The 135000-nt window shown below is 39.2% G+C and overlaps 2 protein-coding genes, 1 long non-coding RNA gene and 1 other non-coding gene across 18 annotated transcripts in view; 2 read left to right on the plus strand and 2 right to left on the minus strand.

Moving 5' to 3' along the window:
* Positions 1-1440: 1440 nt before the first annotated feature.
* Positions 1441-104106, minus strand: LOC121854154. Of its 6 annotated transcripts, none has more exons than XM_042348582.1 (27): positions 103884-104106; positions 102011-102071; positions 51937-52096; positions 51334-51409; positions 40346-48760; positions 39836-40033; positions 39594-39717; positions 37906-37923; positions 36482-36562; positions 34870-35416; positions 31634-31777; positions 31206-31344; positions 28747-28861; positions 27557-27681; positions 26949-27275; positions 25146-25239; positions 23164-24208; positions 22889-23039; positions 21986-22210; positions 21450-21608; positions 20891-21021; positions 20260-20395; positions 19091-19268; positions 14551-14692; positions 8287-9745; positions 5849-6051; positions 1441-3928 (listed from the first exon to the last, which is right to left on the minus strand). In XM_042348582.1, the coding sequence occupies exons 3-27, from the start codon at positions 52041-52043 to the stop codon at positions 3187-3189; spliced, it is 15081 nt and encodes a 5026-aa protein (XP_042204516.1). In that variant the 5' UTR covers positions 52044-52096; positions 102011-102071; positions 103884-104106; the 3' UTR covers positions 1441-3186. The 6 variants fall into 6 exon arrangements, with proteins under 6 accessions (XP_042204516.1, XP_042204514.1, XP_042204515.1 ...); XM_042348580.1 differs by lacking the exons at positions 102011-102071; positions 103884-104106 and adding exons at positions 62916-62962; positions 68584-68714; XM_042348584.1 differs by lacking the exons at positions 1441-3928; positions 102011-102071; positions 103884-104106 and adding exons at positions 7286-7379; positions 62916-62962; positions 68584-68714 and having other exon boundaries at positions 5928-6051.
* LOC121854156 lies at positions 79376-80093 on the plus strand. The gene is made up of 2 exons (XR_006086493.1): positions 79376-79818; positions 79853-80093. It is a non-coding gene; the product is annotated as an uncharacterized LOC121854156 (long non-coding RNA).
* Positions 104107-110659: 6553 nt separating the features above from the next.
* On the plus strand, positions 110660-110775 carry Trnal-caa. Its single transcript has 2 exons — positions 110660-110697; positions 110731-110775. It is a non-coding gene; the product is annotated as a tRNA-Leu (tRNA).
* Positions 110776-124087: 13312 nt separating this feature from the next.
* LOC121854170 (mastermind-like protein 2) overlaps positions 124088-135000 on the minus strand; it is a 44672-nt gene continuing 33759 nt past the window's right edge. For 8 of the 10 annotated variants that reach the window (XM_042348635.1, XM_042348634.1, XM_042348632.1 and 5 more), the window contains one exon: positions 124088-128672. In XM_042348635.1, coding sequence (XP_042204569.1) covers positions 128577-128672 — 96 coding nt within the window. In that variant the 3' untranslated portion in view covers positions 124088-128576. Of the gene's footprint in view, positions 128673-129789; positions 129891-135000 lie in introns of all 10 variants that reach the window. The other 2 variants (XR_006086497.1, XR_006086496.1) reach the window with 1 other exon arrangement.

Consider the following 135000-nt stretch of genomic DNA (forward strand, 5'->3'; position numbering starts at 1 on the left):
ACCAATTATAGTTAAGTAAGGGATTGTTGGATGTATGCAATATGTACGACACCACGACCAAGCAAGCTGTAGGGATCCTGCGAAGAGACGCTTCTAGTAGGTCCCCTGGGGTCGCCGCCCCCTTGGGAGGGCCCCTGGGAGCACCGCTAACCCTGAGAGGGCTCCGGTGGGCGGCGCCATCCCTGAGAAGGCCCTGGGGTGCCATAGCCCCTGTGGTTACCACAGCACCTTGCAGGGGTCCCTGGGGCCTCCACCCTCTTTGGGAGGGACCTGGGAATGCCGCTACCCATTGGGAGCGCCCTGCTGTTCCTGGGAGGGCTCTTGGGGCACCACAGGCCCTAGGGGTGTTACAACTCCTGGCAATGCCTCTAGGGGCTCCACCACCTTTGGGAGGGTCCCTGGGAGGGCTACAGGGGGCGCCATCGATCTGGAAGGGTCCTTTGGTGGCGCCCCCGACCCTGGAAGAGCTCTTGGGGGCACCGCCGTCCCAGACAGGGCCTCTGGGGTCGCCACTGACCTGTGAGGGTCTTTGAAGGCGCTGTTGCCCCGCCGAGAGGACCCTTAGGGACACCACCTCTCCTTGGAGGACCCCCGGGTGCGCTGCCACCCCGAATGAGAGCCCTGACGCCCCTAAGGAGGGCTCCTGGGGTCACTGCCGCCCCTTGGAAGTCCCTTTTGGGCAGTTCTCTTTACACTATTTAGAACTCTGGGGGCACTGCTGCCTCCTGGAGTGCCCCTTTGTGTATCATCGACCTTGGGAGGACCCCTGGGGCGCCACTGCCACTGGGAAGGGACTTGGGAATGCCAGTCGTTGGAAAGGCCCTTGGGAGTGCCACTGACCCTTGGAGGGCCCCAGGGGTCACTGCTGCCACCCTTGGGAGGACCATTGCTCCTGTGAGATCCTAAAGGGGGGCCTGCGCACATGGGAGGGTCCCTGGGGGCACCGCCGCCCTTAGCAGGGCCCCTGGGAGCGCTGCCGCCCCTGAGAGTGCAGCGACCCGAGAGAACCCCTGGAACAGCCGCCGCCCCTGGGGGCACCACTGCTCTTGAAAGGTAGCCCTAAGAGCAGGTGTGTGGTGTTAGATGGGTGTATGTAGAGTTGCCTTTGAAAATGTCTTTAAAGACAAAAGCTAAGGTGCTCCATTGTTTCCCCTTTTCCTGTGTGATTTTATCAAGATTTATCTTATCCACTTTTCGATTGTCGATCTACATATATATATATATAAATAAATAAATAAATAAAAATATAAATAAGTAAATATATATATATATATATATATATATATATATATATATATATATATATATATATATATATATATATATATATATATATATATATATAATATAGAATATATATATATATAATATAATATAATATAGAATATATATATATATATATATATTTTTTTTCCCAAGGATATTAGTAAACAAACTTGATGAGAAGATCAACTAAAATATGATTTTATTTTATGTACAGAAAAATCAAATTACTGACCTTATGATATGGAACATACAAATGATGCTATCCTCGTGTCATGAATGTGAGTAAAGGTACAAAGAGGAATGATTTCGTGTAAGGAAATAGAGCATATCCAAGTAGTACAGTACTTAAGAAATGTTACAATTTTGTGTATGTTGCCAACTACAAAAGCATTCAATCACAAACAAATAATATCTAACAAAGGTTTTCTTATATAATGCCATCATCATCCTAAAGCTAACTGCTTTACTAAGCTGGTCCAAATCTTGGCCTCAACACTAATGGGCACCATTCAGAGCATTCAACTCGTGACAACTTTTAATCTTAACCACTCCTCTTAAATTTTTAAAAATTACAGTACCTTAAAATAAATATTATGATGCAGCATACTTAATATTTACAGTATATTTTAAACAAGATCATATATTTTAAGTTTGTATTACATTGGAATGAGGTATCTAATTATTGTATATGACTAAAAAGAACTGTTACAAAATTGTGTTCAGTACTGTCAAAGAACCATCAATATTGTGGAAGTGCACAGGTTGAAACTTAACACTATGTTGTCTCCAACTATTCACTATAAAAAAATGTAGCAGACCAAATCCAACTAGGAACTGTTCAAATCATATCTTCCTAATGTTTGTACCAACTTTTTAATCGTATTCATACAAGGAATGAATAAATAACAAGGAAAACATTTTATTTCAAAAATGAAGGGAATAACTATAATTCAGTAATACAATCATGTACATTCGCACAAAATTTGTGTCATGCTCAGCTTTGTTTACATTTTCATGGCCTTTATCATTAAATTATTTTGAGCTGTGCTCCCACACCAGAGCTAGCAAAAAAGTACATTGGCCTTGAGCAATAGCCACTACTGACTGTGTTACACATCATCAGTTAAAACCGAAGACACCACAAATTCCACAACAATAATTAATTCATGTGAATATGTGAGTATTTCCAGTAAGTAATACAGTCAATATAATTGAGAAAATATTCCTCCACATTTACTGAAACAATAAACAGAGGACCAAATCCTCACTGTGGTCAGTCTTATAACTTATTTCCCCAGTGTATACATAACATATGATTCATAGAAACACTAAACAAAATCTTGAGACTTAAAAAACATAAAGAAGATTATCACAGAAACATAACTTATGCTATGGGTGAATTTTTTTTTGTTATAGGAAGACACATTTCCTTAATTTAATTTATGCTTAATTTAAGCAATTTAAAAACAATCCACTTTTCCATGTCAAGATACCGTTTAAACATATTACCAACAAAAAGCAAACACTGATAAATTACTTCATATATGAAAGTGATTTGGCATGTACTCTTTGTTATGCATGAGATTTTAAAAGAATGTATAATACAAAAACAATACAGATTATCCTAGGCTCATAACTTCAGCACCATAAATTGATCTTAAAATGATATTGTTTCAGGTAAGTTTGTTCAATTTTCACCATGCACATTATACTTCTGAGAGCATGTGCAAACAGTATCATAATTCTTTGGAATTTATTATTTCAAAGACTAACATTCCAGAGCTCATGGGATCACTTGATGAAAATACTTTTTACTGTACCACTTTATGAATGGCATCTGTTTCTATACACACTGAAGGGCTACCTATAGTTTTCAACAATGTTTCTAGTCTGTTTAAAAAGACATAACAAATTTATGCTTCACGTAATCTTCATTACACTTTTAATGTTGGTGACTGTAACTTGAGGTGATAGTTTAATTAGTCGCCGTAGCTGCTGCACTGTAAGCCTCATAGGAACTCCTGCACCAAGGTTCACAAAGGCATAAATATTTTCTAATTCAAGAGGAGGTTGTGGTACACAATAAGAACTGAAAGGCTCATTATCATCACTATCATTATCATCATTATTATCATCACCACCACCACTAATATTTGTTACTACACTTCGCTGTAGCTTGGAAGTGGACATCTTGGCTACTGCATGCTTTACAAGTGTTGGAATGGATTTTCTAGCTGTATTCTTATGTTTAGGCATTGGCACAATGGGTGCAGCTGTAGGAATTTGGGGGTTACTTAACTCTCCACTCTGAGCAGGGCTACTTTTGCACACTGCAGGCATTGGTGCAAATACTGGAGGTTTTGGTTCCCCAGAACTATGACTGGTGGATGGACTGTGCACAGATGATAAAGCTTCATCCATTAAGTTTGTGATACTACACTCCAGATGTGAGTGCAAAAAGGCATGGTGTGTTTGCATTTCCTGAACTGTTTCACCAACATCACCACAGTAATTGCACTTAAAAGGATGCTTCATTGGAGGCCGCATTGGAGATCCCAAAGTCAATTTGGAGAATGTAAACTCATCTGCCTCAGGATGGTGGCGGCGAATATGCTGACGAATCGACTGTAAGTTCTTTACCACATGCCCACAGACATCACACCTGTTGAAAATAACATTCTACTTATAAATATCCAGATTAGGAAAGAATGTAAGACACACGTACGCTGCATTTAGATATAGTGGAATAGAGAGGCAAGAGGACACAAACGGGAATGTAGAGAGGAATTATACTGGCAAACTTTTATTTGGGTCAACCTGAAAATAATCTGTTTTTCAAAATCAAACACCATGCAGAATATATATATATATATATATATATATATATATATATATATATATATATATATATATATATATATATATATATATATATATATATATATATATATATATATATATATATATATATATATATATATATATATATATATATATATATATATATATATATATATATATATATATATATATATATATATATATATACATACATATATATATATATATATATATATATATATATATATATATATATATATATACATATATATATATATATATATATATATATATATATATATATATATATATATATATATATATATATATATATATATATATATATATATATATATATATATATATATATATATATCACGCATCACGTGATCAGTCATAAATTAGCGTCGCACCTGATAACATCACTTGTGCTTTCTCACTCCATCGATTGTGTTTTATTGCCATATAGATGTGCTGAACTTTATTTTGAAACTTATTTGACACTGCCAGTAATGTGATTATGTTGTAGGCTGACATAGCATACATATTTTTACATTATTATTGAAAAATTAGACAATAACAATGACCCCTAATAAAGTGTTTGGCATCCATAAGGGTGGTGAGAAAGTTAAGCCTGAAACCTTAACAGTGAACGAAAAGTTGGTGATTGAAAAGCTAGAAAAAGGTGCTGCTCCCTCAAAAATGAACTGAATATGGAATTTCAAAGCAGTCAGTGTCAGATATACAAAAATCGAAAGATAACCTGAACAAATATGCCTCGAAATTTAATGTGGACCAGGAAACATCTGGCATTATGAGAATGAGGACTTGGAAGAAGCAGTGTATAAATGGTGCAAGTGGAATAGCAGCCAAAGTGTGGAAATCCCGGCAGCTGCTGAAAAGTTAGAAAACATATGAATGTAAAGGATTTTCATGCAAGTGCTGGTTGGTTATTTAGATTTCGAAGGCACCACAATACTGTATTGTGAATAAGAAAATATGAGATGCCCAGCGCTGATATTGATGCTGTGGAATCATTTAGGAAAAAGTTGAAGGACTTAATGGAAACCAAAAACCTTCAATTAAGCAAACTGTACAATAACAGATGAAATTGGACTCCATTGGAGAACTTTACCAGAAAATACACAAGCCTCTAGAAGTGAAAGGCGTGTGTCTGGTAAGAACCTGTGGTTGTAGGAAAGAGCAAGAGACCTCGTGTAATCAAGGACATTATGCACAAGCTTCCTATCCACTACTATAACTCCAAGAATGTATGGTTTACAGGAGCCATAACATCAGACTGGTGTATCAAACATGCTGCGGTGGAGATCAGGCATAAGCAGGTGGAAGATCTGATGAAGTGAAGGCTACCATCCTCTTAGATAATGCTGTGTAGCAGGGATGGAAGGATCAGGTGCCAGGCATTGCCACCCAACACCACCTCTGTCATAGAGCCAATGGATCAAGGTGTTATTTATGCTGCGAAAAGGCTGTAAAAACGCAAGTTTGGAGATATACTGTACAATATTGCATTGAAGAAAATGTATTTGAATTATCTGATGAAAAGGGGGGGGATCCGGACCCCCAACCCCTGGATCCGCCCCCGCCAACCTCCTTAAAGCAACAATTAGGATCTGATCTGAATTACGTACTAGGACAAATAAGACTTGGCATAAACAAACAATCAGGAATTGGAACATCTGAAACACCAAGGAACAGGAATTAGTTGAGTTGAACTGACCTGAAGTATATATTCTCTCTTGGTGCTGATGGCAGACGTGTAATTTTCAAAGGTAAGTTGGGATGAGCAGATTTATGATGACGCTGGATGGGGTGATGTCGGGCTCGTTCGCCACAATGACAACATTCATATTCAGCACGATAAAGCTGTTCAAAAACTTCACGGCGTATCTTCTTTACCTTAACTGCTCGATCGGCATGGATCTGATGGATTAAAGAGTATAAATTACTCATATACTGTTTTGATAAAATCAAGTTAGCAAAGTGTAAACTAGAAATTTTTTCTTTTCCTAATTAAAGCTTTTTAAAACCTACTCAGGTTGGCTGGAACAAAGAGCAAACACCTGCACATTTTACCTTCATTTGTTGTTATTCATTCACTTTTACTGCTGAAATTGATATATGTTCAACTGTGTTTAAACCTCTACCAAAATATGGCTTATTATCCAATTGGATCACTTGTCACTTTTCAAACAAACCAAAATCTCTCATCGGTTTTATGTCCTCCCACAAAAATCACTCAATTTCACGCTGCCACTTTCTCAACATATCCACACTACCTGAATACATCCAGATAGTCTCTCTGGCACACAAGCACATCATTTCTGTCCACTTCAATTTGTTTTTTCCTCTTTATTATCATCTATATAATTAAGTCTGCTGAAAAAAATCCCTGGGACATCCCTATCTCTTTTGATAAGGTACAGTATTTCTCAGTAAATATCTACAAAGAAAATGTTATAATTATTTCCATTTGTTAATCTGTGGTATAATTCATCATTTCCACTTGCTGACACGTCCATTATCTGCATACCGTAATAATGTTCTATAATGCAACTGGGGACATCTAGTACAAAACAAGAACATATATGAAACATTTCCCCCCCCCCAAGCTATAAGGAGTTATTTTTGCATTTGTAACACAGTAACATATTCATACTGGATAAGATTTTCTTGTCAACCTGTATGTGTACCATTGTTACATACTTCCCATGAATTTTATAAACTAATGTAGCTGTAAAACAAAGTCTTTACTTGTGGTGGCAATGATGCCCAATGTCCCATAAACATGCTAATAATGAAAGCCAAGCTAGTGAATGTTAAGGATACAGAGAAGCTCCATCTTCCTCTTAACCTCAAGGACATTCCCAACCCAATCCTGTGACAGCAGCCAGAAACTGAGCATAGTACAGTACAAAATTGAACTTGTCATCATAGACCACAGACACCTACCTAACTCTTCACTTATAATACCTTTTCAATGGATTTTGGCAGGCTTCAGAACTGACCTCTGAAGTGGGTCCCATAAACTTGGCAGCCCATTGGGGATAGTGCAAATAAAGCACAATGAAAACTAAGACTTTTCAATACACAAAGATGCAATGTGACCAGAACAGCACTCAACTGTTTTCACTTCCCCAACTGCAAAGTGAGGTACCTAGTCACAGCTGGGTGAACTGGGGGTGCCCCGGGCGTGAACCAGCAACCCTTTGGACAGGAGGCGAGCGCTGTATCCACTCAGCCCTGGGGCTCTGTAAAAAGTGGAAATTCTTCATCCCTCATTATCCCACCTTCACATTACTGTGCTTAAGAATTTCTCTCTTTCTGAACCATATATTTTCCACTATCAACCCTCTCTCAGCACACATTACTACTGTACTGTTTACCTCCATTTCCATATTTATCCCAGTCCCCTCCACTGCCTTTTCATAAACTTTTAGCTTTTAAATCCCCCATCTCTTTCACTACCTCTCAACACTACAGCTTTCCATGCAATATACTCTGTGCTACACTTCCTTAATTTCAATTACACGACCCATATTTCTTCACTCTAACAGAACTGCCACCTATTGTTCTTACTCTTTCAGGCACCATGATTTAACTCCACTGCCTTGTTTCTAGTTCACTTCAACTTCACACTACAGCTCTCTCTCTTACACACATAAATGTGTATTCAGGCTTTCACTCATCAATTTCAGTCAGTGATTACGTCCACACACAATTCAAATATCTCACTGTGATTTGCTCTTTTTAATTTTTTTTCTTTAGCGAATGAATAAAACAAGGTAAGGGTACTAGTCCCTCCCCTCAGATTATATACCAGTATGTACTGTCTGTCTGTATGTCACTAAAATCCCACTGTAGGAGAAGATGAAATGCCAAAAAGGTGAGAGCACTGTGTGTTTTGACCAGAACCCATGGGCCTCTTCAGCATTGACAAAAACAATTACAGAGCGAGGTTTTATAAGGACAGGCTGTGGTGAATGTCAGGTTTTGAGTTTTCAGGTAAGGTCTTATGAACAGTTCTCGTTTTTCTGTATTTTATCTTTTCCCAGTGGGATTTTAGTTTTATGATTTATGTGGTATTACATAATTTTTTAAATTGTGTGTGTGTGCACGTGCAAGCACGCATGTGTAAACAATCTAAAATATACCTACTTTGCTCATGTGTGCCTGAAGTTCTTCTAGCTTCTCACTGCTCTTCTTACACAGACCACACTTGTAAATCAAATCTTCACACTCTGTTTCAGAACTTGACTGGACAAGAGTTTCACCCTCATCTTCTACTGCTTCAGTGACCTCTATTTGTTCCTCTTCCTCAGTGTCTATGCTATACCTATTTGGAGATTTCATATCCTTACCACTTCCTCTTCGTTTCGAAATAACCAATGGTTTTTTATTAGGGTTCTCTGAACTGCTTGTGATGACAGTGCTAGAGGCAATAGCTGAGGATGTTGCTGCATTAATTCCACTATCAGTTGTACTGACATCAGTGTCTAGTGTCAATGTACCACTTGTATCCATTTCTGATGGTGTTTCTAGTGGTTCTTTATCAGCAGTTGTACTACTCACTACCTGATTTGAAACCTCTCCAGAATGTCGTAAAACCATTTTGAATTTAAAATCAAGCAAGGGATGGTTCTGAATCCAATGATCCATTGCCTGTGCAAGTGATATACTTTCTGCAATACAATGTACACACTTATATATATGCACTTCAGTAAATATCTTATCTCCTTCTTCCTTTCTTACTTGATATGGAAGATCTCTGTGTTGTTTCTTTATGTGTTCATCCATAACTACTTTATTTGATCGTTGATTACAATGACAACAACTATAGCTAACCTCAGACTCACTACTAGCAACTGGGAGAGTGTAAGAAGTATTGATGTTTGATAATGCACTGGTTGAAGACTCTTGTACTTGTCTAGATGCTGAAGAGAGAAGTGGCTTTGTAAAGGATTTTCTTGCCTTGTTTCTCATTGGTTTTGGGCCTGGTGCTAATTTGGGTAATCTACTGCCAACAGGCAACAATGGTAAAGAGCTTTCATTGCTGTTTCCTTTATTATTAATTTCACCTTCTACTTTAAGAAGAGCCTCATCTGCCTCCAGGTGGGTGATGTCTGGCTTCAGCTGTTGATGCTTCCATTTATGGTGGCGAAGAGCATCCATTTTTGTGTTGAAGCGTCCATTACAGTACGAGCACATGAATAAGCGAGTATTCGCATGCTTATTGCGTTTGTGTTGGTTTAGTCTTGATGATGAATTTGTTGTAAATGAACAGTATGGACAAACCTTCATCACTTCAGGTGACTCCTCCACACTAAGGGCTCCTTCAACAATGCCCTCACCAATCTCACTGCCTGATTTCACTTCACTTTTTATTTTTGTTCCTTGCAGAGTTTCATCCTTTAAAGGGGAAACTGGGCTGTCATTTTCACATACATCAATCTCTTCTAAAGCAGCATTATTGGGCTGTGTGTCATCAGCCTTTTGGACCTTGCAACGCTGAGACACATCTAATACTTCATTTTGTAACTTGGGGTGCTTGACACTACTGTGCTGTTTCACTGCATCTTCGCTGTTGCTTGCGAATGGACAATAATGACACTTGAACCTAGAAAGTAAAGCATTAATAAGAATTAGATTAAATAAGACAAGAACGTTTTTTTTAAAGAGAACTGCAACTTTCATAACTAACCTTCAAAAATCCTGGAACACATGAATTATATTTGACAGACACACGCCAGTAATGTGACGATGAAAAACACAACTTAAAAATAAAAATTTATTTAAATGTTTTGTATATATTAAAATGGTACATTACTATCAAACAAAGTAAATACTCAAACAGTAAACCTTTTAAAATGGAACAGCAAAAACACAACAAAAATATGAAGTTTGAACATTATGCATGCATGTAGTATGCGCCCACACACACACACACACACACACACAAATTTTTAAATATTAATTAAAAAAATAGAAGAAACAAAAATAGAGCTGATGAAGATTCACAAGTGGTGAGTGGAGAACACCTGTACACTACTGAGGCATCAATTTTCACCTTCAACCAGTACAGCACTACAGTAGCATCAACGGTTTACCAGAAAACTTATTCCTCACCTCAAGAACAAAGCACAAGATTGCTGCCATCTTTGTTTATGTGAGCCTCAAGAGTCATCATAGTCCAAATGTTTCAGAGACATTAGTTATAAAAACAGGGTTAGGATGGTGCAATAAACTTCCAAGGACACTGCTTCTGAGTGGTTAAATCAATTCAGAATGAGGTTCCTGCTGTCCTGGCTGTTCATTGTCTGGCCCACTGCTTAAATGTTGTAGGCCAAAGCAAAGAATGTAAATGCATCCATGATGCCCTAAATTTCTCCAGAAAGCTAGTGCAGCCATCTAAATACTCCCTAAAAGACAATTTCTGAACAAAAGAAGAGAAACTGCTGCACCAAGTATCAAACCACTATGTCCAACATTGTGAGAACTGGTGTGCTAGAAGAAATTTTAAAGAACTATGCAACTCTCTGAGAAACATGACCACCATTTAAGAGATAAGCCATGATGAGTACTTTAATCAATCAGGTGGTCACCTTGCTATGAAGGGGAAGTTTCAGACAGTTCTGGGACATTTTGTCACTGGTTCAGTACAAACGTGACCATGCCTCCAAAATAAAGACATTATTATCTAAATTTTACAAATGTAACATGGTATTCAATAGACCGATGACAAAATGTCCACCCACTGTTTCAGACCTACTTTGGTTTGCTTCTCTTCTTGTGTTTTCTGCAGCGGAACAGTTGTCTACCATATTACAGGGAAGATGCCATTCAAACAGCCTATGTCTGCAAGTGCTATATGGAGAGGTTTCGAAGTGAAGAAAGGTTTAACGAGTTCTTTGCTCAAGTAATGAATGATTCAGGTGTCACTGATCCCCGGTATTGTCATAGGGCACGTCATATCGCAAAATGACTGATGTACAAAACTGTGTTTGGCAGCAGTACTATGAGGTTCTTGATTCATTAAGAGGAGAGACGGACAGGAGGTTCAGCCAGAAGAGTTCTTCTATTGTACAAAATATTGATTTTGACTTTGAAAAGCTACAAAATCAGCTGGCCATGCTACCTGATGACATAGCTCAGGTATCAGTGAAGGTTATCAAGACAGTGCCTTAAATGCACAGCCAGCAAGCCAATCACTTCTTAGCAAGGCGCACGAGTTGCTTGTAACTGATAATTCCAGCGACTACAGCTGCGCACCAAAACTTGTCTACGTACCACCAGGTCTCGGCAGACATTAAATCACCCCAAGGTAATGTATGTGTTTGACTCATGTATTGGACACTCATGTTTCAGCCATGAAATTTTTGTCTAGAAATATTATGTACAGTTCTTACTCTGGCTCCTTCAACAAGTAAACTGTATAGGTTCTTTCTAATACAGTATATTAAATTGAAATGTCAGTAGGAATTGGTTTCCCAAAATAAAGCTGTATTTTTAGATACTTGAATAATTTCTCCACACAATAATTTTTTGGTAATTTAGTAGTTCTGATAGATAAATTATATGGATAATTACAACACACAATATAAGAGCAGTTCTCATATATTTACACATAACGGGAAACCTATACTAGTCTGAAAGAAATGTACTTATTCAGTGAATTTATCATTTGTTGGACTATCAAATATTTCAGATTCAAATGCCTTTGGCAAAGAGATTCATAATAAAATATTGAGGGTTTTCATCTTCCTTTAGCATCTGAAGTTTTGTAAACAACATTCTAATACCACAGTACACTTGAAGTAGTTCTGTGGTACACTCGTTTTAGATCGACTGATTAGAATTTGTACCACTCCCCCACATATCAAAATCATGCCTATGCACTTACAGTATATATACTAAAAGTGGAAAATTATGGCATTGTTGATATTATGTTGTGATCCAATAAGAAATTAAAGATTAATAAATAATTAAAATAAATAAATACCTCATGGCTGCAATTTGATCAACTATTATGTTATTGCCTACAACCATTATTTTTTCATTTTCTAAACATAAATATTGTTACCCTCTGTTTCCTTTGGTAAATGTGTAACAAACTGACAATATGTCTTTATTTTTGGTTAACGGTTAAAAATAAAATAATTTTTGGTATCTGTGAAAAGCCTCTACTGGCCTGACAAAACCCGGCAGCACAACATACACCCTTATCCCAATACACAATAAGGATGTCACCCACCTTACTCCCACTTAAATGAAAAAAATCTTTAACACTTACTGGTTTATATGTTCAGATAATTAGGCTTTACTGAACTTTGTTATTTGATACGAAAGAAAGTGATTTTAATTGTGCCTCAGGTACTGATGTAGTTCATATTCATTGATCTGGTCAGCTATGTCTCCAGAACTGAATTCCACTTGTTGACTTTTTCAATGGGAAAGTATTAGCTTATAAATACATATTATAGTGTACAGTATATGACTGTACATATAAATATTTCAATAAAGGAAATTCAAAGCAGGATATCTAAGGGCAAGCAGTTTACACAATAAATAATTCTTAACTTCCCAGTTGAAAGAGCAAAATAGAACAAACATTGCAATCCACATAGCCAATGCAACTCATGTGGAACAAACAAGTGTCTAAAAGAATGGAAACAGTGAGAACAGTAATGAACTAGATAACAGAAAAAAAAAACATTCAATATCCAAGAAATACCTTATGGACCCACAAAAGAAAGGGAGAAGTAGGTGAAGCCAAAGATACCCAATAATACAGATGTAACTAAACCATCATTACCTACGGTGAATCATCAAACACTTTTAGTATGCAAAGGCCAATTAATCCGAACCATTATCTCGGAGGTGTAATTCTTTTTAAATATCTAAATCATTACAGTACAGTACAACGTCAAATTTACAAAACTATTACAATTCAAAATTAATAAAAATTTACTTTTAGAACCCATTTGAACATCTAAAGTATTTTGTTAAGTGAATAAATAAGAATTTAAAGAATTCAAACTTCAATGGCTTCTTTCTTTAAACTCTACTGTAAATTGCATGTGCCAATTTGTAAGCCAGACACTGCACGCTACCTTCTTTAAGTGTCTGTTCTTTGTCACTGTCTCTGATTTTCTATATTTTGTACCGCTATTTTTTTTCTGCTTGTGTGCCAGATGTTTGCTGAGGAAACTTTTATTCCCTCCAGATAGAGTATTCTTTAAACTAATTGGAGTGATCAAATTGCATCGGCTTCATTTATTTTATTTTATAGTAGGCCAGGTAATTTCATTTTGAACTGGGACTAATTTGATTATTTTTGCATGTGAAATGGAAAGTCTTATCACGAGACCTGACAGGAATGATGGGTAGTATAAGCTGAAGACACTACATTAGCCAGGAAGGTCTGGGATAACACCTTCTTGGAAGAATTCCAGTAATATGAAATTATTATAGTATTCTGAAGAAACTTTTAACTTTTACTCAAGAATCTTCATGTGTGTATGCACTGTCTTCCACACATTTGTTGGGTGGCACCTTAACCTGGTGATGCATCTATGCTGCAGTGATTCTAGTTGGTTACTGCAATTTGCCTGTTTTTGTTTTGGTGTCTTCTGCAATTAAGTTCTGTCCCTGTTATCTGTGCACTCTCCTTTAATAATCTTGGCACAATTTTATTGAGCACGACATGTAGTTATTCCTTTGATTTTAGAAATAACACAAAATATATTCTGGCAACTCCAAACTACTGCACAGGATTGATCATTTAAGTCCAACTAATAATATCTAGAGCCAATCCCAAATCTCCTTAAAAAAGATGGTCAGTTTTCATTGAAATGGAAACAGAATTTAGAGAAGAAAATACACTACCATCTTCAATTCTGACTCATTTTGTAGAGATTTAATAATTCTTGGCTAGCGCACACAAGTGTGAAAAATGACCATAAAACGTTGAAGATGAGCCTGAGGACTAATTCCAATAATACACAAGGTTGAGGTACCAACCTGGATACTTTCAAACACCGTTAAGCATCGCAAATGCACACATCGATATAATCAAATTATCATATGTGCAATATTCTTTGGTAAAACTTTCGAGTGCCTGAAGTTCTTTAACAGCTGAAAAAATAACTATCATGGGTATCTGTGTGTCTCAGGAAGGCCTGTTTTTGTTGGCTTTAAGTTGAAGTAATAATACGAATAAGCTATTTATATCGAGACACAGATAAAGGTATTATTTCACTTCTAATTTCTATCTAAACTTTATACTGTACTACACAATAACACTACAAAGGTAACTTTTGACTGTTGCATTATAGCAAAAGATTCAAGGAAATTTTCATCAATGCTGGTATTGGCATCACTAGCGCTAAGTGCTTTAGACTACACATCACATCATCAGCAGACCTGGCTTGGTGCATAGCAGTGGTATGGCTCTTGAGTCCAGCAGCTGATCGGCACTCACACCCACATGTGTCACAGACGAATCGACCCCGCTCACTGCCCGAGTCGTGCAGCACAACACCACCTTGCTGGGGGGAGCCCTCACCTAGTGTATTGGGAGTGAGGGACACCAGGGGTAGGTGGGAGGAGTGGGAGGGCTTCATTAAATATAATTCCATATATTATTTTTCATAGAAATTATTAAGAATAGAAGTAACATTCAAACAAATGGGAAGAGGGGACTACAGTATAAATTCACACACCTTTCATGTTATCAACAGCCATGTACATTATATATATATATATATATATATATATATATATATATATATATATATATATATATATATATATATATATATATATATATATATATGTATATATATATATATATATATATATATATATATATATATATATATATATATATATATATATATATATATATATATATATATATATATATATATATATATATATATATATATATATATATATATATATATATATATATATATATATATATATATATATATATATATATATATATATATATATATAATTTATGTTTCAAAATTACAGTATAAAATAAATGACTGACTTAAACTGTCCACACTATGAAGTCTTTTACAATAAAAATTGGTGAACAATAGAGTAAATATACATAAAAAATTAAAAATGTTCTCTCTCTGGATACATACTTGTTTCCTAACTTAAAACTCATGAAATGACACTTCTGTTGATCAGTTAAAAATGACTGGCTGAATCTGAAACCTTATTTTATAACAGAAGCTGGACAGAAGATCCTGTTTTATTCTGCCAGCTGAGTTTATGGGGCTAGAGCCCACGGTAATCCCTTAAATAATGGCTAGGAGCTAATCAAAGGACTAATCAATCTTTCAGTTATAACCAGAGCTCAAAAAAATAGGTGGAAAAGAGACAAAGGGTCCCATAAAACGGAAAATCCTTGTTTAAAGAACTCTATTAGGATACAATGTCTCCAGGTATAGTCATACAACTTTTCTATACTGGAGAACTACACACAAGGTGCTGTTTGGAGGTTGAGTAAGCACCTTGTTTTAAATTCTTAACTAATCAGATATCAACTATCTTCTCCCATCAACTTTCCCAGGCATGAAGTTCAGTGATATTGGTTTGTAGTTTTCAAGATACAGATACTCCTTTCCTAACTTTACAAAGGAGAGAACAGCAGCTTGAAGTCACCGTCACCATGTTGGAAGATCTCCCTCCAGCTATATCCAGTTGAAAAGGTTCAACACATACTGCAGTGACTCATCATTGATATGTTTATTATCCAATATAGAAAATCATAAGATCCCAGAGCTGAGTCAAGGCATGTGGAGAAAGCCAGTTTAGTTCTCTTATGAAGAATGTCATATTTATAACTTTCCCACCAAACTGTAAAAAAGTTAACCACATTGTGAACACAGAGAACATGGGGAGCATGAGCTTATTTCCTCCACAGAGGAGGTTCAGGCTTTGGGTAGTTTATCTAACATGATGCATCAACACACTGCTCTTGCTCATCAATTTATAACCACATAAAGGTTGGATGTAGGATACCAATAGTGGTTATAAGCTGCTTTCATTGTCCAGTGAGTCACTCTACAGTCATTAGGCCAACAGAGAATTGAGCACTGGCTACATATATAACCTATTGTTTTGAGCCACAAGTAGGACTGTTGTTTGTACTTGCAGTAAGGGGAATGTACGGTATTACCCCTCCATCCCCCAATAATTATCAGGCGAGTTCCCTCCAGTCTTCAACCCCACCCCTAAAAAGAGTGGGGGGAATAACAAGGGTATGTCAGCGAACAACTCATTGTGGTCGAGTGAAAACAACAATGGGGTGTGCCCCTAAAATCATTAGTGAAGGGGTGGTTGTGTGACTGGATCTGAAATAGTGACCCTTGTGACATCATTTTCTGGCCCATAGCAGAAGCAAAAAGAATTTGTTTAGTAGCATGAACTCAACAGCCTTCTCACTTTTTAGGGTATCTTCTTGCCAAGACTTGTCCTCTGGGATGATGGTGAAGGTTTATATGATCCTCAACCCTCTACACACAAACTGGTTATACACAGTTACTCGAACACGCTTACACCATAAAAATATAAGATGGTGTATTCCTGCCTCGGAAAACTACCTCACACTGAAGAAATATGATGACTTTGTGGCTTAATCATACATTTACTACAGTACCTTCAAAAGTGCAATGACTGAGACAAAAGCACTTACCTAATCCCTGCTGGAACCAGTGCATGTGCAACAGATATTCACACCCAGTGGGACTATAGCTAGGACTAGTTTAGGGGTTGTTGGTTTGGTCTTACACTTTGAACAAACAAGTGACTGGGAGGCTGTACACTGCTGATGTAGTAATAACATGATATCTTTCTGATTTAAATGGCAACACCTGTATCTCAAATTTTTTTTTAGAGCTCTACTTATAGTTTATAGGTGTGGTTAATTTTCTAATAAGTTCCTAGCCATTATTTCAGGGGTTACCATAGGTTCTAAACCCCAAGACTCAGCTGCCTGATGACACAGGCCCCAAGATGACCCACCTAGCAATTAAGTTATTTAAAAACCTCTTCATGGTGCCTTGCCTCCCAATGTAAGGCTCATGTCTAAGGAAACAAGTAATAAAAACAAAACCTTTCATGCCTTGATAAAAGTTAATAATATAAATAGAGCGAATATGAAATAAAATCTCCTAACATTACTAAAAACTGTAGAAACAAGAAGAAAAAAAATTTGGAGTCAATAAAAACTATTTCCAAATATATGAAATAAAATCAACAAAATTTCATCAAAATGTTAAAAGTTTAGTTTCCTTTTAAAAATGTAACCCTAGAGTGACAAGCATCATTGCCAAGTTGGGGGGTGACAGAGAACCCCTGTCCTTCCTTTAATACTCAGTAGTGTCAAAGATACAAGCAGAGGACAGCTAAATGGTTACAATATATACTTTTACTCGTTGTGTTCAGACGTGTCTAAAGAGGAACGTTCCAATTTGCTGAAAGTGATCTTAATGTATTGTTAAAAAATTAGAATGAGCAGTTCAATCATCAACACACACAATTTCCATGCACAAAGCAATAAACAAAGAAGTGATACTGTAGACTATTTGTGCTTTGATGGAAGTACATAACAACATTACAGTACATTACTTAATATTGCAGATAACAAATCAGAACATTATCAGTGGTAGCAATTACATAATCAAATGATGTGTACATTATAAATCAAATAAATTAATTCATTTTAACAATATCAACAGCCTGAGAAGCTTAAGGAAAAATATTTAATGGGATCTAAAAATCTGTAAACTAAGGCCATTAGTCAGAAACTGTTGAGACCTAAGTATAATGATGTAGTTGGTGTTCAGTTTTTGCAAATTTCTGCTGTGAATAAGGCTCAATAAATGTCACCCACTTAAGATACTGCATCTCCTTCAGATTTAATTGGGCTAGCAACATGCTAAATTTTAAAATATTGTCTCAAAACCCTTCACACCACATCTTCATCAACATCTTGTTGCCATTTTCCACAATTAAGTGGGTTAGCCACAACTACTTGATGACAGCTCTCCATGCTGTACGGTCTCTCTCTTTTGTCAGGTTCTTAATTATTTTTTGGAAAGGGAGAAGAATCAAGTCTGCCTTGTTTAGGTTCAGCACTTTGTGGATGCTTGAACCCAAATGTCATAGATTTAAAAATCTCCCAATTGACCAATCACAACAGGGAGAAAATGTTATGAGAATGCTGATGACTTAAAAATGGAGAAAGGGAAATAAATGGTGGAAATTATCATGACTATTCTCAAAAAATACTTTGAGACAAATAAAGGTTCCAGAAGTATCACCTGTAGAAGTTACTGCCAGGAACCTTGTTCAAACAAATTTCAAGGAAATTACACAAGATCTGTCATTAACTGATATTTAAAAAATAAAAAATAAAAATAAATAAATAAATCTGGTCTTTCAATACAGAGACAAGAAGCTAACTTGTTCTCTTAATTAAATTTTGTGAGGTTAGATGACAAATGAAAGTTTATTTCATTTTGAAAAACACTGACATGGTTGTTACAGCAAAGAGGCAAGTTATACAAGTGATCAAATGATCAGCTGTTCTTTATAAAAATCTAAAAAAAATTATCATACGAAGGAAATTATAAAAGAATTAGATCTTGATTTCGACCTAACCAGTTTCTGACTCCTAGGTCCCAGTTTTTAAGAAAATCTAGAACCCGCTAATAATTTTCTTGTTGGCAAGTACTTTATAACTAATTCTTCTCACTCATCAAGAGTATGACATGCATACCAATGATAAATTCATAATTTTATCATTAACAACAACAGTGTTAACAGTCATCACAGTTCACAAACACACAAAACAGTGATGCACTTATGATCACCTCCGTATATAAAAATATATGAATTACTCATAAATGAAGCTTAGTAACCACAAAAAGAAATTTACCTGAAGGTGCAAGGTTTGACAGAGAGCGACGTGTGGCAGCTGCAGTTTTGGCAGGAGATGCATGTTGAGGTGTTAATGCTCCAGACTGAGATGAAGCAGGTTCAGAAACAGTCTCTACGCAACCCTTCTCTCGCCACTGCTTGATTAGCTGTTGTTGGCGGCTGATAACATTTTCAACCTAGTAAAGAGTTACAGAAGTTATAATAAGTATGTTGAGACCAAATTCATTAATATAATACTCAACTGTTTCTCAAAATTAGGAGTTGATAACCTTAAGTAATACCACTGGGATGGTTTCAATTATAATTCTCAATCAGTATTACTCAGCTAATTCACAAATGACACCATCTTAGTAACATTGAATGAGAATTATACTAGATTGTCAAATTTTTACTCAAATTCTCATCACACCAGCAACTTACAATAGGTCACCATAAGCCCCCAGCTTGTTTGTGAGAATGTTGGCCATTCTGTAACACATACTCAATTGGGTTTGTTTGAAAAAAAATTATTTTGATATTTGCAAAAGGTACATGGGATAAAGGTGTGACGTAGGCAAGTGTGAAAAATGACTGTAAAACAAGACTATGCTTATAATCTGAATACCATCTCTTAAAAAATTTAAAAATGCGACCAGAAAAATTTGAGCTTTTTGCTAAAGTATCTGGTAATCAGTTTCTCTTGAAGTACTGTATTGCCATTTAACATTTTCCATTATATCTGATATGCACACACATTAATCAAATGACAACGAGCTCATATTTACATTCGCCGGCCTGAGCGAAACATATACATTCCACTAATACTTACTGAACTCTGTGAAGACTATCATTATTTGTATGTTTTTTCTATACAATGTCTTCAACATGGCTCTACCTAGTCAATGAATTCATTATAATTTAGATATTGTATTGTATTAAAAAAGAGGAGAGAAAGAATATGGGCAGATGCAGTGGAGTGAAAGAGTGAGTGCCCTGTGCAGATTTAGCCAGGTGACAAATTGACACAGACTGCTGTGACATTATTTAGAAGTGATAAGCTGCTGTGATACATATTGTCAATATTTCATGTTTATCACCATAAAACAGCCATGACTTTAAAATAATTAAATAAGAATTAAAAAAACTATTCTAATACATAATTACTTGATCTTTCTTCTACAAACTTACCCAACCTTCTTTTTCATCTTCAACAGGTAGATTGAGGTAGCTCTCATTAGTAAATGGGGCATGATGTGTCTTGGTATAATGGCGCTGTAAGCTGGGAAGGAGGGCATTACACACTCCACACTCCACACACTGATATCTGAAACAATACCAACACAAATCTGAGTTACATTATCATCTTATAGAAAATTACAAATACACATGTAGATATAACTAAAATGGAGGCCCCCCCCCCTGGAATGCTAGACTAGCCTATAAATTTGGTACAGTACATTGTTACATGGGTAAAACTTTCCAGTTTGATTGACACTGTCCCAGGAATCAACTTCATATGCCCAGGCAACAAACGGGGCAGCAAAAATTCAGACATATTTCACAAAATACCAATTCATCATATTAAGCGTCGCCATTCCATTTTGCAAAATGTTGTTCACAAGCAACGCTTTTCATTACACTCCACTCTCAACATCTTTACTTAGATTACGGCAAGTTTTATATTTACTAAAGAAGCACAAATATGGAATTTTACAAAAAGGCATTTCTATAAACAACTATGAAACTACTGTACAGTCATATAAAATTAAGAAAAACTATGATGTACTAAAAGCATAAATAAACAATAAAGGAACTCTACCTGTCGTAATCCGCTTCCCTACAGAGATGGGAACGGAAGGTGGATATACAGGAAGTTTTAAAAGAGCCACATCTTGGGCAAACAAACTCTTCTTTATCTGGTTTCCCTATTCCAGTCTGCTTTAACCAAGTCTGGAATGCACAATATTCAATGATAAAGAAGAAGAAGAAGGCATGTTTGTTTTATTCATGAATATGCCTAACTAAAAATAAAAGTAGTAACTGCTATAAAACCTTCCACTCATTGGGTAACAACTGAACCACAATCCAAGTTAAATGTGAAATGCCAAAAATCATGTTAATAGAAGCTCTTTGAGTACAGTGTTAAATCTACAAGTTTAATTGTTTTTATTAAATGGATAAATAACACTTGAACAGGATATGCTGTTATCTTCATCAGTGTGATCTTAGTGAATGATCCAGTTAGTATCACTAGTAGCCCCTCTTTACCTTATGAAAAACAGAGAGCAAGCCAATCAACTTAATCAGGTTATATATAAATCTTTTACTTTAAATCATAAAAGCTAATTTTCTAAAAAACAAAAACAAATATACTGTACCTTTTTAGTTTCTGGGTCATCCTCAATCAAAATGCCACGAATATGTCGAATACGTTCTGGATCATTACGCTTCCACAGAGGTTCATGGGTGTGCTGTGTGCCTCCTTGATGTAAAGGCTCAATGTCTTCTGAGTCCAACCGGTAGTACATACAAAGTACCTGTCATAATAATAACAATATTAATAACACCGTAAAACTGTAATATTTATAAATTTATTAGGTAAATGCAGATTAAAAATTTCACTAAGTAAATGTGTTAAGTTACAAGAAAAATTTGTGGCTTCCATGGCAATACCATTTACAGTATTCTGTAAATAGTTCTACTGTCTGGTGATGACTTGAATCATTCTTGTGACTGACAATATAACTGTAAAATCATTAGAATGCTTCAAGAATATAGTTGCCTCAGTAGAGATCATATGAAAATATAGTAGAAAAATGGACAGAGTGAAAATTAAGATAAACTGAAGGGTGAGGAAAACAAGCCAACTTGTCAACTACATTAATATAGATTACCAAAGAGATAAAAAACTGACCCTGAAAGGCTGTGATGGATGTTTGGCCGCAAAGTGAGCATCAAAACTAGTGCGCACGGACGATCTGACACTACAGTACCCACACTTGAACTGGCTCTTAATGGCATGCTTTAAGCTGGTGTGGTTAACCATCTCTTGCTGAGTCACAGAACTAAACTTGCACAGACCACACTGCCACTGAGGATCTTGCAGAACTGGTGGGGGGACGGGGGGTACGGACTCATGCTGAAGAGAAAATATCAAAACATAAACATGAAGTTGAATATAGACATCAATAATTTATTCTGATTTTTTAAGAGTTTCTTTCTATAATACTAAGTGACCAGATCCTTTTATTCATTCTGACTGCAGTAACAGCTGTGTTCTGCTGTGGTATTCCCATTCCACAAAAAAGGTCTAAAATATGTCTCTGTTAACAGTTTAAGTAATAATTCTCAAAACATTTGTACTCGGTTCATAAATTTCATAATTTCTCTTGGAAAATTTCCCTCTCTTTTCAAGTCTTTCATAGTTGTTTTGTTTTGGAAATAATCTAATGTTCCATCAACAGTACAGTATTGTACTGTACTCCCAAAAACAGTGATCCATCCTCTCTACCGAACTACTGATCCACAAGTCTTGCTGTAACCATTCAAAGATCTTGGAATATGTCATTAAATATATACCCCCTGTACATATATTCTAACTCCTTGAAAAGCAACACAAACTCTCTGTTGTCCAATATGGTTTCCATTCCACAGCAGATTTGCTTGTTCTTTTAACTTACAACCTCTCCCATTGAGCAGGAACTACAGTGTATCTAATACATTAAAACCCAAAACATTATCCAAGCAAAAACAATTGGACTACAAATACAGTACAGTATATAATAAACAAAAGAAGGATATTATATAGTTGTCTCACCTCAGATGTCTGTTCCTCCATCTTCTTTGGTGCATCCGGGTCATCAGGTTCCCTTATAACAAAGTCAAACGGTTTCTTTGTGGGATGTTTATCCTTCATGTGTCTCTCGACGACATTCCGTCTACACGAGATGTAGGAGCACCAGCCACACCTGTAATGTTAACTCTTTCAGTAAAATAAAGTAATAGTAATTCACTGTGAAATCTGGCTAATAATTAGAAGCATATTTGAAACCAATGTATAGTGTTGCACTGAAAATCAATAATATTCTTTACCTGAAAAGCCTCTCTCCATGAAGTTTGAAATGAGAGCTCATTTTCTCCACAGTAATTGACAGCTCTGTGCAGTGAGGGCAGGGGAAAGATGCGATGTCAGCATGAAGAGTGCGTATATGGTATTTCAACATCATATCATCACAGGACAGATAGTTACAACCTTCAATGCCACAAGAGTAAAGCCTTTCTTCAGCAACAAACTTTGGCAGCTTCAGATATTCCTCATGTGGTATTGGGTTCTTAGCTCGGAAATCTGTGTCTTCTTTCTTCTTTTTATATTCAAAACTGCTACCGGCCAAGTTCATCATTTTGTCAAACATCAATTCTTTGCGATCAAGGCATGGTACAGGATTGATTGGTTGTTTCATTGGAATGGGAGTGGAATTACCACCAGTTATATATAATCTCTCTGGAATACCATCAGGATGTTTCTCATGAAGCTTTATGTGCTTCACTAAATTCAATCTCACTTTAGTTGTAAACTGACAATGATAACACTTCAGGTCGTGATAGGAAATGTGTACACGTGGAATACGATGAATATCTTCAATGCTATATTCATTTTTTCTTTTCCTGTGTCCTTCTCTCATAGGGGGTACAGCGTCTTTGGGATACACCACATATTCTTGAGTTTCTGGATCTCTGTTCTTGGGATCCTTTAACAACTGTTTAAACCCTGAGCACCGGTGAATTTGTTTCATGTGGTTCTTAAAATAATGTACCATTGTTGCTCGATAATCACATCCTGTTACTCCACAATAGTATCTCTTTGGTCCATGAACACGTAGGTGATCAAATAAAGTGCTTAAATGTCGACACTGTTTACCACAATGATAGCACTTCAGAATGGTGGAATCCTGAGCCAGATCACATACCTGAAGGTGCTCCCTTAGCTGTATTTGACATATGCTTGAGTACTCACAACTTTCATTCCCACAGCGGTACAGGGCATGACCACTTAAGTCTGTCTTCTCTGCAGTCTGAGGGGAAGAACTGTCATCAGCCCCCATGCTCTGGCTTCGAGAGTTACTACTCCCATCTTCATCTAGAATAGGGAAGAAATTAAACCATAAACTAGGATGTATAATCAGAATATCGTATATGGTTGTAAGTGTTCATGAAACTGAGAAATTAAATTTGCCATGATAGGAAATATAAAGCTTAACAGTTTCCGGGACCATTGCTGAAATGCTTGGCATCAAATAATTACATAAAGGTTCCTTTGCTGAGAATTTTGTCATCCTCTTTAAAAATCTGCCAAAAATTAAAAAATGGGTCAATTTGCTTGGGCCACTGCTTAATCCTTTAACTATCATCTTCAGATGATTTAAGCAAAACCTCCATCGTAATTAAGATGATTGGCCTTTGGCACCCTGAATTTAGTGCTGAGCTCCAAATGCCATACTATTAAAGGAAAGTTGATAATTGGTAGACACGCTAGAGTGAGACACAAGGCTGGTGGAGCCTCATAATAATCAACTTGCTATCATCATCTTAGGAGTGATTTGGAACTATTTATGCCTCATCACCCTCCTTCTGTCCTCAGTGGCCTCTCACCCTCACCTACAATACCACAGCCTGGCTCACCACCTACACAAGGACTTACCACCCACTTTGCACCACAAAAACCAACAGCTGCATCATCACAACCACTTCTTGCATCACAACAAGTTGCAAGGTACAATCCGCCTAACTTCACAGACTTACAACTTGCCACCCATGATGATCACAAGTTTTATATCTTCAATTTCATGTAAAAAACAAAACAAAAAATAAATTTCGTATGTCATGTTTTCGTGGCACTGTATATGGGGTACCCTCAATTTCCCAAATGCTTTAGTTATTGGGTTAATTAGCTCACCAGCACATACCATACCATTTTCTGTGGTATGGTTTGTGGGTGCATGTGTGCATTGTTAAGTGGCAAGCAGTTTATATTCTTTAACAGTGATTGTTACTTAAGATACACAATAAAGACTCACCAAGATTAAAATTTATCCCAGAATCTTGCAACTTGCTGTCCAGCTCACGTGACAGACTTCTAGACATTCTTCTTCCTTCAATATTTAGTGCAGTCTGTAAAAAAAATTCTAATTAATTGAAAGTTCATTACTGTACATATAAAACAAGTGATGTACCAAAGGGGTGACAAATGCAACTGGCACAAGTTTCATCGACATAGGTACTTCCCAAAAAATCACCAACTATCATGTCCTCCCTTGTTCACATATACTGAACTGAATTGCTGTATCCTGGATCTCTCTATCCCACTCACTTCTAGTGGATTCTTCACTCCATCCTCCATATCCTTCATGGCCTCCCTACAACCATCTACCTCTGACTTACAGAAATTTTCAAAAATTTCTCACTTCTCATTCACTCAGTGTGTTCCTACCATCATGTTAACAAACCATAAATGGGAATGATCCTAAAATCCCAGTTTAAAACTAAGCTTAGTCTATGCAATTCCAATAACAGTCCACAGTCCCCAGGGTTGAAAACCCAGGATCTGGAGCAAAGACATGTCTGACTGGTATGAAATAGATATGTTGTCTATTCCCTGAAGCAGTAAATATTTCTCTCCCTTAGGAATCTACAGTGAGCACTGTCTTCAATGTATGTTTGATTACAAACCCCAAACCCAGCAACAACCCCTTTCAATTTCTAGCTTATTGAAGCATCCCCAAGGGAGAAGGAAGGGACTGTGGGCTGCCTAATCTATGCCTGCCTATTATCCAGTTTATAGCATAAGTACACCTTGAGCACCTCCAGTTAGTTACCCAAACTCATCAGGAAATAAGAAAGACAGAGGTAAAAAAAAAAAAAAAATCAAACCAAAGCATAGTTCACACCATTTTTCAAGAATTGCACGACCTAACCAAGAAGTAGAAAAGGTACTCACCATAAATGCTCTGCATGGACATGCAAAATTAGGCACCTATTGTCCATGAAACAGCAACACAAAAGCTTGATTTTTCTAAAAGTTCACGTAGCATAAATAAGCACACCCTCCATCAAACATCTTCAAAAGAAGCTAATCAGGCAGTCTGAAGGTACATATAAAAATAGAATATTAAAATATTAAAAAAATATATAATTACTTTAAACAACACATTTTTGTGCAATTTTATAACAAACTTGAGTGGGATGGAAGTACAGGTAGTTCTGCTATAACGCGATAATTGTGTTCTTGTAAAATATCGTGTTATAGAAAATCGCGTAATAGAAATAACAGGGCTTATGGAGATAGGGTTAGGTGCAGATTACTCGAAATCGAAAAAATTTAGTAGTTAGCCTAACACAAAGGATAGCACAGTCTAAATAAATGTTACATTCATATCTAATAATGAAATCATACAGTAAATGTAACACTTTACTTGATGGGGGAGAAGGGTGATTTTGAGGTTGATAAAATCGAGCTTCTCTTCAAGTGTTATATCCTTTCTTTTACGATCATCACCGGGAATTCTATCACCAGAACGCTTCTTGTTGATATTCTTCTTTACTATATTCACAGTTAATACTGTACCACAAAATTGGAGAAATAGTAAGCAAAAATCGCGTTATAGCAAACAAGCGTTCGCGTTATACAAATATCGTTCCTAATTCATAAATCGCGTTAGAGCAAATTCGCGTTATCAAAACACGCGTTATAGCAGAACTCACTGTATTTCCATCCATACAGATGTTGGATGGAAAGATGTGCAATTAAGTACAGATATAAAAAAATAGAAATGAATTTGTAAACAGTAAACATGGTCATGTATGGAGGGAGAAAATAATACCTGAGGCCCCTCCTTTCCAGTCGCAGGTAAAGTTGAACTAATTCTTTCCTCGGTCTTCTTTTCAGCTGATCTGTTATCTGGATATGAATTCAACCTTTTGATGGCTGCATCAGGTGGTGGTTGTGGTAGTGTTGGTGGTGGTGAGGCAAAGTCTTGAGTGCCACCAACGGCCCCACTGACACTGGAGGTGATCTGTTTGCGCAGTAACACTTTACCTGGACGACCTGGGTGACAGTTCAAGAGGTGGCTAAGGAGACGTTCCTTTTCTGCATCACCATGAAGACAGTATGGACACTGATACTCGTTCATCTGATGCTCCCTCATGTGCTGAAATAAATAAAAATATAAAAATTAAAAATTAAATCATGCCATTCTACGTGGCTCATAAGGCCAATATGGGATCAATGAGTCATCTACAGAAATTGCACTTTGGGTGGTGCATGATGTGGGTCACTCCTGAGAGTTGTAGGATAGAAAATTTGCTATCTGGAGAGTTGCAAGTTTTAAAACAAGTGCAAACATTTTTGAAAATAAGGAAATGGAGACAAGAAAATGTAGCAACGAATAATTGGTGAGAAACAAGTCAGACAACTGAATAAATAACTTACATCTATCAGAGGAATGACGTGTAGATGCTTATGACAGAAGTCGCAGCTGAGGATAACAAACGGACCGTGTGCGTTGACGTGGGTCTTAAAGGCCTCAGCATCCACTGTGCGGTACTGGCATTCCTCTGTGTTCAGATATGTTTAAGTTAAAATTAAAGATATGGTTCTACACTCGAGAAGGTCAGATTTTATTTTTTTTTATTAATAATAATAAATGTACTATTGAACTATACTGTAAACAACTTCATTATTTTCTCCATTAAATACAGTGACTCATGCAATCTCCAATTCAAACACAGTGCAAGTACAGTATGTATCATATCTTGTAGTTTACCAAGTGCTGTACTGTATCGTACAGTAATACACTTTCCTCTTGCATCTTATTTAAGCCTACTTTTCTTTCCTTCATATCAAGCTTTATAAATAATTTTAATGAAATCTTTCCTCTAACAATGAACCCTATCAATACAACAAATTTTTATTAGTTTATTCTCTAATTTGCTGAAAAATTTTCTACCATAAATTCTCCAGTACAACACATTCCTCCCCAAGATAAAATAAATATGGTACACTATATAATATATATTTCTTTATTAAGGAGTACAGATATTCCTCTATTTACAAAGTTACCAGTAACCATAATCTCACATTATCAAAATTGACAAATTAGGGACCAGTTTTCTATATAAGCAAGAAATTTTCACATTTACCCGGTACAATACCCCACACACACATGAAGCACACAGCCACTTCAGAGACTGTGTGGCAATACTACGACTTAACCTGCCAACACAAGAGTTATTTCTTTGAACTGAATTATTGGTTTACTACTTAATTATCTGTCTATTTTTGTATCTTTTTACCTTAGTTATTGTTCTATTTTTCTGAATAGGATTTACCTGTTACTGTCACTAGGGTAGGAGATGGCTTGGGGAGACAGCTTATCATGCATCTCTTACTTTTCCCTCTATGGTAATGGGAAAAGTCTACCCTATTTATGACATTTTAATAAATAGAGGAATATCTGTATACAGGAAAAAAAAGAGAGAAAAATAAAGAGAGGGAGAGAGAAATAGAGGAAAAGAAATAGAAAAAAAGAGAAACAGAAAGAAAAGAGAGAGGAGAGAAATAGTGAAAGGAGAGAGAAATGAAGAGAAATAAAGAGAAAACACAACAATAATATAACTTACGGTAGTTGCATCTGTATGGTCGAACAAACTGATCAATTGAAGGGTTTGGAGGAGGATCAGACTGAATAGTACCAACCTTGATGTAACGAGGCTCTTCATAGGGATGGAAGTTTTTCTGTATATGTGAAAAAATAATAAGTAAATAAATAAATAAACACACATATAGACACCATAACACTACCAAACCCATGAGATCAAATGCTTACATATAACATAATGTACATTACATACAGTATACAGTACTGTACAAAAAATTCAATTTACAAATAAGTTTAAAGTACTTTTCATGAAGCATATCAAAATTTAAAAACAGATTATGGTCATCTTGGACACTCGCCCCAAAAAGCATCTTTACAATTTTGTGAGAGACGATATGACACAATGGACGAAGGGCTTTGACAACTCTACCAAGACAACAGGAGTCGGTGTTTATTCTGAAATTCATTAGATCCTCCAAACAGATACTTTTTGGAGTGAGTGTCTATGCTCTCATTGCTAAATCATTTCTATTGTAACATAGTGTTGTTGAGAGAAATTTAATTATCATAGGCAAAAGAAAAATACTGTAATGAAAATTTTTGGGTACTAAACTTTATTTCAAAATTTTCCATTTGTGTGTAGGTCTTATTGGATGATACAAAATACTCCATGAATGAAATGCATGTGTGGTGGTTGTCAGGGGTGATGACTCAGTTGACTGGCCTGAAGCTGTGTTCACATGTATGTATGTATGTATGTGTGTGTGTGTGTGTGTGTAACAATAATAATAAAAATTAACGGTTTATTGAAAAAGTTCTGCAGCCTGAAGGCTGAAAATATAGATTGGACATCAATGACATGGGGGAGTTAACAAAAGCCTTCATTAGAGAAATAAAAAGGAACACACAGTGAACATACTGATTAATGTTTACAGTGGAGGTCACGTAGGTCATGTGCGCTGAGGTGTTGAACAGCAAACATTGTGTGTGTGTGTGTGTGTTTTAACTTGTATAAGCTGGTGTGGCTATATGTACATACACACTATTGTCAAAGATGAACAAATAATTCGGCATAATGATTTATATGAAGGGTTTGCACTGAAAATAATAACTTATAAAATATATTAATAGTGCTCTGAGGAAATAGTACTTATGTTAGCTCAGTGTGTTGTTTGACAATGTTCCTATATATCCATTATTGAGAGGAGTATGATGATGATGATAAAAGGCATGAGCTGAAATACTGATAATAATTACCATTAAAAATGGTCTTACATGAAAAACGTTTGCAAGCACACAAAATGAGTTTGGCGGAGTGCAAAACAATACTGTGAAGTTTACAGTGAGATTCAAACAAAATAATTGGGGGGAAGATGTACACTACAGTGGGGGGAAAAAAATGGACCCAGGGATTGTGTGATGCACTGTGTAACCAATATGATGTATTCTGTATATCAAGGATAGTTAATACATAGAAATTAACAGGAATACAGTGGTCCCTCAGTTAACGAACACCTCGGTTAACGAATTACCTTCCATAAAAATATTTAATTCGGTTAACGAACAAAAATTTGGTTAACAAAACTCTTACGAAAACATGTCAACATGTTTTTGCTTGCTCACCAGCTGGTAGATTAGTCCGCCAATACAGTAATCGGTTCTTGGGCTTAAATTCGTTCCCATTTGAGTAAATATCAAGAAGGTTGTGCTATTAAATATTTTTCCAAGTTTTATATTAAAATTATTAGTCATTTTAACACTTATTTAACATAATTGCAGTACAGGGAACTAGTTTTTGGTGTGCCCATCAGCCACTTCACTCACCCACCAAAGCGTCAGTTTGTCTCTGTTCAGTGGAGGTAACATCTTGCTTGTGACTCTCTTGAACATAAACTATTTTTACGTTTTTACAGTACAATTATTGATCATTCTGAAATTTACCTAACATATTGACAGTATATAGTGCAGTGCAGTGTTAATTTAAGGAAAATAATCTTGAATTACACATAGTGAACCTAAAATTTTATTGGTGAAATGACAGCATCAATCATGGGGTGATTTCTCTTCCACCCCCACTTCCTTCTCTTCTCCCTTCTCCTCCATCCCCACTTCAAATTCACATCAGCATCATCAACCAGGAGCCTTCTACATACACACCTCAAAGTAAGTGTACTTTACTGCATTTTTTTTTTACTTTGTATGTAATTTACGGTGAGCTGGAACCAATTACCCAAAATCCCATTGAAACAATGGTTTCGGTTAACGAACGACCCTCTGGAACAAATTGAGTTCGTTAACCAAGGGACCACTGTACAGTCCATATAAAACCCGTACATTTGTCAGAATTCTTGGTCTGGTGTCATATTATACAACATTGTAAAGGAGCAGAATTTTTTGTTGTTGACTGTACCCTTATATAGGTATGGAGAATTCAAGTGTATTTAATACTATGTGAAATGAAAAAAAAAAAAAAAAACTTACCAAATGCACACCCATGTAAACCTTGGTAAAGGCTCGGTAAAGGCAGTACTTGCACTGGAACTGGCAGTGGCTGTGTTCAGTGATAACATGCTGTACTAATGTTCCTGGACTTGCCATTAGCACCAAGCAGTAACAACATCTGTATGTAAACAAAGTCACTGTAACTACTAGTTAATAACAATAACATTTAACGAGCATATTACAATTGACCAGTCATACCATAACATAAGTGATGAGGTTGTATTAAAGTTTTACTAATCACAGGTAGCCCCTCTCTCTCACACACACACAAGCGGATAAAGTGAAGAGGATCCTCCAAGCACAACTCACACCCATTACTCCAGGATAATAATCAGACATGATATATTACTTAAAATAAATCATTGTTTGCTTGTTTTTTCAAGAATAAGGAAATATACAAGACTCACCTGTAGTCCTGACCATGTAGTGAGATGTGCTGAACAAACAACTCGGGGTCGTCATCAGCATATATACAACCTTTGTACATGCACTTAAATACCTCTGGTGCAAGCTTCGTGATGAGAGTCTTGAAAATATCTATTGGTTGAAATCTGTAATGATATTCATTAGGTAAATCAAGAAACTGCATTATATTTTTTTAAACAATATGATGGGCTGAGGGAGGTAATGTACACATGACAAGTGTGCCTACTGAAGGGCAATATGATATATTACATGTATTGACAAAGTAAACTATAATATATTCAAGCAAGGTTTGTTAGGTACTCTACAGGTCAGATAAGTTAGATGTAACTGTTTAGCTATGTGATGAAGAGGTGGGTATATGCCCTATATCTAAATATAGTACAGTAGTTGTATGATGATAAGAGATGAGAAGGAAGAAAATTTAATATTCTGTGTGCAAAGAGTGAAGACGATGAATGATCACGAGGTTTGACTAGAGATCTATATACAGAATGTAGTCGGAAGAAGCATGATAAGCAATGATATGACCTGAAATAAAATAAGGTGATAGGAAAAGCATCTAGCTATTAAATTTGCTTCAAATTTACCAGATGTCAACCAGGACACCATGCTATCAGGTAATCATGGCTAGCCCACACAAGCATGGAAAATGGCTATAAAATGATGGTGATGATGACATATGGTCTCACTGATTGTAGAAATAGTGCAGTAGTGGGCAAGAGAAATGAGAATCTGATCCAAGTCAACAGTTGGATCTAATTTCCAGGAATTCTAGAAAAGAATGCTTTCCTAACAGATAGCCCATAATAGAGGCACTTAAAGGTTTCAACTGAAAATCAGGTAAAAAGTGAGAAGCTTCCAGGATGTGACCCACAATTCATAATTTTTCTTCATCATATTATCAACGATTCTTGTTCTTACCTTAAATTATCACAACGTACGTAGTGAGCTGCCACTCTCAAACCTATTGAGCACTTTCAACATATGAACAATTAAAAAACTTGTGTATTCCTATTGATTTCAATAAAATTTTCAAAAGGGCTCCAGTAGAAGTACTAGGGCATTCATTGCACATTACAAAACACAGCCTCCCAAAGCTCACAAAAATTAAAGTCTGTCAGAGATGGACAGTATGTCTTCTTACTACTGAATACCTATGCTAGCTGACGGTTGCTGCCCCTGCTATGCACAACACAGTCTGTTTCATAAATTACTTGCTGTACACTAATTTGTTAAAGGTGGAAGTAAGATTTGAGGTCTGGAATTTCCTAAAATAGCTGAATTATGCCAAATTATGAATTATGATATATTTTTATTTTATGGGGATTAGCCCACCCGGGCACAGGTCAACGACCCACAACGGGGCCTGTGGGGCAAAAAAATAATAGAAAGAAATTAAAAATAGAAAAGGAAAAGGTTAAATTAATCTACACTGCAAAGATGCAGGAAAACCAGCATTTTAAAGTGAGACAGATTGTATGAGTACGGAAACACAGAAGGCAACGCATTCCACAGTTTGGCCGTGTGAGGAAAGAAGGATGTACTATAACGGGTTATTCTAGTGTGACCGATATCCACCGAGAAATGGTGGGCACCGCGGGCAAGACGTGTGTTACGAGCCCACGGCCTTGCCGGCAGTACACAGGACACCAAATCCACCGAACATTGCCCGTTAAAGTACCTGTAAAAGAGAGAGTGAAGCAACATTGTGGTGAAGAGAAAGAGAAGAAAGATTATCAACTAAAGGAGGAGAGTTAATAAGAAGAAATGCCTTTGATTCCACTCTATCTAACAGTTGGACAGAAGAGGAGCCACCCCAGATATGAGAGCAGTACTCCAAGTTAGGACGAATGAATCACTTATATACTTGAAGCAACTGCTCAGGGGTGAAGCTACGGCATCTGTACAGCACTCCCAGCTTTTGGGAGGCAGCTTTAGCAATGTTGAGGATGTGTGGCTTTCATGACATATTAGAGGAAATGGTGAGGCCTAGCATAGCTATTTTAGAATTTGGAATTTAGAATTTAAGGATGGAATAGTCAAGTGAATACAGTGACCACCTCCAGACTTAAGGGTCACTGGCTCACACCCAGGACAATCCAAATTCACACAAATGTCAATGGTTACCTAATTTTAAAGTTGGGGATGTGACGGTAGTTGAGTGCAGTGCTGGCCAGGCTGCCTCCTTGTGTAGTGTGCTGCATCAGAACTGCCCCTTACAGGCTGTCAGGCTTATGAGACCCACTTTCTTTACAATCATTTATGTTATATGTTCTAAAGGTCTTCATGAAATATAATCTGATATTTATATAACAATCACTATTTACAGTAGTTAGTTGTGAGATGGCCATGTACTCAACAAATGTAAGAAATTTTATGGTGTTACTTTTGGAATATATGATAGTAGAGTATCCCAGAAAAATGACAAGGGGAGAGACTGTGAGAAAACTCATGAGACAGAGAGACTGTGCAGCGTGGAAAGTTGCCATCAAGTAATTACGGCTAACCCGTGCAAGCATGGAAAATGGCCATAATATGGTGATGATGATGAATACCTTGCCAGGACAGGACTTATTGTGCCACAAGATCCAAAACAATCAGCCTCAAACTATGGTTTTCATGCTCAACCTTAAATTTGGATGATTCTAAACAAAACAACTGTCCCCAAACAGAGAGGAGTATGTTCAGCATGGGTTAATGGGATGCTCTAGGTGTGTTGTAAGTTTCTTGGTTTGGGTAAAAGTTTCAAGTGCCTATGGAAGACTTTGTTTGGGGTCAGTTGCCTTTTCACAGGAGAGGTTGTATTATAATGGGAAATGATGTTTCTTTGTTAGGACAAGATGGGAAACAAGTATTTCTAAACCAAGGTGAATGGTGTGTGAAAATTTATTATATTTGGAGTAAAGGTGTTTTTAGAAAACATTTTGTGTTACAAACAAATCAAAAGGATTATTAAATCTATTCAATACATTAAGCTTCCTTTATAATTATAACTCAATATTACATTCTGATATCCACAACTACATAATTAAGAAACATTGTCACATCTGCTGAAAATTTCAACATTTATTTCAAGAGTTTGTATTATGCTCTAGTAATACTGTAATTAAATTACCTGACATCAAATACTTTTTAAATCTATCTCCTCTTTAGAAAAAAATTATTTGGAAATATAGTCACCGGTAGGTATAAATTGGAACATTAATGTAAAACTCACATTTGGAATACAGACGGAACAGGGACAGTTGGAGGGACTCTAGGAAGAGTAGACATTCCAGGGGGTGGGGGGTGTTCACTCCGAGATTTACTGATTTCTGCTTTTTCTCCGCCTCCATCTTCATCAAGTGTCACAACGGCTGGCTGAGACTTCTTTGCTTCTGCAGCTTGCGAAGAACTTGAAACAGCTTCAAGTGGAGACTGGGTACAAGTACCTCCTATTGCTTCAGAAGATGCATCGGTATTTCCCAACATCGAGGTAGTTGTTTTAGTTAGTGAGGTTCCAGTGACAGGTGGAATGCTTACTGGTGTTGTTATAGCAACTTGGAGCATGTTTGTTCCACTTAGTGTCACTCCAGGTACAGGAAAACTGGCCTGGCTCTCAATCACACTCGAGTTAATAGCAGTAGACACAAAAGTATTTCCAGTCTTCACAACTGATATAACAGGCATAATCCCAGCCACTCCTTGTTCATCAGAAGTTGTTGGCACAGGAGATTTTACCTGGGATGAACTGGAAACAGATTCACTTGATGTACCATCATAGTCTGCAAAGAAAATGAAATCTCAAGTAGGAATATGTTAAAGAGATGCATATTAAAAAATAATGTGATCATAAAAAAAAAATTATCATAATCAATGTTTTACAGCCAGTGTCCACTCTTGTGTGGGTTAGCCATGATTACCTGATGGCAGCTCTCTATGCTGCATGATCTCTTACTTTTATGTCATTTCTTACAACTTCTTCCAATGTTATTCTTGGCCTACCCCTGGCTCTCCACCCCTTCACATTTAGCCTCATGCACTTCTTGACCCAATTGGTCTCCTCCATTCTGTCCACATACCCAAACCATCTCAGCCTGCCTCTTCTCAGATTTTCACCAATACTTTACAGTACTCTCAATACATAGTCAACCTCTTAGCTCTGACCAGGGCCTCCTGTCTTTCAGTGTCACATTAGATATCCACCTCACCATTCTCATTTCAGCTCACTCAAGCTTGCTAATGTCAACCACTTTAACTGTCCATGTTTCACTGACATAAAAAACACACTTCTCAAGCCAGCCACAGTCTTTTGTTCATGCGGAGAGAAGGTCCTCTTGCCGTCAATACAGGAAGCAACTCCCTAAATCTCTAGTCACTTCTGACTCTTTCAACTGAACAGACTTCAGCACAGTCTAGGGGACATATCCTCAATGTTGAGTTTCTCCAGAACAGGACAGAAAAATCATGACCTTACAGACACTGAATGATAATATCCACCCCCTCCTCCCAACAATCTCAAATGGTGGTGGACGCTATTCCCTTTCAGACAGCATGAGTAAGAAATCTAATTCTTGTATGAGTTTAAAGTTCAATTTATTGTTTCAGTGAATAAATAATAAAAGGACCAAGTGTAACTAAAACCAACAATAACTGGTAACTATAGTGAGCAGCCTTTCACTTTAATTGTTGTTAAATTGAATTAAAGTTCATTCATTCCCTAATTCATCCACATATGCACAAAATTGGAATGCAAGGACATTGAAACATCCCAGTTGATGTTGGCATCAAATGTATAAGTTCTTATTCCTTTGGTTCTTCAATGATTACCAGTACAAAACAGCACTAACCTTCACCAAACATTTGAGAAGCAGCAGTAGGGTCTAAGGTGCTGACACTTTCAATACGTAAAAATCCCGGAACTTCTGATTCTGAAAAGGGGAAAATAAATAAATAAACAAACAAATACAGTAAATAAATAATGAATGAAGTAGAGAATTTCTTCCATAAACCCAAAATATTTAATCTCCAAAGTTTAAATTATGAACAACTTAACCTCAAAAATTATATCACCTTCCTGGCCTTTACTTTGTTCACACTCCACATACATAATAAGAGTCACAATTACAAAAGGTACAGAGTATGGATCTACTGAACCAACAAATAATTTGTAATGCCCTGCAAGTTATGTGACAAGTGGTCAGAGAGGTTACTCCAACAGATTACTGTAAATAATTAAAGGTAGTGCAGTCCAATACTGTAATTGATTATCCAGCAAGCTTGGAACCAGAAAGTTACCGGATTCAAGAATTTTCCAAATTTTGGAAATAAGAAGCCTAGAATAAACTGTACCTAAAATATAAAACAAACTAAGAGAAAATATGCTATAGGTGAGAGGATGTGGTCTCCAGATGAGTTGATCTGTGTTCTGAGACTTTCAATGATTTGATGTGATTTTCTCCCTATAACTAAAAATTGGCTGTTTAAATCAGATACAGGTATCAACATTATTAGAGCTGTTCTTCCCAGGATGTATAAAACTATAGAATCATTGAGTCAGTTTTCATTTGTACGTAATGAACATTCTGTATAAAAATGGCAGGCCCTGCCCAAGCAACGTGTCAATGAATATTGGATGCTCAAATTGGGTCTACCCTTTAAGAACTACTCATGGGCATTTGAATGGACATTCTCCCAAAATAACATATAAAAAGTATTAGATTTTTAAGGTGTCCAGAGTGCTTGTGAGTCAAAGGTGTTGAGCTCAAACATTTATCCAGCCTTTCTCATTTCTTTAATAATTACCAGCTTACATATTGAGGCTTATTTTGTGCCAAACTTATAAACACACCATTGCAAGTAAAGATATGTTTGCATACTGTAAGTCTCAACTGAAAAGTAAGAATTATTAGTAGCAAATATGAAATTTATTAATGTTATGTTGGTAAAAACTTTGTTGTTTTGTTTTTCTAGCAGTGACACTGTCTTCTTGATAATAATGGAATCATAATGAAAAATAAATTGTAGTTGTAATTAATCCCCACCCCCCATTACAGTACATTTATGCCTGCACCAAGAGGAGTCACCAACATTTCAGCACAGACACTGGTAATTGTTTATGTTAAGAGTCTCATAAGTGATTCCCAAACAAATTCTGCAAACTGGCTGCCTGCCAGTTCATCAATCTTTGGGAACAAGGTCAGGTCCTGGATGTGGACAAGGTCAGGTCCTGGATGTATCAGATGAATTTTACAACCAAGTGGAATAAACTCACCCGTTCTCTCTTTCCCAGCTGAATGCCATGAAAGATGATAATTATTATATTAGATATAATCAAAATGGTTGTTTTCATCTGGTCAAATAATATTCCAAAGAACAAACAAATGTCATTCAATATTATCAACTTTTTTGTTCTAGGTACATGTACTTTTGCAATATCTCAAACTACTGTATCTTTTTAAAAAAATAAGGTTGTGGAAGGAGACAAGTGACTTGTAAAATCTACTTAAAACACCCCACAACAGAAACTCAGTTTTGATGTCTCCAAGGGACAACAACAACCAACACTGAATCAGGGGTTCAGGGTGATAATACTGACAGGTTCCAGCAATGAAGCCACAAGTCAGTAATACCGGAGGGTACCAACCAAAGACCCTAAGGCAGTACTGCTTTCCAGAACAGCAGTGGTATCATAGAGGCCAGAATATTTTTAGATGGCATGGGGATGTGTGTAAGCTTTGGTGAATGCTGACCCTTGTGCGAAGAAGTCTCAATGTGGAAATTCCTACCATGATTGTGGCGCTCCAACATCTGGACACAAATAATGCAAAAATGATGATGGGGTGGCGACAGGCATGGAAAAAAGGGTAATGATAATGATTTGGCTGGTAGCACAATAGACTGGATAGTTTAACAGTAACACAGAACTCACCAGGGCAAATTAAATGTAAAAGAATCTACTTTGCTTCAGAGAAGCTGATCATCTAATTCCTTCTCAAACAGGTAATATTCACATGTATTTTAGGAGGAAGCATGGTTACCTTGGCAGTGTAAGCAGCAACACTTCTCTTATGTGACTGCTGACCATGCCAGGAAATTTTTCTTATATCTGTTTGGTACTTACAGCTGATGTGGCCATACTACTGTCAATAATATTAACTACAATGAATGGATTAATAACCAATTGCTTCACCTGGTACCTGAACCAAGAGAGACAGACCCCAAGAAGCCAAAGATGCCTTCAAGTCAAAGAGAAGGAGGAAACTGGGCACATCACATTGTCCACATTTTATCTTGCCTTTTCAACTCTACCAGTGTGTTGAGTCTTGAGGGCCTTCCACATAACAACCTCTACATGATGTAAAAGATTTGATGTATGAACAAGTCATGACTGGTTGAAGGTCTCACACAAAATAGATATCCCAGAGATTAAACTGAGTACTCAGACATGTTAGATAACCCTCAGGAATACATAAAGCTCCTATTAGCCCATCTCTGCATCTTTGGTTCCTTCTGTATACAGCCATAACCTCACTGGAACACTTGTTTTTTGTAACCCTATCTCCCACCCAACTTCTCTGGCTACTTGCCCTTCCTTGCTTCAATTCCTAGCTTGCTCTTTTAAGTGGTAAATAAACTGGCTCTTGTTCATTACATACCACATTTCAGTGTTAGAAAAAATAAATTAATTCAATTTTTAAGAAGGTTTAACATTCATTTCATTAGGAGACGATTGAGAAGAGAGTGATGCCAAATTATAAACCATTATCCAATATCCTGTATCCTCTATTTTGATTCACGCTCTGGATTACCAGCCGTCAGCCACCCACACACTGTTGGGCTATCCCTGACAGCAAGGGTCAGGGTATGCATTGACCCAAAGAAAATTTTTATGCTTATGGCCATAGAAAAGTAGATAGACAGTAAAGGTACAGAATATAAATTGAGAGTCATTAACCTTACCTTCTTCAGACTGAGTAGTTAGATCTTCCTCATGTGCTGTATTATGACTAGACAGGTGTTCAACAAGCTCATCAAAATGACGAAATACATTCTTGCAATGAAACGGACACACCAAGAAACTCAGCTGGAATATACAAGAATAAAATATACAAACATTATCTTGTAGTGCATGGACTCTAATTTCAAGTATGAACATTAAGTAACACCTGTACAAAGAGTGAGACTCAAACTAATAAACTCACCTTAGGATGCAGGGTCCTAAAATGAATGCTGAAGACCTCCCTAGACTTGGTAACAAACTGGCAGCCTGAAGCAATGCATTTGTATGGCCCATGAGTGACAATGATGTGCTTGATCAAGTCCATGTTGTTAATGCTGCTATAGCTGCACCCTTCATCGCAGCAAGTAAAGCATGCTGATCTTATCTTTCTCTTGGGTGGCTGAGAATCAAAATAAATAATTAATTGGCATGACAGTGAATTTTTTTAGAAGTATTTCCTTCAAACAATGTAAGTCAAACTCCTTTCTGAGGGCATCCAGCAGGCATGTTATAATTATTGTTTGCCAAGTGTCAGATGTTATCACCAAGAGTTGGCCTGAATGTATCCCAGAAACTTGATGGGTACAGTATTCTACTCAAGTCTAAGTGGGCTGAAGTGTGGCTACAGAAAGAAAAATTATTACCCACAGAAAATACTAAATCTATTAATACATGAAATCACAACACCAAAACATCAAGACGGGAGTTTTACCTTTATAGTATGTCGAGGATCCAGCAGCTGGTGTGCAGGACGAATTCTTAACTTAGGCATTTTTGAAGGTGCCTGGTTTTTTGCAGATGCTTCTCGAAGAATTGACTGAATTGAATCATGTAGTGACGGTCCATCAGTTCCTCCAGTGCCGGTGCTTGTATCCACAGAACTCGCTCCTGCTTGAGAGTCATCTGCTGGCGTTTGGTCTTCTCTAGCATCGGTATCAACGTCTTCACATATCACTAAATTGTCGGAGTCGCTATCATCATCATGAACATTACTTGCACTGACACACTTATCTCCTGCTGACACTTCTTGAGACTCCTGCTGGGGCTTTTCCTCCTCCTGTTTTTGTTCCACTGCTGTTATTTCGAACTTAGTCTTTTTTGCATCTTCCTCCAGCTTAGCAGAAAGCTTCTTTATTGTATCTTGAAGAAAACCTTTACCTGCACCTACAACTGCATCATCCATAGCATCATGCTCAACAGCACTCATGGTAGACTCACTATCACTTTCAACAGAATCAGTATCTTCATTTGTTGCATTCTTTTGCACGTCACCAATGGCATTTTTTCCATCATTACTATCATCTATTAAGACATTTTGTGGTTCATCTGATTTCTGTTCAGTGTTTGTGCTTTCACTTTGAATTTCCTTTTTCCCTTCTTTTATAACATCACTTTTGTTGGCTGAAGTTGATAACTGACAACTGGCAGGTAACTCTTCTTGATTTTTTGGCTTTACACCCAATTCCCCTTCTTTTTCTTCTTCTTGTGCCTCTTCATCCAATTTTTTACTAATCGAGTTTAGTAATGTCATTCTTTTATGAGCTTCTTGTGCAGATATTGTCGTATGAATATTAAGAGAAATTCTGTCCACGAGCTGTTTTGCCTTTTCCTCCTCTCCTGTCTCGTCTTCCTTTTCTTCTCCAACAAACACCTCAAGATCTGGACCTCTTTTCCCCCTTTTTTTTTTTTTCCCCTTGTACTTTGGACGAGGAGCAGAGGTATTTTCAGATTCACCTGACGCTTTCCTCAGCTCAGAGTGCAAAACAATATGTCTACTCATGTTGGCTTTGTGAATGTCTGCCTTCCCTCCATGACGATGCTTCACATGTTCCTCGGCAGCAGTTAATCCAATTCTTACAAACATACAAATTTTGCAGACATTAATGTATAGCCAACCATCTTCTTCTATCATAGCTGATATGAAAAACTTCTCAGATTGTGTGCGATGGCATTCTTTGTGGTGTGCCTGGAGAAGGGCCATCTTATATGTGCGGTGACCACAAAGTTCACACCTGTAGCGATATTCTCCCGTGTGACTCGAGATGTGGTTGTAAAAATCTTCCTTTTTCTCTGACATGTAGTTGCACAGACGACAATGAAAAACAAAGGCAGCCATTTCAGGAGTGTGCTCTAGGAAATGATATATCAGATCAAAGCGACTATTCGATATATAATCACAATCTTTACACGTTACACTTTTCTCAAAGTTCATATGAGTTGGAATCCAGCTCAAGTCTATTGGAACATGGTCATCCTTATTCATTTCCTTCGGAGGTCCAACATGATCTTTTATTACAGGTGGAAAGTCTTCTTTTTTGAACTCACATAGCAGCTCCCTTTCAGTGTGAAAATTGACTAAGTGATTAGCCATGTGGCGACCAAAATAATCACACAAGTCACACTGAAATAAATCCACTACCCCTCCATCGTCCCATTCAACAACCTCTGCTGTTAGGGGCTGCACTACCGAGCCCCGTGTCACTCGTCGACATTCTATTGAGGCTAGAGACCCTATTGACTTAGATCTCTTTCCTTTCTTAGAAGACTGAGACTCAGGGGTTTTCAGATCACGACCTTCACTCGAGACTATAGAAGCATCATCTACAAAGCTACTCGTGCTCACTTTCCCAACACTAGCAGCATCGTCGTCCATATCCATGTCTTCACTGTTCATAGTGCTATCAGCAGTGTTTCCATCTGTTTTTATTGATACTTCTAAACCAACACTGCTAACTTTTGTCTCCTTAGTCTCTGCACTACGTTCAAATGAAATGTGACTTAATTTCTTATTTTGATCACTTGTGTTAAAAGAAATTCCAGTTGCTTCAGCCTCAATATTAAATCTTGTTTCCAAACCCTTCGAATCATTATTGGGTAAACCTTTAGCTTCACTGGTATGCACATCTACTGATGTTGACAATTTACGTTTTGTCGAGTTTATATCTTTTGACTCCCCTTCTGTGTTAGCAAGCATTGTCTTTCCTTTGTGTCTAACATCTTCATCACTATCTTTTGAATCTGGGTGAGATGCTCTTCTAGTCAGGGATGCTGTAACACCAACCTTCTTTTCATTATCTAAATCTTTAGATTTCTCAAGTACACCTTCCATTGGTGTTATGTCTAAGGTTGCCTTGGTGTTCCCATCTGATTCCTTTAAAATAATCTTACCTTCCACAGTGCTCTCTAGTTTTTCTTTAAGTTTAATATCAAGAGCATCCTGTGGAGTCTCTTTTCCTGTGTCGGGCACTGAAGTCTTTTCAGTGAGGTCTACCTCAGTTTTACCTCTATTCTCTCTACTTTCAATAACCATATCAAGCATTTCATCCAGTACTTTATCATCTTCCTTTGTCTGTGTGAGAGAAACTCCCTCTGAAGGTAAACTTTCAACCTCCATTATCTGCAATTTTCCACATGACCAGTCACCACTTGACTCATTCCTTGATGGGGCAACATTTTCATTTACCTGGTGAATCATGTGTGGTGGACTCAATACATTTGCGAGAGCAGATGCATTTGGCAGAGCATTACTAATTGTTGGGTCTACATCTAATAAACTTGGGGTAATCTGAGTGAGATCGGGCATGTCATCAGATAAACCATCGTTCTCAAACACATCAAATTGATGTGAATTTTCACCATCGCTTTTAAACGAAGAATCTTCAACATCTATCCTTGACTTTTTACTAACCGTTCCTCTAATCGGTGTTGTCAAGCCACGTTTTGCTGTTTCTCGAGAGTTCTTACTGGTGTCTTCAATTTTGTTATTAGAGCTATCAATATGTAAGATTTCTCCCTCACTTTTGATGGAGGAAGCTTCATCATCTAAGCAAAACTTTTTACTAACTTTCCCTTTTGCTGTTACACCATGTTTTGTTATCTCTCTGGAGTTACTTGTATCTTCACCTCCATCATCTGTGCTACCCCCTATATCATCATCATTAAGAGAGCTATTACTAAATGACTCTTTGTTGGATGTTTTTATTTGTTCATTTTTTGTGGCAGACAATTTTCTTTTCTTACCTTTTCTTGAAGTCGGGGTACCAATAGCTACTTCCCTTTTCAGAGCACAATTTAACTTGGTATTAACTGGAAGGAACATTTCATCATCAGAAATGGAGTCTTTGGCCTGAACCCAACTCTTTACAATAACTTCTTTCTTGACAATAACCACATCTTCTGTTACACTCTTGTTAAGTTTTTGACGAGAAATGCTGCTGACGACTGGCACAATATTTTCAGGAACCACAGATGGCGGCGTTTCACTTATTACTTTTACCTCTTCAACAATTGGTGGTGGTAATATCTCAGTAACTTTTCTTCTTCCACCTCTTCTCTTCAGTTTATCATCATCACTTAAAGTGACCACAAGTTTATGTGGTGCGGGAATCAAGACTTTAAGCTTCTTTTTCTCGGTAATCAATTCCTCTAATTCTCCTTGAGTGTGACGAGTTAATTTCAGACCCACAGAAGAATTTAAGTTCAGTTCTGGCTTGTAAACACTGTCTGCCATATACTTATCTGAGGATTTTTTACCACGTATCTTCCGTGCAGATGTGTCAGTCTTAATTGGTACTTTCTTTTTTCCTTTAGTGCTGCCTGGCGCTCTCTTCTTTGTACCTTTTCCAGTAGAACTTTTACTCTTCTTTTTATCTTTTGGTTTTCTTTTCTCTTTTACTTTGACAGGTAGTGCTTGATCAAGAGGTTCCTCTGACACCTGTGAGCTTACTTCTGATTCTTCCGTTTCTCCATCATCTGACATAACAGTTTCGTCAATAACCATATAGCCCTCATCATCATCATCATCGTCATCATCATTACTCATATCCATTTTATCACTGACAGAACTTAAGGATTCATATTTACTGCTGTTAGATTTATTTGGCTTTTCCTCATCTTCTGAATCAGAATCAGACAGAATTACAATTTTCTTAAACTTTCTGTTCTTTTTATTGGTTGCTTTTATGTTACGTAAGTCGTCGTCCGACTCAGATGAATCCTTTACAGGGGGCTTGACTTTACTGCTGCTAGCTTCAGTGGGTTTATGTGTCACTTTTTTCTTTTCAGATGTTTTTGTCTTATTCTTACTTTCATCAATAGTGACGGCCTTGTGCGCATTCTTCCGGGCAGCATCCTTCTCCTTCCTGATCTTTGGAATCTTGAAACTTAATATTTTACCTGATGATTTTGGCGGTACTTTAACCCCACATAGTTCCGAGTATTTGTTTGTATTTCCACCAACTTCACTTACCACTTCCTCAGGTTCCTGTACCTTCTTTGAAGAAGCAGGTGTTTCTACACTTGCAGTGAGAGAGGCAGATTTGGATGGTACTGGTTTACTAGGCTGTTCTTTTGGTCGAGGCTTAAAGAATGGGTTTCCGTTTCCCCTGGGTCGCTCCGGGATGCCTAACTGAGCTTCTCTGTCACGGTTTAATTGTTCATAGGCATTCTTAGCCTGGCGAAGAATTCCTACCGTACAAATTCTTAGTGTTATTGGATAGCCCTGCAAATGATGCCCATTTACAAGTTCCAAGGCTTCACGGGCACTAGCATGACTGGGAAAATGTATATAGGCAGTTCCCTTACACAGGTAGTGACTGTCTAATTCAATAGATATGTCACGCAAGATGTACTCCTGAAAGAAGTGATATATGTGATTAGAATTAGTGAATGGAGGCAAACCTCTCATCATTAGGCATGTGAATGTTTGTCCAATCAGGGAACCACTAGCTGACTGAGCGGGATTTGGATCGACTACTCCAACACTTGAACTGGGTGGTTGCTGTACTGGATAGTTTCCAGGTAATGCAGCTGCTGGCTGTGGCTGCCAAACACTCCCTGAAGGCCTCTCTACCCTTGATGTCATACGTGGGTCTCTATACTGGGATCCTGTCATGGTTGGGTATATACCAGCTTCTTGCCTGGGATCCCTGCTTCCTCTTGCAGGAATACCAGAAAAATTTCCAAGTTCATGTCTGGGATCACGAGCCGGTGTTCCTGACACACCAATATATGCTCCAGCTTCATGTCTAGGATCTCTCACTTGTGGACCACTTGCACTAGGAAACTTTCCAGGATCTTGTCTAGGATCTCTGTTTGCAGAATTAGAAGCCACATAAAATTTCCCAGCATCATCCCTTCCATCTCTAATTAAAGTGGTAGAAAAACTTCCGGATTCCTGTCTTGGATCACGATTACTTTGGTGTCTTGGGTCTCTTAAACTCGGTAAACCTCCTCCAGTTGACGTTGTTGATAATCTTGGGTCCCTACTACGTGATATAACCGACACGGAATCATTCTCAGGGGGATCAACCTGTTGTTTTAATCTTGGATCTCTGGGAGGTTGGGTTGATACATTCTGATTAACTTGCCGAGGGTCTCTCAAGACAGATGGTTTTTCTTCTACCCCTTTCTCACTCTCTGGTATGAGTAGGTCCAGGACAGATAAAGAATCTTTACCCTTTATGCTCGATTCTGATTTTACAGAAACATTTTCTTTGGCGGAAGTCATACCCAAAGAATGTGTTGGAGATTTAACTTCTGACAAACTAGTCTGTCTCTTTAATTTATACTTTTCCATCTGGGTGAGAGCTACACCCTGCTGACCTGGTTTGATTAATTCTCCAGCTTGGTGTGCAATTCGAGAACGTATATTATCTAACCTGTTCACCATGTATCTGTGTCCTTCTTTGTCTGTTAATTCATCAGGTCGTTTGTTGGAAGGACTAGGAGAAAGATGAGGTTCAGGAGGAGGTGATTTTGGCAGTGGGGGCTGGAACGATTTTGGTAATGGTGACTGATGTGATTTTACCAAAGATGACTGGTGTGATTTTGGCAATGGAGGCTGATGTGACTTTGACAACGAAGCTTGAAGTGTCGCTGGTGATGAAGGCCGATTTGATTTTGGCAATGCAGGCTGATGTGATGCAGGTAATGGAGGCTGATGTGGCTTAGGCAATGGTGGCTGATGAACCTTAGGTAAAGGAGGATGATGTGACTTTGGTAATGGAGGTTGATGCTGGTGATGTCTCATGTCCACATCACTGACATTTTCTCGGATGCTCTGAGAATCATTTGGTCTTGTAGTGGAAGAGGCCTGAAACCACCCTGCGCCAGAGGTTGTTGACTGACTGTGGGGAATATGGCCTAGTGACTTATCACAAATTTGACCAGCTGTAGTTTGCCTTTGGGGAAGAGGTATATTTGACAAGGAGACTGGTGCACTACTTCCTGTGTCAGAGGTCCTAGCTGCATCTTTTATGTGTGGGACCTGATGACCTGAGTAATGACTCTGTCTCTCTTGCATTTTTGCCTGGTAAATGTGAGGTAGTGGTATGCTCTTTGGAATCTGCCGAAGATCTACATCTTTTTTACACAAACCTGTGGATGAATGAGCCATACTCACTGCAGGGTGTTGACGTTCTGTCATTTCCAAATCCTGACAGTTCCATACTTCTTCAGGATCATAAGGTTCATCCTCATCAGCTTTGGCTTTAATAGCAGGACCCACAAAATCCTCATAACGGTAAGATGGACCTTGCTCAGAGCTGGAAGTATTAGACTGGGGTTTTTCATTTGCACGAATCTGTGCGAGAGCTTTCTTTATCGCTTCTAGATCAACACCTTTCTGCTGCAGATTCTCTAGGGGTATGGTTTTTACTGGTGTTCCCTCTTCTGAGGAAACAATTGGACTGAAAGAAGCTTCCATATCTGGAGACTGAGGGGTGTCAACTGCCTCAAACCCACAACTAGGAGACTGGTCTGGGGACATGGGTGTGTCACATGGGGTGCTTTGTTGACTTTCCCTTTGGGGTGGAACATGATGGGTTGTGCTTGAATGAGAGCTACTTACTTTCCAATGGTGGGACTGGTTTCTGGGATCACTATTCAGGCCACGAGAATAGTCCCTCATTGCATTAGGGTGGTGTGATGGCTTTGAAGAATTATCATCATGTTGGGACCTGCGTCTCTGAAGGTGATAATCTCCTCTGTCATCCACTACTTCATTTGTAGCTTGACTTGAACTTCTTCCCGTAAAAAACTGGTCTCCCCTTGCTCTAACTTCATCCCTCCATCCTCGTGATCGTGATGTTATTGAAGTACTAGCTTCTTCTCGTGGCCCAGATGAATCTCCAAATATACCAAAAAGCTTTTGGAGCTTCTCTCTAGAGTTCTGGAATTTTTCTGTATTTGGTTCAGCTATATTTCCTATATCCCCAAAAGGATGCGGAATATCACGGCTGGTTGCTGATGGGGGCATAGGAAGATCAAGGAGGCTGTTCCTCTTTGAAGACATTTTCCCCTCCAACTGTCTTCTCTCGTGTTCACCGAGACTGTGTTGGCGTTCCATTCTGGGAGCCTCTCTCTCCCTGCTGCGATCACACTGCCTCTCTTGAGAACTGCTCCCTCTGACACCGTCACGATTCCTTTCTCGCTCATGATCCCTCTCTCTAAAACTACCTCCTCTTTCTCGGTTTCTCTCATATTCTCTCTCATTTAAGGTCCTAATCCTTGCATCTCTCTCTGCACTTCTTTCCATTCCCCTATGTCTATCAAGATCATGGCTTCGTCTTCTTTCATAGTCTTTGGATCTACTCCTCTCATATTCTCTTTCTCTAGATTTTTCATTTCCACGTTCTCTGTTTCTATCAACATGCCTCGCTTCACCCCGATCAAAGTCTCTGCCTCGACCTCTCTCATAGCTACCTTCCCTCGACACATCCATTCCCCCCCTATCCTTTGCCCTTTCCTCACGCCCCAACTCCCTTGGTTTTTCTCCTCCCCCACTCTCTCTTGTGCTTTTCCGTTCCCCTGATGCAGGGTTGTGTACCGGTGATGGCCTGTGTGTGTGAACTGGGTTCATTCCATGACCTGGTGAGGGTTGACCAACACCTGCATGAACCCCCGTTCCATGTGCAAAACCATGTCCAGTCAAACTACTCGGTTTAGGAGCAGTTCCAGAATAACCTGTTCGAATTCCTGAATAGCTTGTTTCAGGTTCAGAACGATTTAACTCCGGCGGAGAATAACTGAGTTCAGGACCAGTGTAACTTGGTTCAGGTCTTGAATGACTTGGTTCTGGACCAGAAGAATTTACTTCTAGTGTTGGGCTAGATCCAGCAACAGGTTTCTGTAACACCAAAAAATAAAAAAGTAAAAATCCAATTTCTCTCACACACACGCACACGCACGCACACACACGCACACACACACACACACACACACTTCCTTCCTTCAGCCTTCATGGGGTAAAGATGTGTGTAGTCGGCACTGCCCGCTAACGCAGCCGTGGTCTCTTGACCATGGAGACAGCTGCCAGCCCGGTCTGTCGGGCCCTCCCCTTCCCCATCTCCTCCTTCCCATCTGGATTTATCAACATCCTCCCACCAACAGTACAGTGCAAAGATTGACCATCAACCCACAAGCGATATACAAAAGTGGCAATTTCAACTCGAAGGAAAAGCACAAAAACACAGCAATACTGAGTGTGGCTGGATCTGACTTAACCTGACCTAACCTGAAGGATGGAGCACACCTGCATTGCCTCAAGCTACTGTCCTGGCCACACACCTGCCCAACTGCATCCAGCCCATACGAGCACGAACTGATTGCTATAAGAACAGGCCAGTCCCAACCATTGTAAAAATTATCAACACCTAATTAATATATATCATATTTGTATCACTTATGTTACTTGCATATCATTTGTAAATCAAGAGACCCATTCTCCAATTATGTAATTGTATATTTTCAGCCTTCTGGCTGCCATGCTCTTTCAATAAACCGTTTATTATTATTATTATTATATCACACACACACACACACACGCACACACACACGCACGCACACACACACTTGCACACACACGCGCACACACACACACGCGCACACACACGCGCACACACACATGTGCACACACGCACGCACACACGCACACACCCACCATGCATAAGACGGGGATACATTCCAAGAAAACACCACATTAGGCAAAACAATGTACACCCACTAAAAAATTATTGGGCACCCGTGTCATATTATATCACGCCATAAGGGTGCCCAATAATTTTTAGTGGGTGTACAATGAACCCTGTTCATGTTCGTGAGGCATCTTTTGATCCAACTTGTCAAAGAAAATTTTAAAACACCATAAAAGGTAGTTACCTTCCTACAAATTAATGGTCCTCCTTAATTTTTTTTTTTACATAGCTATCTCAAATTATGTATAAAGAAAGCTACCTAAAAACAGATAACCAATATATAACTGGAAAAAAAATGCCCCCTCCCCAAACAATACAGTATAGTAAGTTCTCGTCTAACAGTGACCCTGACAATGTTGTTTCGTTATAACGTCGCTACTCTTTAGATCCCAAAGATTCTGACAACGTCCCGCCGATTCGGTATAACGTCGTCGCGGACTACTTTGTATGGTGCATCACCCTCTTTCACCCAGTCAGAGCGGGAGGAGGAGCCACCCTCCAGGTCTCAGTGACTCCCCACCACCTTCCTCCTCTCCACTACCCACCACACACTCGCTCCACCTTCGCCCATCAGTGAATACAATACAAAATTATTTAGTTTATTTATCTTTTTGGATGTATAATAAATACTATTTTCTATAAAAATTACATTGAATTTATGTATATGCAATGTATTTTATGGGACAAAGGGAGGCTGGGGAACATAACTCCTGTATTTTATCTATTTCTTATGGGGAAAATTGATTCTGTTAACATTGTTTTCGTTGACGTCGCAGTTTTCAGGAACAGAATCACGACGTTAAGCGAGGACTTACTGTCAATACAATCATACCGGTCCAGTACTTAAAAATGCACCTCACATTTCCATCAAAAAATTTTACCGTATTTAATAGTGTTCAAAATCAAAGCATCAATACAATAGCAAAAAGCAGAGATTAATGGTAAATGTAGGAAAATACTAAAGAGTGATCATCAACTATCTGCCCCCATCATAGCCTGGTGTCATTTAATCTACTTAACAAATATTTATGGTCTGATACAGCTCACTACATTTGGTATTCATAAATAATAATACAAAACATACACAGTATTTTGTTTTTAGAGTGCATTTGTTTTAAAATATCTCACATTTATAGCTGCATTGTATCATAAATATTTCTAATCAAGAAAAAATTTCAGCATCAACCATTCATGCTGCCGCCTGGTCCTCCCTTCCCCTGAACATTCTTTATATTCACTTTCTTGGATAATTTCAATAGTGAAACCTCTATTTAATGGACCATACAGAGATGAAAGTTTGTCATATCGAGGGTTCATTAGATGTGAAACTCCCATCTAACGGATAATATAGGAAGAGAGGTCTGTTATATGGAGGTTTCACTGTATCTTTCAATGACCGGTCAGTGCCCTCACTACTGTAATCGTAAAAAATGAAAACAGAACTACGCTGCTATATCTCTACTGGTCAGACAGTGATTATCTCTGCATAGGGTAGATTGCAAGCAAAGCATCAACCTGTTGGCCCTGGACATATATTTAGTAAGGGTGGACATACAACTGATAGGGCTGGACATATACTGAGTAGGGGCTGGACATTGTATCTGATAAAGCTGGGTATATGATGAGGTCAAACAAGGTAACACACCATTAGAGACATAAATAAATGACGTGAATTTACTCGCATCAGTAACAGGCTTTACGTCACCCCCATCTCCCCAACACTTACCCCTTGTGCCTTCTGAACCTTTTCGTGCATGCTGCGAATAACAGCTTCCATCTTCTCTAACATCTCCATCCTTGGTCTATAAAAAATATGCAACAAAACTATAGTAATCCATGCAGATACTACGAGCAACTAAAATAATATTTCCTTCAAGAAACAATCCAATCAATGACTGGGGAGGTGTTTTAAAATATTACATTAAATAACTCATGTGTTGATGAAGCTTTTGATAACTTTAAATAGAGTTAAATCTTCAGAATTCCCAAGGATCATTATCTCAACTAGTGCCTCTTACTGCCTAATCTTCTGAAGCCATCACATAAAAAGTCATAGGTTTACTATTGATCATAAATATCAATTGGGAGAAAGTGAGGATCTGCATTTAAATCTCATTTTCTTAACACCTGTGAAGTTAAGAGCCAAAAAACATTGCATTAAAATTTTATTTTTCTGAATGGAGTACAGTATCTAACTCAGATTATTCTACAACATTACATTACACTACACGATATAGTTTGTATTTGCAAAGCTCCATCTAATTCGTCCCCAAAACCTAGAAAGGCCTGAGCACCTATCATCCCCAAACTGCAGAGTGATTAAACTTACGCTCTAGGTAATGGCTTTGTTAAAAACCCATGAAGTCCATGTAACCGATCAAGTTGGCCTGGGCTCGTGCCGATCTGTTGAGAACGCACCTCTAGTTTTGAAATCATGCGCTCCACAAAAGGAACATATGAGCGCAGATGATTAAGTTTCTCTTGCACTTCTGAAAAGAAAGAAAAAACAATATCTAATGATAATTTCTTTGGTCCAAAAATTTAATAGAAACTTTTGAACAGATATGGATAATCATTAGACATGACAACAATTCCCAATGTAATAGATTACTGTATATTACTAACCACAGACTGTTCTAGAAAATGTATAATACTGTGCATTGTTTCAAACAGCTTGGTAATCGTGCACACAAAAATTAATACTATGACAACACTTTATATGTCCATCCCATAGTATCTTCTCATATGTACAATCATCTACACTTACAGTATACCTGCTACAGTGGCTGGTGCATTTGTGAGATGTGGCAACTCTGTGTTTGTTTAACTGTATTAAACCTACTGGAATGACCCTAAGGAACCCAATAGTAGCCAGACTAAGGATGCTTGATAAGCATTCCACAACATTGCCACATCTCACAAAATGCGCCAGCCCCTGTACCAGGTATAAGTGCAGCCGACTGCCCATGCATGGATGAAGTTCAACTCACAAAGAAACCACGCAACTAATTAATTCTGTCATCCAAGAACATTCTCATCTGGGAGATGTGACCAGTTCTAGTAATGTTTGCCATGTACGTAGTTCTTATTTTCCTCAGCACAAAAACTACCTTCCCTCAAACTGTAACAGTAGATTGGCAATTCTCTTTTGGAACTAGACTGATATTATTTTGAAAATAATAACACACAGGAATCAAGAACCATGAAAAAAAAAATCTATAAACCAGGAAATGTTAAAACTTCTGGTTCATCATAAATGAAAAATTACATATCAAAATGATAAAACTTTAACAAATCTTTGAATTGACATTTACAAATAATTTCAAGTAAATTTAGCGATTATTGTATAAGAAAAGAAATACCGTATAGGCATTCTCAAAATATATGTGGCCATGGAGCTTCACTACACACTGCCCCTTGAATTCCCTAAAAGGTGTTATACGGGACTTGACTAGAGGCCTAGTAGCCCCCGTAAGCCCCAGCCTAAGTTACTCCACATAATTTTTTTTGTATTTTTGGTCTACTGAAAGCAAACTTCAGAACCTTCCTGTAACCCTAAGCAAGAATCAGTCACAAGAGAGTAAATTTCTTTTATTTAATGTGCCACATATTACATGAGAGTAAATGAGGAGAAATTGTACAATACGGCAATTGGCTGAGTGACTGTGGTGGCAGAAATGAGTACGGTACTTGTCCCCAGTGAGTTTGAGGAGTAAGTTATATGGTGACTGTAGGCAAATGATGACACAATAAAAGTTTATTAATAGACTAAAAACATATTGATGGTAAAAAAAAAAAATTTGCATACATTTTCTTGGACAAATTCAGAAAGGGCCTGAAAAGTTTGTAAATTGAATCATGGGGCAAAATCCATTTTCTCCTAACTCCAGATTTTCAAAAACTGTACCTTCTTGAAATGAATTATAAAAGGGTTCCATTCCTGAAAACCTTTCGTGATATGATTTTTTTTAATAAACCAGATCACAATTTCCCATACACTCCCATTGTAAAAGCAGATAAATTCCTACAAATTTAATGAACATTTTTGTATACATGATGATTATAAGTGAAATACATGCAGTGCAGCACACGAAAGTTACTGAAAATCTGCACCCCTGGTTGAGGTGCAGTGAGGCCCAGCCGAGACATATGGCTGTAATTTGGTAGTGATGCTCCAATAGTAGGTAAGCATTACATTTCATGAAGTTTGACTTTCACAGGATAAAATTTTTATAATGTTTTATCTGATATAGAAGTACTAAACTTATCCATTAAATATTTTCTTCTTTCCACTCATATCAAATCAAACTCTGGAAACCAAATACATCAACAGTCCCACAGTCGAAATACCATGAGTCGGCATTTTGCCACTACTTCACATAACAATCCTGTGAGCTGTAATAACTAAAACACCACCTGTGTTGTATCCTATTTCATCCTCTTAATACAGTACAGTACTGTTATGTACCAATCCTTGTCTTTATAAGCTAACAATTGCTCAATATGGGAAGTCCTGTAACATCTGTGTCAGCACTTCAACATTTTCCGAGACCGAAAATTTTACGAAAAAGTGGGGAAAGGGATAAACGTAACCTCAGATTTTTCATATGTATGTAAATCAAACTGCAGGAGAAAATATCTACTTTTGTAACTCAAAATTTTAAAATTTTCGTAAACCAGATCTTTGTAAATCAGGGAATGCCTGTGTGTGTGTGTGTGTGTGTGCACATGGTGGGGAGGGGGGCACTTGTATTGATCACGAGCCAGCAACTCATGTGGTCCACTCAGCAGGGCAGTTAAGTGGTAAGATATGCTACATGATAACTACTGAGCACTTCATTAGCTGAATCATTTAGGGTCCCTTTCAATTCAGTACAATTACAACATCCTGTGTATTGTGCAGAAAAAATAATTATCTGTTTTATCTAATAATGTACAGTACAGTGCAGTACTACATGTATCATGTTAATCTATTTGGACAAGCATAAGTACCCGAGTGAGTGAGTGAGTGAGTGAGTGAGTGTGTGTGTGTGTGTGTGTGTGTGTGAAGAATATTGAGTATTTGAGAGAGAGAGAGACTGAAAGAATGTGTGAGAAAGAGAGAGCGAGCGAGTGTGAGTGTCTGTACAAAAATCCTGGAGGAGAATGGCCTTGAGGAATCCGACAGGCATGACACTGTATAACCTACAACACAAGAGTCCCTGACAAAGCATTTCCCCCACATGGTCTTTCCACCCGTCTGATCAGTCCAGTAAGCTGAACTATTATTTTCAGATACAGTACAGTATTTCTAATTTATCTTTTGGGACAAAATAACTCAATTGAATGTGATGTTGATCCAGTTCAAAATTCAAGTACTGTACTTTCAAAAACTTTGCTAAATTAATAAAAGCTCTCCTGTAGATATTCCAATTCAACAAATTCACAAGTACCCTGCACTGTACTAAACTGTATGAAAATTACTTTAAATCTCAAACCCATGCAATACATGCCAATGTAATATACTATACTTGTTTAGGATCTAAAACTGCTTCCAATCTTCCCTTAGACAGTACAGTGGTCCCTCGGTTAACGAACACAATTTGTTCCAGAGGGTCGTTCGTTAACCGAAACCATTGTTTCAATGGGATTTTCGGTAATTGGTTCCAGCTCACCGAAAATTACATACAAAGTAAAAAAAAAAAATGCAGTAAAGTACACTTACTTTGAGGTGTGTATGTAGAAGGCTCCTGGTTGATGATGATGATGATGGGAATTAGAAGTGGGGGTGGAGGAGAAGGGAGAAGAGAAGGAAGTGGAAGAGAAATCACCCCATGCTTGATCCTGTCATTTCACCCATAAAATTTTAAGTTCACTCGGTGTAATTCAAGATTATTTTCTTTAAATCAACACTGCACTGCACTATATATTGTCAATATGTTAAATAAATTTCAGAATGACCAATAATTGTACTGTAAAAACGTTAAAATACTCTGTGTTCAAGAGACCCACAAGCAAGATGTTTCCTCCACTGAACAGAGATACAAACTGAGGCCTTGGTGGGTGAGTGAAGTGGCTGTTGGGCACACCAAAAATGAGTTCCCTGTACTGCAATTTTGTTAAATAAGTGTTAAAATGACTAAAAATGTTAATATAAAACTTGGAAAATTATTGAATAGTACAACCTTCTTGATATTTACTCCAATTTTAACCTATGTAAGCCCTAGAACCGATTTCTGTATTGGCGGACTAATCTTCCAGCTGGTGAGCAAGCCAAAACATGTCAAAACATTTTCGTAAGAATTTCATTTACCGAAATGAAGATTCTTATGGAAGGCAATTCGTTAACCGAAATTTCCTCAACCGAGGTGTTCGTTAACCGAGGGACCACTGTAATGTCAATGCCACTTAACAATGAAGTCTTCTTATTCCTTCGTTTCTTAACTCAACTCATATCGTACCCGGTAATCAAAATTTTAATCTTTAACAAATGTCAGTACATAAACATATATACAGGTACAGTAAACGACAAATATTAAAATCTCTCAGATTTACTTAACCAGGGTAATCTGTGATTAACAAGTCCACCTTTACAGTTAAGGCTGACATAACCTTCTCATGGCCAGTCCTTAGTCCTTTTAATTTCTGCTTTTCTAGCTGGTTACAGCATGTAGTTCCTTATATTAATGATCTTTGTGACAAACAACTCTACGTAAATGACTTGACACTGCCCATCTCGCACAACAAAATTCTTGACGACAGACAACACTCATCCTCATCTCTACAGGAAGACCTCTCATGCATGGCTGAGTGGGATGCATCTAACCTGGCTTCCTTCATTGCTACTAAAAAACAAAATGCATTATACTGTATTTAGTTATTGGTATGATATCACAGATTTCAACCCAACTCCTAACCTCTTCACAATGGGATGCCACTTTTAATATTTTATTTGGTTAACACCATACAATTTTATTCAGCACAGCAAGACACAAGTGGTTAACATCACTATCATCCCATCATCACACTGCATTGAGATTTTAGGCGTCACCCTTCGCGTAACAAATTCTGCTTGAAATTTAACTAAAACTGCTCAATGAAGCTTGGAATAAAAATTCACAGCCTGGCCCTAGTTTACTGATGAACAACCATTTGTGTCATGTGTGCTTCCAGATGAAATACTGCTGTCATCTGTGGATCGGGTGTGGTATAGGGGCACTACGCCTCCCTCATTTGGTCCAGAAAAACACAATCGGCTCACTTAACAATAATGTGCTTCCTGGAAACCTCTAGTATTACACCTCTGCAGTGAAAACTCTTTGCCTTCCCTATTCTATGGATATATGTAATTCCAAAATCAGTGTTCTGACAAGGTACACTCACCACTCTCTCTCAATTAGCCCCCAAAAGTATCTGGGAGGGCTCATGACTTTTCCGTTGAAATTCCATTCAGCAGAACCCCTGCCTATCAAAACTCATTTACATTCAGAACTAACATTCTGTAGAACTCCTTCACAAAGTTTTTCCTATCATATAACCTTAAACAGATCAAATTATTCAGCTTGACAACAATGCTTGTCTGTTCTCTCATGGAGTGTTCTACTTCTCTGAAAAAAAACTCAAATAGTGCAATAAAGTAGTTCCAACAGTAATTGCATGGCTAACAATAACAAAGTTCTCAAACGTAACTGTCCACCAAACCGAGTCAAATGTGTATTAAGTTTACCAAGAATGAGTGGCTGTGTAGTAAAAGCAATAAGAACTTTTAAGTTCCATTTAGCACCAAAAGCACAATAGTGTGAAAACAAAGTACTTGTGCTGTATAATGTAACAAACATAATGATGTTACATACCAAAACAAAGCAAGTCACTCTACCTACCTGAGAGAAAAACTTAAGTCAGAAAAACTAATTCATCTGAATATTAGACCATACAAGTTTTAATGTACAGTATCTTGACAAATTCTCACATACAAATCTCTACTACATTCCTGATAACTATTAATATGAAATTGAGTTTGTCTTAAGGGTAAATTATAATTATTGTCACTTCAGTGATTCCTTTACTTTATACAGTCCATTCACAATTTCAATAAAACTTCCACCAATTTCCTTCAAATTGGAAATAAATATACATCAACCTCTGCAATGTGCATCATTATTTTGAGTGACTTTAGCACCTAATGGCCTTTTGGTTACTCATATTCAATTGTTGTCATAAATCTTTCCACAAATCTAATAATTAAAGCAAGTTTTTTCTAGGTTTTGTTCAAAAACAGCAGTAAGACAGGCATTGGTAACAGCAAAATATCTTTTACCTTTCACACACTCGCACAAAACCATCCCGCAAATGAATATGATCAATTAAGTATTATAAATATTATACCAATGGAAAAAAGGCCTGCCCTCTCCAGCCAAGATTCACATTTGACCCTTAAATCGGCTATATTATTTGTGTTGATGAGATGGAAGTCATTTCTTATCCCCATAGCCAACAAACTCCTCAGCTTCCACACCTTCATATGAGGAAAATGACTGGCAGAGGAAGTAATAATTACCCTAAGTATGTGTGTGTGTGTGTAATACAGGAGCCATGGCCAAGGATTGGTAAAGAATGGAAATGCTACTGGTAGTCCTAGAAAACTTAGAGAAATGTTGAAGGCATCAGACAATGTTGGGGTACCGATGGTGACCAAATTGATTAATGCAATTAGGATAGACTGTATTGTTCCAGCTGACTGGTTGAGGCTGAAGAGCAGAACTTTGAATACTGTACTTACAAGGGAAAAGGTGATGCACTTGAAAGTGGGAACTATAGGAGTCTGAAGCTGTTAGATAAGGTTATGAAAGTTGTGTCAAGTGATTGAGAAGTTTTTAAGAGAAAGTGGACATCATTGAAATGGAGGTTGGGTTCATGTCAGGCAGAGGGACTACAGAGGCATTACCTATTTATGGAGAGGCAACTACAGGAGAATGATCAAAGAAAGGAAAGCTGTACCATGTAGACTTACAGGAGGCATATGACAGAGTACCATGTAAGGTAACACAGTGGGCAATGAGAAAGTTAGGGGTAAAAGAGTGTCTTGTCTGATGGTTATGGCACTATATGAGGGCTCAATAACTGCTGAGAGCAAATAGAGGAATGTGAAGTGAATGTAGGGGTCCACCATGGGACTTTTTTAAGTCCCCTTGTGTCTATCAAGGTGCTGGATGCACTATTGTGAGATTTTAGGACTGGTCTGCCCTAGAAACTGCTGTAAGCCGATAACTTAGTGCTGATAGTAGAGAAGAAATTTAAGATACAGAAAGATGGAATGGTATCAAAGTATGCAAAAAAAAATGTGGTGAAAATAAAAGTGCTGATGAGTGGCAGGGGGTGACCTGTGATGGAAAATGGAAATGGTTATGTGCTGTCTGTAAGAAAGGAAATGGCAGAAACTATACTGTGAATAGAAGTGGAGGAGGGGCAAACAAGAGGTGATGTGGTGTAAATGTCAGACTGCAAAATGTTGCTGACCCCGAGTCCACTACATGAACAGGTAATGACATGGCCTTAGAAAGGCTGGGGAAACTCAACATTAGGGATACATCCCTGGACTGTACCAATGAGCTTTGCTACCTAGGCAACTACGATATGCTATGTATGTATGTGGTGACCTGTGGTGTAATGGTAAGCATGTTCACCTAGCAAGCGAGTGGACCCGGGTTCAATCCCCAGGCAGGGTGAAACTATGGGCAAGTTTCTTTACGCCATTTGCCCGTCTACCCAGCAGTAATTGGGGACCTGGATGTTCATCGATTTGCGGATCGTGTTCCGGGGTAATGGGTAGCCAGTGCAGTTGGCGAGTTGTCCGGTCTTTTCGGACTATTCCTTGACACTGGGTCACTCAGATCGTTAACTCTGGGTTTGGTTGTTGTGTTGGCGACAGTTTCTACACCTTAAAACAAATTCACGCCTAGGTGGCCCTTGGGCCGGCCATCCTCATTACACCAGGGGCAACCACCTGTATGTATGTATGTATGTATAGAAATAGTGGAAGAGTATTTGCAATTATGTGTGTAAGTGTAAGATAGTTTTTGAGTTTACAGAAGTACTAGATATGTTTATGTGGAAAAAGTTTGTCTGAAGGAGTATACGTGTGTGTGTGTATTTATAACATATCTTCATACAGTAACATACATTACTTGGTTAAGTGTAAATCACATAGTACCTGGGCAATTAACGATGCGTGTGCAAATTTGTATGCATATGAATGTGTGTGTGTGTGTGTGTGGAAATATGAGTTTAAGAGTACTGCATGTGCACATGTGTCTACACAGTATGTCCTAAACAGAAAAATACATTATTTAATCATCTCAATGGTTTCACTGGTAGCAAGTTAGTGTTTGTCAATTAATCACAAAATAATTGTCAAGCTGTGCTACGCTTCAACTGATATTTTTTGCAGCTCCTCATTAAAATCTCAATCATATTCAACATTTTCATCATCAAAATACATTTGCATAAAATATCAACAGAAAGCATCATCATACACAAAATTTTTATGAGCTTGCAAAAATAACACAAAGTGCAAATAAAATCACTGTTGTTGTGACCATCAAGTCCTTCGGCAGGTACAGTAAATCAAACTCTACTGCCAAGAACCGCTTACCAAACTCCCATCTTCCTGTTGCCTCTAAAGGGTGAACCCGGAGATTAATGAAGAAGCACAACTTGGACAGTCTTATTAGTTGTCATACACGACAACGGCTTAACTTTCTGAAACATTTGAAATACTTATAAGCAAAACTCACTACAGTACTGGATTGATGACCTTTTGATATTATACTGCTGCTACATATTTGAAAACATTATCATGGCCCATTCAGGAAGAGGAAAACAAGTTATAATAAAAAGCAATGAATAAATATGCAAGAAAGATCTTGTAATTTGACTTTCTAGTGGAGCCTAAAGCCATGTAGCTCTTGTAACAGACAACTGTTTACTGTGGGGTAACATGTTTCAGGCAGACCCAACCCCATGATACCATCCTGGGTTGAACTATCAATCCATTTTAGGTGTACAAATCACTCTTCTTCCCAATCACACCATTCACCTCAAATGACAGGACTTTGATATATGAGTTGCCCCCTGTATGCTGGGAGGTCTCATTAAAGCTATGTCTGAAATTCACTACACATTACACTTAGGACACTGCCAGGCACCTTAGATTCCATCTGACTTGTTGGAGACCCAAGGAAAGAAGACTTGCATAATAATAACAGAAAGATAACATCCTTTATGTCATTTCCCACAATTTCTGGGGTAAAAACACCCAATTTAGCCAGTAGCACTTGCATGACAAGCATCCAGCTGAGTACAGCACAGTACTGTACACACTACAACAAGAAGCACCTCAATACCCTAACTGGGAAAGGAATTGGTCTCACATCTCCAAAGTTATAGTTCTTCTGACCTTCCACCCTGACTCCACATATGTTTAAACCAATAAATAAATAAATACTTTGTTATTTTCAAAGTTAAAACCAAAATACTGAATACTATACACGTACTAGTATTTGTTGATAATTACATGTAAATTTTAGTACAAAAACATATTTCCATTAATACCAAACATCTTTTATGAAATTAAACAAAAACATGGAAATAAAATCTATTCCAAATGGAATAATGTACAGGATTGTGCTCAAGAATCCAAACTGTTAACAACTCGGGTTTGAGGATAGCCGCTCCACACCATGGTCTAATATGCACAAGGTATAGTATAATGGTAGAGTATAACAGATGATAAGAGTAACAATGCACACTATTACTGTACAGTACTTATAAAACTAATTTAACAATAAATGATGACCAGTATTAATCTTATCCTGATTTACACAATGGGTGGAACAGTTTCAAAGAATAAACATGAAATTTTACCCTTGTTCACCACTTGGGAGTCTTACGTCACAGTTACTTTGCTTCCTGATGTTAATACAAAATTAAAGTAGAAATGAGCAGAAACTAACACTCAAAAAAATACAAATTGCTCTCAAGATTAAGATATTTAATATGAAATAAAGAAAGTGAAGAGCAGTTCATTCGAAACCTCAAGATACACCATACAGTACAGTACAGTAAAGTGAAATATCAATAACTTACTAAAAACAAAATTAACAAAAGTTTGAATAGTAAGGTATACACTTATACAGTCAAAAATTATATGCTCAGATGTAACTAGCAATACTACATACACATTTATAAGATTCTCACTAAACATATTTACACTGAAATAAAACATTTTTGTCCATATCAACTTAAATAAAATTTGGGTTTTTAAACTTTGGGCAAGCCAGATACAGTAGTTAAGAAATTGTGTACTGTACGTCAGTCAGCCACCACTGTACAAAAATTCTTAACTGTAGTATGATCAAGGTCCAGTCTGTGACAACTCTAGGACTGTTTAAAATGTGTGTGTGTGTGTGTGTGTGTGTGTGTAATAACACCCCCCCCCCAATAAAAAAATTAGGTTAATTCATAACAAGGGTAGTCCATAAGAGAAGTATGGATTCAAACAACATTCCTTTATTATAAGGTTATTTTGTCCTCATGCATAGAAAAAAATAAAATGTAACTTAAGATTATCACTTCAGTACTCACCACACATGTAAAGGGGGTGATAATGAACAGTTGTGGGGCTGTGTGTGTTGCCAACTGCTCCTTCAAAATCCCCATTAATTTTTTTTCTCTAGGATCTCTCATTAGTTTACAATGGTGACTCACACATGCTTATGCTTACTGTATTTCATTTCATTTTCAGAATTATGGGAAAGGTACTGTATTTAAAACACCACTATGTATGGTACACTACTATGCTGTTTAGCACATAAAACAAATTCTACTGGGGAGATCTGGAGTCTAAATAGTACCCAGATGATTCAGCCAATGGGATAATTAGAAGCCCATCCCATAAGCTCCCTCACCTACTCAACTGATTCTCCTTCCTTCCTCCTACACACCAATGCTTATCACCACTGTCTTGGTCACAGTTAGTAAATGTGTCCATTTGAACTTTCAAGACATTTTTTCCACCAAACTCACAAATTCGGCTTCAGGTCTGAATTTGCGGAGCTGTCCAGTTTGAGACAAATCGAGATGCAGGGAATCTCTCTTTGCAAGCACACATACACACACGTTGTACAGTATACAAATACAAAATGTATTCTTAAAGCAAAGTCTGCAGTCTAACCAGCTAAAAATTTACAAGGAAAAATCACGTGTCAGTAGAACAAGTTTAGTTTGGGTGAATTACTTTATTCCAGTTATTAAGTACGGTACACTACATACCCTGTGGATAGTCCATATTTGATGATTTAATGCCATATACTTCTTTTCTGAAAAAAATAGACAAATTCAATCAGGATTACAGAAAGTAAAAAAAAAATGAAAGGAAAAGAAAAAAGTAAACGTGTCAGAACTAATGTACTGTATTGTATAAATATAATGAAAATAGCAAAACTAAATTTATAATAATATCTTCAATTCAGAGGCTCTCAATCCTTTCTTCACTTCATCCCCAAATAACAGAACTATGGCTGAAGACACCCATCACAGTATACTGTACTGGTACTCCCCAACCCTTGGCCCAGAAAAGTTTAAACTAATGCAAACCTACTCATTACAATTACTATCTACAATTACTGCTATAGGCACCACAAGGTTTGATCAGATACTTATTAGAATCCATAGGAGATTAATTCAAGTTTAATGAAGTTCACTATTTTCATATTTGATTCCAATTTAACCAATCATGATGAACCATGTAAGATTAATGACCCCATTATTTGAGAACCACTATCTACATCAGAGAAAGAGAGAGAACATAATGAATAAAAGAGGACATGACCATATAATAAGCAAGTAACAGTAAGGAGAAACATACACAAAAGATCAAAGCAGTCTCATGATTACTCAAATCTTCAGGGTGTACTGTACAGTACTCCTGAAGATGTTAATGATCACAAAAATACATGTACGTATCTTTTTGTATTGTTTTCTTAGTGGTTATCAGTGTCATATACATGTACACTCTATTCCTACCTGTCCCAGATCTTTTTTCAGTGTGAAGTGGAATCAAAATGTTGCCCTCTAAAGGCATGAGGTCTAAGTCAGCTTTGTCAACAACCTGTCATGTACAGTACATACACCGCACCAACTATGGTTTCATCATCTTGTTTTCAGAGTCCGGCTCCTAATTTGGAATTCTTTCCAAGCTACCAAGTGTACCAGTAAATCCAAGAGGGGAGTAAAGTTGTCTGAGAAACCTGGCTCCATTTCTAGTTTCAAACTTTCCACCAGTTGCCTCCTGTTAACAAGAATCAGTTAGAAAGAGGGAGGTTGCAATACAGTACTGTACCAACAATCAAAGGACATGCACTACATAGAGGAGTTTCCAAACGTGCAATACTGTACTGTATTCCTGGCTGGAGCACCAGTCAACATCATGTTCACTTTCAACCTGATTAATCCCATCTAGTACCATTTCTTACATGATTACAAATTCCCTCTCCTCCCCTAACATTTCATTTTAACTTTCTTAAGTTATTGATATGGTGGTTGATTCTGATGCTATGTAAAATATGAGATTGCTACAACTGCAGTATCTGGCCCTATTGCTAAGGACCATCCACTTGCTGATGCTCTAACCTGCACTCACAAGTGTGGTTAGATGAAATAATGTATGAAGATAAAATGTCTGTCTTACTCGAATGATAATACCTAGTTCTGCAGCGAACTCCATTCACTCGATCACTCAAGATGTCACCTTCATGTCTGAGGACTAGTAACCATGGCACTCCACTTTCTTTACCAACCCTTCTCAGTGGACCCAACTTTTAACTTTAATCATGCCTTCACCAGTTTTTACCCATTAATATCTTTACTTTTATTCCCAACTACAAATTGCTCATATTTCACTGACTGTATACTGTATTGTATTCTCAGAAGAAAGTATAAGAGAAACTGGTATAACAATCAATGACAAATGTTCACAGTAGAGTACAGTACAATGGAAGAAGCACTCCCAGCCACAGTCCACCCTTTTGACGTAGCTATTAAGTTTCCAGGCTTACACCAAAAGCAACTTGGAAACTATATACTTGTACTGTCAATTATATTGAATGAACACTAGATATACAGTATAGGATCTGTACACTCAAATTATGAATACCTGCACTGTACAATACATTCTATTGTTTTCTGCATGAAAAAAGGCTAGCTTCAAGAAAATGCGATAAAGTCTGCTATCACTCCCAGAGCCACGGTTTGAATTAAGCAAGTGGTGTTGAGCAGCATACTCATGATTTGAATAATATGGTACAAGTAATTTTGATGTTCAGGGTGACCCAGAACATTATCAAAGAGAAGTATGGTCTTGAAACTGAGGTTAGACTAATGACAGTAGCACCAAACCTCCAGACAATAACAGCCGAGAAATAATTCTTCAAAAATTAATGCTGTTATTCAAGCGTTTTTATTGACTCGCCAGAGGAAAGGCATGGTGGATAAAACCCTTGAAAGCCCGGGGACTCCAAGAATAGCACACAAACAAGGGTTTGCATTTTGTTGGTGTCACTGAGGTGCAAGATGTGCAAGACATTATCCAAGGTGCATTTTATAAGTCTGGGAAAGATGAAACGTACAATATGAAAACACGTACTTGCAAACCTTAGCTTGTATATAAGAAAAATGGTGGTATGAGGTACACCAGATGCTGTACAGTACATCCAAATCTGGTTCATGTGAGGCTGGCAACCTGAATATGACTTTATGTATCTCATTTCACCACTCCAACCAATCTTAACACTGTTATTCATTTATTTTTTTATCAGTTTAATGTATCATAGGCATTATCCTGTAACACCTAATTTTGAAGGCCTTTAAGATTTTAATAATTCCATTAATGCCAATTTTTTTAAGGAAATCTGCAATACCATCAAGTTTCTTTAAATCTTTAACTTGAAGTTCTCAAGCAAAACTTTCTAGTTCCTCTTCCTTTTCTAAGTACAATTGGATATTCAGATAACCCGCTGTCAATTTGTTATTGTTTTTCTATTCAAAATGATGCTTAACAAAGCTTTGCAAGCATGGCTTATTAAACTGACTGTCCAAAGCCGAGTGCACTCTTAAGACGTGGGTTTTCAGGTACATAATAACAAATACTGATATCTTTTCACCACCAGAAGGTCACCTCTGCAGTAAACTGAGTTACATACTTTGGAGAAACAATTAATCCCACTCCTGCCCATTTTTAAACAGTATAGAAATTCTACTGGAAGCAGACCAATCCCACTGCCAATTTTTTTTCATTAATTATCCCTAAATTATCACCAAATCAGGTCATAACACTTTGCTCAACACGTGTAAGAAGAGCTTGAAGAAACATAGGCTCTCTGAAATTAAGATGGCAGCAATAGACGGTACTACTTAATAAGCAAGTAGATAAGGTTGACTTTTAGATATCCTGCTTCTAGAAATATAGAGGGTAACCTTTGCTTCCAGTCCACCCTTAAAGAAATGAGAGCTCCACAAGGAGGGTAACTTTTCAGTTTAAGGATACAGTAGTCTTACTGTCCTTCACCAACAAAATTATGGTTTGCACATAAAAAAGGAGCTGCCAGATGGAGGTGGTGTTAAGAATACACTATACAGTATTGTACTGTCCACAAATTCCTATTGTTTCAACATTGTTACTGAAATATTTGTCCAAGCATATCGATAAAATCCAACCAATAGCTTAATAGTCCTGCAGTGATTGGAAGGATTAACAACCACTTTGTAGTAAAGTACACTGTACTGATTTATTACTATGGAAAGCTTGGCTAAATATAGGCCCTGTAACCTATTTTTTTTTGAGGTAGGCCTCCTGAAACTCCAGCTTGACTCAGTCTAGTCCTTGTTCTAATGACACTACCTGTACAGTATTGTTTACAATACTGTATGTTAAAGCATTTAATCAAGTCAAACAGGTCTTCTTGCAATTATTAGATCTCTATTCTTGATAAATATCTACAATTACAGTACTCCAATGGCTTATTTTTCAAAGGATTTTTACATGTTTGTTTGTTTGTTTGTTTTAATGCAAAGAATGTAAGTCCAGTTAGGAGTAAGAAAAACACAACTGTGAGTTAATTTAGGAAATGACAAGTAGGGTGTGCCTTTGGTAAACAAAAACAATCATCAGTGAATTTGGAGTGATTTTAGCAGTACTGAACCACTGAGCAATATATACAGTACCAAAAATTGGCAGTGATCATTGATTCACACTTCCTATATCAGACACAATTCAGTTTTTTCCTTCTTGAATCCACAAAACACTGAAGTCATGCAGGCCATTTCCAAAGTGAATTCATAGTCCAGTACAGTACAGCAGTTTTCCCATTGCTCCCCCACAATTTTTACAATCAATTAAAACAAATCTTCATGAAATTTTAAAAGAACACAAGGCAATATAAAGTCATAAGTCTTTTACACTTTCTTCCCCTTGTAACAAAATAAATGTCACTCCAAGAATATACTTCCAATCATTTAGTGGTGCCAACACCCTACACATGCAGAAATGTTCCTTTTCAGTAAGGTATGGATCATGAACCACCTCGATACATTAAAAAGATTTAAATGAATTAAACACCAAATACCTACAGCATTTACTTATTTAGACAGAACCTTTTGCCTTTGAATTTAATACTGTATGCACTTCATAATGAGTGGTGATAATGGCACCACCATTCTCTTGCCACAACAGCTATCATACATCAGTACAATAGATGACTACCATAAAACCAGCCAGTTCCAAACACATATATACAAGATGGTACTTTTTATTAGCCTTATAATATACCATTTGAGAGCCAAGATCAATTCCACATCAATGTCAGTTCCTCTAACAATTTATACATATAGTTTACACACTCAGTCATGGCTTGGCTTTGCACACATAATCTTTAACTGTCAATAAGTGTACATATCTTTTGCAAGACATTCTGGGTTACAAATAACCACTTATCTTACTTCTCAAAACTTTTCAAGAATTTCTTGTAAAAAACGAAATTCAGTAAAATAAAAACAAAATTACTGTAGTGGTCCTTGTGCTGTATGTACAATACATTCAAGGTGACATCAGTTTTTTCTCTCACTCGAAAAGAAATAGTTATGAAAATGCATCATTTACATCTTCAAAGTTCACTTGAAAAATTTACTAGCCAACAGTGAAGATGGTTGTTAGGCAGCAAGCAAGCACCATGGCATCAGTGTGAAGGCATCTTAAGATGATTAACCTGCATTCAAACTGGGCTAAAATCATCCTTCTCATTGGTATCATGCTGCAAGTCAACAGCCTTAATTGCAGAAATGGGATGGTATGTCATGTTGATAAGCTATGCTTCATAGCATACTTGTCAGGCTTCTACTTTGTTCACCATCTTGAATAAATTAGGAAATAGCATAACCATACATGTGCTAAATCTCAAAGGATCAATTGACATTCTGGCTACTGTAATGTAATTATGGTTTATATAATGCGTCATGTCCGTCATGCACCATCCGCAATGGATCAAATTTCACCAAACCGTCGTCAGCTTCAATCCAATACAAACAGCAGAATATGGTGATTCAAAACACTCTTTCCACTCATCCATATAACTTACAACTGTTCCAGACTTCATGAACGGTATTCCTGTACACACTTAATCAATGACATGTAGTATACTTCAACACATTGTGCACAAAACATCAACCACCGTCCTGAGGGAGCCTGTGTTTGGGGTAGAGTCCAATATGGCCTCCCTCGCCGCCAAACCGAAGACATAGAGAGAAAAAACCTTTCCTATACAGCAATCGTGGCACCTTCAATATATGTTACTCGTTCTATAGTTCTCACGACACACCTATAATATCTGGGACCACACACCGTACTATATCAATATCACCAAAGGTAACAAAAGATCACAATACTCACAATATGTATGAGGAGGTGAGAGTGGTTTCTGTGTCATGCTGCGTGGTGTGGTTGAGCCGTCGGCCGCCAGAGTGAGCCGCCGACACCCTCCCGACGGGCCGCCATTTGCTCACCCGAAGTAAACAAACCATCAGCTGACCCGACCTCTCCCACCCCAGTCAGTCCACATTATTAACGTTCTCCAGTAAACCAATAGCGGTATAGTTCCACGTAAGAACAGTATAATATGACTAGAATGATATGTCGTATTTCTAAAGGTCAGAAAAGGAGTTAAAAGAAAAAAGTGACCTCAGTTGTGATTGTGAAGGATTAGATTCCACAAGATTTTTACACCCCGCCCACCTGGATTGTGTCATCATTTGTGGCCTGTGACTAACTCTTCTGTGAGAAATTTGAAAGATGTCATGACAGCGTGCATTACCGAAAATGGTACGACTTAGTATGTAAGTCAAGACAATCGACAGTACCCAGATTATCGGATTAGGTTGGGATATCATTTGCCCTGCACCCGTATATGTGAATGTTTTCATTGACAATCAAATTTCATACATGATTGGAGTATTAAGATCATGACTGTATTACCATAGTATTTTTTTGTTAGTGTCAATGTTGAATGGAAAGAAATACGCATTTTATTGTTACTTTCGTTTAAGGGCTAAGTTATGTACCAAAATATCCCAGTAAAACAAGTTGTACAGTGGTGTCAGATCAATGGGAAACAACGAAATCAAGTAAACATCATATGTAACTGCCTCGAAGCTTGTCAATACAAGATACATGTAGAATTTCTCCCAGCTTAATATTCTTATTGTTTATTATGCAGGCAGCAGCTTGACGTAGATAACTTACAGCTGATCAGTGAAGACGAACTGCTACCATGACTTTGTGAATGATGTAGTCTTTTCATATTATTATAGTTTTAGGAGTAATAAGTAAAGAATATATATATATATATATATATATATATATATATATATATATATATATATATATATATACAAAACTATAACAATCTGCAATAGTAGTACACAATTAGATGCTTCGTGAATATTATTATTTAATATGTGTAGAATCCATAACAGAATGTTATTTTCGGTTTCACGTGAGATAAACTTTGTATATTTGGGTTGTTTCACAGCAGCTTGACATAAATTACATGTCTACACATGTACATCTTAAAATTAGTTTACTTGTATGAAGGCATATTGTAGGCCAGTTCAAGATGTAGTTTAGAATATGCTAAAGTAATTGTGTTATTAAAAGCCTTCTCCTAAAACTGACACATTCTTTCCTAATAATAAGCGAGTCAGGGGTTTGATTTTTTTTTCAAATATACCAGCATAATATTTTTACCAGCACATTAACCTGAAGGATTGATTGACTGTTGTCGGTAATTACATCCCTGGCGATGCAACAACTTAGGTCTCATGTCACCGAATTAACCAGAAGGACAAGGTTTTCTTTACGCTGAGCCTGAAGGACAACATTGGCTTGATGAGCCTAAAGGACAATTTTCTTAAATAACCCGTAAGATAGGGATTTCCTTAAAACTTACGACCATTATTTTCTGAACAAAAACAAAAAAATACGGTACAATGTTTCCCTAACTGTAAGAGTAAGGCTTCCAGAACACTGTATTAAGTGAAAAAATGTCTTAACAGGTGAATATGAACCATCGGGTTTTCTCGTTTAACCATGGAGAGTATTGTCTTAAAACACCCGAAGGTTTATTTTAACAATAAACCTTAAAGACGAGGACTCCTTGACAAAAATATCTGAAAGACAGGATTTTGTAGGTATGATGATTATTTATGGACAACGAAACACAATTAAAACTATCTGGTTATTCAGCGTGATTTGTTAAGATTTACAGGGACACCCTTGAATACTTAAAGTTCAAGAAAATCTTATTAACCTGTAATCTTAAAATCGTAATATATGTATTTATTTTAATATTTATGATTATTTGGTACATAATTATCAATTACTGATGACAATAGTTTATTTTGGTTTCGTCTGTCAGCTTGGCACGCGTGGTGATGATAATACCGTCGAGTACAGTACCTCACCATAGACGAAAAACAGGAGAGTACCAGTGTTCTTTAGTGTATTTATATTAATTTTGTTGCTGTGTAAAGACACGGGATTCAAAGTGGCACGTACAAGTTACAATAAGTTAATTTTAGGAAGTGGAATGTCTACGGACTCGTGTTTCTTAATGGTACACCTGCAGGCCAAGTACACACTCGGGTGCAGTTGACAACAGCTTGTCTCCTGCCCTACGAGTCACTGGCTGATAAAGAGTATCAAATAAAACAGTTGAGGAAGTACTCGTATAGTGTAGTACCAACAACAGTGTCTTTTTATGAATCCCCCCCCCCTCCCCCCAAAAAATAGCGTAAGTTATATCCATTTTCATCTTCAATCATGTCCGCATTGATGTCGACTTATTGAAACTCTTGGGTTCCTCGCGAGTTTCCTATTTCTAAATTCACCCTGCCCTCTTCCATCAACGACGGAACACATCTGTTCTTATCTCCCCTGAACCTAGCAATCACACCTCGAGTCCAACCATTATTTGCTCTGGCTCAAGCTTTGGGTGTACGCATCGGTACCTGACTTTCTAACAACACCCGCATGTTTCATACAACTGTTTTGAAACTTTAAGTCAACCTTTTACCTTTTGTACTTTTTAATTTTGTAATGCTTCTTTTAATTCGTGTATGCTTCCCGACTTTAATTTTGCCTCATCTGCAAAAGGGGGCTCTCATAAGCCCTTATTTTTCTCCCTAACTAATAAAGCTGAAGAGCACTTCTTTAGCTTTCAACGGCTGAAGAGTAGTCCAAGGTTTATGTGGTCCTATTTTGCATTTCTTTACACAGTATCATAATCTCTAATGCCTCTCTTTGTATACGTGTAAGGGATATGAAGAATACAGGATTACAAAACCATGATGTACTGTAATACTGTAGTTTATTTACAGGTGATGGTGATAAATTACTATTGTGTAATGACAAAATATAATTACTTTCACACCAGTTTCTGTACGGTATACACTCAACAAATGATCGTCGGCAACAAGTTTAATTCAGCAGCATATGACCTATAAGCTGTTGCGTCGCCAGGGATGTAATTACCACAACCAATCAATTAATCAATTGTCGGCAACAGTTGTTTTATTCGCAAAATACCAAGTTACGGTCTACGTGGGAGGTGTACATTAAGGGTCGATGGTCACGCACTGAAGGATGGTCAGAGAAGAAGAGGAGGAAGAACACAAAGCTTGAGACCGTTTATGGAGCGAGAATTCCTCTGTCGTGGAGTGTGTTTCTCATCCATGCAGACGAGCTTGGCCAGAGTGCGTGACGTGAGGAAAGAATGATCATTAGTGAGTGAAAGTCTGACCACAACGCCTACACGGTGACGACCGGTTGTACAGTAATGGTAACATGAATAAATTTTGTTAATGTACTTTATTTTCATTCGAGGTAATATTTTAGTAAATAAAGCTATTAAAAGCGTTTTTAATCAAGCGATTATTTTGGTTATTCGTAAAATATTGTCGAGGGTGGAGGCCACAAAACACGATACAAGATTATAAAATATACAGATCATTGTATTTAAACAGTTTTGAAAGTTAAGTACAAAAGGTTAAAAGTAAATTCTTAATAATCCAGATAACAAAATACTGAAGTTATAATATTGCAGATTCGCAGTATATTGATTCAACTGTCTTGGCGCATCGTGTGTGCATGGTGGTGACCCGGCTTGCCAGTCATGCGGACTTGTGTACTGTACCTACACCATTCACCCGTCTTATGTGCTGAATCTTCTGCTTTAAAGGAAGAAAGATGAGTCAGCAGTTTACTTGATGAGCCAACACCGGGATTAATGTCTAGCGACCCAGAGATGAACTTAACATTACTTTTGATCAGGGCTTAAATCTGGGTCACACTCGCTCTAACACAACCCTGGTGAAAGTTAATCCAGATTTTTTTATTTTCTTTCTATATCCTAACGATAACTTTTTCTTACGTACTATTATCAAAGAGAGGGTTGTTAGCCTATACCTACCATTTAACATGGGGTTGATGACCTTACTTTCACCAGAAATGTTGTTCAAGCTTCTACAGGTTCTAGTTACGCTTCATGTGTTTTAAACAAGCTTTCTCCTATCGTGGCTTCTCAAAACTCACCCGACCTCTACCACCCCTCACCCGACCTCTACCACCCCTCACCCGACCTCTACCACCCCTCACCCGACCTCTACCACCCCTCACCCGACCTCTACCACCCCTCACCCGACCTCTACCACCCCTCACCCAACCACCACCACCCCTCACCCGACCTCTACCACCCCTCACCCAACCACCACCACCCCTCACCGAACCACCGCCACCCCTCACCCCGACCTCTACCACCCCTCACCCGACCACCACCACCCTCCCCTGACCTCTACCACCCCTCACCCGACCACCACCACCTCACCCGACCTCTACCACCCCCTCACCCGACCTCTACCACCCCCCCACCCGACCACCACCTCACCCGACCTCTACCACCACCACCCTCACCCGGCCCCTACCACCCCTCACCCGACCTCTACCACCCCTCACCCGGCCTCTATCACCCTCACCCGCCCCTACCACCCCCACCCACCTCTACCACCCCACCCCCTCCCACCCCCCCCCCCTACCCCTCACCCGGCCCCTAACACCCCCCACCCGACCTCTACCCCTCACCCGACCTCTACCCCCTCACCTCTACCACCTCACCACCTCACCCGACCTCTACCACCATCACCCGACCTCTACCACCCCCACCACCACCCTCACCGACCTCTACCACTCCTCACCCGACCACCCACCACCACCACCCGACCACCACCCCTCACCCTCTACCACCCACCGACCACCACCACCCTCACCCGACCTCTACCACTCCTCACCTCTACCCCTCACCCGACCTCTACCACCACCACCACCACCACCCGACCACCACCACCACCACCACCTCTGCCACCCCCCTCATCCGACCACCACCACTCCTCACCCCACCACCACCTGACCACTACCACCCCCACCTGACCTCTACCACCTCACCTCTACCACCCCCACCACCCGACCACCTCACCCCACCACCTCCCACCCGACCCCTCACCCGACCTCTACCACCCCTCACCCGACCTCTACCTCACCACCCCTCATCCAACCATCCCACCCCTCACCCGACCACCACCACCACCCCTCATCTACCACCCCCTCATCCAACCACCACCACCCTCACCCCCTCTACCCCCTCACCCGACCTCTACCACCCCCACCACCTCTACCACCACCACCACCACCTCACCACCTCTACCTACCACCCCCACCACCACCACCTCCCCACCCCTCTACCCGACCACCACCCCCCACCCACCACCGACCTCACCCGACCACCACCACCCACCTACCACCCACCCGACCTCTACCACCCCCACCCGACCACCACCACCGCCCCCACCCGACCTCTACCACCCCCCACCCGACCACCACCACCCCCCCCACCCACCTCTACCACCTCACCCGACCACCACCACACCGACCTCTACCCCCCCCCCGACCACCTCTACCACCCTTCACCCGACCTCTACCACCCCCACCCGACCACCACCACTACCCGAAGATTTACCCATACAATTCCCAGATGCGGTTAAATAGCTCCGGTAAATTACAAATAGTTCTATAATAGTTACTAGACACTGTTGTCATTAATAATCTCCATACATAAATGATATTGGGATCACCTGATGGTTCTCCACACCACCAGCTTATTTCGCCGAAAGATTAACCTAACCTAACCTAACTTAACTCTAACCTAACTTAACCTAACGCCAACTTAACCTAAACCAATTTAACCTAGGTAGAGGAGGTGGAGGACGAGCCGAGGTGAAGTAGAAAGTGGAGGACGAGCCGGGGGAGGACGAGGTGGAGTAGAAAGTGGAGGAGAAGCCGAGGAGGGGAACGAGCCGGCTCGATGGAGGAGGTGATGGAGGACGAGTAGCTAGAGGTGGAGGAGGAGGTGGAAACGAAAGTCACGTGTGGTAATTTCCTCTGACAGACAAGGTTTCAGTTTACATCCGGGGTGTAATGAACCGGCGGCGGGGTCGAGGGAGGCAAGGACGTCCGAGGGTACAAGCTGTCCTTATTGAGCTGTGAGTGTATGGGTGATATAATGAGTATGGAATGTAAAATGAGTGCGTGATAGGCATGAGTGTGTGACAGATATAATGAGTGCGTGATATATGAGTGACATATAATGAGTGTAACAGTTATAATGAGTGCGTGATATACGAGTGTTACAAGTATAATGAGTGTGACATGAGTGTGCTACAGGTATAATAAGTGTGTTACATATATAATGAATGTGCGACATATAATGAGTGTGTGGAAGTTATAATGAATGTGACAAGTATAATGAGTGTGATGGGTATAATACGTGTGACGGGTATAATACGTGTGACGGGTATAATGAGTGCGACAAGTATGAGTGTGTGGAAGCTATAATGAGTGTGACGGGTATAATTGTTGTGTGGAAGCTATAATGACTGTGACAAGTATAACGAGTGTGTGGAAGCTATAATGAGTGTGACGGGTATAATGAGTGTGTGGAAGCTATAATGAGTGTGTGGCAAGTAATGAGTGTGACATGTATAATGAGTATGCGGCAAGTATAATGAGTGTGAAAGGTATAATGAGTGTGTGACATATAATGAGTGTGTGGAAGCTATACTGAGTGTGTGGAAGCTATAATGAGTGTGAAAGGTATAATGAGTGTGTGACATATGAGTGTGTGACATATAATGAGTGTGTGGAAGCTATAATGAGTGTGACGGGTATTATGAATATGGAAAGACTAATTAGACCTAGATAGCGCTATCAAACCTGCTGTAAATTAATAAATATACTGTATAATGTTAAACCCTGTAGAGATGTGAGTGTACAGTGTAAAGGTTTTTCTTAGTAACAAATCAAAGGTCACATCTTGAACACGTATATGGAGATTATATCATTAAGTGAACATTTTGAACGTGTAGCTAACCTAACCTAACCACACCTAACCTAAACTAATGTTGAAGCTTAGAAAGGTATCAGGTAATTGCTAGTATACCATCTCTCACCAACAAAAAAAAACAATGGATCTGAACTTCTTTGAACGTTCTGAACTTTCCTGTTTATATTATTCTGTCGTTATATCTTGGTGGTTAGTGTTCATACACTCTCTCTCTCTCTCTCTCTCTCTCTCTCTCTCTCTCTCTCTCTCTCTCTCTCTCTCTCTCTCTCTCTCTCTCTAAATTCCCTTCCCTCTCCATCCTTAACTACCGCATCCCCCCCTCCCTCCCTACCATAAACCCCTCCCCCTCTCTACAACTATCTCCTCCCCCCCCACCAATAAACAAATGTCGCTTCGAATCATCTAAAAAATAACATAGAGTCTATCATGAAATTAATCTACACATACCATCAACAAACAAACAGTCACTCAACACCTTAACCATTCCCCGCCTCCTCCCTCTTGATGCCGAATACAGCTCCCGTCCGTTCCAAGTGTCCGTCCGTTCCAAGTGTCCGCCCGTTCCAAGTGTCCGTCCGTTCCAAATGTCCGTCCGTTCCAAGTGTCCGTCCGTTCCAAGTGTCCGTCCGTTCCAAGTGTGCGTCCGTTCCAAGTGTCCTTCCGTTCCAGGTGTCCGCCCGTTCCAATTTCTCGGTCCATCCACCTTACCTTACCCTAATACACCTCATCCTCGGTCATTTCAGCAAATCATTCTTATCATACAAAGTTCTCCTTAACACTAACTACTCCTTATCAGATCACCTTCAATCTCTCTTATATAGTCTTCTCTTGTCGTAGTTATCAAAGTATAATCTAATGCTGAAATAAGGTGATCCAACCCTCCTCTATATAATTACCGTAACGCAACTCTCTTCTCGATCCTCCTCCTCTCCCCCTCCTCCTACTCCTCAAAATCATGGAACCTGTTGTAAATAATCAACAACTTCAAATACTTCAGAAGAACACTTTTGCTACTAATTAAGGTTTCCGTTCCAGTGTTTATCCACAACACCCTCCTCCCCACCCCCACTATCCTACACTCTGGTTACACTCGTGTTTCCTGCCCCTGGTGCCTCAAGAAAGAAAATAATAATAATAATAATAACAACAGTAGTAGTAATAATAATAATAATAATAATAATAATAATAATAATAATAATAATAATAATAATAGTTATAGTAATAGTAATAGTAATAATAATAATAATAATAATAAAAATAATAATAATAACAACAATAATAACAGTAGTAATAATAATAATAATAACTAATAATAATAATAATAATAATAATAATAATAATAACAGTATTAATAATAATAATAAGAACAAGAAGAAGGAAGAGAAGAACAAGAATAAGAATAAGACTGATAATTACAACACCAACCCTCAACTTGCGAACTCGTAACCAATAACCACTAAATCACAAGTATCTACTTCTGTTTGTACGGACTCCGTGTATCATAATACTGAAACCCCTAAAATTACATCTGATGCCACTGTTGCAGGGACTAGCAATTGAACACAGGGCCTGACAGTGAATAGATTGTTGCATATGTTATCTCGATGCGAACACCTGGGAGAAGAGGTCAAATTTAACACCTGGGAGAAGAGGTCAAATGTAACACCTGGGAGAAGAGGTCAAATGTAACACCTGAGAGAAGAGGTCAAATTTAACACCTGGGAGAAGAGGTCAAATTTAACACCTGGGAGAAGAGGTCAAATTTAACACCTGGGAGAAGAGGTCAAATTTAACACCTGTGAAAAGAGGTCAAATGTAACACCTGGGAGAAGAGGTCAAATTTAACACCTGTGAGAAGAGGTCAAATTTAACACCTGTGAGAAGAGGTCAAATGTAACACCTGGGAGAAGAGGTCAAATTTAACACCAGTGAGAAGAGGTCAAATGTAACACCTGGGAGAAGAGGTCAAATTTAACACCTGGGAGAAGAGGTCACCTGAAGAGGTCAAACACCTGTCAAAACACCTGGGAGAAGAGGTCAAATGTAACACCTGGGAGAGAAGAGGTCAAAATGTAACACCTGGGAGAAGAGGTCAAATGTAACACCTGGGAGAAGAGGTCAAATGTAACACCTGGGAGAAGAGGTCAAATGTAACACCTGGGAGAAGAGGTCAAATGTAACACCTGGGAGAAGAGGTCAAATTTAACACCAGTGAGAAGAGGTCAAATGTAACACCTGGGAGAAGAGGTCAAATTTAACACCTGTGAGAAGAGGTCAAATTTAACACCTGTGAAAAGAGGTCAAATGTAACACCTGGGAGAAGAGGTCAAATGTAACACCTGGGAGAAGAGGTCAAATGTAACACCTGGGAGAAGAGGTCAAATGTAACACCTGGGAGAAGAGGTCAAATGTAACACCTGTGAAAAGAGGTCAAATGTAACACCTGTGAGAAGAGGTCAAATTTATCACCTGTGAGAAGAGGTCAAATTTATCAACTGTGAATCACCTGGTCTCATCATGGCTCTAGTATAGGCACCTTTTATGTAGTGTACTTAGCGTCATTATGTGTGCTTGTGATGCTTTTGGCGTCATTATGAGCAGCTGTCGTTATATGGACACCTGTGTCACACCTGGCACCATCAGAAGAAAGTACGAGACACCCGTGAGTCATGTGTGAGTCACCAGGCATCATTAGGATAACTTCTGAGTCACCTAAAGTCATCATGAACGCACGTGAGTCATAACCATTTGCGAGTTCACTGAGGTAAATACAGTACCCGCACTTTTAGGACACCAGCCATCACACCCATACATGTCCTTCCTTCAATATTCTGTTAACTATTTTTTTTACTGATCCTCATAAATTTTAACTTATAACACTAGCGGATGCATAATAATAACAACAGGAATGATAGGAACATAAACCTTGTATTTATATAATGATTCACGATTATTTGAGTGAACTCCTCTCTCATGTTGTCTTTACCTCTTGTACAATAAGAGACGAATTTGTTGTTTTTGTCAGGAGGTTCCACACCTATAACTACATCGCATACTAGTCCGGGTATTAACAGTAGTAGTAGAAGTAACGGTGGTGGTAGTAGTAGTAGTAGTAGTAGAATTTTAGTAGTAACAGTGTTAGTAGTATTGTAGTAGTCGTAGTATAAATAGCATCAGTAATATTAAGTAGACTGTAACATCACTCGGAGGAAAAAATTCTTAGGGAAGGAGCCAATACTCTTTTTAGCCAATTGTTCAAGTTTTACGCATGTTTCTACAGTCAGATATCCGACTCACACACACAGCTCATCAATCTTATTTAATTGTCATTTTCTCCTGAAGAATCTAGATCAACCAGTCACCTCACACACATAAGTCTACCAACACTCAATTTATCTTTGTTTACAAGTGCAATTTCGTCCTCCATGTGAATAATTCGTACTTCCCTGTACTATTAAATACACACGCTCCAAAAAAGTGTCTTTACCACTTTGTATTGGACAATATTACATAACAGACGAAGGATTTTGACAACCCTACCGAGACAACAGGAATCGTGGTGTTTATTTTGAAGTTTATCGACCATCCGTGAAGATACTTTTTTGGGCGTATATATATATATATATATATATATATATATATATATATATATATATATATATATATATATATATATATATATATATATATATATATATATATATATATATATATATATATATATATACATGACAATTAGCTGTATAATGCTCAGCATATGTAAACACCCTTATGCATGATAGCTCTAAGGCTAATATTAACATGCATATAACAACCTCATTTTGTATTGTTAATATATTAATGTCATTATTCTGTATTGTGTCTAAATGTAACTACAGTGTTATTTTCTCAACATAACATTTTTAGTAAAGGAATTACAAAAATAATTTCATTGTAAAACAGTCCTCAACACCCAGACCTGTAAGTTACCTCCCCATCACAACACCCAGACCTGTAAGTTACCTCCCCATCACAACACCCTGACCTGTAAGTTACCTCCCCATCACAACACCCTGACCTGTAAGTTACCTCCCCATCACAACACCTCAACACCCAGACCTGTAAGTTACTTCCCCATCACAACACCTTAACACCCAGACCTGTAAGTTACCTCCCCATCACAACACCCAGACCTGTAAGTTACCTCCCCATCACAACACCCTGACCTGTAAGTTTACCTCCCCAGATTTAACAATGTAACATACCGTATCTAAACCACTTCCACTAATAATAATATACTGTACAGTATGTGTGTTACAACATCAATTTTAACAGGGAAAATAACTTCACAATGATGTAAAAAGGCAAACATTTATACAAAAATCGTAATAAACTTTTCTCGTGACAAAATCCATGTAAAAGTGTGTTAACGAAAAGTATACTGTACATTTAATGGAATAAACTTGCAACAGTGTATATGTGTTTAGTTGTGATTTATATCCTTAAGTGATTGTCAGTATTTGGGTTATTTATCCTGATTGGGTGAGTTGTCAGTTTGTTTGTTAAGGTAGTACACTGTCATCAAGTGTTTCCTTCAAGTATTCATATCCTTGTACACCTCTTCAAGTCGCCTTCCTCCTCTTCCTTCTTCATGATAAACTATCTGTGGTGTTCGTCTCATTCTTGGTCTTCTCTAACCCTTGCTTCTGCCTGCCTTTCACACACGCACACACACACACACACACACACACACACACACACACACACACACACACACACACATGCTAAAAAAATAAAGAATAACAGTGAAAATAATACAATACATATTTATGTCTAAGAACGTATATAATAGCCATATATTTCAATGTTTGGCAGTGACGTCACAATGGTTTCTTCGGCTTATCAAATAATTCAAACCAAGATAATAATGTGTAACTCCCCCCCCCCTCCAAAGTAACTACACGGAGGGGGCCGATGAACATCTCGACTCCTGTTGTATCGGTAGGATTGTCAAAATTCTTCGTCCATTGTCTCACACAAAATCGTAAAGATACTTTTTGGAGTGACTGAACTTTGGTAAAGTGAAAACCATTTACACTTACACATATGTAAAATAAATTTAAACCCTCTCAATAACGGACTTCTCAGTAAAGTAATGGATACAGTAAACCTTCTCAAATAATGGACTTCTTATTTCTGGATATTCTCATTAACAAAATCCTCCCAATATTGGACAAGTGCGTGCATGAATTCGTCCGGTATTGGGAGGGTTTAGTGTATTCGTCGATTAATAATACTAACAGTGATGCAACAATGATAAATTACCGTAACACAGCGGATATTACACCCGGACAACAGCTGGACGGCAACTTATTTCACATATTGACCATACAACTAACAATAACCAGTTAGTGTGTAATAAGCAGGTTATGCTAGAGTTATAAGCTCACCACAATAGGTAATACTCTATCTTCAAGACAAGAGACAATTATTAGGTTATAAGTAATAAACCTGTAAAGTTTATTTCCGTTAGTCACTGGTGGAGGAAAACAAATTCAAATACCACAAATGCCAAACAACACGTCACATGCTTGGGCGTCCGCTAGGGGGGTGGGTGTTGAGTCACACCCGCCCCCCCCCCCCTCCCCCCGGATTAGACTTGTGTCCAAATATATAAGCAACAAATACCCAACAAAAGAAGGGGATTTAGAATATACCAAAAACGAAGGGAAGGAAAAACAAACCACTAAAATATTAGCTCAGCGATCCCGACTGTGAGGGCTAGCCTATCCCCAAGGGCCCCCCTCCCTCACCATAGAAGAGTTGCAGTGGACGCCTTTGGTCACATCTATCCATCTATATAAGAAATTATTTACTACTTTTTGTGCGAGTGAAAAAAATAAATCAATAAAGAAATATATTATTTAAACACGTAAGACAATATTTAAAATAACCTAACCTAACTCCACCAAACCACGAAGACACACCTTTATTCCTAAGTTCTCGTTCCTATCAAAACCACTGAGACATTTTACCTCCCATAAACAGTAAGGTGGACAAGGTGTGTGTGTCGTCACGTAATTCAAACTGATTCTGCGGTCAGATTATACAAGGTAGTCTCCAGGTGAAAATATTAGACCGCCGCGAGGAAACGACTATGTTCAAAGCCTGCAGTAACCAGTTAAACCTTAGTTCATGTTTTAAAGTGACAACATGTTTCCTGAAGCAGTTTTAATTTAGCGTTGGTGACGTTATACTCGCACGGGGACGATAAAAAATAAAAATAAATACAATGCTCGACGCCAGCCAATATACCAACAATTAAGACAGCGATCAACCAAACATTACTTAGACAACACAACTGTATACTTCAACGTTCATAATCCTCCAGTATACCAAGACTTGTTGCTATTTCCGTCCGCTAGTCATACTTAAGTATCCTCTGTATAATATGTAAGACCTTGATCAAGTGACGGTCATCCATTACTACAGGTGTGTTCTCTCTTTCCCGGTATTCTTATCCGTGTTGCCAGAACCACTTACACTAAAACGAACCTGTTATTCTACTTCAGTAATTTATGTCATAATACATATTTTATATTTCCCTTATGTAAACTAAACTTTTACATGTTTCTTGTAAAAAAAATTCTCACTTACGAACAATGACCAAACCTTCAGTAAATGATTATATCGTGTTTTTTACAGTACATACAAGCAATATAACTGGCAATTATTTGTGCTGGGAGGACACTTACAGTCTCTCTACAAAACAACAAAAATAATTCATGGGAAATTTTGGATTATTTCTCAGGACTACACATGGATGATTATTCAACTAAACCCAACCATTTCTTGGCTCTAGTTGTCACAATAAGAATTAAAATTCAAGGACACTGAAAAAGCTGAAACACATACCAGAGACTCCTCGGGCACCGAAGAGTAAGCAATGTGAACACCAGACTATTTCATCTGACGAAGACTACACTGAGGGACTGGAATGAGTAATTGAAAGCTGTTGAGCCTGTAATGGCTTGTTTAAGTCGGTAACTGCTTACTTGTATACATAAACACTATTGTCATTAAGACCAAGTCTCTGAGCCAGCTGGAACAAAACAGAGTTAAGCCACCACCTTTTTTTTTGTTGCCTTACGGGGGAAAAAAAGCGGCAACAAAGATGGAAGTACCTATGTATACCCACACAAACTGTCTGTCATCCCTCCAACACAACACAGGAACCTACTCTTGGTGCTGTAAGAGCTATAAGGTGTGAGAACCCTGGATCCCCTTTGTGTTGACCAAGTAGTGGTAAACCTTCTGTGGGTGATTTAAATGACTCCTATACCCTGTAAACTGTCTCCCAGGTGTACCACAGTTTAGGGCCCAGAGACCGTATTGACCTGAGGGCCTATAGGAAGAGAGACACTTGTTCTTGGCGCGGGTATGAGAGGAGAGGTAAAGGACTATACCGACATGAAGGGCCTCGGGGTTAAGGTAAGTGCCTAAGGAAAGGTTTAATATCAGTAATAGGAAGTCCCCCAGCAGGAGAGGCACTCACAGCTAGGGATACAAGGTCTTTCCGGGGACGATGCTTCCTCACTCCCCCTAAGCAGGATGAAGCCATTCTTCTCCATCTCTGACTCGTTAAAGGTGGGCTGGGTAGACGAGATAATACAATATTCAAGAGGGATTGAGGGAGAGACCTGTAACTTTATTTTCTCTTAGGCGAGATTATTTTATTTAATATTCTTCCAACCTTATTTAATCATGGTCTAAGAACTGAATGTTGAGTATACTGGGCCAACTGTCTGTGATATCCTCCGTCGCCTTACCAAAAGTAGGGCGAGATAGTCCAGCCGAGACACGGAAGAAGACAGTGGGAATATAGGGTGGCTTTATTACCGCATCTTCTGAGGAGTCTAATTGTACTAACGATTTTGTTTCAGTAAGATCGTTGATGTTGACCCAAACTGTGAGGAGGAGGACTGCTGCTTCACAACCTTAAGGATCCAGAAACTAAGTTGATCTTGATGTCAACAATGTAGCGTCTTCTCTGTAGACGTTCCTGGCGGCCTCTGGTAATGATGCAGTAGAGTGTGCTGCCTCGGGTGATGAGTCGAACCTGCCATCTTTCTTCCTCAGGGTACATAACAATGCTTGGAAAAGTAAAGACTTAAATCTTATCCGGAATCAGACATTATTAAGAGAATGATGGTGGCTCTTGGTGTGTTGCTGAACTGTATACCTGTACTGCCTGTATACATGCTGAACTGTAGACCTGTACTGTCTATATACTTGTTAAACTGTGCAAGTAAATCACTGTAGGTGCGCGTGATCCAAGTATATGCTGATAATCACAAGGAACCACAAGAAAACTGTATACCTGTACTGTCCATATACAAGATGAGCTGTATAAAGGGACGGACCCAGTCAGTAATAAAAATGAGTTTAATAAGACTTTAATACATAAAACTAAGTGTTGGTCTGTTTCTAATAATTAAGGAATATATACAAGACCTCATTAATGGTCAAGGAAAAGTTTATTAATATATTACACACTCGTCATCACAATACTAAAAACCACTAAAGTTAACACAAGAAATAAAAAATAACCCTAATTTTATGTAGTAAATCAATATAACCACAAAATTTAACAAAATAAATCAAGGTTAAGTTATCAGTTTAACATAAAATCAAGGTAATGTAATAATCTTTGCTCAAGGATATTTTACATTGCTAATATTACGAAAACATGCACTGGCTGACGCTGTTCTATCACCCAAAACATCTACTAATTCCACCCGCGTAGGAAGAGCTCGAGCAAAGCTGGTAGTCTCTTATGTCTATGATTATGTTTCTATAAACATTCAATAAGGCGAGACCATTAATGTGTCTAGTTTTAGTGTAGAGAGCACATAACTTTTGAGATTCATGAGTTGACTGATGGAACGCTCACACTCGCGCCAAGTAACTGTTAAGGTGGCACTGACTTGGAGCATAATTCAGTATACAGTAATTATATGTTCGTATAAGATAAAGGGAAGGTTTGCCTATGTGTAGCTGTCAGGGAGTTGGGCAGGTCAGATTCCCAAGCATTCCATTTCTGCTGTCAACACTCCAGCTCTGCTTCAAGCCACTCTGGTGAAGGAGGATCACTGACCATTGACTGTTTGTACTTCAGAAATTTTTTCCTCGATTATGAGTCATTCATTGAAGGAAAAAGAGAGCCCCAGAAAATCATGTTGTTGAGTTGACGAGGAACGAGTTTAGAGTTCACAGAGTAATGGCCAACGAAAGGAATTGTGGTGGTGAGATGGAAATACTCTTTTGGGGAACTGCTGGCATGTTAGATCTATTAACTTTCCTTCTGTTTAGACGAGGTAGTGATGGCTTAGGGGCATTGACTCATGCAGGTAGGGCAACAGCTTCCGTGTACCAAGTGTCACCACCTTGATTAATATCACCGCGACACTGTTTGATAGCACAGATAACACTGTTTATCTCTGACATAGCTGTGCACACATCAACAGCACTCCCCTCGTGGCTTACACTGAGAGGTATTATGTAATAAAGAACATTACAACGCACAGTAATGATATCAGAAATTCAAACTATACTGTACTGTCAGGCCCTTGAATACGGACCTATGTATACCTGCATTGTCTATATACATACTAAACTGTATCCCTGCAGTGCTTACATACATGCTGAACCAATTGTACACGTGTGGGGAGAGGGAGTGTGGTGGATCGAAAATTAAACACTAAAGGTCACCAACATTTGAAGTATCTCTCGTCGTTATCTATATTTTATTTAAGAATTTTACTCACTGCAGTACACACCGTCATTGTCTCGGTCCGTCCTAACAGCGAAGCCTTGAATCGGTGCAACAACCCACGTCACGTTACACTGTAACGTGACGTGAGGGCCAAAGGTGTAACGGTTACACCTCTGGCCCTCACGTTCACCTCACTGGTTCTCGATTGCTGTAGCGAGTCTGTCACAAAACCCAGAGATATTTTGTTCCCTATTTATTCGTAATCTTGTGACTTCCTTCTACTTAGGACATTTACCAGGATACGTTAAATTCGACGTAAGTGGTATACGCTGGTGATGACGGTTGATGTCTAGCGGTTTTACAACGAATCTACAGCACATCTTCCCCTCTAGAAACGAACACCTTAATATATTGCAGAACTACATAAAATTACCGAGATCCATTAAACATCCTCCATATACATACATAATCACCTAACTTCATTTATTTCACGACCGTTCTACAAGATGAAATTCATTTGCCTGCATTGCTTCTCATCGTCCGCCTCTCACCAACATAAAGTAGAATACTTTAGTTTGATAACGTCCTCTTCAGCCCCACTATGCGTCTGGTAATCCATCTCTTTAGGAAGAATAATGTTATGTGGTGTGGAATACAAGGCTATCCCGTCCAATGAGCAGTACAGGTGAGAATGGTGTATCAGGCAAGTGTTAAGCGGCTTGGAAGGAAGTGAGGTCCCAGTTCATGTTCCAAGAGGTTTAAATTCTTTGTATCTCGCCCGATCACACCCTGAGCTGAATCACCTTTTAATTTACCTCCGCTTGAAGCATGCTTTCATTACTACGAGCGTTCTGGACATGGAAAAAATGAATTATGTCTCACTTTATTATAAAAAAAAAAGCCACTGGGCATTATATACAGCTCTGTGATATTTTTATCGCAGAAGCAAGGAAGGATCCTTAACAATGGTGCAGGAGGAGAGGGGGAGCCATTATACAGTACGCAGCAGAAGGTTCTAGCTTCGTAAACAAGTAAACATACCATACTACTAGTACATATTACTGTATTTAGGTATACAGTAATATGTAAATTGTAAAATTTATAAAAAAAAGTACTTACAGAAAACACGGGCTTGTACACCAGTTATTGAGACGACACACCTGGTATACTTACTACATTACTCTACAGCAGTGCCACGGTAGCGTTTTATCTAAATAAATTTGACATATGAAAGCAAAAAGAACATAATTATTCTAGTTTGGCAGACATGACTTTACGAGACGTTATCACTCCTCGCTACAGTCTCGTGAGCACCAGCAGTGACCTTCAAATTTTCACTTATGTTAATGCATCATAAGAACATAAGAAAATAAGGAGTCTGCAATAGGCCGGTTGGCCTGTGCATGGCAGCCCCTGTCGAGAGTTACTACCACTCTCAATCATCCATGAATCTATCCAGCCTCCTTTTAAAACTTTCCAGCGTTCCAGCACTTATTACAAAGTTGCTACGCTCATCACTTGCTTTCCTCGGTATCTAAGAACTTAATATAGAGAATGAATAACAATAAGATTCCATACTGACCCAGAGCTACTAAGACCACCCCCACATGCACTCCTCTCAGTCCCAGACCTCCATAAAATATCATGGTGTGAAGGTGTGGAACAACTTACCCCCACCCATCCCAGCAAAGACTACGCTCCCTTCCTTTAAATCATCTCTTAAAAAATATCTATTGTCGAAGTATTAATATTTCTTGTAACACTTACTATATTTACAGTACCTGCTTTTATTGTACCATCAAAATCGTTTTATCGGAAATTATCATGTAAATAAATAAGTAATTACCATTGCAATAAACATAATTGCCAACTAGACATAATCCTGACAGCTCTGTCCTCTTGTTCAACCCTTATTACTGTACAACCCATGTTGTACTGCTCCCCCATTATACTTATGTTTTTCAATTCCACTGTAATATATATATATATATATATATATATATATATATATATATATATATATATATATATATATATATATATATATATATATATATATATATATATATAATGAAGTGATAACCGTGGTAACATTATGAGATGTTCTTATTACCACCATGCTATTGTACTATTCCAGATGATACTAAATGTTACATAATACTTCCTTGAGATAAATGTATAGTATATATCAGGTGCCTCAAAGAGAGCTCAGGTTCTCAACTGGCTCAGCCATGTTAATATTGTTATTATTATCCACTCTGCATCTGTATTTTTGTGGCTAAATAAACTGTTTCAATTTAACTCAATTCAACTCATGCTAGAGAACCTCCCTCCACACGCCACTATCACTCTCCCTCACGTTAAGTCATCCATCTCACCCTTGTCCTTCTACATTTCCTTTGAATTATTTACACACACGTGAAGAACGTTGCAAAAGTGTTTTTAAAGTTCATAACAGAATAACATTGAGCAAGTGGGTTTGATGACGCCAGGGCAAGTCCTCAAGCCCCATATAACGTTAACCAGCAAACTGACATCTATACAGAAGACGTTGTGTTGACTAATGGTCAGAGTTAATCAGTCACAGCAGAATATTCAACGATTCACTACATAACGTACAGTATACCACATCCGTTTGAAAGATAGCCCACTTCCGTTCCACTTGAATACATGTGTCCACGCGGTCCCATGACAAAACCCCAATGGGGTTGTCATTTGTCAACACTAACCTAACCTAACCTAAGCTTAAAAGTGTTTTATTTTATATTTTATATATGAGACTGGGGTTTTGTCCGTTGGGGTTTTATCCGGTCACCTGTCCACGCATATGTCATTCAACCCTTTTATTCCTTCCTCTGTTCTTCAATAACATCCTCAAATTCATTTCTCGTCCATTTTTTTTCAAGAGTAACTTCTAACTCTACATAAACCAGCTCCTCTCATTATATTTTGTATAGTAAACACTGCACCATCGAGAAAAACTGTCCAACGACATTCCCTTACGAAGGTGTCACATCGATGAACACGGTCGAGTTTGAAACGGTTGAGTCTTAATCGTGTTATCCTGTTCAACTATTACATAAACAAGTTATATATAGAATAATTACAACATATATGGTATACTAATTATATATACGTTAAAGAGAACCATCGTCTTAACAAAGAGATGTGATATATAAATTCTCATAAAAGGGATCATGATAATTTTTGATTAGTGTTGGTTTAGGATGTGACAAAACAACTATTTTGTTTAATTATGTTGATACTAAGAGAACTACTGTATTTTGCTATTGTTGCATTAAATATTACGCGTTGCAGTAAAAGGTATAACTAAATCTACGGTTTAACAACACTAACCTCACTCACGTAGTTCGTTTCAACAGGTTCTTTTTAATTCTATCAACCACTGCACAGGATAAAAACTCACTTGTTGCACCAGACCAATGACAGAATCGCCAAAACACGCACATTAATACAATGATGAAGTAAACGACTCCACAACCTTCTCAAACGTTACTCATATACAAGATTCACTTCACCCCCTATGACCTCCTCCTATAGGTCCCCAGCCGTTACCAACACCTCTTCCCTCCCAGACCAGATATCCCTCCTCCTAGTCACAGGCCTGGCATTTGACATTATTAGGGACCTGCCACACTTTGCCATAAACAGATAAAATGTACCGGGAACTTTCCCCCCACACACTCATCATTCTCTCACTTTATGTAACTTGACAGAACCTATGACCCTTCAGGCTTTTACGCCCTTAATGTACGAGTCATAAAGGCAAGTATGAACTTTTCATACTTCCCTGTTGGGCGCTGTAAACGCTTCTGCGCTTCACCTTGCACAGGATGTAAGGGGGTGCCCAATAAACTAGCCCCCTCGGGGGCAAATCTGAAATCTGATTCACTTCATCCTCGTCAAGTCGCATCTGGCAAGAGTCGACGTGTTACCGTCGTAAGCAGCAAAGGTCACGTTTATATTATTCATGTTTGCTGGTACTCGGCGGGAAACGCATCACCCTACAGTGGTCATTCTTCCCTCAGTGTATAGTCAGTTCAATAGATCATTCATTTTCGCCACCACAGAAATCAGGAATAAGTTACTGTGTTGGTGATAGTAAAGTAAGTCACGTTTACATTCATATTACCCGGAGACGCATGAGTGCTCGCCGTATCAGAGGGCTCTTTAGATCAATGCGAGTCTGAAGCGAAACTCGGCTGATGGACACCTGCTGTAAAAAGTTAATTGAGTGTTTCTCTTCAGATGCTCAGTAGTAATTAGCGTCGACAAAGTGAAGACTGAACTGGTAAAGTTCCGATTACTTATCATTTAATAGAATTTTGATAAATTAGTCATTAAAACGTACATCATAGATGGTTTTCGATTCTGTACATGAAGAAGCAGCACAGGGTGTAGGACTGTAGGGGACTGGTGGAGGTGAGAGAGGTCACAGTGAGGATGGACATGTAGATACCGACCCTGAACGCCTATATCTGCACCGACCATCACACAAAACATGAGCCCGGCGGTAAGATTTGGGTGAGGGGCCGGCCCGGTTAGTGTTAACTGACAGGTGAGGGCGTTGATAACTAACAAGTGGGAGCGTTGATAACTAACAAGTGAGGGCGTTGATAACTAACAAGTGAGGGCATTGATAACTAGCAAGTGAGGGCGTTGATAACTAACAAGTGAAGGCGTTGATAACTAACAAGTGAGGGCGTTGATAACTAACAAGTGAGGGCGTTGATAACTAACAAGTGAGGGCGTTGATAACTAGCAAGTGAGGGCGTTGATAACTAACAAGTGAAGGCGTTGATAACTAACAAGTGAGGGCGTTGATAACTAACAAGTGAGGGCATTGATAACTAGCAAGTGAGGGCGTTGATAACTAACAAGTGAAGGCGTTGATAACTAACAAGTGGGAGCGTTGATAACTAACAAGTGAGGGCATTGATAACTAACAAGTGAGGGCGTTGATAACTAACAAGTGAGGGCGTTGATAACTAACAAGTGAGGGCGTTGATAACTAACAAGTGAGGGCGTTGATAACTAACAAGTGAGGGCGTTGATAACTAACAAGTGGGAGCGTTGATAACTAACAAGTGGGAGCGTTGATAACTAACAAGTGAGGGCGTTGATAACTAACAAGTGGGAGCGTTGATAACTAACAAGTGAGGGCGTTGATAACTAACAAGTGAGGGCGTTGATAACTAACAAGTGGGAGCGTTGATAACTGACAAGTGGGAGCGTTGATAACTAACAAGTGAGGGCGTTGATAACTAACAAGTGGGAGCGTTGATAACTAACAAGTGGGAGCGTTGATAACTAACAAATGAGGGCTGCGTTGATAATGAGCTCAGCGTGTGGCAGAGATGCAGAGCAGGTCAGTAGCATTGATGTTCGGTAGATACTGGGTGGAGAGGCCGGACAAGGCGAGGTTAGATTGGTGGAGAGGTGGACAGGGCAGCGAGGTGGTGGAGATGTGAGACATGAGGTTTTAATTAAGTGGAGAGGTGGACGAGGGGCAGCGGGGTTTGGTGGTGGGGTGGAGAGAGGTGGACGAGGGGGCAGCTTGGGTGGTGGTGGGAGAGATGGACGAGGGCAGCGGGTTGGGTGTGGTGGTGGAGAGGCGGGCGAGGCAGCGGGTTTGGTGTGGTGGTGGAGGTGGACGAGGGCAGTGGGGTTTGGTGGTGGTGGAGAGGCGGAGCGGGTTTGGTGGTGGTGGAAGGTGGACGAGGGGCAGCGGGGTTTGGTGGTGTTGGTGGAGAGGTGGACGAGGGGCAGCGGGGGTTTGGTAGTGGTGGAAGGTGGATGAGGGCAGCGGGGGTTTGGTGGTGTTGGAGAGGCCCAGGCAGAGGCATGAGGGGTTTGGTGGTGGTGGAGGTGGACGAGGGGAGCCTTGAGGTTGGTGTAGTGGAGGAGAGGTGGACAGCAGGTGTGGGGGTTTTGGTGTGGTGGAGAGGTGGACGAGGGGCAGCAGGGGTTTGGTGGAGAGGTGGACGAGGGGCAGCAGGGTTTGGTGGTGGTGGAGAGGTGGACGAGGGGCAGCGAGGTTTGGTGGTGGAGGAGAGGTGGACGAGGGGCAGCGAGGTTTGGTGGAGAGGCGGGTGACTGACTGACAGGGAGAGGATGGATATAAGAGGAAGAATAGTTAATAATTCAAGACCTGGTGATGAGAGGTAAAGGTCAGGCAGTGAGGGAACACACGAGTCCTTTAATCGACCCGTGAGCCAGCCAGCCATATGGGCGAGGGTGGGAAGGTCTTGACATTTCTCTAACCTACAGCTTAAAGTACTCCCAAAAGGTTCTTCATATCTTACTCTTGGCTGAACCATGTGACTCTCTTCCATCACCTAGTAACTCTTGGCTATTTATGCTATTTTGTTCTTTGTGGTTTTACGCTTCATTCATTATTTAATTTTACACTTTTTTTACTATTTAACATTTCAATTCCGGTCTTATTTTTTCTTCATATCTGGATACAAAGTCAAACTTCATTTCTCATTTTTATTGTTTTTCTTTTGTATATTAGTATTTTATTTTTGGTTCTATTTTGTTTTTCACGCCTGGATATTTTTTTTATTTAATTCCTAATTTTACTTCATTATTAATTTCACTTTTTATTCCAGAATCTTGATGGCCCAGTATCTTCTCCACATGGCCCAGTAGAACATAAGAACATAAGAAAATAAGGAGTCTGCAATAGACCGGTTGGCCTGTGCATGGCAGCTCCTGTCGAGAGTTACTACCACTCTATCATCCATGAATCTATCTAGCCTCCTTTTGAAACTTTCCAGAGTTCCAGCACTTACTACAAACTTGCTAAGCTTGTTCCACTCGTCCACCACCCTATTTGTGAATCAGTTCCTTCCTATCTCCCTCCTAAACCTAAACTTATCCAACTTAAATCCGTTGCTACGAGTCCTATCCTGCTCGGATATTATAAAAAACTTTATCTATATCCCCTTTATTGATTCCTTTCACCCACTTAAATACTTCTATCATATCTCCCCGCACTCTTCGTCTTTCTAGGGAATGCAAGTTTAGTTTCTTTAACCTATCCTGATATGAAAGGTTTCTAAGTCCCGGAATCATTTTCGTCATTCCTCGCTGCACCGACTCTAGTGAATTGATATCCAGTATCTTCTCCACATGGCCAGTAACTTCTCCACGTGGCCCAGTAGCTTCTCCACGTGGCCAGTAACTTTTCCACATGACCAGTAGCTTCTCCACGTAGCCCAGTAACTTCTCCACGTGGCCCTGTAGCATCTCCACAAGTCCAGTAACTTCTCCGTGGCCCAGTAACTTCTTCACATGGCCAGCAACTTCTCGTGGCCAGTATCTTCTCCACACGGTCAAACTTCCCTACATCGAGTGCTTACATTTGTACTATTACAAATTCTCAAGAATATTGGTATTTGTGCTTGAGGATAAGCACTTGGATGATAGAGAGTGGTAGTAACTCTCGACAGGAGCTGCCATGAACAGGCCAACCGGCCTATTGCAGACTCCTTATTTTCTTATGTTCTTATGTAAACCTGTTGTGAAGTGTGAGGGTAAGAAGTTTGTTTACAACTAACCTGTTACGTCGAGTCAGCAAGAAGGATTTAAAAATACACCACAAACAGGTATTTTTTCGGCAACGGCTTCCCTCCAGACGGCCAACAAGTGGGATAAATGTGGCAATACATGAGCGACACGTGGATGGTTTACCTCTCTCAAGGTCCACTACCACAACCGAGACCAAACATACGAATGTAAACACGAGGCTACAGGATGGTGGTGGAAGGTACAAACAGAGGCTAGTTTTTTTTTTTTTCTTTCTTTTTTACGGGGATTAGCTCACCTGGGCACAGGTCACTGACCCACATCGGAGGCTGGGGGGGCGAAAATAAAATAATAATAATAATAATAATAATAATAAATACAGAATTTTAAATTAGATCAATAGTGAAAAACGAAATATGTATGTTGTGTTGTCAAAGTAAGAGCAACAATTGAGACCCTGCAATTGTGTGTAAATGAGGCAGAAAGTCATATAGCAGCAGGGTCTACCATTAGACAACACATTATGCTTCCAATATCTTCCCAGGCGGTAGTACCTCCCTGTTTGGTAGCTGCCTACTGCATACATCTCAGAAGCCATACCAGTCACTGTACCAGGTATAAGTGCAGGCGACTGTACACATAATTCAGTTTATACTATCCCATATCTATTGCACTTTGAATTTCAGTACAGTATATCGTCTACTATCTGTCACAAAAAGTACGGTATTTTGAATTTTTTTTTACATATTTCAGAGTTTTCCTCTGGCAGTTAAAAACAATTTGCTTGTGTGCTGGCCAACATAATCGCCTCCCAAATGAGTAGACCCGGTTCGATCCCCAGGCAGGGTGAAACTATAGGCAAGTAAATGGGGTCCTGGATATTAATCGTTTTACGGATTGTGTTTCGGAGTAATGGTTAGCCAGTGCAGTTGGCGAGTTGCCCGGTCTTCTCGGATTATTCCTTGACACTGTGGGTCGTACACATCGTTAACAAAGGGTGTGATTGAGGTGACGACAGCTCAGGAGCTGCCATGCACAGGCCAACCGGCCTATTGCAGACTCCTTATTTTCTTATGTTCTTATGTACACCTTAACGAATTCACGCCTAGGTGGCCTTCAAGCCGGCCATCCCCGAACATGAGGGGCAACCATTATTATTATTATTATTATTATTTTAACTCATAAAATATCAATAAATTAACACCCTGGATTAATCAAACACCGCCGCACGTACAGGTATGTTATGCAGGTGCCAGCTGAATAATATGTAACGGCTGAAAAAAACATTATAATATATATTTTAACGTTCCTCTGAATTTGAAATTATATATCGTCAAGTTCAAATGTAAGCTGAATTCTGTTAGCTTCTGTTAGCTTCCTCGCCATTTCCTGACAACTAGATCTAATATCCACTGTACCGTTATAGACGAGTATCTGGGAGCTTTTTAACTGTTACACACACACACACACACACACACACACACATTTAGCACCGGGGATGTTTACTTCAATCAGAGGTTAAGTTCACCGACCGTTATCATTACTCGCGCTGGCTGGGGTCACGTGAGTGTGGGGCGGTCGTTGACATTAATTTCTAAGCATCATATTCCCACATTTCAAAACTATGCCAGTAAGTGTCAGCAGCGTAACCTCAAAAACAAAAAGTATTTAACGATGTTGATATAAATTCATCATGTTTTAGGTCCAGGCACCAAGCGGCATGAGTCAGCACCTTCCCAATAGATTCTATTTACTCTTTTGGCATCGAGTGATTCTACACTAATAGCATGATACGTATCAATTTTTGCGACGTGGGAAATGTTTTAGGTTAGGTTAGGTCAGTGGTTCTCAACCTAGGGGCCATGGCCCCCAAGGAAGCCACGGCGAGCTGTTATAAATTGTACGTTTCCAAATAATGTTGGGAATCTGAATTAAACAAAACTTGTATTACTTATTTTGACTTGGCAGAAGAGAATTTTCATTCTTTTTATTGTCATTTTGTTTAATCATAACGACAATACAATTTTAATATTTACATACTCTGGTGCTATTTTTTTTTATTTTCTTACGGATTATTTAAGATTTCACAGGTCCAGTCCCTGTCCGTGTGACAGGCGCTGGACCGAGCTGCTGAACTGACTTGTTCAGTACGTGTCCGTGTGTCATCCCTTTGCAAGTGGTGATAAGACCGAATGATCTGTCTGGCCTGGGATACCATCACGAAAACAGTAGTGTGTATTGTCTCTGAACAATATATTGTGCATTTTATTTTTCAACATTATTTGTGGGGGGAGAAAATGAAGGAGGCCACGAGAATGTTGAAAATTGCTCAAGGGGGGATGGAGTGAAAAAGGTTGAGAACCACTGGGTTAGGTCATGAGATAATCTAATGTTTGGTCTAGCTGGAGAATTATAGATTGATTTTTATTTCCTTGAGTACTTGGAGTCATTAGTTGGTTTCAGGAAAGTACACGCAATATACAGTATAATTTTATAATAAAAAACCTTGCTGTCAACAAACCAAACACATGGTTATTCGTCTAACAACTATACGACACAAGTAATAAAAAATTATATAGAATAAAAGCTGTGCAGAAGGTATACTGTTTAAAGGCCGATGACGTCACATCTCTGTTGGTGACGTAACAGCTGGGTGGTCTGCAAAAGCTTTGTTTTACTGCATCATGAGGTAAAGTCCCCGTGCCAGTACTACCTGTTACTATGTATGCCACAACACCTCTCAGGATATGATAGGCGGTAGTGTGATAATGCTGTGAGGTTAGGGTTGGACGATGCTTCCTAAATCGGCTTGTGATGCGTGCCAGGGCTGTGTACTTTAAGTAATATGAAGAATAACTACATAGATTAATTGCCTGGCGGTTTAGTGTAACATGAAGATTGATGTTACCTGTAGCACTGATGGTGTAGTCTGTAGACAGCATTTGTAGTTTGTAACGTTATCCTGAGTCTCGGATCTTCCGGCCCAGAAACTATACTTCAGGAGACACGTTGAGCACGCACACACTCTCTAGCCGTATCACTTCACTCAGTATCTGGCATAACACCAGCAAGTAACATAACGTTACCCTCACACCTCACGCCAGAGTAGAACACTTCCACCTTTAATGTTCTCGCTGCACATGTAAGTACAGAATATGCGAACATTAGAAAGTATGTACAAATTCGCATGCTTACCGGAGTGTACTGTTGCCAAGGTCCTCACCTCGCAGTAAGTTATTCCCGAGTGGTGGTAATAGTGAGTCACGTGGCGTCTCTCCTGCACACGTGGCGGTCGATGGTGCAGGGTTAAAACTTGTTTGAATTTACTTTTGTACCCTCCCTCACACCCGCCATATAGCTTGGTGTGTGTATATATATACATTGCGTGTGTGCGTGTATGTTCCTTAATCATTCCACATTTTTAAAGATATTTAGTAGGGAGGTGCTGTACTATCTCCTGTCCCTCCACCTGGTGAAGCCGAGTAACTCAACGAGTAACAATATTAAGTTGTCCCTCGTGTTGGAGGCTGGCTCACCCTCTAGGGCCACATCATCATCACCGATTACCATCAGGCAAATTTGAAACAAGTTTTACAGTGGGAAAGTGAATTTGTGTAAGGTGTAGAAACTCGCCAACACAACCACCACAGCCTAGGTTAACGAGCTGCATGACCCAGTGTCAAGGAATAACCGGACAACTCCTCAACAACACATTTAATACTAAGAGAATGATTGACAACGAATGTAGGGAGATCGTCAATGTCAATTTGCTCTTGTTCAGAGAAAAATTGACATCAATTGTTAAATTCTGCAATTCATGAATCGTCTTAGTGTGTCAAAGAAGATTAGTCCATATCTGTCAGATTTCAGAGGCAAGTTTATTGGGCACCCCTTGGCATCGTGTGTAAGGTGAATCACAAAGCATTACAGCAGCCAACAGAGAAGTAGCCAAGTAATGCCAGTAATAACTGATTAGCAATAACGACATTATATATATATATATATATATATATATATATATATATATATATATATATATATATATATATATATATATATATATATATATATATTAGAGAGCAGAGTTTGCCTGGCGTGGCACAGCTGTTATGGCCGACCACCTGTCTATACGAGTCAGTGCCTCCACTCTTCCCTCCAGCCAACTAATTCAAAGGGAAGTTTAAGGTTACATAAGCTATTCATCAATTAAAGAATCTCGAGATATTTTACCCAAATTGAAAAGGAATGGAACTTAAAGAGACATTTGGTTATTATTGCTGGCCCGCCATATTTGTTTTCCTTACCCCTCTTCCACACACACATATTAAACTGTCCATGTGGTTTATCCCCACCCCCTCATCACCACCCAACAGCCCCCTCACGTCAACACCTGTCACGTTGTCCGCTCATTCACGGTTGTTGCTTCCCGCGCCACCTTTCTCTCCTGCCTCATCCTACCCGTCTCCGTCCTACCATTCACCTTTCAACTCTATTCATTTTTACCAGTTCTACACTCGCCAGTTTACTTTAATTCACATTCACTATCAACTTTCTCCACACTTATTCACTGATATTTGTAACTTTTCTTCAGACTTTATACACTTATTTTCATCACGTATCATTCACTAATTATAAGCCTCGTGTCCTAAAGGTCGCTGGTTCGATCCCCGGCCAGGTCCACCAGTCCATCCAACTGTAATGGGAAACCTAACATTATACAGTTGAGGAAGTAAAGGTGATCGAGTGCCAGACACGCTGTGCCGCCCTGTGTGCTATGCTCACACTGTCCCTTGAGTTCATCATACCAAGAAGATTCATTATCACCATCGTTGTCTCTCACACTGAGGCTTTCAATGTGGTTAGGTTAGGCCTTTCCTGAGTCTCTTTTCTCTCCACCATCCTCTCTTCTCTGTGCATATATTCACACGTTCATAACATAATACGGAGCTGCCTGTGTCGCCTATCTTTATAAGATTATATATACCCACTCCAAGATATTTACTAACTGGCAGCTGAAAAATCTAAAAATAAATAACAATAAAAACAACAACACGTAATAACCTGGTCGTTCAAAGCTTATCATCACAAAAGGTCTCATGACATCTTCAGAGCCTCTCCTTCACTCGTTGTTTCTCTGCTTTTAAATCCGTCCACTCGATGATAAACTTCCTTCGTCAGCTGGTGAAATAGATTCTTGTCTGCCTTATATGTACAACAAACAGAAAGGGTAATACCAGAATATCTATCATCTACACATGTTTAATAATCCAGGCACCTAAAGCATTCTGTTTTAATGGTTAGTTATGAATTACCAACAAGCACTAAAACCACCGCCTCCTCGCTCACCACCTTCACTCACCAATGCCATCCACCACCCATGGGGCCGATTGAAATCATATTGTAATAGTGATTGATTGCAGTTACGATGTATTCGTAATCGGAATCCAATTAATCATTTATATGTAACTGTAATCCAACATCTTCAAATACTGTAATCGTAATCCATCTTCAATTAAACTTTGTAATCGTTATTGGAATCGTAATCAACAATTGTAATCAGCCATACGTCTGCCAGCTGTCATCCCTTACCGGACTATTTAGGACTGTACGGCGTTACTTTAGAATATTCGTGACCAAGTAATTATGAACCGAGTGCTCACCAACGTCCTCTAGCCTGCAAATTCGGGAAAAAATATTAACACGTCGACAAGCACTGTAAATATTGTTCATGGCGGATCTTTTTTACACTTGTTTGGATGGGAAGGTGTTGGTGTGGAGGTGCTGGTGTTGCCAGTCGTGTTTTTCAGTCGACGCACACCCACCAAAATAAGTCATGTCAGTTCATCTCTCCCATCCATGAACCTGTGAATCCGAGACAAGACCTAGTGCACCATCTATAGGTCCAACAATGTGTGTTGTCTCGGATTCACTGGTTCATGAGTTTCGGTGTTCATGTATGGGAGAGAGGGAGGACTGACAGGACTTATGTTTGAGTGACTGTACATTCGAAGCAAAGGTAAACAGCAGCATTCGTCAGTTAAGAGAATCAACAAACAAATCTCACGAACTCCGGAGAACGACCCCCACCCCCACCACCCACCCACCCACCCGCTGCCGGAGGATGAGTCAACACGGCAATTATACTGCCAGGGAACTTCATTTCTTCTTATCTATCCACTTGTCCCGTTACCCATACCACCAGAGGCTTTACAGTGGTCATAACCTGAAGTGTTCCGAGTCCTACATTAAGTAACCTATAGTATTTATGAACAACACTCCCTTGGAAAATCCCTGGATCAGCCTTTAATATTTCTATACACGTATTAGTCAGACATTCTCATGCCTGTTAGGGGAGATGGGGGAGAAGAGGAAAGAGATGAGGGAGGAAGAGGAGAGGGATGAGGGAGGAAGAGGAGGGATGAGGGAGGAAGAGGAGGGATGAGGGAGGAAGAGGAGGGATGAGGGAGGAAGAGGAGAGATGAGGGGGGAAGAGAGAGAGATGGAGGAGAGGAGAAACGAGATGAGGGAGAGTTAGGGGTCTTGCTGCTGATTTGAACCTCCTAACCTAACAAACCTTGGCTACGTCCCATTATATCTAGACAAGTGTGACCCAGCCAACCTTAGCAGTTCCCTCCTGTACTAACACTGGACTGATGGTCGTAACAAAGAACAGACCAATCGCCCGAACGGCTACTGAGGTGACAAGTGGTAGAGATTATAAATTAACATTAAGTCTTCGTGGCGTGCATAACATCCATTAATCCTCCCTGGCGCACCTCAGGTCTGGTGGCAAGCGACCGGCCGTGGTCACTAATGAATGGAACTACTCTATTAGCGCCGACCATGACACGTGTACCTCTTACGGCGGCTTGATTTTGATTGGATCACCTGAAGAATCTCCACCCCAGCTTATTTTACCTATTGATTAACCACACTAACATAACCAAACCTAACCAATCAACCCCTAACCTTACCTAATTTAACCCAAGCGCTAACCTAACCAAATATAGCCAAGCCAAGCCAAACCTAACCTAACCAAAGCTAACTTAACCTCATCTCCCATATAGTGTTCGGGTGGTTAATCTTACGGTCAAATAAGCTGGATTGAAGATTCTTGAAGCGATCCAACTTTATATTTTATCCCTTTAAAAAAATATTAACCACATCATATTTCTTTACACATATACCTCACTCTGACAGTCGTAGCCCCAGAGAAAACTGAGATGGATTATATTTAAATAACAGCAGTGGAATATTTATTGCATCTAATTAGGTTATTATAGTAAGCTTCAGCTGCTGGTCTGATGAGAAGTTGTACAAGCGTCACAAAATGCTGTCATGATATAAGGATTCTCTCCCTTTCCCCCCTACCTCTCTTTTTCTCTCCCTTCTCCCTTTCCCCCTCCCCCTTCTTCTCTCTCTCTTTCCCCCTCCCGTCTCTTTCTTTCTTTCTTACTCTTTCCCTCTCACTCTCTCTCTTCCCCTCCTTCCCTCTCTTCCCCATCCTCTCTCTCTTCCCCTCCCTCCCTCTCTTTCACACAAATACAATCTACATCATTCCCATTCCTAGTTTCGGTCTCATTACCCCCAACACCACGACACATCACCAGTACACACTCAACACATCACCAGTACACACCCCTCAACACATCACCAGTACACACCACAACACATCACCAGTACACACCACGAAACATCACCAGTACACACCACAACACATCACCAGTACACACCACAAAACACATCACCAGTACACACCAGACACTTAACAATTCCACGTGTCATAAAATCATGAGTAATCTTTCCAATCTCGGAGCCCAGACGTGATAAAAGGTGTACACACGCCTCACGGTAAGCTCACCATCCCCCCCCCCCAACACGAGTAGAGGTAGAGAGGTGTTATATGATCAACCTGAAGAGAGAAGATAAAAACCCAAAAGGAATTACAATTCTTTTTTTCAGGTGATAAGATGGATTTGTGGAAAGACACTGAGTCAGGTCATATACTTCACCTGTTCACCATCCTGCTTCTCATCAACACTGGAGGTCTGGTCATGTGGAGGTCAGGTCATATACTTCACCTGGCTGCTCACCATAACAGCATCTTTCACTAAATGTGTTGTAATTGTAAACGCGTTGACACCAAGACGACCCGCCGATACCTTATACTCACAAGGAAAATGGGAGAGTTAACCTTATGTGTCCTTGCTGAACCATCTTACCCTCCTTATCCTCTAGCTTCTGTTAATGACATGCGTACGTAAAGTGATGCATGACAGATCTCTGAAGCAACACAACACAACACTGCCTAAGTCTTAAACCATCAAAATATAACCCCCGGTATTAGAAGTCATAGAAAATGGATTTACTTTGTGTTTTTCCTCTTCATAAAACATTTCTTAACATTCAACATTACAAGCCTTAAACACTACATCAACATTATAACAGTAAAATCAACAGTAATAATCCGTACAGTTCTGGTTCTTGGATGACAGAGGAAATCAGCTGTGATGGTTACCTTGACGACGATACATACCATCTTCATTCAGCCCGTGTGGCAATACCTGTATTGTGTCATAACCAACGTACCAACACAACTGGCGACACAATACTATACCAGTCACCCAGTTAACATACACTACTAACAGCTGCCATGTAAAGCAATGCATTCGTTCTTTACTTCCTAAAAATTATGCACAGTGTGTCTACCAGCAGATATTCTCTATAGCAGCGCTTCTTAACCTTTTCCGACCTCAGTGCCCCCTGTAGTCAAGTCTAGGCAGTCCAGCACCCCCTCCCCATCTGGTTGAAGAGACTACAGTTCCTACAGGGCTATAAAAAGAAATTAAAGTACTGCGTGATAATTTATTTTGTTCATTCTCCAAATATAAGGCATTTCCCAGCACCCCATAAAACCGATTTCAGCCTAACACCCCAGGTTAAGAAACACTGCTTTAGAGACTACGAGAGGTGTGAAAGTTGGCGCTGGTGTAGGTGGTGTGTGTGTAGGCATGATGTCACTAGCACACACATACACACGTCATGCCTCAAGATCACTTTACCTGTGGCACCGAGAACAACTGCCAGCTCACTCCTTGCTACTTATCTTGCACCCTTGTCGTCCTGAAGGAAAAGAAAAAACAACAACAATCAGATAACACAACTATGCCAACCTACCACCAGAAAATTAGACACCCTTGCTTATTACACGTGAAAATTATATAACAACCTAACGCTACCTGGTTAAATTAGGTCAAGTTAGGTTAGGTTAGCATCAAAAGGTGTAGACGATTGAGGAGAGGTTTAATAGCGTACAATGCAGACCACTATACAACTCAATCACAGTATAGTTGCCACCTGATGCACACAGACCATTGTATACTTGAAACACCAGGGGGCAGACTCGTGAACTAAGGACAAAACCCATGCTTACATCTTTGGGTGTGACGGAACCTGTAGGGATATATGAGAGAGAGAGAGAGAGAGAGAGAGAATAGACAGGTGAGAGAGAGAATAGACAGGTGAGAGACGATAAAGAAAGGCGAGAGAGGAAAAGGGAGAGAAAGAATGAAAGGAAAGAGGAAGACAGAAAGGAAAGAGGAAGACTGAAAGGAAGGAGAGAGACCACAAATGAGAAAGAGTGTTCACGTATTTTCACCCGTCACTCAGTACCACTCGTATACCATTTACTAGAATCAATAATATGAAACAAGTCGGGAGCCAAATCCGAACAGGTGTTCCCCCTCCCAACACCTGTATGAATTTATAACATCACGACTCCCTGTCTAGCCCCAACACACCTCGCCCCAACACTGAGAAAAGATTACCAATAGTAAAATTCTCAAATAAACACTGAGAAAAGATTACCAATAGTAAAATTCTCAAATAAACTTATAAAACCTAAATTCGACATTTCACCACAAAAAATACACAAGATTTATTAAAAACAACAATGATAATAGGCAATTGGCCCTTATTTCTTATAGTATTACCGATGCTTTTTTTATTTTTTTTTATTTACTTTACTGCTCCAGAGAATAATGGTATTAGATAATTTAGAGCAGGTGTCACTGGGAAACACTGGTGCTGACCCGTATGTTCGTATCCCAACAGAAGGTGAGTGTGGTACCGAGTGCAGTGGCTGAGAATAACAAGGGAGTGTGTGTGAGGAGTGGGATTGGTTCGTGTTATTTTTTTACCAATATTATTATGTTTTCCTGGTTGGTATAGTCACGCTCCCATCCACCAGCCAATACTACACCTACCAAGTGTCGTGTTCGTTGGCATCAGTAAAGAAACGACTACAAAAGAACTTAATTGTCATAATTATCTTATATACACGTCACTATGGAATGCTATGTTCAGTGAGGCTCTGTCGTTGAGTAATGTGAATGGCGGCAGCGACATCACACACACCCACACGCTGCAAATATGTTAATCTAAATGCATCAAGGTTCAAACAGTCAGTTTTACGAGCGAATTATTCCAAAAACATACAAGCATTTACGTATTCCCCACAAATTAGTAAAATGATGAATATTATGCTGACAAGGACGATAAACAACACTGGCTAGTGTTGGAGATTTGAAGTTAGATGGAAATATTGATAGTAAGCAACTGCCAAGCTTACCTGTAACAAATATAAGGTTAATTAACAAATACAGACATAAATCAACTTTCAAAGTTGTCTAAACAGTTCAAAAACATAATTATTTTTACGGGGAACATAAGTGTATTGATACTAGGAAAACTGCAATAAAATATTCATATGCATGACTATAAAAGCACTGTTTGAAATAAATGTAAAATTATTATGACACTTAAACCTTCTAAACAATCTCCAGGGATAAAGTATAGTCATTTTTGTTGTTATATATATATATTTTTAAGCAATAAGAACGAAACAGTCAAACCTTAGTATGAGATGTGGCTCACCGTCAAGGTTGTGTGTGCCAAGCTGGAACTGGCGGTGTCTGGGCCTCTCCATTTACTCTTTTCCAGCTTCATGTATACATTCTACACTTCTTAACGTGATATTCCCAGTCAGATTGTCCTTTCTACATTACTGAGTTCATACACGAGACCTCAGAATGTGTTTATCACGAATTGTAGGCAAAAATAAAAGAGATCCCCGCGGAACCTCGCCCGGACTACCACCGACAACACTCACAACATACGAGTAAGGTAGTGACGTGTGCAGGCGAGGTGGCAGGCGGACCAACGACTTCACCCCGCGTATCCCACCAGGCTACTTAATTCTCAAGTTAAATCACACTCCTCCCCCTCAGTATAGGTTCATTTTTTGCCGATAATGAGGAATATTGTCTCGCCTGACATAATTTCCGGCTTATAATTCCTTACACTTACAGTATAGTTACAAGGGTCTAGACTCTAGAGAATGCTTGGCTCTTTTATGCTAAATTTTTATTTCGTCACTTGGAATTAAATCCGGATCCTACTGGGTTTTTTTCAACTTTTTTCTTGTATTATAGTCAGGTCAGCAGAGCCAACGTATAAAATAAATGTATATGACATCACATACAAACCAACAGAACTAGCCTACTGACATTTAGCCCAATAATCCTACGTCAAATACAGTTAGGTTTAAGGTTTGGTAGACTATACATAGCAAAGTGTGTTGCAGTTCACTACACACGCGTACTGGAAACCAAATAGGCTTCGTAAGTGAGAAAGCCTAGTAGTCTTCCACACTGAGGCTCACTAACAAACATGAACTCACCAGAACACAGATCAATAGCCACTATTTTACAGGCACATTATACTGCAAACCATATTCCTCCCACTTTATTCTTCATTTTAAAACTAATTCTACACCAGATCGTGAACATATATTTTAGAATTGGGAACATTACATCAAACGGAAAAATATCTTAGACCCGACAGACTTATGATTAAAAACTTAATCCTTTTGCTAGAACACCCAACCCAACCTAACCTAACCACACTTGTATTTAAACCAACCTGGCTCAGGTAATATTACATAACTTGAGTTACATCAGCGGAAGTATGTTTGCTTTATCACAATATATCAATGACCTAGATCAAGCCGCTGTTGCCCCCCCCCCCCTTTGTGTGTGTGTGTGTGTGTGTGCGCGTACTTTTAACTCACTATGTCAGCCTTACAAAAGTCCAGTCCTCAAACTATGCGCACCTGTAGCCTCCCTCAGCTCCTCACCCGGAGAGCGATGCTATTAGAGACAGAAGTTCAGGTTGTGAATCGGATAATAACCACTTGGTACCAGATCTGGGCGGCAGGGAAGGCGACTCTGTTGCTAGAGGCACAATTGTAAATAGAAGCCGCTGTGACACGGGATTAATGTACTGACACGGAGCAGGAACACACCTCTGGTCAGCGTTAGACCACCGTTAGTCACTGGTAATAGTTGTTTTGAGCAGCAGGAGGCCAAGAGTCCATCAGCAGACTCTCTTTGACATCCCAAAAAATCAAAATCCTCATCCTGTCGTGGCGAAGACTGACTTTACAACCTCTTGGAGATCAAACAATTCAGGTGCTTCCTTTGGGTAAGTTCGCTGTTCGACCCAGAGTCAAAATGATGAATCCTGGTCTCGATTCCCTATACTATACACCCGATGGGAGAGTTAAGCTGGCTAGATCAGCTTTGTACAGTTCAAATAGCTCTTGACTTGAGGCCATCCACTACTCACGGAGAACCCATTTTGCAGAAACCTAAGACACCCTCCAATGTTCATGGATGGTGGTCACAACACTTACTCGAGGAAAGCCAAAATCAATGCTTATTCAATCGACTTTGATGAGTCGGTCAGTCATCATCAAGTGCTTGACTCGGTCTACAGATGCTCGTCGGCGGCATTTGAAGACCTTAAGACCACCCTCAAGACTTTCACGCTCACACTGAGACTCCTGGAGGCTCCTTACACTGGCCTATGAGGGGGTTTGTGTGTCATAAGCTCCAACCAAGTGTCGTTGAATTTTCTTAGCTGTGAAATCTTTTGTTAGAAACTTTAAGACACTGATGCTCAGTTCTCCCTAAATCTCTCTCTCTCTCTCTCAAATAAATTGTAGCACATTAATTAATCATTTAACTTTGTTTATAAAAAATAGTAACCTGTTGTATACTTTAAAACCTAAAATGTCAAAACCTTTTAAATGCCCTCGTACATAATTATAACAAATGCATTGCATCGTCTGACGTTGTACTGAAATGATACCACCGCTCTTCAACAACTAAGATCATTAACCGTGTAACAAAAATAGTAATTACACTAGTATTAATAAGCTAACTAACCCAACTTAACCTTACCTAACTAACCAACTCAAGTTAACTTAAACTAACCTACGTATAATTTGGTTATGTTCTGCAGGCACACGACGTTTTAAATGCGTCGAGGAAGTTTTGTCAGACAATTATCCATGTGGTGTGTGTAATCTCCCCCACTGTTCAGGGGGGGGGGGGGTATTTCCTTCAGGAGTCCGGGGTTTAGCTCAGGAGAAAACCAGAGGACCCGAAGAAAACGTTGTATGTTTGGTTGAGTCACACTTAATAACATCCTTTACATAATTTAATTTTTCCTTTTTGACTTGTAACTTCACATTCAAAGACTCACTCGAGGCAGCATTGGTGTTATGGTTCTCAAAGCTGAAACATGCAAATTAGATGTCCTTCCAGTCTCAGTAAGGCTTGATCTCAGCTTATTCAGAACATCCAAAGCTTAACACCCCAACAGGCTCCCTCTTCCGGACAGTATTGCGAGAAAACATCAGTTCCTCAGTGGCTTATAATTCGCTTCCTGGTTTTCCCTTGAACTCGTCGCCCTCCCTGTAGCAGCTGCCTTGTGGAAGAGATAGGTGTAGGTGCCAAGGTGGAATTACTGTTTATGTATTATCCTTCACCAGTTGTTTACCATCCTTCCGAGGCAGCAATGTGGTTCTCCCTGTACGTTTATTTGTTAGGTCTGCAGGTCTGTCGTTCCTGAGTACTGCCCAGCACGAGGTGTGCAGACTCCTTGAGATGATGTCCTTAAATTCAATGTACTTTGAGTGTGTGTGTGTGTGTGTGTGTGTGTGTGTGTGTGTGTGTGTGTGTGTGTGTGCTGTGCATCTATCTTTAAACAAATTTAATAAAACGTTACAAACGCCACTTACCACCTAAACAGTTTGAACCGAACATATGCTTCCTAAAGTTCTGTTGATATAAAACAACAAAACATTCCGTGTCTCGGGAGCTGCCTGACGTGGGAGGAGGAGGTTTTGTGGGTAGATTATTATAGCGAGCCTCTTGCGTGCTTCCGCTGTCTCCTCAATAACTCCTAACAAGTGGGCGGCGTCTCAGAGGTCATCACTCCTCACAAGCATCTCACAACCAGACAGTGACACGTTAACTCTCATATTAAACAAGGATTAATATGACTTGACATGATTCCTCGCCATTACACTCAGACAAGTATGAACAGGTATGGGCTGGTTAGCGCAACAGCCATGACACAGGTAAAATATCCAATTCATTCCACAAAATAATTAATCTAGTGTGAGGGACCAAGTTGAGTTTGGATAAAAATCACCCAATCATCGTGGAGATTACAGAAGCTTAGATATTACCTTCAAGGACGTCAAAATATGTTTGGTTCTATCACAAGGGCTGGTGCACCTAATCAGTAAATAAATGCCGTCGTTAGCTGATTCTTGTCTGTTGTACTGTGCCTGCAGATGATCGCTTTAACATGATACCTGTACCTAGCAGCTTGGCAGGAGATGGTCTACTAATATAGGCTGACTGGATGGTCGTATTACCCGATGGCTACAGTTCACTGAGTACACCATCTCTCTGTTATTTACGGGTCGTTTTTATGGCTGTAATTTGTTTGTCTACGATCATTATACCGGGAAGCTCAGAGCCCCGCGCCTTGTGTTGTGCCCAGGTCTCTACCAAATAAAACAAAAATAATAACAACAACATCAGTGCCGGACGTGGTGTCGTCGCCATTTCCTTAGTCCTCCACTTTCAGGTCTCGTGCATTTACACACACACACACACACACAGGTGAACACACTAACAAAGTCACGTATACCTCCCCCCCCCCACATACCCAAACACAGTATTGTGTAGTCCCGTGTGTTCCCAAACGCGTGCATACACACACAAACACACACACATATTATATACTGTATTAACACACACACACATACACACACAAACACATTCCTGTGTTCAGAAACTTCCACACGGAGGACGCCTCCTGAACCAAGAACATGGAACAAAATTACAACATGCTGGACAAGCCTTTAATATGAGGCTGAAGTTCAATAATTTCTTACCTTACTGTTTATAGCGACATACGAGTACTGTAGTGGAGGGATTACTGACTCTAAGTTCACTGTCCTCACTCTAGATATACGACGGGACACACAATTATATAATAACTTAATGTCTGATAAACAACATCATAATGAACCAACAACCATAAAACCTGTCTTAGTGTACACCGCCATGAACCGGATATTTACACGTCCCGGTAAGCAGATACGTGGTCACGGGGAGGGGGGGGGAGCTACATGGCTCAAACTGGTGTACATTACTGTGTGTGTGGCGGGAGATATATGGGTGTCAACGGGGGATTTTCCGAAGGGGAGGAGGAGGTGGCAAGCATATGACTACTAATATGTCTTGTCCAGAATGATTTCTATTGTCAAAACTATACATACCGATGGGGAAGATGTTCAACTGAGTACTGTACCTCCCGAAAGCTGTGAATGCTGTACAGATGCTGCTTCGCTCCTGAGCAATTACATAAGAACATAAGAATGGAGGAAACTGCAGCGGGCCTATTGACCCATACCGGGCAGTCCCGTTTATACCCAACCCCTATTGCTCATATAAGCATCCAACCTATGTGTGAAGCTATTCAGCGTATTCGAGTTAATGATGATATTTGGTAACTTGTTCCATTCATCCACTACTCTGTTACCAAACCAGTGTTTACCAATTTCGCGCCGAAATCTAAATTTGTCTAATTTAAAACCATTGTTACGGGTTCGCTCCTGGTTGGATAGTTTGAGTACCTTTGTAATGTCCCCATTGTTTAGCCCTGACTTCCATCTTACACCTCTATCAGGTCGCCCCTCACTCTACGTCTCTCGAGGGAGTGCAAATTAAGATGCTTTAACCTGTCTCTGTATTACTGTCCTCCTTTAGTTGACGATCTTTCTTCCCTTTCTCTTCGCCGAATGTTGCTTCACTCTCTCTTTTATAGGTACTTTAACGGGCAATGTTAGGTGGATTTGGCATCCTGTGTACCGCCGGCAAGTACATGGGCTCGTAACACACGTCTTGCCCGCGGTGCCCAATGTCTCTCTGTGGCTGTCGGTCACGCAAGAATAACCCGTTATAATAAATCCTTCTTTCCTCACACAGCCAAACTGTGGAATGATCTGCCTTCTGTGTTTCCATACTCATACAATCTGTCTCACTTTAAAAGGTTGGTTTTCCGGCATCTTCAAGGTGTAAATTAATATTATCTTTTTCTTTTCTATTTTTAATTGAAATGTGAAAATTTTAAATAAAAGTGTTTATTTTACCCTAATGAGGGATGCCGTGGCCGAGTGGGTGTGGCATTCGCCTTACCGAAGGATCTCTCGTTCGGTTGCCAGGCATTCCCAGACCACCCAGCCATAAATGGTGTCACTATAGGGAAGTGAAGGAGGTCGAGTGTTGCTCTGGAGGATGTAAGGCTGACCATAGTTAAGCTAAATAAATAATTTGGTTCAGTGTCCACACAAGACACTGGATAACACACCACGCCCTAGAGTCAGGGGCTGAAAAGTACCATAGTTAAGAGATACCAATCGCAGCCGAAATACTAAAGATAATTATAGCAATCCTGAGGTAATTCAAAGTTTCGGAAGTAGATGGAACACAGACCAAGGCGATAAAAGTGTTAGTGAGTGATGCAACTTTCTCTTGGGTCAATACAAAGTCCCTCGAGACTGAAGATGAGCCCGAGTCATCTGGTACAGCAGTAAAGAAAGGCTAAGGGAAAGCAGCAGAACACTATAGGCCAATCACCCTCACAGCACGCTGAGACATTCCAGCGACTCAGTCAACCAAGGCATTGCGGTGTGGTTTAGTGAGGTGAATAGCTTGTGTGATAAATCTGCTCACACTCCCATTAATGGGAACACCGAAGAACACCAGTGGATGTGTTACACCTTAAAGTCTCTATTGCGTTCTACGAAGATTTACCTGTCCAGTTAATCATAAAAATCAAGACACACGGCTTCCGAGGCATAACATCGGGTTGGACTAAACATTGGCTCCAGGAAAGACAATGGACCCATCCCAAGACCCACACTGTTTGGATTTACATCAATGATATAAATTAAAATAATCTGGGCCACATAATCAACCCTCCGGTTTAAGGGAAGGTGGGAGGTCAGGAAAACATCCCGTCAATACAAAATAATATACGTGAACTTTTCAGACGCCCGCAGGACTGTTGTTTATATGACAGACTTCACGTGGTGCGGGGCACAACAAATACACAACGACTGTACGGTGTGGACACTTACAGTACGTGTCGGGATACACCAATCACTTACAGTAGCAGCAAATACGAAGAACAATAAATAATCAAAGAAACTCTGGTAATGTTGTCGTATCTGTAAATATAAAGACAGGAGAGTTATTACGATAATTTAGACCTACATGAATATAGTCAGGGTGGCCGAGTGGTCTAAGGCGCCAGACTCAAGGTAACTTCCCTTCAGATAGAGGGGCAATGGGCATTCTGGTCCTCTCTGAGGGCGTGGGTTCGAATCCCACTCCTGACAAGTTCTTTTATGTGGTGTTGGCGGTATAGGGCAACGAGCGTATTTCTTACTTTATGTCCTGGGTTCCAGTCTTGGCCTGGGACAAACGGTAGGAAGGGTGTGACCTAGTGTGACCCTCACTACCAGACATGACAGGTTCACCGGTTTTCCCCTGTACTAACACTAGATAATAAAGGTAGTAACTCAAAACAGACCAACCGTCAGAACAGATATTAACCTGATGAATGGTGGACTGTTAAATTAAAATCTTTACTGGAGAATTTCTGGCTATTAAAAAAAAATCGGTGTCCGGCCTTCCTGGCAATGCACCGCTGCCGGACGTACAGTTCAGTCAGCCTGGCTTTACCTTTACTCTAGTTATGAGGAATACTTGTGGCCTCAGTAAACTGTGTGTACTGTATATTTATGGCTAATCTGCTACTATTACCCGTCTAACACACACGCGTTATCTCTCATAATTGTTTTAATGATGCTAGAAAAGTGTAATTATAAACCTCATTACACAAAGACCTCTGTTGTTGATGTGCAGTAATATTATAACAACGACAACTACAACCCGTCGAGAGGCAGGAGGCAGCACGGGCGGGTAGGATTGAACGACCTTACTACAGGAAGTTACGAACAGGACGCAGTGGTGATTGTTCTTATCGTTATCACCATCAGTGTCAACGGTAATGTACATTGAGTAAGTTAACGGGCTACACCTCGTTCTTTTGAGTGTGTGTGTGTGTGTGTGTGTGTGTGTGTGTGTGTGCAACCTTGTCGTGGCATCAACTTACTCAGTAGTCATTAGTCACGCTTCTCACTCCACCCCAAACATCACACACACACAGTGACCTCCTTACTTCAGCGACCACCTTGTTCGAGCGCCCACCAACCTTGAAATACAGCCTCGTCCTATCAGTAAACAACAACAGAGCCGCCTCATTCTTTACACTAAGGCTGCAACAATGAAAAACGTTATTATCCGTATCTTTAAACGAATAATAGAATACCACTCAAAGCGATACTTTCTGAATTCTTAATTTTGTCATTGTAATAAGGTGGCCCCTGGAGTAAGGTGGCCGATGGAGTAAGGTGGCCGATGGAGGAAGGTGGCCCCTGGAGCAAGGTGGTCACTGGAGTAAGGTGGTCACTGTAGTAAGGTGGCCCCTGGAGCAAGGTGGTCACTGGAGTAAGGTGGTCACTGTAGTAAGGTGGCCCCTGGAGCAAGGTGGTCACTGTAGTAAGGTGGTCACTGTGTGGCCCTGGGTAAGGTGGTCACTGGAGTAAGGTGGTCACTGTAGTAAGGTGGCCCCTGGAGCAAGGTGGTCACTGGAGTAAGGTGGTCACTGTAGTAAGGTGGCCCCTGGAGCAAGGTGGTCACTGTAGTAAGGTGGTCACTGTAGTAAGGTGGCCCCTGGAGTAAGGTGGCCGATGGAGGAAGGTGATCACTGTAGTAAGGTAATCACTGTAGTAAGGTGGTCACTGTAGTAAGGTGGCCCCTGGAGTAAGGTGGTCACTGTAGTAAGGTGGTCACTAAAGGACATTCAAAGTGGCACATTAAACACAACAATGTACTGAGAGAAGCACGAGACACGCGGCACCCACCTCTGTTCTACTCAACTACTTTCACGAGAGCGATAAAGTCTTCGATGGAGAAATTGTTAATATGATTCTTCCTTCCGTGTGATGAATGAACACTGTAGGTGATACAGGAGGAAGAAGGAGAACTAGAAGAAGATGAGAAGAACGAGAAGGAAGGGTAAGGTATGATGAGAAAGAGGAAGAGAGGTAGTAATGATGATGATGGTGGTGGTCTAGAAAATTAAGGCAAATCTCACCATTATAGGCATTTGATGGTTAAGTGGAACTGAAGATGAACTGAAGAAGCACACGTGCGTGCGTGTTTGTGTGAAGGCAACTGCTGGTAGAGCATTGACGACATATTAACAGCGTTCTGCTCCCGGGTGTACAGCACTGGAACATACTGGCCTGCGATGACACCGAAAAGAAAAATCAACACAATGAAAACAACACTAAGAAGCGATTGTTTTATGTCTCAACGCGACTGTAATAATTTCAATCTTCTGGTCATTTGAAAGTTCGTAAATAATCGTAAAAAATATTTACACAGGCCTGACAGCTCCTTAACTTTAAGCTCCATGTACTCGAACTCCTTCACTTCCCCAACTGTAACGTCATGTTAGGTACCCATTCAAGGCTGGGTGTGTACTGGGGAAACACAGGACGCCTCTCTCTCCCAAGTAGTATCAAGGTTTCATATCGAGACCACATGTTTTCTTGTGGTTATTAGCATATACTTGGATCACGCGCACCTACAGTGATTTACTTGCATATATATATATATATATATATATATATATATATATATATATATATATATATATATATATATATATATATATCACATTTGCAGAGATGAGAAAAATAATGTTTGGGTGATAAAACTATTCTGAATACGTTAGTGAGTAGGAAATGTGTAGATGGTGAGAAATGGAGAGAGAAGGAATGGAGAAGAAGATAGAATAAAAAAAAACGTTAGAGAAAGCGTGGGAAGACGAGGAATGAAATAACGGGGCGTGATGGAGTGACATGCTGCGGAAACCCAAACGTGGACTGGAGTGGTGGAGGGAGGAGGCGCTACGTGTGAGGAAGAGAACTAAGCATGGCGGGTGTGACTTGCTGCCGCCCTGTAAGTTGTTAGAAGATTCTACCTGATTCCCGTGATTACCAGCGGGGAGGAAGTACAGTATCTGATTATAGACCCGGTAGTAAATATTGAATAAGACAGTGGCAAGCATATTGAAGGGAACGAGAGAGAGTGAAAACAGCCCCTAACGTACACGGCAACAAAGGTATGGGGTGCTACAGTACAGTGGTTGTGAGGGTCTATAGACACAACACTGCCCCTCGCCCTCCTGTCCTGTGTTACCCATAAACTTGTCCTCCACCTCCCAAGTGGTGATTAAGCCACCCTCGCGCACCAGAGTCAATCGATACACCGGTTCGCGTCAGCCTGCTGCTCCCTGCCAACGGTCCTGACGTCAGGCAGGATTTTCTGGCCCACGATGACAACAAGACATCACCACTATTTAAATATCAAACAGGGGATTTTTAACTCGCCTTCAAGTACTTTTTTTTTTACTTACCGAGACCAATACTGATGGATGCAGCAACCGCCTCCAATATCCACTAATGTATGGCGAGGTAACGCGATTTGTCTTTCTTTGTGTTAGGGGATTAAACACACGTCCACACACGCCTCACTCAGGAACGTCATGCTAGGTACACGATTAACACGAATGCGACAGGCGTTGACGTCATTTATTTACACTAGTCCACGAGATGTTGATTTCACCTGTTACTTGATCTGATCTGAGAACGTAGCGGGAAGTACATCACGAGTGGTTGTTGACGCGTCATGATCACCACGCGAGAACACACACACACACATAAACCCAGCTAAGCCAACACACAGCACGGTTATATCAGTGGATTATAGCGTATGTACGGTGTCTTGCTTTAGCGGATAGGTGTTGCATACCGTTAAGAAGAGCTCTTGCTGACTGATGTGAAGCATTTGTTTACACGAACACTTGTGAGGGGGTCTTGCGTGTCAGCACTTCCGTGATTTGTTGTTATTTGTGTGTGTGTTATGATTGCGTGCTATCTCTCTCTCTCTCTCTCTCTCTCTCTCTCTCTCTCTCTCTCTCTCTCTCTCTCTCTGGATCGCAACAGGACGAAGATGTGTCCAATAACTATTAACGAAATTACGGTCTCAAAAATGATGAAATTTTAAAAACAAAATCCATTAGTCAGAAATTAAAGATGAAAAAGAGACAAATTTCAAGAAAATTATGAATAAAGAACAAAGATAAAGGAAAGAAAGCTAAAAAGATATAGAGAGAAGATGCAAGAAGAGAACAAGAGAGACAGAAGGGAGAGGGAAGAAAAGAGGAAGGAACACAAAGGTCTGCTGGTTAATATTTTATTTACGTTTGTAATATTGATCCAGCGCCGCTCACTAAGACGGAAGTACCCCCACGATCATGGACACCCTCCCTCCCTCCCTCCAGGCTACCTTCCCAGTCTGTCTCCCCCCCTCCCTCTCCTCTCTTGTCCCTGACCTTCCGCACGAGCCAGCTTTAACCTTGTATAATCAAGCTCACGGTCACCCACCCTCCCTGGCCGTGACCTTGTGTTACCTGCGTAGCTCACGGTCACTCAACCATGACCTTGTGTTTTATCAGCGTGAAAGTTTGTTTGTATTATCCTCCGTCACTACATCCTCACTCGTCCTATGACCTCCTCCTACAGGTCCCCAGCCGTTACCAACGCCTCTTCCCTCCCTGACCAGATATCCCTCCTCCTAGTCACAGGCCTGGCACTTGACATTATTAGGGACCTGCCACGCTTTGCTATAAACAGATGAAATGTACCGGGAACTTTCCCCCCACACACTCATTATTCTGTCACTTTATGTAACTTGCTGACAAAACCTATGACCCTTCAGGGTTCTTCGCCCTTAATGCACGAGTCATAAAGGCAAGCATGAACTCCGCATGCTTCCCAGTTGGGCGCTGTAAACGCTCCTGCGCTTCACCTTGCACAGGATGTAAGGGGGTGCCCAATAAACTAGCCCCCTCCGGGACAATCTAAAAAAAACTGTTTGTACTACCCATAGACCTTGGTATTACCGTATAACTACTCCGCCTCGCTTGTGGAAGACCCTCACACAGGCGATCATGTAGAATGTGTAGATCATCATACTACATAAAAATGGATAATTTCATGGTATTATTATCGTTTCGGTCATGCAGCTGATTTTTTAATTTTAAGTTTAGGTTAGGTTAGATTAGGTTGAAATTAGGTTTTTCCAATGGTTTTTGATGTGTTTTGAACGACTTCCAAAAAGGTGCATGACCGAAACGATAATCTAACCAATTTCATAAAAAACCCTAACCTAACCTAATTTAATTTGACTGTCTAATGACGGTAAACGACGTCTTATATGAAAGAGCGAGTTTACCTATACGATTTAATTTCCATCAAGTTGCAACAATAAAAAGAAAATGTTATCTCTATTTGGATAAAACGTCATTTGCATTTTAAAGCTTAATTGGCGATTAACCCTATCTAGCGTCACACACACACACACACACCATATATGTTTATAACCGAAGAAATTACAAAAATACTAGATAGATGACGACACTGAAAGCCCACGGTAGAAAGTAAAACAGAAAAACATCACTGTATATCTGGATCGTTACTTCAGTCCTCGCCAGCCAGTAGGTTACGGTCGATATGTACAGCGCCCTCGTGTATTTACCTTCTCCTACAATGGGAATTTCAATGTTATCATTTATGTGGTATTAAATAATTACAGTACAAAACACAAGGTCGTACAAAAAAACTATCATCTACGTGTGGGCGGGGAGCCAACAGGAAGTTTATCCTCAGATTACTCCATCACCTCAGCCATGACGTCAACACCTCTCGCGCCAGGGGTCTCTTATCTGGGTAATAGGTCGCTGAAATCCACACTGATTTATAGCACTGTCGTGAGAATCAGAACTATAGAAGCCCATCAGAAACACCAATAAAGATTTATAGGCAATGATTACTGGCGCGGTAACCTCTAGGTGGTGAGCGGTTCTGGAGTAGGAGCAAAGCATAATGAAAACACACGCTAACTAAGGGAGCAGCGAAGTAAGAATAAAACAGCGCAGAAACGAGTCACGGATATCAGTTGTCACGATATAAGATATGAAGATTAGGAAAAACACCCGTACTGTACGTCAGTCATATCAGTGTGACTTCCCCTGGCCATGCTTGCTGCTATACGTGTTTCCTTCTCCTGAACTTGACAACTGCAGGCGACGATAGTGAGTGAAAGTAAGACATCTTTTGGGGGGATATGACCCGACAGCAGTGGCGCACAGGTCATGGAGGACACGGATCATATACTGTTTACAGTCCTTGATGGGGGAGGGGGGTGAGGGGTGAAAATAATCTCCTAGTTTTTAGTTAGGAGAGATTATTACTGTATTGCCTTCATTTCCTGGACTCAAATAGGTACAAGGGATAATCGACATTTGAGGGGCAGTAGCCAGCACTCTTACCCGAGACACCCCTCGGCGCCCACACTGTACACCGATTAACAACACCAGGACCGCCACGTCAACCACTCGGGGTTTAATGTTCACATTCACGGATGCAATCCAAAGTTAAAAAAAAAATATACCACCTGGACATGCTCGAGTAGGCCCAGAAACTGAGTCACGTACTTCTAACAATGGACATGACGTGCCTAAACGCACTGACCAAGAACTAAAAGACTGTAGTGCCCTGAAAATTCAGTTTTGATGTCTGAATAAAATGCAGATTATAAATATGTATGAATCTAAAAATTGCGGACTCTTATATTTCCCCAGGAATAGGGACATTGTTTTCCTTAGCGGCAACACACATGAAAAACCACTCCTTGTTTCACCTGTATCGCCTTGGCAGCGCAAAAGCATTGGTTCAGTCGTTCAGTCTCAAAATCTGGTTCATTTAATCCAGGCGCCAACAACATTTAAACCAAGTCAAGTCTTCGTTCGTGTGAATATGGGTGTGATGTAAACAATGAACACAAACAATCGCAAATCTTTTGAAAGTATGGTTGGTGTTTACAGACTGGTAACATATCCCTCAAGCACCTCTCATACTCATGTGTTACCAAACACCGAGTATTTTACTAATAAAATTGGCTTTTTATCCTGTTTTCTTTTTTTTCAAATTTTACTTTTACAACTAAGTGCATCCAGTTTCCAATTATTTCAGTATTCTATATTAGCATATAGTCAAGATCAATAATAAAAATATTTAAGACAATTAAATCGTCTCATTTCCGCGTTCTTTGGTCTTTTTTTTCAGAGGGGAGGGGTAGGTTCTTGCCAACTCGTGAGAAGTGGTGTTCCGCAAGGCAGTGTGCTTGTTTTCTGTTTCATAGGCGATATACCAGATGCTATTCACTATTCATTGCGAATGGTTGCCGATGAAGCTACGTCATTCAGGGAAAAAAATCTAACGAACAAAAGAAGCATTACAGAACCAACTATATCGGCTTCAAGTGTTGTTAAAATAAAAATAATGGATGCCGAGATTTAACGGTGCGAAATGCAAGAGGACGCGCAGGTTGGGTTTACCTCTGTACTAATACTGGGCAATGAAGGTCGTGACCGGCTAGTAAGCTGACAAGTAGTGAGATTAATAAAACTAATAATTAAAAATAAAAGCGAAAAGAGCGAACATGAACCAACAGGTGCGTGTGTCGCCGTCAGTGTACTGGAATTCCGAAGGATGGAGGACATCATCCTAATTCCTTTTTCCAATTATCAGTCATGATTTGATGACATCCTCAGTTGCGTCCATAAATTATAGCTATACAATCTTACTAATAGATGACGTAACCGCTCCGTCATGTCATTAGTCAGTTCACGGGAGTAATAACCCCATTCCTCAGTAAAAGCATATAGTCACGTTATAGCACTTGCATAAGTTGTACAAGATAAATTTTAAGGACGTTGCCTAAACTCCTACAGGCGAGTATTGAAAAAAAAATTAACAAGGTGGCTGCTCTCATATTTCACAAAACGACTCGAATCCATCCCACAAACAATAAAATTGTCAATTATCATAAACTTGGCTAATCCTGTTGTTGGTGGGGATAAGAAGGAAGGATGAAGTAAATTTGTTTAGCGTCCCACATATACAGACTTTCATGAATCACAACACCAGGGTGACCTGAGAGGGGCTAGACTCAAAATAACAATTGGGTGGCCCGGTTGATGCTCCCACCACTAACATCCTCCTCCCCCTCCCTACAAGGGCACACACACACACACACAACGTATTTGCCCAGGAAATTTATAATAAAACCACACTCCCACAAGGCAGTCGTCTATATTAAGGCTGTGATCTTCACTCAACAGTAGACATGCATGGTATGACTGTTACGATACAGTGGACACAAGCAGTGTTTGTCCCGGACCTGAATCTGGTACACTGCATATGGTGTCATAAGCTGTTCTAGCCCCGTAAAGCTGGGAGTTGAAACACGCCCAGCTGCCTGCCTGCCTGCCCCATTGATCTGAATACATGTCTTCACGTTTTCTATGTTTCATTCACAGTCACGAGTTGTTTTGGGAACTTTAACAAAAAATGGAGATCAACCAGAAAAGTCGACCTTCGTAGACTGCTGCGGTTTTTATTGTTACTCTTCTTACCAGAGAAGTACAGAATAAAAAAGCAAGGGAAGTGTTATTTAGTTAGAGCAGCACTGGTAATAACATTTCATAGCATGGGTCGTGAGTCATCAACCACAACAATACAAAGTTTGTAAATGTCGGATCCCCTAAAATGTCTCCACCCCAGTTTATTTCACCTAAAGATTAACCATCCGAACACTAGACTAACCTCACCCTACCCCCATAGCGTTCGGGTGGTTAACCTTAGATGAAATAAGCTGGGGTGAAGATTCTTTCGGTGATCCTAAATATCTACTTAAAGTCACGTTCCACGTTAAACAGGTACAGTAGGTTGTGCCGGCCACTGTCAGGTCGGTGTTAACCAATGTATGATTCCACAAGAACAATATCAGAAAACATTAAACATATTCTTCTTAAGGTTTACGTCTTCTGGCTTGATGAAAAACTGTAGCAGATTATGAGAAAGAGCCACTGAGGGAGGGAGGGAGGAGCTGTAGGTTGCTCGTCTTCCTACCCTTACACAACTTACGACCCCTCGTGAACCAGCTGAAGCCTGCACTTTCATCTCCCCTACCCACTGTGTACTGAGATCGAGCTTGAATGTAGTGTATTTGGCAGTTATATTTTCCCTCACAGAGTAACTATCATGAACACCTCTCCTAATCTATCACAGTAAAAAAAAATCGAGTCAATATGCTGTTGCAACAGTTATGTCCACCGTTCAGCTGAGTGAGTCATGAGAAGTATGATGTGGACTTGGAAATAAATGATGAGTCACTGGGAAGATGTGAGGTGTACTGTAGGGTGTGGGTGTCCGCCTGGGAGGCAGCATGAACGTTGTAGGCCAAGAAAAACCACGAATTTTTCCCCTAGACGGTACAACAAGGGAACTGCTGATACTAGCATACGTGAGTGGTTCAGTGTGACGCCACTTAGTAACATTTACGTAATACCAAATACCCCGAGAACAACACAACCAGCAACATGTCTTCCTCTAACTAGCGTATTGTAACGTAACTTAACCAAAGTGAAGTTAGTTCATAATAGACACACCAACAACTTAATAGGGCTATCACGATGATAGAAGCCGCCAAGTACGTTCAGGTTAATAACACAAATTTGTAATTTCCTTCATAAAACAAAAGTCCCATCAAACCCATGGTAGAGAGAGAGGAGCGAGGGAGGGACAGGTGGGGGCAGTGTGGTCATGAAAAGTATGGACTCCTAGGAATCCGAGGTAACTTAAATCATGGGATCATGTTTACTACCACTATCGTCTGAGAGCTTGGCTAGGGAAGCCAAGGATGGGAATATATCCAGGGATCACTTTACGATAGCATACAGTTATTTAAATAAATTCCATCTTAATCATATAGGCTAATTCAAACTTTTTCATCGGTTCTAACACGATATAAACTTGACATATATATGTATGTTCTTTGTCTAGTTGATTCGTCATAAAGCTATTACCACACACGTATCTCAGTCGAGATATGTTCTCTATTTACAGCTGTAAACTTACATACTGTACAAGCTTCGTGATGTGGGCATAGATTTACTATTCACATTCTAATTCTGAATATACTGAGAGAGAGAGAGAGAGAGGTGGTTTCTGTCGCTCGCTGTTTATCACTTACGCCGGTGGATAATGATCCTGGCAGATATTTTTTTTTTTTTTTTTTTACGGGAATTAGCCCACCCGGGCACAGGTCAAACGACCCACAACGGGGCCTGGGAGGCGAAAAGATGAAGTACAGTACATGAATACAAAACAATAGCAGAACATCACACCAGCTCGACTCGCTTAATTCTCGAGAATAAATATTCGTTTAATGGCTGTGGCTTCTTTATGTTATGAGAAAAGTTTTGTGTGTATTTAGGTGTGTTTTACTCTAACCTAACCTATATTTTGGGGGGCAAACGAGCGAATTTTATAAATAAGAAAAAGAAAGACTTTTTTTAATTTACTCATTTGCACAAGAAATGGAGGTCAGATTTGAATAAAACACCTAAATACGCACAAAAAAAACTTTTCTCATGATTTCAACTTCCAAATCACTGTTGAAACTAACCTAACCAAACCTAGCCTAACTCATATCTCCGTTAACACTAATTTACCGAAGGAAAGAATTTTTTTTTTTTTTTTAATAATCCTAGAATAACCAAATACGAAAACCTTGCCACAGCCATTAAACGATTATCAACCCTCAACAACGATAAATACAAGTCACGGATCTTATGTGTATAATGTAACATATAATTCATTAGTGTTGTTTGGTGGTTTTCCCGATGAAATAGTAGATACTTCAACATTAAAACTCTGAAATACTCAAATACAATGGATCAGTTGTACCTTTGAACAGTGGAACATACGAATTTGATAGTTCTTACCTTGGGTCTACTGTGGCTTTTAAGTAATCATGATGACTGTAGAGGAATGCTTGGCCATTAGCTGTTGACATGTAACCTTGACGAAGTAATCACTGGTTGGAAGGTGATCAACACGCACTACATCACTTATTATTTAAGGAATTCCAGTTTGAACAACACTAGGGAATAAAGTATATATATATTTACAAATTTCACGACTTTTAGCGAAGATTATCCCCGGTCAACCGGTAACAACACACGCGTGCAGTAGATTGGCTCTTCTCAACGAGGTTAACTGTTGTCTTTTGTGAAGCACTGGTTCACAAATCACTTCTCGAGACCTACTAACCGAACCTTCTGGAGCCCCACGCTGTTCACACTAAAAATTTCTCTCCTTTGCGTCGCGTTGTTACTACAGTAATCAAACTGTAGTGTTTGATTGGGTGAATACTATCCAGTGGTGTGGTCACTGTGGGAGACTCTAAGTACATATCTTTATTTCAACCAGAAAAAAAATGTGTTATCTGTGCAGTTATGGATTTATTTTAATAATTATTTTAAATTTTATTTTCATAGATTAGTTTCTTTGTGTATGCAGTAGGATAAAAACAATATTTGTACGGTAAAGAACCCAGCAAGGCAGATGTGCAGCAGCAAAATGCTCGTTTATAACATATTTAGTGCAATTTACATTTACTTCTCGGACATAGGAAGCCGAAACGTTATTTGCACCAACACATTCTTGAGAATACTGAAGAGCTTATGTTTGAAGCTCCCAAAACATTTTGTTTCTGTTGCAATAAGCTAATTTAATTGACAAGGCAAAATCATGGCACGCAGGCATTGTACTGTACGTGCAGTACATAGTATATACAAGGGATGTTCTAAACAGTAGTCTTAGTCTTCGTGAAAGGCACAGCTCTTCACTGACATTCTGAACACTTAAGATGGTACTCCGTGAATTTCAGAATCTTTTAATAATTTCAGGCTTGCCATTTCATACTCCTAACGATTTCGCCCGAGTGGTATATCTTAGTTAATTTTCAACCCCTGCAGTATACACTCTCCTAATTACTGGCAAGCTGCCCTGAATAGTGTGTGTAAGCACTGGTGCAAAGCATTAGTTAATGGCATCTGTAATCTGCTTTCCACGAAGGGTATATACAGTACAGCATCATCTTTTTTATTTTGCTTCTGATTTTTTTTTCAGTTCAGTCTTTCATAACGACTTTCCCCTTGTTCATAACCAGCAACTCTCTCTCCTTAGTACTGTACTATATCTTGACTTTCAAAGATCGTTTTAAATGTCATTATGTAGAGGTTACTATCAAGTGCATAATTATTTTCCCCACATAAACCTTGCCCATCAGTGCGTCAAAAATCACAAAAAAAAACATTTCCTTTCCCAGTGGATTTTGTCATATGTTGGGAGAGAATTTCATTCACTGTCAATAAAATTTTCTCCTTTAGCTTATAATGTAAAATTCGTACTTCTACTCATGCTTAAAATCTCCCATTATGAGCGCCTGTGTTTCCAGTTCCACCTTTATAGCTATGAGGATCCATGGCATTTAGCTTGTCATTACCGGTCACAAATTCTAGAAGTCAGATTTTGATCAGAGAACCCTGCGAAAATGGATCTGTGGTCAGTTGTCTACTTAATTGAGTGTAGTCGTTGTAATGTAACGTATATTGGTCAAATTAAAACACCAGGGAATGTCATTTTGGATGAATGAATTATTGTTCGTACCATAGCTAGATATGCAATCACCCTGTACAGTATTTTCTGAACCAAAACTGGAGTTAGCTTTCACAGGAGGATGAGAAATTGCTGTCTATCCCACATCTCCTACACACCAACATTAACCAGTGTACTGTAGGTACTTGAGGCTAGCTAAACACCTCGTCTATTAGTGATTGTCCTTTACTTTCTCTTGCAATTCTGCACTTCACCATCAATCCTCCCTTGTTTAGGGGTCGTTCTCCCATGCAAACCCATACCTTTACCATGGACTTTGGAAATTATAGTCACCAAGAACATAGAAGTCTCAGTGAGATCTGTCCCAGATCAAGCATCATTAGTCATGGTGAGACTCTTTTGGTATTACCCTCACTCCATTAGCCAGACAGACAATTGTCAAACAAGGAAGCTAAAAGTAGGTTCTCATAGATAAAATCTTGTGGAAGATGCATCTGGCAAAGCACCTCGAGGTTTGAAAAATATATCTATGGCAGTCGAATTTGTCCCTAGATTGAGCCAAAAAGGAAGGAAGTGGGAAGAGAGGATCGAGAGAACAATAGAAAGAAAAATGCAGCAGCAGCTTCATAAGGTCAGCCTTAGAAGTCTTTGTTAATTAGTTCATCTGACTAACCTTAAATTTATAAACAAGTACAGTAAACACAACAGTACTCTATGTGGGAAAAGCCAAGCAGCATTATGCTTTGAAATAATACCAGCCAAAATATCATGAACCTTAAGGCAGCTCACTATTCTCTCAGTCGTAGTGCATAAAACATGCAACAAAAGCCCGTTTCACAGTTTAGAAATAAAGGACACGACAGAATATTCTTCCAAAAGGATGGAACAAATCAGTGTCCCCAAATTTGTTACCCCTTCCACAATATTCTGAATTACCTGCAGTTTTCATAGAAAGGAATATCCCTAATGGGTAATAAAAACCAAGTTAATAACTGCTGGTATTTTATTTTTAGCATTTCTAAATAAGAAGAAATACTGAACTTATTTTTTCTTGTTCCATTTCCAAGTTGAATGATATGCAATAAACTAAACCAAATTATGTTTCAAATACTAACGTAATTCTCAGGATACGTTAGGGCTGACCGAAGGTACGCCGAAAGAGACCTAATAAGAGATGGCGAGATGGTTATGCAACATGCAGTAAGCAGCAGCTGAGAAGAGACTTTAATGCTAGCGTAAGAGAAATTCCTAATCTTAACACATTATTTGTATGCTATGAAGAACTAATACCAAAGTCTCCATCTCCATACCGCCACTTATTTTGATGCTGCACATTATGCATTACTGCTATTCTCTCAAATTCTGAGTTCATCAGTAATGACTACATATACTGTCCATCTTCACTAGCTGTACCCATTAGCGTAGTACCTTCGATCTAGAGTAAACTTGAATATTCACGAGATTCCACAATTCACTTCTTTAACAGTATACATTTTTCTACTTTGAACTACGTACTGCATTTCCCTTTAGTATTCTTTGTTTAGATCAACTTGGTGAACAAATATATAACTTTCCATATTAATATAACAATCATCGAATGATCCTATATTGTAGCAGATAATACAGATCATATAATTCATGATTTAAGTAGCTATTGGATTCTTGTCTCTCTCTTGAATGAATTGATACAGCTGAGGACACGAGATTTACACTGAGTTTCTATTACGTAGCGTTTTGTCTCCCGAGGAAATATGATGGTCTCCTCTGTCGTATCTGGTCTGGAGTGATGGATCTCACTTCTAATTTCAACATTACACTGTTTATTGTACAACTAAGAAGCTTTATCCTTAGCTGGAAAATGTAAATGAAGTACAGCAATGTTTTAGTACATAACCAAAAACACTAAATTTCAGGAAAAATTAAGTTAAATATAAGTTTGATTTTTTCCGTACATTACTGTAATGTTTCCTATCTACAATAAGAGACTATCCCACTGAATAGAATTCCTAGACTGAATAAAGGTACAACATAGTTCTGCAATTCAGTAAATTTTACGTTTATGATAATATACAGTAAGTGAGAGCAGGAACACAAGACTGAATTCTTAAGTGTTCGAGAGTTCAACCATATCTTCTTGATCAGAACCAAACCAGGAGGCAAGGTTAAACACTAGAAAAATAAGTACAGTTCAAACTTTGACCTAAGTTACTCCTTCAGTACAGCTAGAATTCATAATCAAATGTTTTGTGTACCACCTACGGTAAGGCTGGCACATGTATGCTTGCACAGTACACTATAGTACTGTACTTTGGTATTCATTCATTCCTGCTGCAAAGCCACCTATCAAACAGCCAATCACCAATATAATGTTATTTCTTGCCAATACAGAGTCTTGTATGGTTCACATACTCAATTTAAAAATGTTTACATCCTTAGGTTGGGTTGTGTGTTTATCATGTTCTATGTGCTTTTATCCTCAGTAGTCACTACAATGTTTGATTATATTAATTTAACAACAGAACATGCAAGACATTGTGGTGGTAGAGAGGGCATGGTAATAAAGTGCTGTATACATATCAGTGGAGGGTGGAGAGGGAAGACATTGGCTAGCATTGCACAAGAGGGTGGGCCCTGATTGGCGGCAATACGAGAGGGAGAGGAAAAGGGCCTGCACACACGCAAGACTCGGTTGTAAACGTTAACCTAACAAATAATTATCTGATTACATCTTCCTAAACAAAAGCATACAAGGCATTTTGGATGGTAGAATAGGTGGGGCAACAAATTGCTGCTTATGTATGAATGGTGGGTAGTGAAGAAGGCTGTTGGCTGTCATAGCATTAGAGAACTGGTGGCTGGCTGGCAGTATTAGAACTAATCTTATTCTTTTCTGTTAGATATATTGAGATGTCTCTAGAAACCTAACCATGTGAAACTGCAGTACTGTACTTCATTGTGTTGTCTACTACTGTAGGCCTTGATAAATATCCTGGAATTTAAATTACATTTGGTAACTGCTGTTTTGAAATGAGACCACTCCAGGCCAGGGGTACAACTCTTGAAAAACATGAACTCAGAGCTAACCATTACAATAGGAGTTTGTCAAGATAACACTTCAACCCTATATTTTACTGTAAGCTCCTGGGTTTGTTTACACAAGTAATTTTATTATATATATATATATATATATATATATATATATATATATATATATATATATATATATATATATATATATATATATATATATATATATATATATATATATATATATATATATATATATAGTTAGTTTGTAGTCATTTAAGTCGAGTCATTCATATTCACAAGGCTAATTTTTGGCAAAAGTGAAAAAGTAGCCTCAATGAAGTTTTAAAATGAGTTCATGAAGTACACAATGATTCTCTTCATTGGAAGTGTAAAGTACCACCATCTTTAGTGTTCATTACATGGCAGCCATTTGACTTCCTGCATGGCGAGGCAGGATGACTCTACTGACACTGGTGGTTGCACTGAGGAATGTAGACGGTCACCAACATATGGGACAATATATACTATGAGACAACAATAAACTGCCTAGATTTCCAGTAAACAGCAGTCAACATAGGTCATGGCAGAATTTGAGAATGTGCTGCTTGGCAACACATTATCATCTATATAGGGCACTAAATTTGTGTGCCAAATATTATAAGCATGTACATCATATTCTCTTTGTGGATCAATAATACACCAAAATTGAATACATATCGCACAAAAAAAAATAAATAAATAAATGAAAAAAAAAAAGGAAGAAAAAAAATGGAAACACTATGACAGTATTCATCCATCAAAGTACTAATTAAATCAGTCTCCAATCACCCAACATATATATATATAATACATGTGCATACATACATCACACACATCAAATCATCAAAGACCCTTGGGTAATTTTTAAATTATATTCACTCCTTTTCTTTTTAAAATCGCAAGTGACAACTATTAACACATAACCCAAGAACCAAATTCGATGATCTGAACATATCATACTACACAGCACATCCAGCATGGTCAGGGAGATCACTCCTTGGATCTATGAACCAAGTTTTAAACTCCATGATCATAATGTATCTACAGTATTTGAGCTTTTATGAACTAGAGAAAATGAAACACGTACGTACACAGTAACACATGAACAAATATTTCTCTTCTACACAACACAACTTTGTACAGTGGTTTACTTACAAATCTAGCAAGCAGGACATTTTATTCGCCTATTTCTGCATCAGGGTCCCTGTCTGTGACGAAGAATTTTCCATCTCATACATGTACACATACACCTACACACACACGCACACATAATCAGTCATTCAAAATCCCAACATAAGCACCATTATTCCACATTCTTCATCCCACACTCAGAAAGGGATTTATGCCACAAACAGCATCTCTTCATATAATGCATCCCTTAGGAACTACAATCTTTACAAAAATACTTTGTTACGTCCTTCAGTCTTACACTTAAACATAAATGTATGTGGCAAGCACATAAATATCACACTCAACATTTGGTTTTGTAAAAAAATAATAAACACCTCATCACTGTTTGACTTACATGTAACTGTTAAGAAAAAATAAAACATTGGTATCTTGAAACAGCACAGACGTCATTCATCTGTGTTTCTGGTCACCAATTGAGGGGTGCAGAGATGATGGGAGATGAATGGCATTCTCAAAAATTATAATTTTCAATGTCATTTGTCATCTCATAATACACTAGAGTCACAAAGTCAACACTGATAACACTTATTATATCTTTTGTCCTTTATGATACTATCAATGTATTTGGGACTTTTGTCCTCATTTCTATATTTGTACAATGAACGTGTTTTCTTACAGATCACAACACTTATTGTATTCACAGTAGCTAAAAGCCTCAGCACACACAGTGTCTTGAAGCAATTCAAATAATGAGGTACAGACTGATGACCGCACTATATGACGAATACAGATCCATTTTTAACACCATCCCACTGGAGAGCTTGTCACACTCATAATTTCATTGGTGAAAACGAATAAAATTTTCCACCCTATAGAGAGAAGCAGGTACAGGGACAACAAAAGATTCTGTAAGGTAACTCCTTACTAGTTCATAAACATACATATCTATGCTTGTTTTGCATTAAATTGTCATTTCACATTGTTCATATAATTTCTTGTCAAGACTTAATATAACTTGGCATTTTGCTGACTATAACATGCACCTCATTTTACCGCCCACAACTACACAATATTTACATTTTCAGTGGGGACATGGGCCACATTAAAGTACTTCTGCAGGAACAACACAAATTTTTGAGGAAATAAAACTTCTAAGGAAGAGCAGTGCACAAACTCTGACTGTCATGTGATGGCAGGTATGATGAAAGAAAGAAACGGAGTTTGGTGTTGGAAGTTGACACTGTTGATATGCCATGTACAGGGCTGTCACAGGCTCAGTTGGGAACAGCCTGAGTCTGTTGCAGCCTCTCCACTTCCTCCAGGCTTAAAACTTTCCCACCAGGAAGGTCTGGTAACCCTCCTGCTTGAACCTGCAAAATACATAAGGTGCACTACTAACAACACATTATACACCATCTACTGTATTATAAACCCTGACAATAACCTGATATGGGTATCATTAATTGCAATTATTAATTCTCCACTTTTCAGTTATTAAACAAGAATCTTGTCTAACCTCATGCAATAAGGTATACACACACATGCATATGCAAACAATTATTACTAAATCAAATCATATTCTAACAACAGTACTGCAGTATATAATGTACATATTACCAAATGAGATTTTTGGGCTTAAAGCTATGACCTTTGACAGAAGACAAATTTGGTATTCTGCATTTTCTTGAATAAAGATATAGTCACAGTGTTTCAAATAGTTTCTTCAAATTACCATAACATCTTTGCCAATCCAGTACAAGAGTTATGCTCCAGGAAAATTAAAGTTTATGGACTCCCAAATGACAGACCAATGGCAAAATGTGTCCTTTCAGTGTGCATATAAATTAAGCAGGATTTCCACCAACCCTGACCATTCATATTAAACCCTTTCATTACTTTCACATATCTCTTCAAAAAACATCCACATGACAGTATGCCGATGTATAGGATCTGTTTTTCTCCTTTCTTACTGGATAACTCCCTTGTATTGTGATACTCAAGCATATCATGTCAGTCTCATTTAGGCTCCACCCACCCACTTCCAAACCTAATCACTTTCTGTATCTCCCATATCTCTCCTTGTTCTATGTGACTACAAAATAAAATCCATTTTTGTGAAGTGGCTTGGAACTGAATTCATTCCAAATTAAGTGAGTTTTCTTTAAACAAAACTATGAATAACCTTGAAATATAAACTAAACAAGTAAATTTCTGGTTTTCTTTCATTAACAAATATGTATGTGATTGTATACAGTATTTGCAATAACTGATTTGTATATATCATACATATAAATCATACAAGATTACTGGACACTGTACATCATTGCACAAAAATATTTGGTATTACAGGACTGTACTTGAAGGTAAGTTATTGTATGATACAATTGCTCAATTACAATGATATATTTTTATACATATTAAAGTATATAGAACAATATAACATTCTTATTCAGTATATCACTGCACAAACATTTGGTATTTAAGTACTTGAAGGTAAGTTAAGTGTTGTCACACAAGTGGCTGTCTGTTGAGTCACGGGACTTGATGTGACGTCACAGGCGCCAAGCGCTGTCTCCACGTGTCTTAACCTGTAACCCACACACTAATCACTGCTAAGTTTTAACTACAACAGCAAAAAATGCCCAAGCAAAATCATGTTTACTGTATAAATGTCCTAAAGTATAAAAACATAATTGAACCAGCAACATATGTACGTGGTGAAAGGCGGTGGTGTTAGTAAGTGAAAAGAAAGTTTTTGCCAAAATTTACTTCATGTTTTATCTACAGTGTTATGTTAGTGGATCAAACAAAATTTTACTGAAACTGAAAAGATTTAAGAATACCTCAGCAAAATTATGTTTACAGCAAAAATATCCTCATATATACCTTGCAATAATAAACGATATTGAATTTCATGTGTACCAACCAATTCTGACACTACAGAGTGCCAAATTCAAATTTTACCAACCTAGCGTTTTCATTCCGTAATACTGGCCTTTCCAGTAAATTGGTACAGTACAATACTGTACTATGTATATACGGGATATTTCTGTATCACATTTTTCTTTGCTTGTGGCATTTTATGGTGTGATAACATACTGTACTTATGAAGGGGGAGGGTGTTAAGAGATATGCATCTGATAATAATCTGACAGTAGTAATGACAATTATTTGCCAATTGTAAAAAACAATACCACATATACTGTATTATTTGGGGCCTCATTGTAGGAGGGGAGTACCATAGGAGAAGTGATCTATTACCATACAGTACAGTAGTAATATTGAATGAATGACAGCAAATTTATTTAGAATAATTATTATTCTCAACAAAGATAAATGAGTGTAGTGTAGTAGTAAGGTATGGTGTGATGTGGGTGGTGTAGTGTGTTCTTAATTCCTGTCACTGCACTATAGATGGCAAAGGCTCATAAAAAAAAAACTATTTTGTCAAGTAAAGCCCCAATTCATTAGACTGTCTCAACCCCAATCTGATAAGTCTATTTATTTACAATTTCTTTTTCTAATACCCAATAACACAAAATTTACTGTACTTTTGAGGTTTGATGGACGAATTACAGGTACATCACATTAAATAGTGAATATAAATAAGGCTATTAAACAAATTCACCGAGAATAAAAATTCAATATTTACTATATATACCCATTATGACTGGTATATACAGTGTAGACTCAAGAGACATGCCACTCAGGAACACTAAAGGAGATCAGTCACCAAGGTCATGCACCCGTGGAATGTAACCAGGTAGAGTGAGCAACATAGCTTAAAGTGTAGGCAGCATTTTTGCTCACACAGTGTTCCAAAATGGGAAAAGGTCACTGTATAAGCAGCATTATGTGTAATACCATGCTATGAGGTACATCACACACAATCAAAACAGAAAAAGCATTGTCAATGTGCATAAATGTGAATAAAAGAATATAGAAGTATCTATCAGAAAATAAGTACAGTGATCCCTCGGTTAACAAAATTTCGGTTAATGAATTACCTTCCATAAGATTCTTCACTTCGGTTCAAAAGCAAACCCTCGGTTAACGAATTCCTTACGAGTGCCCCTCAACATGTTTTCGCTTGCTCACTAGCTGTAGTATTAGTCTGCCAATACAGTAATCGGTTCTAGGGCTTAAATTCCTTACCATTTTAGTAAATATCAAGAAAGTTGTACTATTCAATAATTTTAAGTCTTATATTAAATTTTTTTGTCATTTTAACAATTATTTAACATAATTGAAGTACAGGAAACTAGTTTTTAAAGTGCCAAACATCCACTCAACACACCAAACAGGTGTCAGTCTCTGTCTCTTTTCAGTGGAGGTAACATCTTGCTTCAGACTCTCTTCAACATAAACTATTTTTTCCATTTTTACAGTGAAATTATTGGTCATTTTGAAATTTATTTTACATATTGATGATATATAGCGCAGTGTAGTGTTGATTTAAAGAAAATATTCTTTATTTACAGCAATTAAACTTAAAATGTTGAAATTGTTTTTGAATCCAGCATGGGTCCCAAAAAATCAAGAAAAGCGATTTCAATCCAGGTGAAACAGGAAATTATAAAAACATGAAGAAAGCATTAGAACAAATGTGCTTAGCAAAGAATATGGCATGTCGACATCAAATGTGTCGACAATTCTTTCACAGAAAGACAAATTCAAGGAAGTGAAAGCGAGACAAATCTACCAGTGTTTTTAAAGGTAGATCCCTAATAGCAGAAAGAGAGAGGTTACTTCTCATTTGGATTAAGGAAAACAAATGAAAGGTGATTCAGTTTCGACCGAATTTATTTGTGAAAGAGCCAGGGAGATTTACGAACATTTGAAGGCAGATCAACCTGGTTCTTCAGGCACAGAGTTTGAGGAGTTTAGGGCCAGCAAGGGCTGGTTCGAAAAATTTAAGAAAAGAAGTGAAATTTTTAGTGTTGTTAGGCATGGTGAGGCTGCCAGTGCTGATAAGGAAGGAGCAGCAAAATTTTTAGTGGACTTTAAAAGAACTGGTGGATGAAGAAAATTATCTTCCACAGCAAGTGTTCAATGTGGACGAAACTGGGCTGTTCTGGAAAAAAATGCCTAAAAGGACAAAAATCACCAGAGATGAAGCCTCTTTACCTGGGCATAAACCCATGAAAGACTGTCTCACTCTATTGCTTGGTGCCAATGCTTCAGGGGATTTCCGACTGAAGCCTATGCTTGTCTACCACTCTGAGAACCCCAGGGTGTTCAAGCAACAGAAAATGTTAAGAGGACGGCTTGGAGTTTATTGGAAGTCCAACCGTAAGGCATGGGTAACAAGACAGCTCTTTAATGAATGGGCAGTTGAGGTGTTTTGCCCTTCTGTGAAGAGCTACCTAACCACCAATATACTTCCTTTAAAGGCTCTTCTCCTTATGGATAATGCCCCTGGTCATGACCCTCAACTTGCCTGCACTTTGGAGTCTCAATTTGAATTTGTCAAAGTGTTGTTTTTGCCTTCCAACACTGCATCAATCATACAGCCAATGAACCAGAATGTGATCAGCAACTTTAAGAAGCTGTACATGAAAAAAATGTTCAGGAGGTGTCATCAGGCAACTTCCACTGATCCTGAACTAACACTGGCACAGTTCTGGAAGACACAATTTAACATCCTGGAGGCTGTAAAATTGATTGTGTCCTCATGGCGAGGAGTCTCCACTAGATCCCTCAATTCTGCATGGAAAGCAGTGGCCATCAGCAGTCCATGATTTTGAGGGATTTGAGGAAGAAGCAGAGTTGGACCAGGAGATTGTGTCCATTGGGTCAGTCATTGGGCCTTGAAGTGGAAGAGCTTGTGATGTCTCATGAGCAGGAACTTACTCCTGATGACTTGCAGCAACTGGATGAGATGTTAGAGGCTGACAGTGGTGAGGAGGAAAAGGAAAGTGATGACCATGTCTACTTCAGATTTGAAAGATGTTGTTCACTTCTGGGAGAAGTTCAGGAAACTGACTTCAAGGCACCTTCATGTGGAAAAAGCAGAACTTGCTTTGTGTTATGTTGAGGACACAGTGGTCTCCTTCAAACATCAGTTAATGAGGAGAGATGCCCCACAAACAAAAATTGACAGTTTTTTCACTAAAAGGCAGCGGGAAAAAGATGCTAGCCCTCAGCCTTCCACTTCAAGAAGGAGAGAGGATGTTCCTGCTGGAGAATCTGTCAGTTCAGAGGTTCCTGATATTTTCATGGAAGGTGACTCACCTTCCAAGAAGCAGTAAAATACTTCTCCTCCACCCCCACTTCCTTCTCTTTCCCTTCTCCTCCTCCACCTCCCACTTCAAATTCACATCAGCATCATCATCCAGGAGCCTTCTACATACACACCTCAAAGTAAGTGTACTTTACTACCTTTTTTGTTGACTTCATGCAATTTTCAGTGAGCTGGAACCAATTACCCAAAAACCCATTGAAACAATGGTTTCGGTTAACGAATTTTTCGGTTAACGAGTAACCTTCTGGAACGAATTGTGCTCGTTAACCGAGGGACCACTGTATGTTATATTTTTTTGTAATACTGTATTGCAGAAAAAACAAACAGCAAGAAAAATTATTTTTGAAAATGTGTTATTTTCCTCCAATTTATTGAACTCACCTGTTACCCAGTACATGTTCCTCATAAAATATGGTGTCTTTATCTTAACATTTCCAAGGATGGAGAGTACTTTTACTTTATCATTCTAATCAGTTCATCATATATGTTACAGGGTACAGCATCTGTGTAACCAGGGATCTCAAGTAATACTATACAATATGTACGAGGTCTGTCCGGAGTATCCAGCCATTTACTATTAAAAAAATATTGCTTACCTAGGACAATGGCGCCTTAGTCCCCTTCAAAGGACTCCCCCTTGGGACCTCACACACTTCTCCCAGCGTCCCTTCCACTTTTCAAAACAGTCTGCAAAGTCGTCTTTCGGGATCTCCATCACCTGCCTCGTCGCATTCTCCTTAATCTCGTACATCAAAGTTTTTTACCGGCTGAGGGATGCGGTAAGAAGTAAACGACCGCAGCTGTGGGCAAGTGGTGACTGGCAGCTTCATCATGACAAAGCGCCTGCCCATTCTTCACTTATCGTGCAGGGTTTTTTAGCAAAATATCGCATCACCCAGGTCTCTCAGCCCCCCTACAGCCCAGATTTGGCTCCCTGCGACTTCTGGCTTTTCTCAAAGCTAAAATTGCCGTTGAAAGGGAGGAGATTTCAGACCGTGGACGAGATTAAAGAGAATGCGACGAGGCAGCTGATGGAGATCCCGAAAGACGACTTTGCAGACTGTTTTGAAAAGTGGAAGGGACGCTGGGAGAAGTGTGTGAGGTCCCAAGGGGAAGTCCTTTGAAGGGGACTAAGGCGCCATTGTCCTAGGTAAGCAATATTTATTTTAATAGTAAATGGCTGGATACTCCGGACAGACCTCGTACCTAAAATACTCAGGGAATCTATGCAATTAGAGATTTCACCTAATCTGTAATATGTTCAAGTTACATTTAAGTTACCCAACATAAATTTACTTAATTCTGTGAATGACCTAATCAGTGAGATGTCAAAAATCTAAATAATCATATCATTTTAAATGTGAGTCAACCACCACTTTTTGCCATAGGTAAAAAGAACTAAAAAAAAAAAAAAAAAGATTGGTAAGGGACAGATGTATAGAAGAAGTGGTGCA

This window comes from Homarus americanus, unplaced genomic scaffold (genome assembly GCF_018991925.1).
Source record: "Homarus americanus isolate GMGI-L3 unplaced genomic scaffold, GMGI_Hamer_2.0 scaffold13581, whole genome shotgun sequence".
Lineage (NCBI taxonomy): Eukaryota > Metazoa > Arthropoda > Malacostraca > Decapoda > Nephropidae > Homarus > Homarus americanus.

Excerpts from the sequence above, each read along its gene's own strand:
- LOC121854154 (XM_042348580.1), bottom strand. The coding sequence starts at position 68,714 with ATGGTTTGTTTACTTCGGGTGAGCAAATGGCGGCCCGTCGGGAGGGTG. Across the intron at positions 22,211-22,888 it reads TGGAGGAACAGACATCTGAG|CATGAGTCCGTACCCCCCGT; the intron begins GTGAGACAACTA and ends TTTTCTCTTCAG. Across the intron at positions 6,052-8,286 it reads TTCAGGCACACATGAGCAAA|ATCCATGCCGATCGAGCAGT; the intron begins GTAGGTATATTT and ends TTAATCCATCAG.